Genomic DNA, 130,153 nt, shown 5'->3' on the forward strand with positions numbered 1-130,153 from the left:
AGCATTGCTTGGGAACTAGTGCAGTCATTTCGAGATAAGAGGATACTCTGGCTTTTTGAGTTGCTAGCATTCTTGTGCTGGTTCTTTCTCATCTGTGTGGGGTGATGTTCCATCAGTCTTTGATTTCCTTTTTGCTTTTATCTTCTTTTATGCCCTTGGAGTTTTGATTATGGTATAAGGTGGGTTCTATAGACTGGCTTTGATTCCTGGAAGATTTTAGGGTTCCAGGTGCTCGATTCAGCACTCCTGGGCTGCATATTCTAACTCTGGGGCTCTGGTACCCAGCCCCTGGCTTAGTTTTCTGGCTCCTCAATATTTGGAACCTGCTGTGCTGGAGGGGCTGAGACATTCCTGGGCTGCTGACCACAACACTCTGTTGGGAGGTGCTGGCCAAAGTGCTTCTCATGGCAGTGGGAGTGGAATCCATGCTTGCTCATGTGTGCCAGTAGCGACAGTATCACAGCAGAGTGCATGTGCATTAGCTGGAATAGGGTGCTGGAGGCAGGTAGCCTGTGTCTTAGTTTTCACAGGTTCTGGCAGCATATTTTGATGGTGTATTTTGGGCTGTGATCCAATAGGTAGCACTTTTCAAGTGCCACCTACTGGATAGGTCTTTTGTATTTTGCTCAGTGGCAGCAGTGTTCTGTGATAAGGGGCTGAGATAAGACCTCCTTACCTAATTCACCTCTGGGTCAAAATTTAAATACAACTTTTATGACAACTAATACTGGAACTGTTAAGTGTGTTTTGTAGGATCTGACAACATTGGGATAAATTAATGATAAAGTTTTTCAAAACTTAAGTTTTAGTACATCTACAGCTCCTGATTTTTATAGAAAATTTTTTCTAAAAACATATAACTCTTCATATAAATCAGTTTTTTGTTAGTCTGAAATCAATTTTACATATATATTTATACAGTGGCATTTTAATGTTTCTTCTGACATTTCCTGAAACTTATGGAAATAATATAAGAAATTGAAAGAGGCCTCATGATTTGTATATAATTTAAAGTACCTGTACAAGAAAAAAATTAAATTTGAAATTATTTCTCCTTAATAATTGGTTCATCCAAAGCCTCATATGAAAATAGTGTTCTTTTCCATTAAATGTGATCATCGGGGAGGATGCTAAGATGGCCGACTAGAGATAGTTAGGAAGAACTTCTCTAACCCAGACAGACCAAAATATTGAGTAAACTGGAATACTCTGAAAAGACCATCTGAGAGAATACACTGAGAGATGTTAGAGTGTTAAACAAGATGCCAGACTGAATGAGGAGGAAGCTGAGAACCCTTCATGGGGTTGTTGAGCACTAGGACCAGGACATGTTCTAGGCCCTGAACAGTTCCTAAGGAAGGGGTACCTTCTGCCTCTGCTGCTCCCCACCATCCCCTGTGGAGTGCTGTTCTCAGCTGTCTGACAGCACCTTAGCCCCTCCACCCAGCCAGGGCTTGAGCTCAAGGGACCAGAGGACAAAGTCACAGATCCAGTCCCAGTCCCCCAGGATTAGAATACACAGCCCATGAGTGCAGAGCTGAGGCTTGCCCTTAAAAGCATCCAGAAATGAAGATACCAACTATATCCAACTGGCACCGCGGTTAAAACCTCAAAGGCAATAAAGATCATTAAAAATAAAAAGCCCTATCCAGAGGACAACAACTTCAAAGGAAAAAGGAACCTCAGCCTTCACAGATGAGAAAGAAACAGCACAAAAACTCTGGTACCTCTAAAATCCAGAAGGTCTTCTTATCTCCAAATGATCACAGTAGCTCCCTAGCAATGCATCCTAATCACATTGAAATGGTTGAGATGTCGGACATAGAATTCAGAATCAGGATGGCAAGGAAGCTCATTGAGATACAAGAGAAGGTTGAAACACAATCCAAGGAAAACCATTAAAATGATCCAAGAGTTGAAAGACAGCGTAACAATTTTAAGAAAGAACCCAACTGAATTTCTGGAAGTGAAAAATTCACTACAGGAATTTCAGAATGCAATTGGAATCATTAACAACAGAATAGACCAACCTGAGATAAGATCTCAGAACTTAAAGATCACCACTTTAAAGCAACATGGGGAGACAAAAATAAAGAAAAAAGATTTTTTAGAACTGAACAAAACCTCTGAAAAAAAAAGGGATTTTGTAAAGAGACCAAACCCATGAATTGTTGACATGCCAGAAAGAGGAGAGAGAGAGCAAGCAACTTAGAAAACATATTTGAACATATAGTCCACAAAAATTTTTCCAATCTCACTAGGGAGGTCAACGTGCAAATTCAGGAAATTCAGAGAACTCCTGTGAGATACTAATGCAAGATGAACATCCCCATGACACAGAGTCATTATATTCTTCAAGGTCAACATGAAAGAAAAAAATATTAAAGGCAGCTAGAGAGAAGGAGTAGGTCACTTGAAAAGGGAATGTTATTGGGCTTAACAGTAGACCTTTCAGCAGAAACCATACAAGCCGGAAGAGACTGGGGGCCAATCTTTATTATCCTTTAATGAAAGAAATTCCAACTAAGAATTTCATACCCTGCTGAACTAAACTTCAGAAGTGAAGGAGAAATGAAATCCTTTTCAGACAAAGGCTTAGTGTATTTCTTACCAGATACATAAGGTCTGTCTTACAAAAGTGCCTATAGGGAACACTAAACATGGAAATTCAAGAATGATACCTGCCACTACAAAAACACACTTAAGCACATACCCCATAGACATTATAAAGCAACTATACCACCAAATCTACCTAACAATCAGCTAATAGTACAATGACAATATTGACCCTGAATGTAAATAGGCTAAGTGCCCCACTTAAAAGGCATAGAGTGGCAAGTTAGATTAAGAGGCAAGACCCAACTGTCTTCTGACTTCAATAGAGCCATCTTAAGAGTAATAGCATCCATAAGCTCAAAACAAAGAGCTGGAGAAAGATCTATTCAGGCAAATGGAAAACTAAAAACAGCAGAAGTAGTTATGCTTGTATCAGTTCAAGGAGACTTTAAACTAACAATGATCAAAAAGGACAAAAAAGGGTGTTACATGATGATAATGGCTCAATATAGCAAGAAGACTTAACTATCTTAAATATGTACATACCCAACATTGGAGCATGTGGATTCATAAAGTAAGTTTTTAGATATCTGTGAAGAGATTTAGACAACCACATAATAATACTGGGGGCCTTCAACTCTCCTCTGATAGTGATTAGATTAATCACTGAGGCTGAGAACTAATAGATATCATGGTCTTATCATGACACTTGATCAATTAGACCTCATAAATATCTAGAGAATACTCCACCCAGTGATAACAGAATATGCATCTTTCTCATCTGCACATGGCACATAGTCTAAGATCAACTACATGCTTAGCCATAAAGCTCATCTCAACAAATTAAACACAAATAGAAATCATACCTACCACACTCTCATGGTAGGGCAAAAAATTAGAAATTATGCCAAGAAGATATATCAAAACCATACAATGGCATGGAAGTTAAACAATGTGCTCTTAAATGACTTTGGAGTAAAGAATGAAATTTGGGCAGAAATAAAAACAATTCTTTGAACCTAATGAAAACAGAGACACAATATACCAAAATCACACAGATAAAGCAGTTTTAAGATGAAAGTTTATAGTGCTGAATGCCTACATCAACAAGTTAGTAAAATCTCAAATTAACCTTCTAATGTCACACCTAGAGGAACTAGAAAAACGAGCAAACCAACCCCAAAGCAATCAGAAGAAAAGAAATAACTGAAATCAGAGCTGAATGGAATGAAATTGGGATGCAAAAATCCATACAAAAGACAAATGGAGCCAAAAGTTTGTTTTTCGAAAGATTAAACAAGATTGTATATACTGCTAGCTATACTAGTAAAAAAGAAAAAAAAAGAGAAGATCCAAATAAACACAATTAGAAATGACAAAGGTGATATGACAACCAACCCCACAGAAATACAAAAAATCCTGAGAGACTATGGTGAACACCTCTGTGCACACAAACTAGAAAACCTAGAAGAAATGGATACATTCCTAGAAACACAAGCCTCTGAAGATTGAACCAGGAAGAAATTAAAATCTTGATCACACCAGTAACAAATTCTGAAATGGACTTGGTAATAAAAAGCCTACCAACTAAAAAAAGTCCTGGACCAGATGGATTTATAGCCAAATTCTACCAGATGTATAAAGAACTGGTCTCATTCCTACTGAAATTATTTCAAAAATCTAGGAGGAGGGACTCCTCTCTAACTCATTCTACAAAGTCAGTATTATTCTGACACCAAAGCCTGGCAGAGATACAGTGAAAAATGATAACTTTAGACCAATATCTCTGAGAACATAGCAGCAAAAATCATCAACAAAATACCAGCAAACTGAATCCAGCAACACATCAAAAAGTTAATTCACTATATTGAGATGGGCTTTATTTCTGGGATGCAAGGTTGGTTTAACATATGCAAATCAATAAATGTCATTCACTACATAAACAGAATTAACAATAAAATGACACGATCATCCAATAGACACAGAAAAAGTCTCTGACAAAATTCAATATCCCTTCCTGTTAAAAATCCTCAACAAATTAGGCATCAAAGGTGCCTCAAAGTAAGAGCCATCTATGACAAACCAACAGCCAACATCATATTGAATGGGCAAGAACTGGAAATATTTCTCTTGAGAATTTGAATAAGACAGGTAAATTCACTCTTGCCACTCCTATTCAACATAGTACTGAAAGTCCTATGCAGAGCAATTAGGGAAGAGAAGGAAATAAAAGGCATCCAAATAGGAATTCAAACTATCTCTGTTTGCAGAAAGTATGATTCTGTACCTAGAAAATCCTATAGTCTCTGCCAGAAGGCTTCTAGAAGTGAAAAATGACTTCAGTAAAGTTTCAGGATACAAAATCAACGTAGAAAAGTTGGCATTTCTATACACCAATAACATCCAAGCTCAGAGCCAAATCACAAATGTAATTTCATTTACAATAGCCACAAAAAGTATAAAATACCAAAGAATACAGCTTATCAAGGAGGTAAAGGTTCTCTGCAATGGGAATTACAAAACATGACTGAAAAAAGTCAGAGATAACACAAACAATAAAAAACATTCCGTGCTCATGGATAGGAGGAATCAATATTGTTAAAATGGCCATACTGCTCAAAACACTTTACAGATTTAACGCTATTCCAATTGTTATAGGAATTATTAAGAAATTATTTTAGGAAGATAGAGAGGAAGAGGAGTCCTTGGGAAGTGGTTTTTTTTTTTTTTTTTTTTAAAGCAGTTCCAGAAACTTTTCTTATATAGCAAAAAAGCCCTGGCTGGGCCAGCAAGCTTCTATATGCAAATGCCAGCTGTTAGAAACTGGGTCCACCCAAACATGGCAATTCCCGCCAATTCTTCAGGTCCCCACGTGTGCCTGGCAACATGGCCACCCCCACATATGCCCACGTGTGTAGAACATCATGGCACCTGCACTTGCATACTAAAAGGCCAGGGTGGGAGGGCCAGTTTTTTTTGCTGGCTACTTGAATGACATACCTGGTCAAACCAATCCCCTGGGTCCTATGCAAATCAGACATTGCCTCCTCATATAACTGGCTGTTTTCAGCCTCACTTGGGGTTCCTCTTTTGGGTTGGAGGGCCCCTCCCTCTGTCTCTGTACCTGGGAGCCTCTTCCTTCTTTCTTTCCTATTATACGCCGCTTGAAACCAATCCACGTGTGTCTGTATTGTTTTATTCAAACCAGCACGAGACCAAGGGCCCTGCTGTTCCTCCAGCCATTGGGGCCATATCACAGTCAACCAACCAATGACATTCCTCACATAATTAGAAAAAAATGATTCTAAAATTTATATGGAACAAAAAAGTGCCCAAATCACCAAAGCAATCCTAAGCAAAAAGAACAAAACTGGAGGCATCACACTACTGGACTTTAAAGTATGCTGTCATACTACAGCAACCAAAATAGCATTTGTACTGGTACAAAAACAGACAAATAGACCAGGGGAACAGGATAGACAACCTAGAAGTAAGCCAAACACCTAGAACTCAATAAAGTTAACAATAACAAACAGTGGGGGAAAGGACTTCTTGTTTGATAAATGGTGCTGGGATAACTGGCTAATTATATGCAGAATATTGAAACCGGACCCCTTCTTTTCACCATATAGAAAAATCTTTTCAAGGTGCTTTAAAGACTTAAATGTAAGACGTAAAGCAATAAAAATTCTAGAAGAAAACTTAGGATATACCATTTTTGACATTGGCCTTAGCAAAAATTTTATGACTAAGTCCTCAAACGCAATTGCAATAAAAACAAAAATTGATAAGTGAGACCTAATTAAACTAAAGAGTGTCTGCACGGCAAAATAAATCATCAACCAAATGAAGAGACAACCTATGGAATGGGAGAATATATTTGCAAACTATGCATCTGACAAAGGTCTAATATTCAGAATCTCTTAAACAACTCAACAAGCAACAAACAAATAACCTCATTAAAAAGTGAGAAAAGAACATGAACAGACACTTCACAAAAGAAGACATACAAGTGCCCAACAAATATATGAAAACATGCTCATTATCACTAATCATTAGGGAAATGCAAATCAAAACCACAATGAGATAACATCCCATAGAAGTCAGAATGGGTATTTTTAGAAAGTCAAAAAACAACAGATTCTGGCAAGGGTGCAGAGAAAAGGGAACTCTTATACACTGCTCGTGGGAATGTAGAGTTCAGGTTCAGCCACTGTGGAAAGCAGTGTAATTTCTCAAATAACTTAAAACTATTACTCATCCCAGCAGTTTCACTATTGGGTATATACCCAAAGGAAAATAAATCATCCTATCAAAAAGACACATGCACTTGCATGTTCACTGCAGTGCTATTCACAGTAGCAAAAACTTGAAATCAATCTAGATGCCCATCAGTGGTGCACTGGATAAAGAAAATGTAGTACATATACACCATGAAATATGATGCATCCATAAAAAAATCATTCTTTTTTATGATCACTCTTTTTCATGTCCTTGTAGCAACATGGATGCAGCTGGAGGCCATTATCCTAAGGAAACTCATACGAGTACAGAAAACCAAATACCACAATTTCTCACTGATAAGTAAGAACAAAACATTCAGCACACATGGACAGAAACATGGGAACAGTGGCCACTGTGGACTACTGGGGGATAGGGAGGGAGAGAAGTACAAGTTGGAAGGCTACCTATACTATTGGGTACTGTGCTCACTACCTTGTTGAGGGGATCATTCGTACACCAAGCCTCAGTGACACAATTTTCCTGTGTAACAAACCTGCACATGTAATCCCTGAACCTAAAGTAAAAGTAGGAAACAACACCAAATGTGATAATTATTAAATTCAATTCCCATTTCTAAGCCTGTGGATATTTGCTTTACAATTCTGCAGCAGTTTTTCAAAACTAGAGATCCTACACTTTTTGAAGGATATAATAATTCCCTGACATGAAAAAGACATGAAATCAATCTAGATCCCCTTCAGTGGTAGACTGGATAAAGAAAATATAGTACATATACACCATGGAATATGATGCATCCATAAAACTAGAGATCCTACACATTTTGAAGGATATAATCCCTGATATGCTTCATTATCACAGTGTGTATGTGTATGCTTTTATTTTGTAATAATTTACTGGCAAAGTTTATTTCCTTATGGTGGCAGCCCTTATGTCAGCGCTCACGTTGGAGAGCTAATATTTGTGAAAACACTGCAGGGACCGCTCTGGGGATAGACAGACAAGCTGGTTTTTGATCAGTGATCTCAGTTCTGCCTCCACATGGAAGCCCTTATTTCTCAAGGCTACTGCCATTCTTGTTGCTATCTCTGTTGCTGTTAGCACCATTGTTTTTACCAGTGTGGATCCGATTCCCACCCTGGCAGCCCACTCAGGTCTGCAGCACCTTGAAAGTGCATACCAGACAACCAGGCCCACTGCTCTCTGCCTGTGCTGTCCATCAGGCCCAGGACCTGACAGCTTGACTAAGTGGCATGTTCATGCTGTCATCCATGAGTATTGTGTTGCCTCTACTCAAATGCACGTTCAAATATAAAATTGTTAAGAATTTAAATATGGCAAGAATAAAACTTTAAATCTAGCAAGGGCCATTCTAGTGGGTGATGCTTTATAAGACTACACAAGTTGCACTCTCCTGAAGCCATCCCTGGGATAAGTATTCTTATTTTCTCTATCAAAAATTTTGCAAATTAAGGTTGAAATATCACCTCCACAATGTTATATAACTAGTAAACAGCAGAGCTGAAAATTAAATCCAAATATATCTAATTCAGTTGTGATTCTCCGCCATATGGAAAAATTCACTTCTAAAAGTTTTCTTAAACTTCTGATCAATCACAGAAACTGCTAATGACTTATTCATTCTATTGAAGAAGTAGCTTAATTTTTCTATGGGAAATATCTTGTTCCTAGTTCCAAAGCCAAAAAAAAAAAAAAAAAAAAAAGAGGTCTGTGGTTTTCACATTGTTAGTAGATTAAATGTTATAATGAATGAATGAATGAATGAATGAATGAGTGAATGGCTCTGAATAAAGTTCAGTCTCTCAATTATAGCTTGGGCAAGGTCTTTCAGCCCACACTCCAGAGCACTACCTCTCAGATTTGAATCCCAGCTGGGACACTTATTTACCGAGTAATTTTGGGAATATTGCTTAATTTCTTTGTGCCTTATTCATTGTTCTCCCATTGGTAAAACACTAGTAACAAGAATAGGGGGTTCTCACTGAGATTATAATGAATTAATCCACATAAAGCTCTTAGTAAATTGCCTGGCATATATGAAGTCTGCAATCAATGTTAGCATTTATGTAGCTCTTAACATTTCATAACAGTTTTGTATTTGTGAATATGAGGAGTGAAGAGTTAAGAAAACCCAAAATTTTAACAGTGATTATCTCCAGGTGATGGGATTATGAATATTAAAACTTTATATTCTTATTTATTTTCTAAATTTTGTGTAATTTTGTATATACTGATACAATAAAAGTATTTTAGTAATGTGAAGAATATAATATTTCTTATCCCTCATCCAAAGTCATCTAAATTTTCCCTCTCTCTCTCTTTCTCTGTCTCTCTTCTACCCTCATCACCCCCATACACATGGACACACACACAAACACACATACACACACATGCTGAGACCCATGATAATATAAATTTAGAAAAATATATACATAGATCAATCATGTACTTTGGAATAAACTTGCCAGATTTTATAATAAAAATACAAGACACCCAGTTAAATTTGAATTTTAGTAAACAACAATAATTTTTATAATAAATATGTCCTAAATATTGCTTGTCCTAAAAATAAGTGGCAACCTTAAGACCTGGACAATACAGTTCTGGGGTATAGGAGTGTGTCAAATATTGCATGTACCATACACTACGAAACTTATTTTTATCTGAAATTCAAATTCAGTTGGGCATCTTGTATTGTATCCGGTGACTCTACTTTTTATCTCTGTTGGCAGATTAATGCCAATTTCCCCTGTCCCTATTTCTAGCCTGATCTATATATAACAAATAAAGGAATTTTTTTCAAATCTTTTTTTTAATTGAGGTATAATTGACCTACAAAAAAGCTGTATGTATTTAATGTGTGCACCTTGATGAGTTTGGAGATAAAAGTATACACCCATGAAACCATTACCATAAACAATGCCATAGACTTAGACATTGATATCTCAGTACTCCGCCACAAAACAAAATTCTCAAAACACTCAAGCATGTAATTTTTGCTCCCCTCCCAAGTTCTTGTTCTATTGCACGCACACACATGCACACACACACACAGCCACACATGGAGGAACATATCTTCTCTTTTCTATCACACATCCCCCTTCTTACTGTCATAATGACCCACTGTCTCCATTTCTGTTGTCTATAATTTTTTTTTTTAAAGGAGTGAGAAAGCAGAACTAAAAAATTATACTAAGGAGGTAAGGTAAAATAGTTTGAATCAGAGTAACATATCCTGGTCTTGTCTCCTCATATCTGGGATGTGTCTCTCCAGTTACTGTGTGAGTCTTGAGTCATGGTCCTTCCTTTGCTGTGTTGAATCACAGGTAGTCTTTGTGAAAATGCTCTGGTATCAGTTCTTATACTGACAAAGGACATTTTTTTTGAGAGATAAATTAGCCTTAGCTGAATCATCCATTCATCTGCTGCTTGCTTCTTTGCTTACTATTTTCATTGGTTTCTTTTTAGCTGAGGGCTTAGCTTTTTTGGAGTATCAGGGATTATGTCTGGCTTCTGCTGTCTATTTATCTTGGTTGTATTTCCTTTTAAATTGCTCAATAGATATTTGACATTTGGGCTTCTACACTGACTCTTTCTTAATCCCATCTCTCTGTGATATCATCTCTTTTCTAATTTTTAAAAATCACCTTTCAGAAAAAGGTGGTGAGGCCAAGAATGAGTTAACTCCTTCAGGAAGTCAGCCATATAGATCCTAAGAGGCCTCATATCCATTGTCTGGGATTCAACAGCCCTTACACTTGTGGAATTAGAGAAAGAGGTGAGAGATATTGGCAGTTACTGTTAATTCACAGCCTTTGCTTAAATTTTGGAGAGGAGGCATGCAGAAAACTTTAGTACAGAGAAGAGACCGACATATATCAACATTTTCCCCTAGATTAATAGCTGACATAGTATAGTAGAAAAAGTCAATCTCTGCAAGCTAAAATCTTGGCCCTACTCCTTACAAGCTGTGTGACTTAGAAATTTGGTCATTAACCTCTCTGAGTATTGGTTTCTTCGTACATTAAAGGGGGATAATAATACCTCAAGTACTCTTCTGTGGATTAGACATAATATGATGAGGCATATGGCACATGATAGAAAATCAGTAGTTTTTATCTAGATTGTTATGCTTTCGTAATTGGAAATTTAAGGTTGAAAATTGTTAAACTATTTTCATATGTAAGTAAAGATACCATTGTGTCTATGAATTTCAACTTTCCTCATGATTTGAATGTGTATATCATAGTTGTGCTGTGAGGAAATGAGAGGAACAATGTGTCCTTTAGCTATTTCTGATTGGACTGTAAGTCATAAACAATTTCAACACAAGAGAACTCCTTAAAAAACACACCCAAGAAACTTGAGATCCTAGTTAGGGAAAAACCCAAAGGTATTATACACGTCAACCTTGCTTGTTTTCTTATCCTATTCTTACCTGTAGCCTAACAAAGGCACACATTAAACACATTCATATTATGATGCTCGTCTCATACTGTAATTGTTTAAAGACACTTTCTATGTACATGATTTTGAATGGATATATATTTTTATAAATCTAATAATGTATTCTACATTATTGCCTTTGAGAGAGAAAAGCAAAAGAGAGTTAATGATTTAAGAAAAAATCCTGAGAGTTCCAGAATGCAAGATCTTTGTACTGGGATACTCTACTTCCTATAAATTTCTTAACTGGAAGTTTCCTGTAATTATACTGATATGTTAAAGGATAAACCATAGTTAAATATGGAAGCCTAAATTCACACAAGTCAAAAGGGGAGATGTTCAGCTGAGGTTCCACATGGAGTAGGGAAAATTTAAAAAAATAGAAGAAAATGAGTGACTAGAATATCTAGTGGTTTCCATACTTAAGGAAAAATGGGAGTTAGTATTACTGTCAGAAGATTCCATTCATTATGTTCTCTATAAAAAGCACAGTACTGTGGGAAATAAAGTATGACAAGTATATATGATAAGGTAATATTTTAAAAATGTCATCATTGTGCTTTTCTTTTTTGCATTTTTTCATGATGAAGAACGCCCCCCCCCCGCCCCCTTCATGCCAAGGATATCCATTTGCCTTGGGTTAGGAATTTTACAATGGAAATTTTGTAAGGGAAAGATACGACTTTTGAAATCCAAAGTAAAATTTGTTTGTAGTTGAGGGAAAGCCATAATTTGAAAGCTAAGCTTTATCATGAAAAAAAAAAAAGTATTTTCTAAATCCTTTTAGCTCTAATGATCATGTCTAGAGCCAAGCCAGGACAAGATTGTTAACATTTCTTCCATAGTGTAGAAAGGATTTTCCTTCCTTACTTAAAACTAAACTCTGAGGATTACTGCCTCAAAGAAGAAAGTTATGATAAGGTAAGTCCATGCTGGAGAAAAAAAAAGAATCTTTCTTAGTGGGTAAATTATGAGGAGAATGAAAAAGACTTGGGGAAAGGTTAGATGCACATTCACTCATGCCCCCACTTGAAGTGGAACTCCAGGGGGTGGAGAGGCAAGTAAAAATAGAATCCGCTGCTGCCAGTGGATGGGGGAGTGATGGCATTGGTGATTCAAGACTGCCTTTTCTGCCCTCTTCTAGTGCTTCTTTTAGTGATATGAAGTTAAAACCAGGTACTGTGAATGGTCACCTGATTTTTTGTTCTTATGAAGGTGATTTTTTTGGTGTAGATGGTTGTTAAATTGGTGTCCTTGTTGGGGGACAATCAGTGGAGCCTTCTATTCGGCAATCATGTTCTGCCTCTCTCTTGCTGCTAAGAGCCATGATCAGAGAACATTCTAAGATTTATACCTAAAGGAACATTGGAATATTGTAATCCCCAGAATTTCCTATGTTCTCTTCTCACTTTCTTTCTTTTATTTGTTTTACTGTTTGCCACCCATTTTTTCTCTATCCTGCTGAAAACCTCTACTTGTTCCCTTCTCTACTCTTCCTCTTCCACATCCTGATACCTAATATGAATTTTCATACTTAAAACTGCTACACTTTTTAAACAATTTTATATTGCCAGTGTTTACATATAAAAATCACATTTTGTCTTGTAAAAATATTTTTCTTTTGTAATATTTTTCTGCATATCTTTGTAGTAGTTTATCTTCTCTTTAAAATGCATGTAACTAGGGGAGAGGCCAAGATGGCTGACTAGAAACAGTTGTGGTCAGAGGCGCCCACTGAGAAGAGTGAAAATGGTGAATGAATCCTGCACCAGCTACCGAGGTATCCAGGTTCTCTCACTGGGACTGTAGGAAGTTGGCATGACACACAGAGAGCAAGGAAAAGCAGGGTGGTGTGACGGCCCACCTGGGAGCCACGTGGGGCAAGGGGAGCTCCTATCCCCAGCCAAAGGAGGCAGTGAGTGATGGTGCTACCCTCCCCAGGAAACCATGCTCTTTCCATGGATGTGTGTAACCCGCAGATCAGGAGATCCCTCTTGTGAGCCCATGCCACTGAGGCCTTGGGTCCCAAGCATAGAACTGTGCAGATTCTCAGTAGCCACTTGGATGGAGACTTCCCAAGACTATGGAGTTCCCCAGGAAAAGGGGCAGCCATCTTCACTGTGGCTGCCTGCTGCCTAAGACGCCTGAACTCCCAGAGGGAGGGGAGGCCACCATCACTGTGGCTGCCTGCTGCCTAAGACTGAGCTCCCAGGGGGAGGGGCAGCTGCCATCACTGCAGCTCCAGTCTGTGGTTTTCCCCTGCCAGTACTGGGGATGAAACAGGAGTTAAAAGAAATTAAAGAATGTCTAAGCAAAAACTCAGTTGTATGTAAGAAAACCCAATTCTCCCAGAGGAAGAGAAAGAGCCAAAGTCCTTTAAAAAATAACTGCCTGTTTTTCTGTGGCTAGTGAGCCTTATCTCTCTCTTTCCGAGGCATTATGAAGACTCTGTTTCTCTAGCTATGCAGCTGCAAGGTCACTAAACAGATAATCTCAAGTTGTAAAACATGATTTTCCTTGAAAAGTAAGAAATGATGTAATGCATGTCTCAATTGAATAACTGTCTTTGTTCTTGCTTCTGTAATATGCTTCCCCCTGCACAGATCTCACCCCACCCCACAAAATGCTTAAAAGGTAACCAGACTCTATGTTTGGGGCTCAGTCTTTTTGGATGTTAATCTGACTGGGCCGGTGTACCTAAATAATAAATAATAAGTATCCTCCTCAACCCCTCGGTCTCTCTGATTCCTAAATTATCCCACTGCAGGGAGACTGGATGGTTTGGACCCAGGAGGAATTCTCCACAGCATGGCACAATGGCTGTGGCAGATGGTGGCCAGACTTTCTCCTTAGGCCAGATCCTGACCTATCCCTCCTTACCGAATGGGGCCTCCCTGCAGGAACTTCAGCAACTCCAGCTAGGGGTTTAGGGACAGAACTCTGATCTCCCTGGGACTGAGCCCCTGGAGAGAGTGGTGTCCATGGTCTCCATGGATCAGCAGACTTAGTCTTTCTCCTTGCTGGCTCTGGAGAATCTGGGCAGTCCAGACAAGTGGGACTCCCCCCAGCACAGCACACCCCCTCTGCCAAGGGGCAGCCAGAGTGCTTTGTTAAGTGAGTACCAGATCCCATGCCTACTGACTGGGTGAGAACCCCCTCCAACAGGGGTTGCCAGACACCTTATGCAGGAGTATTTCTGCTGGCATCAGGCAGGTGCCCCTCTGTGACAGAGATCCCAGAGGAAGGAGCAGGCAGCCATCTTTGCTGTTCTGAAACCTCCACTGGTGACAATCCAGGTGTGGGAGGGACCCAGGCGAATAGTGTCTGGAGTGGACCCCCACCAAACTGCAGCAGCCCTACAGAGAGAGGCCTCAGGGTTAAAAGAAAAACAAACAGAAAGCAACAACAACAGCATCAACAAAAGTCCCATGTAAACTCCATCCAAAGTTCAGCAGCCTCAAAGATTGAAGCTAGATAAACTCACAAGGTGAGAAAGAATCAATGAAAAAAAATGCCAAAAACTCAAAAAGCCAGAGTGCCTCTTCTCCCCCACTTGATTGCAACACCTCTCCAACAAGGGCATAGAACTGGGCAGAGGATGAGGTGGATGAATTGACAGAAGTAAGCTTCAGAATGTGGGTAATAGCGAACTTCACTGAGCTAAAGGAGCATGTTCTAACCCAATTCAAAGTCTCCAAGAATCATGATAAAACACTACAGGAGCTGTTAACCAGAATAACCAGTTTAGAGAGGAATATAAATGACCTGATGGACCTGAAAAACACAACATGAGAACTTCACAATGCAGCACAAATATCAATAACTGAATAGATCAAGCAGAGGAAAGAATTTTAGAGCTTGAAGACTATCTTGCTGAAATAAGACAGGCAGACAAGATTAGAGAAAAAGAAGGAAAAGAAACAAACAAAGCCTCTGAGAACTATGAGATTATGTAAAAAGACTCAACCTGTGACTGAACCTATACCTAAAATGGGGATAATGTAAACAAGTTGGAAAACATACTTCAGGATGTCATCCAGGAGAACTTCTGGATGATACCTAACAAGACAGGCCAACATTCAAATTCAGGGAATCCAGAGAACCCCAGTAAGACACATAATCATCAGATTCTCCAAGGTTGAAATGAAGGGAAAAACGTTAGGGGCAACCAGAGACAAAGGCCAGGTAACCCACAAGGAAAGCCCATTAGACTAACAGCTGACCTCTCAGCAGAAACCATAGAAGCCGGAAGAGATTGGGGACCAATATTCAACATTGTTAAAGAAAGTAATTTCTAATCTGGAATTTCATATCCAGCCAAACTAAGCTTCATAAGTTAAGGGGAAATAAGATCTTTTTCAGATGCTGAGCAAATGCTGAGGGAATTTGTCACCACCAGGCCTGCCTTGCAAGAGCTCCTGAAGGAAGCAATAAATATAGAAAGGAAAAAATGTTATTAGCCACTGCAAAAACACACTGAAGTACAAAGACCAGTGACAAAATGGAATAACTACATCAACAAGTCTGCAAAATAATGAGCTAGCATCATGATGACAGGATCAGATTCACACATAACAATATTAACCTTAAATGTAAATGGGCTAAATGCCCCAAATTAAAAGATGCAGAATGGCAACCTGGATAAAAAGTCAAGACCCATTGGTGTGCTTGATTCAAGAGACCCATCTCATGTGCAAACACATAGGCTCAAAATACAGGGATAGAGGAAAATTTTCCAGGCAAATGGAAATAATAAAAAACAGGGGTTGCAATTCTAGTTTCTGACAAAACAGACTTTAAACCAACAAAGATGAAAAAAGACAAAGAAGGGCATTACATAATGGTAAAGGGATCAATTCAGCAAGAAGAGCTAACTATCCTAAATATATGTTCACTTATTACAAGAGCACCCACATTCATAAAACAAGCTCTTAGAGACCCACAATGAGACTTAGATTCTCATAACAGTGGGAGACTATAACACCCCGCTATCAATATTAGACAGATTATTGAGTCAGAAAGTTAACAAGAATATTCAGGGCTTGAACTCAGCTGTCGATCAAGTGGACCTGACAGATATCTACAGAACTCTCCACCTAGAACAACAGAATATACATTTTTTTTTTCGGCACCACATGGCACTTACTCTAAAACTGATCACATAATTGAAAGTAAAACAATCCTCAACAAATGCAAAAGAACTGAACTCATAACAAACAGTCTCTTGGAACACAGAACAATCAAATTAGAACTCAGGAATAAGAAACTCACTCAAAACTACACAACTACATGAAAATTGAACAACCTGCTGCTGAATAACTCCTGGGTAAATAATGAAATTAAAGCAGAAATCAGGAAGTTCTTTGAAACCAGTGAGAACAAAGAAACCATGTACCAGGATCTCTGGGACACAGTGAAAGCAGTGTTAAAAGGGAAATTTATAGCATGAAATACCCACATCACAACACTAGAAATATCTCAGATCAACACCCTAACATCACAACCAAAAGAACTAGAGAAACTAGAGCAAACAAACCCAAAAGCTAGCAGAAGACAGGAAATAACCAAGATCAGAGCAGAACTGAAGGAGACAGAGAAACAAAAAACCCTTTAAAAAAATCAATGAATTCAGGAGCTGTTTTTTTTTTTGAAAAAATTAGTAAAATAGACCAGTAGCTAGACTAATGAAGGAGATAAAAGAGAATAATCAAATAGATGCAATAAAAAATGGTAAAGGGGATATTACCACTGACCCCACAGATATACAAACAACCATCAGAGAATATTATAAACACCTCTATGCAAATAAACTAGAAAATCTAGAAGAAATGATTGAATTCTGAGAACACATACACCCTCCCATGACTGAACTAGGAAGAAGTTGAATCGCTGAATAGACTTATAATGAGTTCTGAAATTGAGACAGTAATAAATAACCTACCAACCAAAAAAAGCCCAGGACCAGATGGATTTGCAGCTGAATTCTACCAGAGGTACGAAGAAAAGCTGGCACCATTTCTTCTGAAACTATTCCAAACAATTGAAAAGGAGGCACTGCTCTCTAACTCACTTTATGAGACCAGCATCATCCTGATACTGAAACCTGGTAGAGATACAGCCAAAAATGAAAATTTCGGGCCAATATCCCTGATGAGCACTGATGCAAAAGTCCTCAATAAAATACTATCAAAACAAATCCAGCAGCACATCAAAAAGCTTATCTACCACGATTAAGTCAGCTTCATCCCTGGGATACAAGGCTGGTCCAACATATGCAAATCAATTTAATTCATCGCCTAAACAGAACTAATGACCAAAACCACATGATTATCTCAATAGACACAGAAAAGGCCTTTGATAAAATTCAACTTCCCTTCATGTTAAAAACTCTAAATAAACTAGGTATTGATGGAACATGCCTCAAAATAATAAGAGCCATTTATGACAAACCCACAGCAAATATCATATTGAATGGGCAAAAGCTGAAAGCAGTCCCCTTGAAAACTGGCACAAAACAAGGATGCCCTCTCTCACCACTTCTATTCAACATAGTGTTGGTAATTCTGGACAGGGCAATCAGGCAAGAGAAGGAAATAAAAATCATTCACATACGGAGAGAGGAAGTCAAATTATCTTGTTTGCAGATGACATGATCCTGTGTCTCGAAAACTTCATGGTCTCAGCCCAAAACCTCCTTAAGCTGATAAGCAACTTCAGCAAAGTCTCAGGATACAAAATCAATGTGCAAAAATCACAAGCATTCCTACACACCAGCAATAGATGAGCAGAGACAAATCATGCATGAACTGCCATTCACAATTGCTACAAAGAGAATAAAACACCTAGGAATACAGCTAACAAGGGAAGTGAAGGACCTCTTCAAGGAGAACTACAAACCACTCCTCAAGGAAATCAGAGAGGACACAAACAAATGGAAAAACATTCCATGCTCATGGATAGGAAGAATCAATATTGTAAAAATGGCCATACTACCCAAAGTAATTTATAAATTCAATGTTATTCCCATTAAACTACCATTGATAGTCTTCACAGAATTAGAAAAAACTACTGTAAAATTCATACGGAATCAGAAAAGAGCCCCATAGCCAAGGCAATCCTAAGCAAAAAGAACAAAGCTGGAAGCATCACACTACCTGACTCCAAACGATACTAGAAGCCTGCAGTAACCAAAACAGCATGGTACTGGTACAAAAACAGACACATAGACCAATGGAACAGAATAGAGATCTCAGAAATAAGACCGCAAATCTGCAACTGTCTGATCTTTGACAAACCTGACAAAAACAAGCAATGGGGAAAGGATTCCATATTTAATAAATGGTGCTTGGAGAACTGGCTAGCCATATGTGGAAAATTGAAACTGGACCCCTTCCTTACACCTTATACAAAAATTTACTCAAGATAGATTAAACACTTAAATGTAAAACCCAAAATTATAAAAAATGTAGAAGAAAATTTAGACAATAACATTCAGGATATAGGCATTGGCAAAGGTTTCATGATGAAAATGTAAAAGCAATTACAATAAAAGCAAAAATTGACAAATGGGATGCAATTAAACTAAAGAGCTTCTGCATGACAAAAGAAACTATCATCAGAATGAACAGACAACTTACAGAATGGGAGAAAATTTTTGCAATCTATCCACCTGACAAAGGTCTAATATACAGAGTCTATGAGAAGCTTAAGCAAATTTACAAGAAAAATACAAACAACCTCATTAAAAATCGGGCAAAGGATATAAGTAGATACTTCTCGAAAGAAGACATTTACATGCCCAAAAAACATATGAAATAAAGCTCAACATCACTGATCATTAGAGAAATGCAAACCCTAACCACAATGAGATAGCATTTCATGCTGGTCAGAATGGCAATTATTAAAAAGTCAAGAAACAACAGATGCTGGCAAGGCTGTGGAGAAATGGGAACACTTTTATACTGTTGGTAGGAATGTAAATTAGCTCAACCATTGTGGAACACAGTGTGGCGATTCCTCAAAGACCTAGAACCAGAAATACCATTTGACCCTGCAATCCCATTACTGGGCATATATGCAAAGGGATATAAATCATTCTATTATAAAGATTCATGCATGCGTATGTTCGTTGGAGCACTATTCACAATAGCAAAGACATGGAGTCAACACAAATGCCTGTCAATAGACCGGATAAAGAAAATGTGGTACATATACAATGTGGAATACTATGCAAGTATAAAAAGGAATGAGATTATGTCCTTTTTAGGGACATGGATGGAGTTGGAAGCCATTATTATCCTCAGCAAACTAACACAGGAATAGAAAACCAAATGCCGCATGTTCTCACTTATAAGTGGGAGCTGAACAATGAGAACACATGGACACATGGAGGTGAACAACACACACTGGAGCCTGTCAGGGGGCGTCGGGGGAGTGAGAGCATCAGGGTAAATAGCTAATGCATCTGAGGCTTAATACCTAGTTGATGGGTTGATAGGTGCAGCAAACCAGCATGGCACACGTTTACCTGTGTAACAAACCTGCACATCCTGTTCATGTATCCCAGAACGTAAAATAAATTTAAGTTAAATTTTAAAAATGTATATAACTTTTTTTACATGAGTTCTCCACATTTTAAAAGGTTATTATTGTATGATTTTTGGTCTTGTGAATGAAATGATTTTTTAATTATTTACAGTTGGCTTATAGTGTTAAAGTTACTTAATTTGGTATATTTATTTTTTGTATCAAGTTACCTTGAAATTCTTCATTAGTTCAGTTTTCCTCTTAATTAGCTTGGAATTTCTATGTAGAAAATCACGTTTTTGCAAATAGTGTTTTTATTTACAAGGCTTTAGTAGTTAAACGTTCTTGTATAATTTCCTGCTATATTATATTATCATGAACATACAGAAAACTGTTAATAATATTTATATCCTTAATTTTAAACAATTAGAGAAACCATGGCTTAGAGGAAATAAAAGCCCATATTAACACTAGCTAGTCAGTGAAAGTATGCATATTAATCTATAATGAATCCCTACAATCCCTACTAAAACAGATTTAGGTCATCTTTTTAGTTGATGTGAAGTAACCGTATGGCCATTCATGTAGAGCTAAGAATACATCATCCTGTTTTCAATATTTACCAAGGGCTTTTTGATAAAATTTTAGTTGTTTAAATACATTTCTGGAAATTTTATAATAATGATTAAGTCTCTGTTTACAACTGGTCTCTTTCCTAAACCAGAGAGTAGGTAAGAAGGAATAATTTGTAATATTTTAAATGTGTCATTAAGCCTAAACTTCTCATCTTACTGTTAATTAGGCTTCTAACTATAGCTTTCAGGAGGAAATCCTGACCAGCCAATACTGCATCATGACTGGTTTCATTCATGAATTACGGGCATAAAGTAATTTCTCCAGTGACAAGTACTTGATTTATGGGTAGATAGTGAGAGAGATAACTAAAGAGTTAGTACACTCACTGGAGATGAATGAAACAAAACACATGGTCTAGAAAGGCATGGACACTGATGAGCTTCATTGTTATGTGAATTTGGAATTGAATACAAATTTGGCTAGAATTCAATAAGAGTAATAAGCATATTTTAGATGAGGAATAGAAATGGAGGAGACGTTGAGAGATGGTTAGGGCCACACTTGGGAATAGAAATTGCATAGAACAAAGTTGGGGAGTCCATCATACTCGTCCCTGAGCCTGGGGATTAGCTTTGTTATACACAATTATCTATTGTTTATGCATATTAGGATACAAGGCCCAGGAAAGTAAATCAACTCTTTCATTTCTGTTTTTTACCCCTCAGTATCAGAAGTCTAGTTTGTTTCAGTGTTGAAATAGATCTAGTTCACAGGACCCCAGGGAAACTACCTAATTCATATTAGAAAAGATTCTTGGTAGTTCTAATTTGGATTGCTAAGGATCAAATTAGATCAATATTTTTTTCAAAATCAGTGCCATGACCTTTTAGTAGTCACATGACTCCTGTGAAACATGTATGTGTATCTATGTGTGTACTGTGCTGTGATTTAAAATATATTTTTACTGTGGAACACAGTAAAAAATTTGAAAAATAATGCTGCCCTCAGATGTGTCAGAAACCCCAATACTGACCAGGAAAAATCTAATTCCTGCAAGGGTCATGTTAGAGCAGTGATTTAGGAGGAAGAGTGGGGGTAGGGTGTCAGTGTATAGTAGTCTACCCCCAGCATGGAGGTATATTTTATCAATAGTGTTGTTTAAAATTATTGATGAGAGGTGATCATCATAATAACCACACCAACTTTGTTTTAAAATTCTTTACAGGTAATGTATTCGCTTATTTCCTACCTCCAGAATAGACTGCTTCTGTTAACACTGGACTCAAGCTTTGGTTTGTCATTGCTTTGTTTCTAGGGTCTTTAGGATTTTTAATGTACTTAAAGAGACAAAACTAGAGTAATACATAAGACAATAGCAAATAACACAAATCCACATATAATTAAGGGCTAAATTGTATGTCATGGATTATAAGTGATAGAAATCTATCACTTATAGAGGAGAGGCTAAGAGTTATGGAATAGTGTGCTACTGTTACTAAACTGTTGTCATTGTTGATGATGATGTAATATTTATAATATTTATTAAGTGATTTCGTTTTTTTTCTTTTTTTTTGAGACAGAGTCTCGCTCTGTCACCCAGGCTGGAATGCAGTGGCATGATCTCGGCTCACTGCAACCTCCACCTCCCAGGTTCAAGCAATTCTCTGCCTCAGCCTCCCGAGCAGCTGGGATTACAAGTGCCTACCACCACGCCCGTCTAATTTTTCTATTTTTAGTAGAGACAGGGTTTCACCATCTTGGCCAGGATGGTCTTGAACTCCTGACCTTTTGATCCACCTGGCTTGGCCTCCCAAAGTGCTGGGATTACAGGCGTGAGCCACCACGCCCGGCTTATTAAGTGATTTCTTACATAGTATTCCAAGAAATCTATCACTCATAGAGGAGAGGCTAAGAGTTATGGAATAGTATGCTACTACTACTAAACTGTTGTCATTGTTGATAATGATGTAATATTTATTAAGTGATTTATTAGTGTTCCAAGTCATCTACATTCATTATTTCATTTGCTACTCACAACTATTCTAAAAGATAAATGCTATTTTCATCTTTCTTTTGCAGACGAAGAAATGGAGGCACAGAAAAAGTGCTTTAACCAAAGTCAAAAAGTTCATAGCAGGACAAAGATTTGAGTCCAAGCAGTCTATACGCAGGAAGTGCACTTTAAACTGCTGTCCTAATCTCACAGAGATTTCATTAAGGAGGTGGTAATTAGATTGAGCTTTTTCAAAGTGTCATATTTACGTGAGAGAAAAGAATATAGAGAATACTCCAATGGGAAGGAGGCTGTGATAATAGAAGATAAATTACAAAGTTAGAATGAGAATTACATGTTTTAAAAATGACAAAGCTTAGTTAGACTTAAAGTTCATAATGTGACCTATTATGAGAAATGAAGTTGGGATAGATTTAATTCTTAGAAAATTTTGAAGTTCATTGAGTATATTCTTGATGAGGTAGAAAACAGCTATTAAAAGATTTTTAAAAAATAGACATATGATGAAAATGCTTTTTATGGGCAAGTATAGTCTTTAGTGAGCATGAATGTGTGTTGGAAGGAGAAATCAACAAATAATAGAGTTCAGCTAGACATCTGTTGGAAAATAGAAACCCCCAAAACTAGGAGGAGACCAAAGAATGCTGTGTAAGTCAGTTCCTGCAGTTTCACTGTACTGCTTAAAACTGATAAATTGTTTTAGGTACTATTACACATATTTATCAGCAAGGATACCATTTCACACTTTACCTTCGAGTAATAATAGAGTACGTATACCTTTGCATATGGTTATAATGAAGTAATTAAGTTATATATTGATAATTCAAATGTGATCTTTTCCTCTTATGTGTAAAATATATGTTTTGCTTAAAAATAAAGTTTTCTAAAAGAAACAATTAAGATCTGACAAAAAATTATTGACTTGAACATTGATGTGTTCCAAGACACACTTTTTGAGTTAAAATGTACATATATTATGTTTTTCTCAGTTCCAGAATTTAATGAGCAAATGGAAGTGATCCATAGAAATGAATAGATTTTATAGTGAGTTTCTCCAATTTTTATTGTCTTAGTTTTTTGAGACAAATCATATCAATTCTTATGATAAAGGCCACCCAATTCGGTCTCCCTTTCCTCAGGCCTATGTTTCATTAATTCTGACTCATGGGACTCTCTGTCTCCTTGAAGGTGGTCTCTTCTTTCCAAGATTGTGTCTTCTGGATGCTCATCTTTTGGATCTGATTGCTCGTACTTGGAAAGGTGTGATTCTGCACTAAATTCTCTTATGTTCTTTCTTCAGTGGAAAAATAGTACATTGATTGCATCACAAGCACAAGGCAAAACTTAAGGCCAACCTTTAGGTTATTGGTAGGTATAAATTAAATTATTTGCTGATGACTCATTTATTAAACATTTAATTAATTTATTTTAAAGTCCAAAATTACAGGGAAGGGCACAGAATCCTTTTAGAAAGCCTATTCTAAATGTTGGGGTTTTAAAAACATTTCTTTGATTTTGAAGAAACATGATCAATTTGGCAATATCTTAACTCTCCCCTTGACATCCTGGAGTCATGTAATTTTATCGTTGACTTTTCCTTATTGATGTATTTCATCAAACATGCATGATCTTTTGACTGATAATAAATCATTCAACAGTGCAGCAATAGAAACTAGTGTGGGCTAGGCATGGTGGCTCATGCCTGTAATCCCAGAACTTTGGGAGGCCGAGGCCAGCAGATCACTTGAGGTCAGGAGTTCGTGACCAGCCTGGCCAATAAGGTGAAACCCCGTCTCTACTAAAGATACAAAAATTAGCCCGGTGTGGTGGCGCCCACCTGTAATCCCAGCTACTGCAAAGACTGAGGCAGGAGAATCGCTTGAACCCAGGAGGCGGAGGTTGCAGTGAGGCAAGACCATGCCACTGCACTCCAGCCTGGGCGACAGAGTGAGAATCTGTCTCGAAAAAAACAAAAAACAAACAAACAAAAAAAACAGTGTGGTGTTGGCCCACATGTGGCAATATGTGTCTAACTAAGGGTGCTGAATGCTAATGAAACAAAATTAACGTATAGTAATTTCACTTTTATAGTATAAATTACTGATGCCTGTCAACCCTCAGCATTTGTTTTATGAAGGCTTGTAAAGCCATATGAAGATCACTCTTTTTAAAATCTTCACATGCTACACGAAATAGGACCTAATAGTTCAATGTTTTAATCATTTATCACATTTTTGTTTGTTTTTAATATACTATATTCTTTCAGAATATAGTATATTTTAAGTTTATCATGAAATTGAACAGAAGGTTCAAGGAATTCCCATGTACCTTCCTCACCCCTCCCACACATAAACTGTTACCCTGCTTTTTGTAGATAAATAATATTTTACATATTTATAGGATACATATGAGTGCTTTCTACATGCCTAGAATGTGTAGTGATTACTTCAGGGTATTTGAGAATATCCATCACCTTGAGGAGTATTTATCATTTCTATTTGTTGGTAACATTTCAAGTCTTCTCTTCTAGCTACCTTGAAATATGCAATATATTGTTGACAACTCTAGTTACCCTAGTCTACTATCAAATATTAGAATTCATTTCTTCTATCTAATTATAAGTTTGTACCCATTCACCAACCTCTCTTCATTGGCCCATCCTACACTCACTCCCTTCCCAGCCATGGGAATCTATCACTTTATTCTCTATCTGCATGGGAACATGTGGCATTTGTCTTTCTCTGCCTGGCTTATTTAATTTAACACAGTGACCTCCAGTTCCATCCATGTTGCTGCAAATGATATGACTATTCTTTTTTATGACCTAATAGTATTCCACTGTTTATATATGCCACATTTTCTTTATCCATTTGTCTGTTTATGAACACTTAGCTTCACTCCATACCTTTACCATTGTGAACAGTACTGTAATAAACATGCAAGTGCAGGTGTCCTTTTGATATACTGATTCATTTTCTTTTGTATAGATACCCAGTAGTGGGATTATTGCGTTGTATGGCAGTTCTACTTTTAGTTTTTTGAGAAATCTTCATACTGTATTCCATAGTGGTTATACTAACTTACATTGCCACTCACAGTATATGAGTTCCATTTTCTCCATATCCTCTCTAGCATCTGTTATTTATTTTTAAATAACAGCCATTCTAACTGGGGTAAGATGACATCTCGTTGTGATTTTGATTTGCATTTCCCTGATGCTTAGCAATGTTGAGGATTTTTTTATATACCTGTTGGCATGATCTTGGCTCACTGCAACCTCTGCCTTCTGATTTCAAGCGATTCTCCTTCCTCAGCCTCCCGAGTAGCTGGGATTATAGGTGCCCGCCATCACACCTGGTGAATTTTTGTATTTTTAGTAGTGACAGAGTTTCACAATGTTGGCCACGCTGGTCTTGAACTCCTGACCTCATCATCCACACGCCTCAGCCTCCCAAAGTACTGGGATTACAGGTGTGAGCCACCATACCCAGCCTATATATTTTCTTTTGAGAATTACCTGTTCATATCCTTTGCTCACTTTTTTTTTTTTTTGGTTACTGTTTTTGTTTTTCTTAGAGACAGGATCTCACTCTGTCACCCAGGTTGGAGTGTACAATCAAAGCTCACTGTAACCTCAAACTCCTGGGCTCAGGCAACCCCACTGCTTCAGACCCCCAACTAGCTAGGACTACAGGCATGTGCTACCACACCCAGCTAATTTTTATTGTATTTTACTTTTTGTAGAGATGGGGTATCACTATGCTGCCCAGGCTGGTCTTGAACTCCTGCCTTTGCCCACTTTTTAATGTGCTTATTTGCTGTTGTTCAGTTGCTGGAGTTCCATGTGAATTCTGTATATTAGTGTCTTGTCAGATGAATATTTTGCACGTATTTTGTCCTATTTAACAGGTTGCCTCCTGACTATGGTTTCCTTTGCAGTACAGAGGCTTTTTAATTTAATGTATTCCCATTTGTCTATTTTTGTTTTAGTTCTCAATGCTTTTAAGGTCTTAGCCATAAAGTTTTTTCCAGATTGATGTCACAAAATGTTTTCCCAATGTTTTCTTTTGGTAGTTTTATAGTTTTGGGTTTTATGTTTAAGTCTTTAATCCATTATGAGTTAATTTTTGTACATGGTGAAGGATGGGGTCCAGTTTTATTCTTTTGCATATGGATATCTAATTTTTCCTGCACCATTTATTGAAGAGGGTGCCCTTTCACCCGTGTATGTCCTTGGCACCATTTTTGAAGATCAGTTTGCTCTAAATATGTGGATTTATTTCTGTGTGCTCTATTCTGTTCCATTGGCCTAAGTGTCTGTTTTCACACCAACGTTATGCTATTTTGATTAATATAGCCTTGTAATATGTTTTGATATCAGGTAGTGTCATTCCTCCAACTTTGCTCTTTTTGTTCAGGATTGCTTTGTCTATTCAGCCTCTTATTTGTTCCATAAAATTTTAGGATTCTTTTTTCTATTTCTGTGAAAAATGATGTTAGTATTTTGATAGAAATCTGTAGATTGCTTTTGGCAGTATGGTCATTTTAAAGATATTAATTCTTCCAGTCCATGAGAATAGAACGTCTTTTGGTTTGTTTGTGTCCTCTTTGATTTCTCTCATGAGTATTTTGTAGTTTTTCTTACAGAGATCTTTCCATTCTTTGGTTAAATTTATTTCTATGTATTATATTTTCTTGTAGTTATTGTAAATTGGATTGTGTTCTTCATTTCTTTTTTGACTATTTCATTATTGGTGTATAGAAACACTTCTGATTTTGGTATGTTGACTTTGTATCCTGCAACTTCATTGAATTTGCATGTCAGATCTAAGAGTTTTTTGGTAAAGACTTTTGGTTTTTCTAAATATAAGCTCATATCATCTGCAATGAGAGACAATTTGACTTCCTCTTTTCCAATTTGATTATCTTTTCTTTCTTTCTTTTTTCTGATTGCTCTGGCTAGGACTTCCATTACTGTGCTGAATAGGAGCAGTAAAAGCGGACCCCCTTGTCTTATTCGAGTTCTTAGAGGAAAGATTTTCAACTTTTTTTCCATTCAATATAATGTTAGCTGTCAGTTTGTCATATATGGCCTTTATTATTTTGAGGTATGTTCCTTTTAAGCCTAGTTTGTTGAGAGCTTTTAACGTGAAGGGGTGTTGAATTGTATCAAATGCTTTTACTGTGTCTATTGAGACTGATAATATGGTTTTGGATTTTGTCCTTCTGTTGATGTGATGAATCATGTTTATTTTCTGTTGATGTGATATATTATATTTATTAATTTATGTATTTTAAACCATTCTTGCATCCCTAGGATAAATCCCCACTTTATGAATATGGGTGCTCCAGTGTTGGGCACATATATATTTAGAATTGCTAAATCCTCTCCCTGGATTTAGTGCTTTATCAGTTTGTCAGAGGTAGAGTGTGTTTCTTATAAGCAGCATATATTTGGGTCATGGTTTTTTATCTGTTGTCTGCATCTCTGAAAATCTGATTTATTTACATTCAAGGCTACCGTTGATATGTCTGGTTTTGTTTATATCATAGTGTTAATTGTTTTCAGGTTGTTTTGTGTATTTTTTGTTCCTCTCTTTTTCTCCTATTGTCATTGTGGCTTTGTGGTTTTCTGTAGTGGTACCATTTTAGCTCTTTTTCTCTCTCATTTTTGTATTTGCTTTATCAGTGATAAAGCAAATACACATATGTGGCCTCATGATAGTAAATGTGATCCTTTTGCTTACAGCTTTAGGGCTACCTTGAGCATTTCTTGTAGGAACAGCTAGTGATGATGAATTCTCTCAGATTTTGCTTGTCTGGGAAAGACTATTTCTCCATTTATGAAGGATAATTTTGCTGGGTATAATATTTTTGGGTGGCAGGGTTTTTTGTTTTTTGTTTTTTGTTTTTTTACACTTTCAACATATCATCCCATTCTCTCCTGGCCTGTAAAGTTCCTGCTGAGACATTCATTGTTAGTCTGATGGGAGTTCCTTTATAGGTGACTAGATACTTTTTTTTTTTCTGCTGTTTTTAGATTTATCTATTTTTCTTTGACTTTAGACCTTTTGAGCATAATGTGTAATGCAGAAATCCTTTTTGCATTGTGTCTGGTGATTTCAGCACCTCCTCTATTTCAGCTGTCTATATTTCTTGCTAGACTTGGGAAGTTTTCATCTGTTATTTTGTTAAACAGGTTTTCAAACACTTTTGTTTTCTCTTCACCTTGTGGGACTCTGATAATTCAAATATTTTGTCATTTTATGGTGTCCCATAGGTCATAAGGCTTTGCTCATTCTTTTTTATTTTGTTCTTTATTTTTGTCTATCTGGGATATTTCAAAAGACCTGTCTTCAAGGTCTGAGATTTTTCTGTTTGATCTAGTCTATTGTTGTTCTTCAGTCCCAAAATATGTCTGATTCTTTTTGTGTGATATCTATCTCTTTGGTAAATTTCTCAGTCATATCCTGAATTGGTTTTCTGATTTCTTTGCATTACTTTTTGAATTTTCTTGTGACTTACTGAGCATTTTTAGAATCAACTTTATTTTGTGCCTAGGATTTCATGAATTATTTTTTATTTGGTATCCTCTGCTGGAGAATTGTTGTGTTCTTTTGAAGGTGTCATATGCTGATATGGTTTGGCTGCATCCCCACCCAAATCTCATCTTGAATTGTAGCTCCCACAATTCCCATGTGTCATGGGAGGGACCTGGTGGGAGGTAATTGAATCATGGGAGCAGGTCTTTCCTATGCTGTTCTCGTGATAGTGAGTAAGTCTCATGAGATCTGATGGTTTTATAAAGGGGAGTTCCCCTGCATGACCTCTCTCTTGCCTGCCACCATGTAAGACAAGATGTGCCTTTGCTTCTCCTTTGCCTTCTGCCATGATTGTGAGGCTTTCCCAGCCATGTGGAACTGTGAGTCCATTAAATTTCTTTCCTTTATAAATTACCCAGTCTTGGGTATGTCTTTATTGCAGCATGAGAACAGACTAATACACATTCCCTTGCTTTTTCATGTTTTCTGTGGTCTAACATTGATATCTGCACATTGATGTAACAGTTGTTTCTTTGAATTTCTTGAATTTGCTGTCATAGAGGGCACTTTTTCCTGAGGTTGAATCTATGGAGTTGATAACTCAGGCACTTTGGTCTTGATTCTCGGTGTGTCCATTAGTGTAGTCTCTGTATGATTTATCTGGCTGTAAATATTGTCAGTGGTATCTGTTATTTTCTTGGTGGTTTAAAGTGATGTTATTAATGAAGCTGTGGTGCAGTTTTTTTGGAGACCGGCACAGGTAGGCCAGTCTTTGGGCCCCAGTGGTGGCAATGGTGGGCTAAAGGTACCTGTTCTTGGGCCCCATGGTGGCATACACTGGTACCATTCGTTCCAGGAAGGCTGATTTTTGGGCCTTTAGGTAGCTTACTTAGATGCTGATAGTTGCTACAGTGGGCTTGTCAAGTGGGCAAGTTCTTAGGCTTCTGTGCAGCTGATGTGATGTGGGTGATGGCAGTGGCAGGACAACCACTTAGGTCCTAGGCAGTGTGAACTGGTGTTGGTGGTGGCTGCAATGAACTGGATGAGTCAGTCTCCAGGCCTGCAGGTGGTGCCTGCAGGTAGGTGTCAGCTGTGGTGGTAGTGGCAGGTGGATAGGCTTAATCTCAGTCCCTTGAGAAGAGTATTCAGGTGCCAACAGTATTGGGCTGGGTAATTCTCTGTTTTCCATACTGTATGCTCTGGCATGTAGCAGGGTGTTAAATCCAGGTGGGGTGGGCTTGTTTTTTGGTCTGTGATTGTATAGGCTGTGGTAGGCAATGCCAGGGCAATCCTTAGGCCATTGAGAGGATGCTCAAGCGAGGAGTGGCAGTGGATATGCTGCTGCCCTGCCACTGGCAGAGGCAGTGCCACCTTCAGTGATAGCAGCCTATGCTGGTGGGTGGGAATCTGTGCACTACTTATGCCTTAGCCCCCACAGTGCCCACTCCTCAGGCCCTGCTGTGGTAGCTGGCACCTCACTTGCATCTAAGCCGTGTGTGCATTATGCCATGATTGCTTCTGCCTGTGCCACAGGGGCAACTGCTGCTGCTTCTCTTGCACCTCAGTCCCAGCACCACTGGGCTCTAGGACAGCGCATAGTTGTTTGGGGGTAGGGCTCTAAAATGGCACCTTGTGGCAGCTGCTTAGATATCCAGGAATTTGTGGAATCCAGTTTGGGCTTCATCTTGGGGTAGTGTTGTCACACAATCTCTCAGCAGCTCCCTATGTTAGTTTAAAGGCTTATAGGGTTGAGGGGCTGTGGCAAGGATTGCCAAAGTCCACTGTAGACATTTAGACCTCTGAGTGTCTCTCACCATTTCCCTGTATTGGGGAGTCTCTTGACTCCTAGCCAGCAATGGCAGAGCAGGTCATCTTCACTCCCCTCTTCTTGCTTTTGGTATTCCCTGTTACTTTTCTGTTAAATTCTCATGTTTTTTGACCTATTCAAAGTGTGATTACTCACTAATTTTGGTACTTTTAGTGGAGGAGGCAAGTGTGAAGTGCCTCTAGTCATTCATCTTAGTACCCTTCCTCCTATTTATCACAATTGAGGCAAAGAACTTGAGACAATATATTGCTGAAAAGAGAGCCATATAGACAGAAGAGTACCACTTTTGAAGTCTATTGAGAACAATTAGCAATATAGCGCTAATCACAAAAAAAAGGGGGTGAGAAAAAATAAAGTACCTAGCTGTGCTAAGGACATTAATATGGGACAGATACTATTTTAAGTCCTTTACATTTATTATCTCCTTTAAATTAGAGACAAATATTATCTCCATTTTACAGAGGGAGGATCTGAGATGTAGAAAGGTTAAGAACATTCCTATTTTCACAAAGGTAATTCATGCCAGTGCAGAAACTGAACCCAGGCAGCTTATCTAGTAGCCTGGTATACTGTCACCCCACTGTGGTAAAGCTATTATGTCAGGGAAAAAAAATGAGTTATTTTACATAGTCACTGAAAGCCGAAGGAGGGGGAAAATAAAAACCAATAAACACAAACTTTAAAACTATTCAAATAAAAGATCATTTGAAAGAATGGCCAAACAGAAAATATTCCGATGGGAGACAATTAAATCTCTATTTTTGAGTCATTAAAAATAAAACAGCTTCTACTGTAATCTTTAACTTTTTAAACATGGTTAAAGTAAATATTGCTGTATCTCCTAAGTTCCACCCACCATGTCCTGTGATTCAATATGAAAACACTGATTTTCTTGAGAGAATAAATCTATGCATACCACATGTTTTAATCCAGAATCCTCAAAGCTGGTTCGGGGACTTGCTTGTAATTACTTGCACATGTTTCTTATAAAGCCTAATTTCCCTCAGTTAAGCCACAGAGCTTATTGTCTGCTGTATTATTATTTACTAATATAAGAGGCTGAGAATATATTTATGAATTTTAACAAATAAGGATTATAAAGTATTAGTTTATTATTAATGTGAAATGATTAAATGTAAACATTAAAACCATTTAAAAATAATATTTACACAATGTTAATTTCAAATTAGCACAAATACTACTACATATACTATATAAAAATGAAAATAATCAGTTATATTTATATACTAAAATGAATACAATTTTTCTAGCACCTTTTTGTTAGATTTTGGAATTTTTTACTTTTGAAAAAAAGTAATGCTCCAAAGATGAAAGTTACTTTTGCTAAATGAAGTTATAGATTTCAGTGTGAACTGACTGATAAATTTTATTAACTACTTATTTAGACATTTTTAGTTCTACTCAAAATTGTATTGTCATATGTCTTTTGTCATATTGTTGGTGTTTACACAAACTGACAATCTGTTTCATTTTTTTCATTTGTCAAATGTTTTGGAAAATATAGTTCCTTTTAATACCTTTGCAGAGCATTATAATGAAAGTATTACAATTAGAGGCACATTGCATTTTTAGCATTTTAGATGAAGATATTCTGTACAACCAAAATACAAATTTATCATTTTTCTTTAATGTCTTTTGACTCTGAGCCTTAGTAGCTCTTAAAATTGTAATTTCTATTTTGTAACTTTTCTGATCTTTATAAGAAGTTCATGTATTTATACTAAATTCTCTATAGATACATGAAAGTATTTAAAGGGACAGTTTGTAAATACTGGGGAATTCTTACCACTAAGATGGACAAAGTTATTCCTAATAATAAGAAAGAAGAAAATACGTTTTTACTTTTGATATTTACCTTCCTTTTCTGCCTTTTTTGGGGTAAATAAATTGTTTCAATACATTCTATTATATTTAGAGCTAAAATGGACAGTATTAAGAAAAGCTAATACAGTCTTGCCGTTTTCCTTAAGAGGAAAGTAAGTCCCAATAAGCCGAATAATGGCTGAGACAAGTGCCCTGGTTCATAACTCAGGTCTTCTCCACTCCACTACACCTTGTTATTCCCTCAAAGGGAAGAGACTGAACATTTCTAATGAACAAATAAGAAGTGCCATCAGTGTGCTCTAGTGTGTTTTGTTTTGTTGGTTAATTTTTTTTTTGGAAAGCAAATTGGGGCCACACCTCAATGCTTATCATACTTCCCCAACTGGAAAAGTGTGGTCTTCTGAATCATCACAAGTTGCACATTCTGAGCCCTCTACTACTTGGAGCTTCTCTATGCGGATATTGACAATTAGTTCACTGTGTGGAGCCAGTTGGCACAAATTGATCATGTTCTTGTTCTTATCAGGCTAGAAGACTGCATACCTCACTCACTAAACCTGTCAAACTTGTTTCCTTTCTTGTTGCCAGTGACTGTCGTTATTTTGCAGCCTCCAAGTCCTAACCTGCTGATACAGATCATATGGTGACTGAATAGAAGCTGCCCCAGTCCTGGGTTCATGATGTATGCGTAAGTATTCAGCTTTTCTCAGTAAAGGTTATCAGTGGGGACAGAGGTTTACAATTCCTGAGACAGGTAGTACAGATGTTGGCTGGTGGAGATTGATTTAAACATTAGAGTTTTAATGTGTGTTATTGTATTTTATATGAAAGTTTTATTGTTGTTGTTTTTAAATATCAGAATTTTTTTGAACAACAGAGGCCAATGTGGTGTTTTTTGTTTCTAAATAAAAGAAATAGAAATGATATGAGGTAATAAGTTAACTATATTAATATTTAAGACATTTAGAAAAACTTATACTTCGAAGAATAAAGTGTTTAATATAGCCCATTTAGTTACTTTTCCATGTTCCATAGCATGGTGTACATTTTTATCATATGTTGCTTATTGATGTATATTCTGGGAAAATTAAATATAAATTTAAGAGGAGAGTCTATTAGAATTTTTATTTGTTTAACTCTAATAGAAACTATGACAGGTTATTGTGTATATCATGAGTGAAATGATTAAAATTAAAATACTCATATGTAAAAAATTATCAAATTAACAAAATCTAGACTCTGTATCATCATAATTGAACTCCAAAATAATTGATCAATTATTGAATTTAAGGTAAATAAATTTGTATTATATATTTATGTTTAGGTAATATTCAGGCTATTGTTTTATAGACTTCAAAAGGAATAATTGGTATTTGATGGATGATTTCATTCAAACTTGTGCTAAGTCTAGTCTTGTTTCTTTAAAAGGTTCTTGATCTTTCTACAGACACAAATTTCCCACATACTCTGCACTGACTGATGTTTCCAACTTAATCATGATTTTGTGATCATTTTAATTGTTCAGTCATTTGATTTTGTCTTCAATTAACCTAAATACTTAAAGGCTGTAGGCTCTGACACTCTTAAATGATAAGTGTTCCTGCCCTCCTTAATTTACTTTCAAATGACAGCATAAGCCTGAGGAAGACTTCCATTTCATGCATAAATCTCCCATATAGACCCATCATGATAGCATGATATAGCATATTATCTGTACTTCTTACTAAATACAACAAAGTATATTTCTTATTTATCAAGATAAAGACAGAATAAGACAAAATGTACAGTAGAAAAAACTTTTATATTTAACTAACATTCATATAAATATAATATGCTAAAAATTTCTTTAAAAAATTAGAAAAATTTGGAGTTCTTTTATTCTAATTTATTTCAGAATTCTTCACTATGTGTTTTTTATCAGCCTTGTTCTTCTCTTCCCAACTTATGGCATCATCTCTAAACACTCACTTTTCCACCCTGAAAATATCATTACAACATGAAATTTCTATATCGAAGCCTCATCAGCTTTGATCCAAAGTTTATTCGAGTTCTGAGGGTTTTTTTTGTTTTATTATTAAGTTGACATAAAATAATTGTACGTATTTATAGGGTACATAGTGCTATTTCAATACATGTAATATATAGTGATCAGATCAGAGTAATTAGCATATCCATCATCTCAAACATTTATTATTTGGGGGATTTAAAATATTCTTGCTAATTAGATTTCAAATCAGATCTGCTTTTAAAACAAATATTCTGTCAAAAAATATAGCTTGTGTATAAAGATAAGAAGCTTAGACAGTGGGTTTATTGAATTCATTAGTAAAGGTATTTTGCCCAAGGGATCTAGTCTCAAAGAATGAATTAGTCAGATAGACTATAGCTTCTTAGCAAAAGCCCTGTCTTTCTCATTTTGGTGAAGTAGAAAGAGTACCAGCATTTAGATGTGTTCAAGATCCAACTTTGGACTCTTTTGTCTGGTACTTCTCAAGACCTCACTTTCATCTGTGAAATGTGGGGAAGGTTTATAAGTAAATGAATGAGGGGTGAGGTTGTCACCATTAATGGGCCTTGAAGTAATATTTGTGGATAGCTAAAAGCAATTTTTGGTTTATTGGTTTATTCTTTGGTTTATTTTGGTATTATTCATTTGTTGTTGGTGTATTTAAATACTAATAAAATAAGATTTGTATTAATTTTATTTTTTTCTATATCTTAAGTATTAGTGTAAATATTGTATTATGGATATATGATTCAGATTCAGATTCAGATATATGAGTATGTGTACCAGGCCATGATGTTGAACATTTCTAACTGTGGGTCATGGTCAAAAATATTTTTTAATACACTGCGTTAGACAGCCCTGAAGTCCTTTTGAATGCTTAATTCTATGATTTCAAAGAGTTAATGGCTAGTTAATATGGAGAACACATTAACATTCTTAAGGCACTAGAGAACTATTTAAAGTATCCCACATTGTAGGTTATTTAAGTTTTTTTCATGGGTCCCTGTATTTGGTGCCCTCTGCAAGTGAGGCAGAGATAAGAGAGATAGTTATCAGCAAGTTGAGACCTTTGTGATGAGGCAAATCAATAAGCCACATTCTGATGGCACGTTGTGATCAATGTGAAAAAACAAATACTGACATGCTGCTACAGGGGTGCACATTCAATTTCATAAAAGCTTCTTTGAATACGTAATAACCGTGTTTAGTTTTTAAAAGCAAGCAGAATTAGTAGTAGGAGAAAGACGGTATTCTGGGTAGAGAGAACATAGCCCTTGCAAGGGTCATGAGACTTGAGATACACTCAAAAATAGATGTTGGAAGTTGTCAGATAAAGCTGAAGTGATCATTCTGACTATGAAGGGCCTTTTGCACCCGGTTAAATTTCCATACTACATAATAAAAGTTGATTTAAGCAAGAGGAAAAAATGATAATGCAATTTAGAACCATTGGAGTGGGCCAGTGCAGCTTGATGGTGCTACTGTCACTTTTTGCAGAACTAAATGAAGGGCGTGGCAGAGAGACTGCTTATGTATTTGTTGTTTCGTCTGCCTACAATGAATGTTTCTCCTGACATTTAGTGAGACTCCATGGTCTTCCTTCAAGATATAACAAAGTTACTGTGAAATTTTTCTCCTACCTTCACATCTTAATTGTTCCTGAAGTACAGCCGTCCTCTCTTCAAACATATGTAACACATTGTGTATACTTCTATTGGCACTCTTCTATTTGTATGCTAATTTGTTTTCATTTATATTTCTCTGCTCAAGCAGAGAGCTCCCTCCCTTTATTGCTAGTGCCAAACACATTGCCTGTCACATTGCAGACTCTCAACATTTGTACATTGACTTATGATTTCATATGGCTAAAACCAAAGAACAGATACTGAGAAAAGAGGAAAGGTTAGGAGTAAATGAAAATTTCAAGTTTTACTGTTTATTATGTATCTATGTATGCACATATCTTACATATCTTCTCAAAGAAGGCCTGTGAGATATTTGAGATTCAGTAATTCAGAAAGTAAGTAAAAAGCTGAAAACTAGAGAGAATGTACTTTAAGTAACCTTAAGTTGTGGTGCTGATGGAGATTTATTGTTTAAGAGATAAAAACATCAGATAGATGCTTATAGACTAGATTTTAAAGTTTCATTTATTCATTAATACAACAAATAATTTAGCTTATAGTATACTAGTAGCACATTATACACATATGTATATATCTACATATATTATATGTAGACATATGTGTTTGTATATATCCTGTGTGTATATACACATATCAGATGTATAAAAACAAATACACACACATATATGAATAAAACAAACAGAATTCCTACTTTTATGGTGTTTATAACACCATAGGAGGAAGAGGAGGAAACGTGATAAAGAATTAAGCAAATATATATGAACTATGACTTTGATAAGTATGAAGTAAACATTTTGTACTTTTTCCAAAAAATGTTGCTAATTCACTTCATTTCTTTAATGGCTAGCTTTTTAAAAAGTAGATCTCCAGTTTATAAGATAACATTTTACTGCCTATTTTTGTTTATCTGCAGGAAAATGAAGGCTAAATTTCTGAAATGCATTTTGAAAACATTAAATACTGGCATAGCTTCCCATTGCACTTAAAGAAGTCTTGGGAAGATCTAAGCAGGACCTCTTAACACTATAAAACAAATGTAGGAAGACAGCATGGAAACCAGTATCTTGACCAAGAAGATAAGTCTGTGTTGCTTTAAGCAGCTATTTGCAGTAGTCTTTAAAAAAGGATATTGTGTCTTTGGAGTGTGGGATTGGGTGTGTTAGGGTAGTGAGTGAATATTTAGGGACAAATAGCAAGAAAGTTTTTATACCCTTGGATCATACAAGGATTATAAGGGTTCATTATTTATTATGAAGCACAGTCAACTTAGTATTTCAGGAACATTCTTATTCAAAATCCAGGTTCAAAACTCAATTCAAAGACAAATCAGAGATGTTTGCATTTACTATTTCAGATTCCGTATGTTATATTTTCTTCCAGTATCATATATGACTAAACTTTGACTCTTAACTAATTTTCTGTAGTTGGCCATTATTTAAAATGTATTATTAACTTGTCTTTATTTTTTTTGCAAAGTTTAGAAAATTTTATAATTAATTGATTACTGCTCAAAATTTGAATATAGAGTATTTTGAAGAATTCAACAATTTATGTAGCATTATTATCAGGTGATTGGAGCAGCCCACATATTCAGTACTTTATATAAAATAAAAATAATTTAAAATATAACTATAAAAATATACAGTATAATCTACAAGTGGGAACCATATGAAATTGCCCCATTTGTAGGTTAAAAAAACCATTGAATACAGGCAATTTCATATGGTTCAAGTTTATGAAGTCTTTTCCTGGTCTTGTTTTATTTTTTGTAGAATATAATATATGGAATGACCAATGCAGCATTCCCAATGCATGATTCTCAAAACTAAGTATCAAGGATTGAAAAGTCTTTTGTACTATGTAAAAAAAAAAAAAAAAAAAAAAAAAAAAAATTGCTGGTTTAGATACTTAGAATGTCAAACTACTTTGAAGACACATTCCAACAGGTAAGATAAGATAAAAGCAAGTTGGCAAGCATTCACTTCTGAAAATAGAAAAACAAAACAAAACAACTCAGTGCAAAACAGAGTGTAGGGTGTGTCTAGATTACTATTGTAAGCAAAAAGAAAAAAACAAAATCTAGTTAATCGTTTGATCTACAAGGTGCCAAACAACTGCCTTAACTCTTATATCTACTACTCTTATGCCCACTGACAGATTGTTGTATTTGCTTTGCACTGCTTCTTTTTATGATTAGGCAAATAAACCTGAACAGGCAGAAGGACCCCAAATGAATGAGGCCTTTAGTGCAATACATTGATGTCAAGTAACAGGAGAATCAATGAAACAATAAAAACTAAAATAACCTACAGCTTCATCTTTTTCTTTAAGACTGCAGTTTCCGCTTGGTCGCCCGGGTTTTGCTCTGTCATGATCGCTGCTCACTGCAACCTCTGCCTCCCAGGCTCAAACGATAATTCTCCAATTCTCCCACCTCAGCCTCCGGAGTAGCTGGGACCACAGGCGCACACCACCACGCACAAATAAATTTTTCTATTTTTGGTAGAGACGGGGTTTTCTTGAACTCCTGAGCTCAAAAGTGCTGGGATTATAGGTGCGAGGCACCATGGCCTTGGCCCCTGCAGCTTTATCTTGATAAAGGTTTTTTTTTTTTTTTTTTTGAGACAGTCTCACTCTGTCGCCCAGGCTGGAGTGCAGTGGTGCAATCTCGGCTCATTGCAACCTCCGCCACTCGGGTTCAAGTGATTCTCCTGCTTTAGACTCCCGAGTAGCTGGGATTACAGGCGTGCACCACCGTGCCTGGCTAATTTTTGTATTTTTAGTAGAGATGGGGTTTCACCATATTGGCCAGCTGGTCTCAAACTCCTGACCTCAGGTGATCTACCTGCCTCGGCCTCCCAAAGTGCTAGGATTACAGGCATAAGCCACCGTACCAGACCTTGATAAAGGTTTTTAAAAATAGATTAAAAAGAAGTTATTTGTGATACTCCTATCTTTAACACTGAATTCGTTATTTCAGTCATATGTATAGACTTGAATAGATTGTAGAGGCTTGTTAAGGATTGGGTTTGCCATATTAGCATAGACACCACCTTGAAACCACGTCAACAGTATCATCTATCTCTCCTCTCTAGCAAATCAGTGAGACATTTCCTGTCCCATTGTGGCCCTACTGCCTACCTTCCCCTCCCTTTTATCATTCATTCTTCCATAATCATCTTGCACTGTGGTGGTTAGTAGACCCAGATTATACTTTAATTTCCAATCTCAAACTTCAGTTGCTTTGGATGGTACTTGGCCATGATTTCTGCTAGGTAAAGGAAAGATCAATTTATTTTGTTTCATAGCTTGTATATCATATCACTTTAAAAAATATTAACTCATGGAATATTGTGGTTGGGCTCTTCGGATATTATCAGGTAAAAATGGTTGAGACAAGTACCTTCACTTTTTCACAGAATGAGCAGAATCTTTTTCAGTAAAGTTAACTCAAGGAATGTGTCCTCTTTAAATGACATAGACTTAGATTTCTTGACATTCATGATTTATTCTTTTTGGGCAACTAATGCTTGCTTAGGACTGCTCTTGTGTTCTTTACTTTTTGATCTAATAAGAGCAGCAAGAATTTAGTCAGTGTACTACTTCTTCAAAATTGCCCAAACCATTAATTTCTTCTCATTTTAATTCAGTTAGCTGCTTAGCTACCATATTTCTCCTACTGAAAGCAGCTTTTAGAAGAATGTGAAACATTACTTATAACGAAACTGTGGCAACAGAAGATAATGGATTATTAGCTGCTCTCTTCTTTTGTATTGTGGGGATTTATTTACCCTGACTCTCTTAGAGCATTATCTGGAAATTTGGATGGCTAAGATAGACTTGCAGTTCATTATCAAGGAACATAGTAAAGGCAACTGTGACTATGTTCTTACCTCACTTCCCAACTTGAACAAACTGAAGTAGGTATTATTTCTGATAATGGTAAGTCAGAGTTCAGACTAAAGCGTCATTCTAACATTCCCTCAAAAACATTTTTTTAAAGTGGATTAGGAATTCAGGCAGCATTAATGTGCATATGTCTAAACTAATAAAAATAAAGTGTTCTATATTCATGATTGCCTTTCTGGAAGTAATTTAATAAATGTTAAGTAAGATGAAGTTTTTCATTCAACAGGCGTGTATTAAGAGTTGTTCTAGATAGATGCCTGGTAGTGGTTTATCTGCTTGAATTGTGTGTTATCTATGCATTAGAATAAATGACATAAACATTATTTAGAATGGAATCTACCTATTAGAATTGTATGTTCTTTGATTCATATGCTGATGTTGAGAAAACTATTGTTTCATTTATAATGTTTAACTGCATAGGAGAAAATACATGAAAGCTAGATTCCAAATCCCTCAGTATACTTAATGAAACATTGGTATTATCATTCATACAGCTATGAAATAAGCTTTTTTCCCTGGCTGTAATTATTTTTCAGAATTTTATCTGTAGCCAGATACAGTACTATAATAAATTAATGGATTTTCATGCAAATAGAGAAGTAAATTTCTATTGATCTACTTATGGAAATAAAAGTAGGGTCTATCAGAATATGAAATTCAATAATAGAATTTTAGGTATTCTTATAGAAAGTTTAATACTTACATTGTTTTAACTATACACACGGTTTGTAAGGTATTTTTCTTTTAAAACTCAACAGTTAAAATGTAATTATTCTGTATTATCCTATACTATATGGTGTATCTTTTTAAACATCTTGAGAATTAGGTGATTTTATTATAACAATTAATTAGGTCTTAATGAATTACTTAATACATACTCAAATCTTCAAAAATAAAAAAAGTGGTTATTTAAAAATTATAAATCTTAAGAAATAGCATTTGGGTTGTTTTTTTGAGTTGATTGGGCAATGATAAGGCCACTTGGCATTAGAAGGGAGCATTCCAAGAATGAGAAGCTCTCAAAGGTCTTCGTATGCAGCACTCTAACATACCGATTACCTCTTTCACACATGGCCCTTTAGAAATGTGACAGGCACATTCTGGGACATGTTAATTTTGTTTATTTAATATGCAGATTATATTAGCTGTGAACATTGTTGATCTCTCTAGGACAATTATATCTTCATCATAGCTCCTCCCCCTGAACTGGATTGCAAAATACCACTGAAATACAAATATCTAAATCAATCATACAGGAAGCTAAGTGAAGAACCTTGGCTGCTTATTGAAAACAACTGTGTTTTAAAATTTATTTTTATGTATTTAGTTACTTATTTTGCCAGAAACTGCATAGCCATAGCACATTCTGTTTAGCCTCCATGTTATATATATATAAAATAAAATAGAACTGGTGTTTATTATAAATTCAAATGTATTACAATTAATATAACTTTGAATAGGAGACAAAATATTGAATTATTTCTAGGAATAGCATACCAAAAATATTCAACATCAACAAGTAATATAACATATTTTTCAGAAGAGAGTGTACTGGACAATTTATGAATTCTTTTTCAGTCACGATTTTAATTCTGTTTTTGTCTCCTTAGGTGTTTTCACATACCCAGTCACAAGTAACAGAATTTGATTCCTTAAGAAACATTTTATGGGCTGTTAGATGTGGGTGGTTAAAATTATTTTGGTTGAAACAATTGAACTTGTGTTTTAAAAAACAGAATTAATTGAGAGGCCATTGAGATATCTCACAGAACTAAAAAATAGACCTAAGAAGTATGGATCCAGCCAACTGGGTGGGTCATATAGAAGGGGAGGTGAAACTTAATACATGCACACCCTGAAGATATTGCAGGTTCTATACCAGACCACTGCAATAAAGTAAATATCACAATAGTGAGTGCCGCAAATTTTTTACATTTCCCAGTGCATGTAAAAGTTATGTTTACACTGTACTGTGGTCTATTAAATGTGCAAAAACTTATATCTAAAAGAGGCACATACCTTAATGAAAAATACTCTATTGATGAAAAAAATGCTAACAATCACTGGAGACTTCAGTGAGTCATAATCTTTATGCTGGTGAGGGTCTTGCCTTAATATTCATGGCTGCTAACTGATCATGGTGGTGATTGCTGAAAGTTGATGTGCTGTGACAATTTCTTAAAATAAGACAATGAAACTTGTTTCATAAATTGACTCTTTCAATAAAGATTTCTCTGTAGCATGTGATGCTATTTAATAGCATTTTACTCAGAGCAGAACTTTTTTCAAAGTTGGAGTCAGTCCTCTGAAACTCTGCCACTGCTTTATCAACTAAGCATATGTATCATTCTAAATCCTTTCTTTTCATATCAACAGTGTTCACAACATTTCACCAGGAATAGTTTCTATCTCAAAAAACCACTTTCTTTGTTCATCCATAAGAAGCAACTCTTCATCTGTTCAAGTTTTATCATGAGATTGCAGCATTTGAGTCATGTCTTCAGGTTCCACTTCTAAATCTAGTTATCTTGCTTTTTCCATTACATCTGCAGTTACTTCCTCCACTAAAGTTTTGAACCCCTCAAAATTATCCATGAGAGTTGGAATCAACTTCTTCCAAATTCCTGTTAATTTTGATATTTTGACCTTCCCTCCATAAATCACAGATGTTCTTAGTGGCATCTAGAATGGTAAATCCTTTCCAGAAGGCTTTCAGTTACTACTATGAGAGGTATAGCCTTATCAATGTATGTCTTAAATAACAATACTTGAAAGTCATAATTACTCCTTGATCCATGGGCTGCAGAATAGACTCCTGTTAGCAGGCATGAAAACAACATTGATCTCCTTCAGAGCTCTGGGGTGACCAGGTATGCATCGTCTATGAGCAGTAATATTTTGAAAGGAATCTCTCTTTTTTTGGAGCAATAGGTCTCAACAGTGGACTTAAAATATTTGGTAAACCATGCTGTAAACAGATGTGCTGTCATCAGGCTTTGTTCTTCCATCCATAGAGCACAGGCAAAGTGGATTTAGCATAATTCTTAAAGGCCCTAGAATTTTTGGAATGGAAATGAGCATCGGCTTCAACCTCAAGTCACCAACTGTATTAGCTCCTAACAAGAGAGTCAGCAGGTATTTGAAGCTAGGCATTGACTTGTCCTCTCTAGCTGTGAAAGTTGCCTACATTGAAAATCTGTTATTTAGTTTACCCACCCTTATCAGGGATCTTAAGTAATCTTCTGGATAACTTGCTGAAGCTTCTACATCAACACTTGCTGCTTTGCCTTGCACTCTTATGTTATGAAAATGGTTTCTTTCCTTAAATCTCATGAACTAACTTCTGCTTGCTTCAGAATTTTTGTCTGCAGCTTCCTCACCTCTCTCAGCTTTTATAGAATAAAAGAATTAAAGAGAGTTAGGGCCTTGCTTTGGATTAGGCTATGGCCTTAACACATGTTGTATGTGGCTGGTTTTATCTTCTATCCAGCCCACAAAACTTACTCCGTATCAGCAATAAATCTGTTCTACTTTCTTATCATTTGTTTATTCACTGGAATAACACTTTTAATTTACTCAAAGAATTTTTTCTTTGCATAACTTGGCTGTTTGGTACAAGAGGCCTAGCTTTCAGTCTGTCTTACCTTTCAACATGACTTTTTCATTAAGCTTAATTATTTCTAGCTTTTGATTTAAAATGTGAGATGTGCAACTCATTCTTTTGCTTTCACCCTAATTAGATGATCCTTCAGGTCTTCATTTAAATGTTCTCAGAGAAACCTTCCCTGACTCCTTACTCTAGATAAGATTTCCTTATTATAGACATATAAGAGCATCTTTCATTTTTGTTACCATTTTTTATTATGTTAATTGTTTACATATACATTTTTTAATATTTGTATTTCCCCCAGCCTATAAAATCCTTCAGTATGTATGGTTAACCATTTCACCTTCAGCCAGCAAAAATTTTCAATAAGTATTTTTTGAATGAATTAAGAAATCTCAGAATTACTTACCAAGCATATGACTAAAGACCTGTTATCAAAGAATTGCTAGAAATATATTGTAATTAGTATATCAAGCATATGTAATGGGTGCTTTAAATTGCATAAAATATACAGGAAGTTTCTCTCTTTGGTGGGTTATAGTATTTTTTTAAAAATGTTTTTGTATATGTGTAATAGAAAAGTCCTTGTTTGAACTATCCAAAATTGTGTTATAATACAGTTTGAATTAAAACCTTTCTTGAAGTTTCAGATAAAAAGCCTTCCATATTTTTGGAAGATTCTTGAGGCTATGGGAATTAATGTTTAAGTATGTGTATTCATTTGGGTGTTTTCAATTGCAATTAATTAAAACTTCAGCCTCACACTGGTTGGTGTTAACAATATGAAAAAATATTATTTAATATAATAGTAATATCAAAAGCTGGGCTGTTCTCAGTGGCATTTGATCCAGCCCCTCAAATGTGTGATATGAGACCCTGGTTATTTCTGTCTTTCTACTTTGGTATTCTTTGTGAGTCCACATTGTCCTCAGGTTAGTTTCTCTTATAGCTTGCTTCTCATAGAGTTGTAGCAGTCTCAGGTGTCACACTGGGACACAACAATATTCAGAGAAAACAATAAGGAGTTATCTCTCAGTTTGACTTATTTTAGAAGAAAAGAAGTATTTCTCAACAATTTCCCAACTATCCCTCACATACCACTGGCCAGAGTTGAACTGCATGTCCATTTTTGAATAGCTCTTAGCCACAGAGATGGAAGTATCATGATTGAGACTAACTACCTGGGGGTGAAATATATGTAGGAATGTGTTTTAAGGGATTTTTGCTGAAGAATCAATGGTAATTAATAGTTATTTTTATAATTCAGTGAATTGACAGTTGAGAACTTGGAGCCAACTCTAGCCCAAAGGGTTTCTCAGTGGAGACACCCAACTTTCTATTCAACCTAACAACCATCCTAACAGATGTGAGATGATATCTCATTGTTGTTTTGACTTGCATTTTCCTGATGATTAGGAATGTTGTTCACCTTCTCATATAAACCTGTTGTCCATTTGTGTGTCTTCTTTGATGGAATGTCTATTCAGGTCATTTGTCCATTTTTTTTTTTTTTTTTTTTTTTTTGAGACGGAGTCTCGCTCTGTCGCCCAGGCTGGAGTGCAGTGGCCGGATCTCAGCTCACTGCAGGCTCCGCCCTTGGGGTTCACGCCATTCTCCTGCCTCAGCCTCCCGAGCAGCTGGGACTACAGGCGCCCGCCACCTCGCCCGGCTAATTTTCTGTATTTTTAGTAGAGATGGGGTTTCACCGTGTTAGCCCGGATGGTCTCTTATCTCCTGACCTCGTGATCCGTTCACCTTGGCCTCCCAAAGTGCTGGGATTACAGGCGTGAGCCACCGTGCCCGGCCCATTTGTCTGTTTTTAAACTAGATTATTTGGTCTTTTGCTATTGAGTTGTAGGAGTTCCTTATAAACTTTGGATATTAACTTTTTATCAGATACATGGCTTGCAAATATTTTCTCTCATTTGGTAGACCACCTTTTAATTTGTTAATTGATTTCTTGACTGTGCAGAAGCTTTTTAGTTTGATGTAATCCCCTTGCCTGTTTTTGCTTTTGCTGCCTTTGCTTTTGGTGTCATGTCATATCCAATAAATCATTGCCAAGTCTAATATCTAGAAGCCTGGTCCCTATGTTTTCTTCTAAGAGTTTTAATGTTTCAGTTTTATATTTAAGTTTTCAATCCATTTCAAGTTGATTTTTATGAAAGGTGTGAAATAGGGCCCAATTTTATTCTTCTGCATGTGGATGTTTAGTTTCCCTAATACTCTTTATTGAGGACACTATCTTTTATACATTGTGTATTCTTGGTACCCTTGTCAAATATCAGTTGGCATAGATGCATGAGTTTATTTCTGGGCTCTCTCTTCTGTTGCATTGGTCTGTATGTCTGATTTTATGCCAATGCCATATTGTTTTGATTACTATGGCTTTGTAGTATACTATGAAATCAGAGAGTGTGGTACCTCTAGCATTGTTGTTCTTGCTCAAAATTGCTTTGCCTTTTTGGGGTCTTGTGTGAGTCCAGATGAATTTTAGGATTTTTTTTTTTATTTCTGTGAAAAATGCCATTGAGATTTTGACAGGATTGCATTGAATCTGTAGATTGCTTTGGGTAGTATGGGCATTTTAACAACATTCATTTTTCAGTCTATGAACATGGAATGTCTTTCCATTTATCTGTGCATTTTTTAATGTTTAACTTCATTTCAAACTGCCAAAGCAGTTTCTAAAGTGGAGATACCATTTTGCATTCCCAACACCAATGTATAAATATTCTAGTTATTTTCCCTTGGGGGAAAAAAAAAAAAAAAACTGTGGCCATTCTAATACGTGTGTATTTCCTATCTACGAAATTTTTTCTACTTCAAGGTCAAAAATATTTTCTTCTGTATTTTCTAAGTTTTATAACTGTAGGGTTTTTTTTTTGAGAAAGAAAGAAACAGTTCTGGAGTTGATATTTAAAAGCAAATGACCTAGAAAAGCCAAAATAATTCTGAAAAACAATAAAAAGCTGAAGGACTCACATTTTATGATTGATAGTTGATTCTTGCTGAAAATATACAGTTAAACTTGGAAAGAATTGTCAAATTAACAAGATTAACTTTTCTAATTAAGCATAATATATCTTTCTCAATTTTTAAGGTTTTATTTGATTTTTCATAAATGCTTTAAAATTTTTTCCATTTAAATATTTTACAAATTTTGTTAGATTTACAGATAATTATTTCATAGTTTTCAGTGCTATTGTATATGTTACTGCTTTTACAATTTCAGTACCTATTTGTTAAATGCTTGTATATGGAAATAGTTTGATTTTTATGTATGACCTTTCACTCTGATTTTTGTAAACTTATGTATTAGTCTTTTTATGGCAGATTCTCAAGGATTTTCTTTATAATATGTTAATAAAAGCAATTTATTCCTCGCCATTTTGTGTGTTTTGTATTTCTTTTTCTTGCTTTATTGCAGTGGCTAGGACTTCCAATACAAATAGGAGTGATAAGAGCAGACATCCTTGCTCTGTTCCGAGCTTTAAAAGAAAGCATTCAGTCTCACCATTGCATATATTAGCTATCGGATTTCCTTAAAAGAGCTTTATATACTTGAGAAACTTTTCTTCTTCTTCTTCTTCTTCTTCTTCTTTTTTTTTGAGATGGAGTCTCACTCTGTCGCCCAGGCTGGAGTGCATTGGTGTGATCTGGGCTCACTGCCAGCTCTGCCTCCCGGGTTCACACCATTCTCCTGCCTCAGCCTCCCGAGTAGCTGGGACTACAGGCACTCACCATCACGCCTGGCTAATTTTTGTTTTTTTGTATTTTTTAGTAGAGATGGGGTTTCACCATGTTAGCCAGGATGGTCTCGATCTCCTGACCTCATGATTCACCCGCCTCGCCCTCCCAAAGTGCTGGGATTACAGGCGTGAGCCACTGCGCCCGGCCAGGAAACTTTTCTTCTATCCCTAGCTTGTTGAAAGCTTTCTTCTTCTTCTTCTTCTTTTTTTTTTTTTTAATAATGAATTAAGGTTAAGTTTTTTCAGATGCTTTCTCTGAATATATTGAGATGATCACATAGGAGTGTTTTTGTTTCTGTTTTGTTTTTTGGTCTGTAAATACTATGAGTTATACTGATTGGTTTTCAAATTTTGAACTAACTGTAGTTCTAAGATAAATCTCACTTGTTTTTATGTAATATCAGTTTTAGGTACTCTTGAATTCCATTTTTTAAAGATTTTTACTTCTTGTTTAGAGGGGCTTTCATCTGATTTTTTTTTTTCCAGTTACCTTTAGGAAACTCTAACTTGTCCGATTTTTAAAAATAATGTCTTTGGTTTTGTTATCAGAATATGCTGTATTCACTAAAAAAATTGGAAGCATTTCCTTTTTTTCTATTTTCTGGCAGAATCTGTTATTTTCTCGCAGAATCTGTTTAAATTGATGTTATTATTTTTAGGTATGTACTATTCAGACATCTGTGTCTTCCTGAATGAGCTTTGAAAGTTTTTGTATTTCAAAAAGATTTATCCATTTTATCTACATGAGCAAATTTATTGGCATAATGTTATTCATAGCATTTATTTATCATTCTTTTATGTTTAATAGGTCTATGATAATATCTTTCTCCTCATTCCTAGCATTGCAAATTTGTGCCTTCTTTTTTTCTAAATAATTCTGTGTATCTTTATAATGAACTGACTTGTTTCTGTTGACTTTTCTACTGTTTTCAATTTCATTAGTTTCTTTATTATTTCCTTTTTTCTGGTTTTATTTGGTTTACTTTACTCTGCTTTTTCCCAGTGTCTTAAGGTAGGTCTGATTATTGTTTTCTTGTTTTCTTATTTTCTAATTAAGAATTTAAATCTATAAATTTTCCCCAATCATTGCCTTGTGTGCATCTCACAAATTTTTTATGTTTTCATTTAAAACAAAATATTTTTTAAGTTTTTATACTTCTTTTTAATTCCTAAGTCATTTAGAAGCTTATTGTTGAATTTCATGATATTTGGGGATTTTACAGATATCTTTCTGTTATTAACTTGTGGTTCAATTATTTTAAAATTGAAGAACATACTTTATAAGATTTATTTTTTAAAATTTGTTGAGGTGTGTTTGTGAACCAAATTGTGCTCTTTTTTTGATTAGTTTTGTATATGCAGTGGAAGGTAATGTGTATTATGCTGTTGTTGGGTGGAGTGTTCTATAAATGTAACTAGGTCAAGGTGGTTGATAATATTGCTAATAGATACTATTTCCTTGTCAATTTTTGTCTACTTTATCAGTTACTGAGAGAAGAGTGTTGATGTCTTAAACTATAATGTGGATTTGTGTATTTCTCCTCTTCGTTATAACAGTATTTGCTTCAAGTACTTTGCAACTCTGTGGTTAGTTGCATACACATTTACAGATTGTTTTAACATTTGTTATGTTGATGAATTGATCCCTTTATAATTACGTATCATCTTTCTTTAGTTCTTGGCAAAACACTTGATTTAAAGTTGATTTTATGTGATATTAATACAGACATACTTCTTTTTGTTGTGATTCACTTTACTGCACTTCACGGATATTGCATTTTTTTTTTTACATTTTTCATTTTACAGTAGGCCGTCAAGAAAAGCCAAGCCATATCTTCAGCAATTCACATAGATATTTCCTTGACCAATATCCAGTTTCGTCACTCGGGTTCTACCTTCCACAGAACACTAGGACACAAAAACAATTCAGCCAAATTCTTTGCCATTTTATTACAGGAATAGCCTTTTCTCCATTGTCCAATAACACATTTCTCATTTCTATCTGAGACCTCACCAGAATCACCCTTTATGGTATGATTTAATTTCTCTATAATCAAAGAACATACTTTTTAAGATTTAATTTGTTTTAATTTGTTGAGGCATGTTTATGAAACAGATCATGCCCTTTTTTGATGAATTTTGCATATGCAGTGTAAGAGAATGTGTATTATGTTGTTGTTGGGTGAAGTGTTCTATAAATGTCAACTAGGTCAATATTTGTACAATATTAGAAAAATAAATATTTTGGAATTTTACTTTCTATGGAGCAAATTTTGTAGAGGGAAGATTTATTAATATTTTTAATCACATATTTAGGAACTTTGGAAGAGATATAGAGAAGAATGCTATAGATTCTGCCCTCTAGGAAATTATAAACTAAGAGAAGGTGTAAGTATTAGCATAAAAGAATATTAAATGAGGTAGATTATAGTGTCTATATACTAACTCAATAATGTTTATTAAACACTATTAAGGCTCAGGTGCTGTGCTAGACACTGGAGTTACAGCAATGAGCAAAATAGGTACTATTCATACTCTATGGAGTTTACTGTCTAGCTGGGTAAAAATGATATTATAATCAATACAAATAATAACATTTGATTATTTATTGATATATTATTAGTAGTATTTTTTAGAGGCAGGAGTCTCACTACATAGGCTGTACTGTAACTCCTGGGCTCAATCAAATTATATTTTTATTATTAATTTAAGGTTGAAAAGTATAGGGCACCATAGAAACATAAGCTTAGCAGAGAGCATAACAAATAACATAAAAATATTAGCCCCAAATAGGTTTGGCATTAATAAAATGATGTCACTTTTAACTAGGGATTCAGAAAAGGTCCATGGAGATGTAACATTTAAGCTGGATCTTGATGGGTGAATAGGATTTGAGTGTAGGGAAGTAGGAAAAAAACAGTGCCGATGGGGCCCACAGCTTGAGCAGGATCAGTTAAGTGTGGGGGCATGTTCAAAGGCTCAAAGACAGTTCAGTAGGGAAGCTAGACTCACTGAACTTGAAACGTCAATGAAATGCTTGACTGAAAAGTATGAGTTCATGCAATGGAGTGTGGGCTTGATTCAGTAGACAGTAGGTAGAAGAAGACATTTGAGCAGAAGAGACAATATCAAAGGCTTTCCAAAATATCTTAAATCACAGTGTCTGATGGATTGCTGCGGAGAAACGTGGAAATAGAAAGAAAGGCTAAGACTCCATTGTGATAATTAAGTAAGTACATAATGAGATAGAACTTAGCCCAAATCATTGGTTTTAGTTTTCTATGGGTTAATATCAAAGGAAGATTTATAGAGTACAGAAATAATTGAGAATTGGGAATCATAGTTCTGAGTCCAAATCTTGGTTCCAATACTTGCCAAATTTACCTTTCCTAAATTAGTCTCTCTAAGCCTTACTTAACTAATCATTAAATGAGGCTATTAAATAACTACTAAAAAGAATTGGGTAAATTTGAGATAAAATGTATCAACTGTCCACCACCATGCTGGCAGAAAAATATTGCAAAGTAGAAATAACACAAATTTCATTTCCCACTCAAGATGGCATTTGGGGAGTTTCATTGAAATAATTATAGTTTCAAGTTGATGAAGAATAATAATTATAATAGTTTCCTTTTATAGCCTATTACCTGTCAGACATTGTGCTAAGCACTTAATTTATATTGTCCTTAAACCTCACTACAGTCCAGAAATTTAGGGCCATTATCACCACTTTTCAGATGAAGAAACTGAAGGGTATAGAGAGCATATACAGTTAGTAAGTGGTAAAATCAGCTTCTGTCTACAAGTATTGGGCCATCTGTTTCATGTTTTTTTGTTTTGTTTTGTTTTTAATACAGTAGGCAAAGATGTCTGAATTGTCATAGGAGTAGTCAAAAGTTTTGGAAAGACTGTTTATTAAGAGATTCAGTGCATGAGAAAGAATCATTTTGGAAATATAAAACTGAGATGGGTGAAGATTGTGAAAGTAGATGTATAAGCTCCAACTGGGAAAAGTAGACTAGACAGGTCACATAAAAAAGGGACTATACCTATGTTTTGGGGCAACAGTACTGAGATTTAGTCTTGTTACATCATCATGCTTAATGCTATGTGGAATTTGTATAAAAACAGCCTCTAATTGGTGGACTTCAGCCTAAATAAGGCATGAAAGAAAATGAGATTGAAATTTATGATGGCCTTGTTTATTTTGAAAGGACTTAGTACTATGGTTTTGAAGAATGGTTGAAGAGTTGTACTGTCCATTCCCATCCTTGGGACTCCTGCTATAGCCATTTTATTTTTAAAGACAAGAAAGTTAAATAAGAAAGCAGAAAAACATTTCACTAAAGTGAGAACAAAAGTAAAGTGGTCATACTGAAGAGGAACAAAGACATTTGGATTTGATTATTCCTAGGCATTCAGTGTTTTAAAATAAAAATCAGTGAGCGGATAGCATTTTAATAATAGCAATAGCAGTTATAGCACTTTTGACATGTTAAATATATTATCCCATTTTATTTTCACAAGAAATATATCAAGTAGATACTGTTATACCCATTTTGCAGATGAAAAAACTGAGGTAAAAAAGGTTCAGTATCTTTCCTACAATCATACTGCTCATAAATGTCAGAGTTGAAACTTAAAATAGAACAGCTGGACTCCAGAATCTGGGCTTCTAACTAGTATGTTATACTATCTCTCAACTTAAATCTCTCAAAACAAACTTTATGCCTTTTAATTGCCCATGCAGCAGACCATAATTAAAGACAGTCCAGTTTTGGTGATTTAATTTTACTCTGCCACATATCCGTGGCTAAACACTGGGGAGGAAGAGGTCTGAGTCTGTGGATTTTGCTGAGGTTCACAGTTTCCTTCGTGCATCTAAAATAGCATTTAAAATGAATATTGTATTTGTTCTCTATTGCTGCTTCTCACCATTAACATGTGAGTCTCATTCTGTGTATCTGTGTGTATATGTGTGTAGTAAGGAAGGTCATTAACCTTAGTTAACCCATGTCATTAAGGAGATGTTATTAACCACAAGTATTCCCAGAAATGAAGGTTTTTTGGCAAGAAGTAGAGAGGACTGTGCCCAAACGGAATATCTAATGTGTATCTATGCTTCAGGTTGAATACAAATATGTTAAGACATGTGTAAGACATAAAAAGAATTTCCCCCCAAGGCTACTGCTGTGAGAATACTTGATTAGCACATAAATATTTATGCTGCACATAGAAGAGTGTACTGCATTTAATTTAATGTTTTGTTGTTTACATTTCTTTAGTACCAAGTATAATCAGATATTTAAATCCTCATCTTGATGTCATCAATTATCTCATGGATTCACTTGACCAACTTCAAATTAATTTCCCAGTGTTTTCTTGTTTTAATGATGTTAAAAACAAACACAGAAATAAGCCCAATGGAGGGTCATGTAGGATGATCATAAAGATTTGAATAATACTGATCATATGTTATTAAAGGATGTTTATGTAGTCCTGACAAATAACTTCTCCTTTGTACTTAAACCCTTGGGCAACTCATCCTTCTTTCCTTTGTGTTATTAAGTTGAACTAATATATAAACTTATTCAACATAAACTATTGGCTCTTTATTTCAAATTTTGAGACACCTTATTTAGGTGGTTGATTTAAAACAAAGCTAAGCATTAAATTCTGAATGAAAGAAGCAGACTTATAAAATTTTTAGGGAGCTGTACTTTCATTGTTATATCCACCTGGTATATAATTCCTATTCATATTTCTTAATTTATAAAAGATATGTGGCAAATTCTTTCTCAGCATGACCCTAATTTTTCACCAAGGCAGTAAGAGAATTTAACCCTCTGGTTTGGCCAAAGGATGGGAGGAGCTGTAAATGTATAAGTGATTTTATTTCTGTTACTGGAGTACCAGACCTTCTTTTGTTCACTAGAGAATACCCAGCACCTAGAATAGTGTTAGGTTACATAGTAGGTGCTGAATTAGAACTTGTTGACTGTATTAGATGTGACATACGGATTATATCCATTTTGAATGTTCCTAAGAAAATATAGTTAGTGTAGGAGATGCAAACTTTGGGAATGCATGCCTAAAAAGCATCATCAGACTAAGCAAAGGTGAGGGGAGCTTTCTCAGGAAGTTAGAAGGAAAGGTTTTAAGAATAGGCTAGACAACATTATGGTAGTGTTGTGATAAAGTGGATGTTAGTATTGGTGATTGAAGTGGAATAATTGTAAGTTAACTGTAAATTCTGTGATTCTGTCAGGTCTTGGGTAAAATAAAAAAGGAATCCTTCAAATCCCTACCCCCATACTTACAAATACATTTGTACTACAGCTAGTCTCAGAGGAAGCATGTCCCTTTATCAAAGACTAACTTCTCTAGATCACAGCCTTTTCTACCTCTTCTGAAGCAATAATCTTTTCTGAGGACAGAGAGGAAATAAATGGCATGCTGGTTCCTTATTTACAAGTCAAAGCCTACCCAGGAGTTTTATATGTTGGAAAGATTTTATAGAGGTGACATTAGAAAAATGAAGGTGTGCTCATTGGGTACATGGCAGGTAAAGGCTGGAGAATGGAATGCAAGAAACATCAGTAGGGACTGGGTGACACATCATGCTGCCCAGGGCTCCATCATGGAGGATCTTCAGGATTTTGCTGAAGCGATTGTAGTCCGTGTGAAAATCAGCAGTTAATTCTTGCAAATGTGTCTCAGAGGTCCCTTCCAGTGGGCAGATTACATACTGGCAGACTTCTGTACACCCTCTCCATCCCAGAACATCTTTGCTTTAAGTCTGTGTTATACACTAGAGTTCCATATAAGCATTAATTTGAGAACAATGTCACTACTTTCAAAATGTTTCATATCCACTGGATTATCATTTTTCTCTGCACAGACAAAAGACCTTGGCATCCTCCTTAACTCTTCTCTTTCTCTCACGTTCTACAACCAATTCATCAGCAAATTCTGTCAGCTATAACTTCAAAATATATTCTGAATCCAGTTATATGTTCTGATTTCCTCGTTGCTAGCATTCTACTCCAAGCAGCCATCATCTCAGACCTGAACTATTGCAAGGGTCCCCTAATCAGTTTTGCTGCTTCCACTTTTCGCATCTTCGCTGCTGCCTTCCATCCAGTGTATTCTCCACAGGGTGATCCTTTTAAAAAGATCAGTCCCATCCACGGGGATCAAAACTCCAAAATGGTCCTTTTTTTTTTTTTTTTTTTTAAATTTGAGACAGAGTCTCACTTTATCTCCAGGCTGGAGTGCAGTGGCACAATCTCAGCTCACTGCAGCCTCTGCCTCCTGGGTTCAAGCGATTCTCCTGCCTCAGCCTCCCGAGTAGCTGGGACTACAGGGAAGTGCTACCACACCCAGATAATTTTTCTATTTTTAGTAGAGACGGGGTTTCACCATGTTGGCCAGGATAGTCTCAATCTCTTGACCTCATGATCTGCCCGCCTTGGCCTCCCAAAGTGCTGGGACCAAAATGGTTCTTATTGTGGCCTGCTGGGTTATGATGTGGTCTATGATGTGGTTATGATGTGGTCTATAATGATCTCTGACCCCATCATCTTCCCTCTTCCACTTGCACACTCTTCTGCAAATTCACCAAGTCTGCTCCTACCTCAGGGTCCTTGTAATGACTATTTCTTTTGCTGCAGCATTTTCCCCTAGATAGTTGCATGGCTCCATCTTTCACCTTGTTCATGTCTCCACTTAGATATCACCTTTGCAGAGCGATCTCCCCTGATCACCTTAATCCTACCACCTCCCTCACTGTACCCTGGTTATTCTCTGTACTCTTATTGATACTTGACATTTATATATAGATTTGTTTATTGCACAAACTGTCTTTTCCATTGGGACACATAAAAGCAGTCTATATCCTTAGTACGGCCATATCCATAGTAAATAAATTAGTGTCTGGAACATAGTAGATGTCCAATGAACATGTACTAATTGAACATGTGCTAAATGAATGAATGAAATTTATTTTTATTAATACTATACTTGGCAGTCATAGTAACTATAAAGTCTTCTTGAGGTGGAAAATGCGACCATTCTAATATAAGAAAACTTCATAAATGCTCCTTGTATTTGTATGTATGAAATTAAGTGACTGTTGTTACTTGTGTAGCTGCTATCAGAGGTATAGCTGACCTTGCTGATACTGTAGCATGAGAGTAGTGCTTCCAAGATGGTAATAATGATTTTGAAAGTCAGCTATAAAGAGAGATAGATCTTGTGCTGAATCTAGAACTCAAAGGCCTAAAAAATATTTTCAGAGAAAATTTCAGAAAACTCATGAAATTATTATAACCAGTTTCTTTAAATGTCTTATATGTTTTACATTATATTCTATTAGGTAAATAAGATTTAATATTTTCTCCCATGTACAGAGCGATTACACATTCCAATAAAGGAGCAGGATGCTATGCAATTTCTGCCCACACTCCACAATTTCACCTTTCTTCATTGACTGTTTTGTCAAACCAGTCATTTCTAGCTGATAAGAAGCTAATTTTGATGACTTAACTCATAGTTGTAACTGCCCCCCCACCCAGTTTCCCACCACTTTGCCAGTTCTTGATGCTTCTGAAGTCACTTATCATGATGACATTTATAGAATATGCCCTCATATGCCTTTTGAGAAATCCAAGGACATTTTTTGCAATCCTCTGATTAGTGTTTCTTATCTTTGGAATTTTTATGGAGTCCAAAGCAAATTTTGCCTCCTCATGAAAATACCAGTGTCATCACAACTTAGATGGCTCTATCATTTTAAATGCTGCAACAACACAACTAGCTCCTCCTTTTTACTATCTGTCTCCCATTGCCAGTGTTTCTGACTCATGCTTTCCAGTATTGCCAATAGACCTACCATAGAAAGAGATCTCCCAAAGGGAATCCCACTGCCATCCACAGAACTAAATTGGACTGTTTTGACGTGTACTCCATTACTGTGACTATTGAAGTTTTATTTCTATTTAAATTACCAAAAGGCTTTAGTTACTGTGTTCTGTTTATTTGAATAGATTTTTTTAATGATATGGATAAAGATGCTAGTTATTTTATGTCTCATTATAACATTAATGTGATGTCACAACAATGCCATTTTATTTGGTGTCTACATTGAATTATTAATGGATAAAGCATTATCCCACAAGATTTTTAATAGATGTATCGGTTTTATTTAAAATATTCTGTGTTTGTTAGCTTCAGCCTGTAGATCAAGATTTTAATTCTGCTGAGTGGTTAATATCTTAAAGCAGCTAAAATAGAGAATTTTGGCAGTAAATACTGATAGGTTTATATTCTTTATGCTTCTAGACATCATTTTGTTCATTTTGCAAGAAATTCAGAAACATTTTTATACATTTTAAAGAAAAATAATGTTAATGAGTAACTTTAACAGTAATTATACAGATTACTCTGGAGAAAATACAGAAATATTCTTAACTATAAACTGTCAGGTCACCTGAAGAGTTATATTTAAAGAAAAGACCAAAAACAGAACAAACCAAATCTCTTTGCTTTAGGGATTGAAAGAAACAGGACTATCCAACGATTATTTACTGGTATTTATTATTAGTATTATTTTGGATCTGACAAAGCCATGAAAGACTTTTATTCTTCATTTTACAGATGAAGTGATCGAAGTACAGAATTTAACTAGCACTGATAGTAGCAAAGCCAGAATTAAACCCAGTCAACTTGTATTTATTTCACTCATAAAAACCCATCACTAGTTTAGAGGATATACAGACATTTTCTGTTTAAGTTAATTTAAAAAGTTTACTTACATGGAAGAGTAGGTTTGAGTTGTATATTTCTCATTTTTATTGCAATTTTACTTTAACATGAAGAAAATACAGCAAAACAAACATTTCCACCTTCAAAAGAACTAAAGAACAAACATAATTTTATCTTTCAAAATAGATGCAATACAAAGCATGATAAAAGGCTGTTAATTTCCAACAAAGAAAAGCCCAGGACCAGATGGCTTCACAGCTGAATTCTGCCAAATATTTAAAGAAGAACTGATACCAATACTTCCCAAACTCTTGCAAAAAAAAAAAAAAAACAAACAAAACTAGAGGGAATGATTTACAACACATTTTACAAGGCCAGCATCACCCTGATACCTAAGAAGACAAAGATATCACAAGAAAAAAAAAAAACTACAGGCAAATTTCTTAGATAAACATTGATGCAAAAATGCTCAATAAAATATACTGAGTCTATTAACACATCAAAAATATTATACATCATGATCAAGTGGGATTTAACTCTGGCATGCAAGGCTGGTTTAACATACATACATCAATCAATGTGATGCATCACATTAGCAGAATGATAGATAAAAGCCTCATGATTATCTTCATTGAAAATATCTCTGACAAAGTTCAACATTATTTCTTGATAAAAATTCTCAACAGTTTCAGAATAGAAGGTGTATTAGTCCATTCTCACACTGCTATGAAGAAATACCTGAGACTGAGTAATTTATAAAGGGAAGAGGTGTAATTGACTCACAGTCCTGCAGGGCTGGGGAGCCCTCAGGAAACTTATAATCATGGCGGAAGGTGAAGCAAACACATCCTTCGCATGGCAATGGCAAGGAGAAGTACAGCGTGAAGGCAGGGAAAAGCACCTTATAAAACCATTAGACCTTGTAAGAACTCACTCACTATCATGAGAACAGCATGGAGGTAACCACCTCCCATGATTCAATTACCTCCCACCAGGTCCCTCCCATGACATGTAGGGATAATGGGAGCTACAATTCAAGATGAGATTTGGATGGGGACACAGCCAAACCACATCAGAAGAGAAATTCCTCAACGCAATAAATGCCATTTATGAAAAACCTACAACCAATATCCTAATCAATGGGGAAAAACTGAATGCATTTCCACCAACATCTGTAAAAAGCAAGAATGCCCAGTCTTGCCACTTCTGTTCAACATAGTACTGGAACTACTGGCAAAAGGAGTCGGATAAGGAAAAGAAATAAATGGTATCCAAATCAGAAAGGAAAAAGTAAAATTATTTTGACATGATCTTAAATGAATAAATCCCAAAGATGCCACAAAACACTATTAGAACTAATAAGTGAATTTTATAAAGTTGCGTGTTACAAAATCAACATACAAAATCAGTATTATTTCAATACACAAATAACAACCTAATTGAAAAATAAATAAAGAAAACAATTCGATTTCCAATAGTATCAAAAATTTAAAAAGTAATATACCTAGGATAAATTTAACCAAGGAAGTGAAAGATCTGTATGCCAAAACTATAAAATATGAAAGAAATAAAGACAATACCAATAAATGGAAAGATAGCCTATGTTCTGAATCAGAAGAATTACTACTGTTAAAATGTCCATACTAGCCAAAGAAATATATAGATCTAACACAATCCCTATCAAAATCTCATTGGCATTCTTCATAGAAATAGAAAAAAAATCTCCCAAAGTTTGTATGGAGCCATAAAAGACCTTGAATAGCCAAAATAATTCTGAGAAAGAAAAAGTTTGAGACATCACACTTTCTGATTTAAAATTGTATTACAAAGCTATGTTAATCAAAACAGTGTGATGCTGGCATAAAGACAAACAGGCCAGTGTAACATAGTAGAGAGCTTAGAAATTAATTCTAACACACATGGTCAACTAATTTTTTTTTTTTTGAGACAGGGTCTCACTCTGTCACCCAAACTGAAGTGCAGGGGCATGATCACAGCTCACTGCTCCTTTGACCTCCTGGGCTCAGGTGATCCTCCCACCTCAGCCTCTTAAGTATCTGGGACTACAGGCGTGTGCCACCACACCTGACTATTTTTTAAAAATTTTTTTTGTAGAGATAGTTTTGCCATGTTGCCCAGGCTGGCCTGAAACTCCTGGACTCAAGTGATCCACCCACCATGGCCTTTCAAAGTGTTGAGATTGTAGGCATGAGCCACTGTACCTGGCCGTGGTCAACTAATTTTTGACAAGGGCATCACAAGGACACAATAAGGAAAGGTTAGTTTCTGAATAAGTGGTATTTGTACCAATAAATGGTACTGGTATGGTAAATTAAACAAGATTTCCACATGCAAAAGAATGCAATTAAAACCTTATCTTACACCTTACAAAAAAAAAAAAATCAACTCAAAATTGGATAAAAGACCTAAATAGAAGACCAGAAACTACAAAACTTTCAGAAGAGAACGTAGGGTAAAAGCTCCTGGACATTGGCCTAGGCAATGATTTTTTGGGTATCACCCCAAAAGCTCAACCCACAAATGCAAAAGTAAATAAACGAGCAACATCAAACTTAAAAGCTTCTACACAGCAAAAGAAACAATTGATAAAATGAAAAAGCAGCCCACAGATTGGGAAAAATATTTGCAACCGTATATCTGAGAAAGGGTTAATATCTACAATTTATAAACAACTCATACAACCCAATAGTGGGGAAAAATAACCTGATTAAAAAATGTGCAAAAGACCTGAATAGACATTTCTCTAAAGAAGACATAAAAATGGTCAACAGTGTATGAAAAGGTTCTCAATATCATTAATCATCAAAAAAATGTAAGTGAAAACTAACATGAGATACCACTTCACACTCCTTAGGATGGCCATTACCAAAAAGTCAAAAGGTAACAAATGTTGACCAGGGTATGGAGAAAAGGGAACCTAGTTCAATGTTGCTGAGAATGTAGATTGGTACAGACATTATAAAAAACAGTATAATTTCTAAAGAAATTAAAAATATAACTACCATACAACCCAGCAATCTCTCTTCTGGGCTTATACCCAAAGGAAATGAAATCTTCATCTGGTAAAGATATCTGCACTCCCATGTTCATTGCTGCATTATTCACAATAGCTGAGATATGGAAACAACCTAAGTGTCCATTGACAGATGGATGGATAAGGAAGTTGTGGTAAATATATACAATGGAATTTTCCTGAGTCCCCCAAAAAACCAAGATCCTGCCATTTGCCATGCATGGATGAACCTGGAGGATATTAGCTAAGTGACATAAGCCAGAAACAGAGAGAAAAATATTGCATTATCTCTTAGATGTGTAATATTTTTTTAAAAATAAAAAATACAGAGATGCAAACAAAATGGTGGTTACAGGGGCAATTAAATGGGGGAGATGTCAGCCAGAGGATACAAAGTAGCAGATATGTTAGATGGAAAGTCTGGAGATCTAATGTACAACATGAGGACTATAGGTAATAAAATTGTATTCTATGTAGGATTCATGCTAAATGAGTAGATTTTAGTTGCTGTTGCCACAAAAACAAACAAAAAATGGTTACTAGGTGAGATGAAGGATAAGTGAATTTGTTTCACTGTAGTAACCGTTGTACTATCTATATGTATTCCTTAACATCATGTTATATACTTTAAATATACACAACAAAATTTATTTTTCTAAAAAAATGCTGTTGAAAGGTTCCATTTAGCATCCAACTCATTCATGTTTAAATGAACAAAAAATTGTCATGTACAAATCAGGAGAAACATATAGGAATTTTAAAGGCATTAGGGAATTTAAATGTCATCTAAATAACCTTTTTCAAAGCTTAAACCATTTATACATCTAACAAATATATCTAAAATATAGTCAAAATCTCAAAGTTTCTTGCATAATTAAGAATGCTCTGAATATATTTTGTTTTATTTATTATGCTTATTACAAGCTTTTCACAACAGCCTAACCAACACATTTCTTAACAATTTTCTGAAAACTTTGTTAGTTTATTATGAACTTATTTTCCGCACTTAGGGTAAACATCACTTCCTTTGCATTTGGCTGGTGTCTGCATACTGTACCTGCCAGCTACACTTCAAAACACATAAATGGGCATTTGGTAAAACTTATTTCAACTTCCACATTAGACAGAAGGCAACATTCCAGTTACATCAGACTGCAAATAGCTAATCACTAGGCAGAAGAAACTTATTTTAAAATCAAATGTGACTGTGATTTTTTAAAAAGTCCCTTTACAACAATGCAGTGTTACCATGATGTGATATTTGGCTGTCAACCACTTACATTTTGTTAAACTTGATTCTTGTTATTTCGTACTTCTTGAAGGGATCAGAGTACAGTAATGAAACCCACAAAATTAAGGGGGGAAATGGAATGGGAATAATAAAACAATTATAGCAGCCATAGTATTCACAAGCTACATACTCAAACTACTTATTGCAATAGATTTTGGAAATAGAGACTTCGATTATGGGTGAGAACGGTATTTCACATAAGTACATAGTAACTTTTTCATTTTTTCTCTAGGTTATGTAATTCTAACCTTAACAGTTGCTTTATTAGAATCATATAAACAGATATTAGTGATACAACTAAAATAAAATGAGTCAAAGAGAAAGGCCATAAAACAGATACTTTTCATTTGGTTCAGACCCAGACCCAAGTCTAAGGACAGCAAATTGCTCTTTATTAACTATATTGATGTCTTTATTGGAAACACTATTCTCCTTTAATATTCCTCATCTTGCCTGGAGTCACAGTCATTTACCTGGACATCCAAACAAGTGGACCATTAATCCTTTTCTTGTCCCACAGCTGATCAGTCATTCAACAAAGTTCAAGAACTACAGCTAAATCCATCTCCTCCTCTCCACCCCATTCCATAGCCTCTGTTCAGGTCCTCACAGTCTCCTTCCTGGACCATCAATATGCCCTCTAAACTGGTCTACCTGTCTGCACTCTTGCCTAATCCCCATCCTCATTCACGTCTGTGTGACTTTTCTAAATCTTCAAAACTCTTCAATCTAATTAAAATTTTCTATTGGCTTTCCACCTCCCCCAGAGTAAATTTCCAGGTGTTTACTTTGCGTTATGAGACTCCCAGCCCACCAGTTCTACCATATCCTCTTCCCAGAATTGCAGTCTTGTGAAAGACTTGTAATCTTGAACATATATTGAGACAATAAATTCTTAGAGGACAAAAGTCATGTTTTATTTATATTTTTATCTGCTATTAGTAATGAATGCTGTTTCACATTCCTGCCTTCCCTCCCTCCCCCATGCCTCACATGCTATTTTCTCTGTCCTTTTTTTTTTTTTTTTTTTGACCTGGTGAGCTTTTATTCCTCAAAATTGTAATCATGTCACTTTCTTAATAAAATCTCTGACACAACCCTTCAAAAAGTTTAGTGCTCCCTCTTCTTGTACAAATTTATTTTGGCACAGTTCACACTATATAATAACTACTTGTTTCCATGTCTGTTTCCCCTTTTAAAGTGTGGGTATCCCAAAGACAGAGTTTATCTTAAAATCTGTATACATTTAGGGATCTAGAAGAGTTTCTGAAACATTATTTTGATGTGGTAGGTACTATTCTAAGGACTTTTTCATGATCTCATTTAATGAAACAAGTTCACAATAAATATTTATTAAGGAAAGTGAAAAGCATAAAGACATTTACAGAAAAATTTCACTTGAAAGATATCACAATATTGAATCTTATTTGAGAATTCAGACAATAAAGTAAATAAATAGCAACTTTCAAGTTGGAAAAAGATAAATGATATAAGATATTTTTGAGTAATGGGGGTAACGCACCAGTGGGGTCATGTGAGTCAAATATAAGTGAAGGATGCTTATGAGTGTTGGAATCTTACTAAGCACAATTCACCATTTTTTATTTCACTGGGAGGTGCTAGTAAATGAAAAGAGCCATGATCAGGTCTTCCAAAGTAATGTTGCTACTTGTACAAAGTGCCATTAAGAAATTGTTAAGCTTATTTAAAAAGTAGTTATATTAAAATCTAAAAGCCAGTCTTTGTGTTTCACTACCAAAGTTTTAAATTGCCAATAAGCTTCATAAAATACAGTGGGAAGATATCCTCACTTGGATGTCAACATGAGCAGAACTTTGTCTAAAACTCACTCTGTGATTGGGGTTTTGGTGGGGGGATATGCAAATTAAAACCTACTGCTCTTTTCAAGGTCTAAATTGCTCACTGTTATTTAGCAGTATAAACTATTTTCATAGAGGAACGTAGTAAGTAAATATAAAGTTGAACTATAATGAATTTTTATTGTCTCTTTTCTTTCTATTATCACAGACCTGTTGAATTTTCAGAAGCTGAATTCTCACGAGTTGAATATCAAAGAAAACAGCAATTTTGGGACTCAGTACGGCTAGCTCTTTTCACATTGGCAATTGTAGCAATCATGGGAATTGCAATTGGTATTGTTACTCATTTTGTTGTTGAGGGTAAGTATCCAGGTCACAGTTCCATTGCCTAAGTACTCCATGAGTTCGTATCTTGAAATTTTCTGTTGTATAAAAAGTGACATTTGCATGATATTAACATTTTAATTACCAGTCTTTTACTGATGTTAAATTATAGTTTGCCTCTCTATTGAGCTCTGTGTTACGTATTTCCACCCAGTTAACTTTGTAATAAGCATTGCATTGATAGACATATCTAAAAGAAACACATAAAAAAGAGAAAGAAGAATGAAAAGATCATCTTTCGCATAAAGACAAATTACATAATGTGCTGAGAGGTTAGTATACTCTTCTGAGAATCAGTATATTAATGAGTTGCCTCAAGAAAAGCTCAGGATATAGGAAGAGTTATCTGAAAAATACCTTTAAAGGGCTAAAGATCAAGCATTATTTTTGAAGAAAAAAACATTTTTTTATGACTGTGGGAAGAAGGAAAAGCTCAGAATTAATTCCTAATTATACATGCAAAAATGGAGAGTCAGTATCATAGTTGAGCCAAATGACAATCAACTAAGATTCATTTACCTTTGTCTTTGGTTTCTATATTTTCCTCTTTTTTTTTTGGGACAGATTCTTGCATTATCACCCAGGCTGGAGTGCAGTAACACGATCCCAGCTCATTGCAGCCTCCACTTCCCAGGTTCAAGAAATTCTCCTGCCTCAGCCTCCTGAGTAGCTAGGATTATAGGCACCTGCCACTACGCTCGGTTAATTTTTGTATTTTTAGTAGAGTTGAGGTTTTACCACGTTGGCCAGGCTGGTCTCGAACTTGCGACCTCAGGTGATCCGCTCGACTCGGCCTCCCAAAGTGCTGGGATTACAGGCATCAGCCACCATGCCCGGCCGATTTCTGCATTTTTAATCACAGGTGATTGAGACTTAAAATTTTAGGCACTCATATCAGTCATAGCAATAAAACCACATTTGAAAGATCCAAAGAAGAAATGAAATATTGTCCAACATGCCCAGTTTACCTTCCTACCCTCATTATTGGGGGATTGATAATATCCCTTCCTTAGACTCTCATAAAATGAAAGCATAAGCCAAGTTACCCTATACAATTTCATCTTTTGTTAGTATTGGTTTAGAAGGTAATGAAATAGTTTTGTTTTAAAAATTCGCTTCACTCCCAATGCTTAAAAAAGAAAAAAACGAAGCGATAGTAAAAATAATGACAAAAAAAGCATTTTAGCCATTAAAAAAATCTTAGAGGTTGTCATAGGCTGAATAATGCCCCATTCCCATGCAAAGATGTCCATGTCCTAATTCTTAGAATCTGCGGATGTTACCTTATGTAGCAAAAAGGCCTTTCCAGATGTCATTAAACTAATAATTTTAAGATGGGACATTATCCTGGATATTTTGAATAGGTCCTAAATATAACTGCAAGGGTCCTAATAGAAGGGAGGAAAGAAGGTCAAACGAGGAAGAACAACAAAAGCAAGAGGAGAATGGGATGACGTAAAATGGGACCATCAGCAAAGGAATGAGGGTAGTCTCTAGAAAAAGGCAATAAATAAATTCTCCCCTTACAGCCTCTAGAAGGAACCAGCCCTGCCAACTTTTTGATTTTAGCTTTGTAAAACTCACATATGATATGTGACCTCCAGAACTGTAGGAGTATAAATTTGTGTTGTTTTAAGTCACCAAACCTGTATAGTAATTTGTTATAGCAGCAGTAGACAACTAATACAGGTTAACACCCAAGAATTTGAGTGTTCTATCTCCAAGACTTTCCTGACTGCAGATAATTGAAAAGTTGCCTGACTACAGATGGACATTTAGGAAGAGAGAGGAGAAAGTAGACCATAACAAAAGTTAAACAAGTAGAATGGGATAAAATAGAGGTATATAAGATGATGCAGTTTTTAAAGGAACACACCTATTTTTATAGCGGAAGGAATTCAGTGAAGGAAATTACATTCTAGTAACCAGGGAAACAACAGAGGACAAATTATTTCTAAAACATTACTTTTGTAGATTGTACATGAATAGATCTGAAAGACAGTGGAGTAAAAATTATCAATAATTGTGAAATAATTACAATAGAAATAAGGATTTTAGCAGATGTAGTGGTGAAAGTCACATCACCAGGATGGAAGTGTATTTGATGGAGTTGTTTTCATTCTAAAGATCTCAGTAATTATGAATGATCAGCTTTCAGTGTATTATAATTCTGACCAGTTGTCCACTGTTTTTAAAACTGGGCAATTTTTAAATAAGAATTAAGAAAAATCAGTGACTTTTGAATATGGTTGATTTATCAGTGCCCTTCAGCCAGAGATCACAGGAATACATCTTCAGATATATACAAGGGAAAAAGAACATATGCCATGGAGAACCACAGGCTGTATAGTAAAAGATTGTTTAAACGAATGCACTGTAAGATTTTGGCTTGTCTTAGGTGATTCAGGGGGAGGGTTGAAGGAACTGGATCTTTTCTCTGAACTGGATTTTATCTGATTGCTGTCAGAAACCTGGAATAATGCTATGATCGAGTATCTTACTAAATCCTATTTAGAAGGTTAACAATGAAGTGTCTAAAGCTGTAATTTGGTAGAGAAACAGTAGTCACTTCTATTGGCTAAAATAGGGAGATGTTCCATTTTTGTTTTGTTTTATTGTTTTAGACAGTGTTCTTGTTTTTGTCTGAGTTCAGACATATTATGGAATGGTCCTTTTTTTTTTTTGTCTTCATCAATTATGGTCACAGAACGGCTTTGTCTGATGTTGATGTTCAACAGAAATACCAAAACTCAGCTCTTGGATATCAGGAGCTACCTTTTCCTTCTCAGGTTTTATATTTACAACTCCATAAAATTTTTCAGTGCTACTTGGGTATCATTTTAAAAAACAATTACTGTGTTATTAATTGACTTAAATGCTTGATAGAATTCATGTCTCTATTTATTACTTGACATGATGAAAAGACTTTTAGATTAATGTGTGCTTATTATCCTCAGGATTTCCATTTGGATTCTTATTGATTATTTCCTCAAAGAGAAAGAAAATATCTTAAAACGAAATCCCATTTGAACATTAAGTGAACATAACAGCATTGTACATATTTTTTTGAGGCTTGCATCTACTCAACATTGTTGCAAGCATCATCAGCCTTGTTGAAGGTAGCTTTAGTCTGTTTTTTTATTGACTGATATTCATTATCTTAAATATTCCATAATTTACTTATCTATTCAGATACTTATAGACTTTCAGGTTGTTCCAGGTTTTAGTCATTAAAGCAATACTGCTGTAAATATTTTTATACATAGATCTTGGTACACACATCCAAGAGTTTGTCTAGGAACTATGCAGATGCAGAACCACTGGGTCATTGGACATATGCTTTTTTTATTTTTATTTTTTTGAGATGGAGTCTTGCTGTGTCGCCCAGGCTGTAGTGCAATGGCACAGTCTTGGTTCACTGCAACCTCTGCCTCCCAGGTTCAAGCAATTCTGCCTCAGCCTCCCGAGTAGCTGGGATTACAGGCGCCCACCACCATGCCCAGATAATTTTTGTGTTTTTAGTAGAGATGGGGTTTCACCGTGTTGATGAGGCCGGTCTCTAACTCCTGACCTCGTGATCTGCCCGCCTTGGCCTCCCAAAGTGCTGGGATTACAGGCATGAGCCACCGCTCCTGGCCAGGGCATGTGCTTTTTTATCATCATGGATAATACCAAACTGTTTTCTACCAGCACTGCATCTCAGTTCCCATTGCTCCATATCCTCACCAACATTTAGTGTTGCCATAGCTTTTTATATTTGCTAATTTGGTGTAGGTTATAGCATCATCATAATCTTAATTTGCATTTATCTGTTCTACAATGATGTTGAGGGTCTGTCCATGTCTCAGTCAGTCATTTGGATTTTCTGCTATTGTGAAGTGCCTTTTTAAGTCGTTTTCTCATTTTGTATTGAGTCATCTGTTTTTTCTTATTGATTTCAAAGAGCTCTCTCTGGATATATATATTCATTGTCAGTTGTATGTATTAGAAATATCCTCTTCCAGTGAAAAATTATATACACACATATGTATACACAAATCTTATATATAATACATATTATGTGTTATACATATAATATACATATATTTTTATGTATTATAATGATGTATATATACATAATGCTGCCTTCATAACTGTGTAAAGCTCTTTTGAAATTAATGAATAAAATAACAATCACTACTATTCACATGAAATACGACACTAACTAAAAAAATTCAAACACTAAATTTGCCAGTTGTCTCAGTATTTTTTGTGTTTGTTGGTTTTGTTGTTTAGTTACTGGAATTATATAGTAAATTATATTTTCAACAAGCATTTTCATGACCCAGATAAATTTTTCAGGATTTTTAAGAATCAATTGTTATACCACTTGTTATGGGGTAAAAAAAAAATGCTTTGTAGAGTTGCATGAAATATTTTAAAGATTTTAGTATTTAGAATTATGTTTTAACAAAATCCAGAAACCCAATTATCTAAAGCTGTTTTTAAAGTTTGGTTTCTTGAAAACCTAAAGAGTAAAATTTGCATTGAGATAGCATCACTTGTCTTCCTGTTCTACAGGGCTGGATCCACTTCCAGGAATGTAGGGTTTATATTTTCCCACAAAATGTTATTCTCCCTTGAAATCCCAAGAGCCAAGCATACCTTGGTTTTAATCTCAGGTTCACCATAAATTAGTTAGGTGATCTTCAGCAAACTTCTTTTCTACTTCACTAAGCTTCAGTACTCTTATGTAAAGGGGTATACTATTATTTTTACTTCAGAAAATTGTTGTGATGATTAAATTAGATTTGTGTTTTCACACAGTGCATGTTATATAGTAATTTCTCACAAATATTTGCCATTATTAAATTGGATTTCTACAATGGCTTCCTAATTGATCTTTTATAAAACCTTATTTAATGCTGGATTTCTTCACTGGTGAAATGAGCTGAGCATATAATAAAGATTCAATAAATGGCAAATATCATGTTCTCTGCATATAAGGACAATTCAATAAAGGAAAGGTATTATTAATTAATACAAAAGTTCAACATTAACATAATTGCTATAGTATAGTGACTAATATAGTTATGCTTCATATATAACTTATATTTTTAGCACTTTTAAAAGCACTTAAAGTATATATTAAAATCACTCTTACTTCTACGTGATTCCAGAATATGCTTTTGCCTAACAGGGAAATTCTTAAAGACAATATAGGGATATATATATGATAATGAATAGAATAGCTGTGTCACTCTGGGGTCAATCTTAATTTTAATCTTTTTTTTGTAATAAAACTTTAATTGTGAAATCTTATCAAGATGTGCCTTGAGAAGTAGCTTGAATTCATTAAATTTAATAAGATAATATATGTGAGAGCTGATTAGACAGAGTTTAGTGTATGTTAGGAACTTGGTAAATATTGATTAATTCATCCACGCATCCATCAGTAAAAATAAAGAAATAACAATTATCAGCAAAACAGCCAAATAGATTGTAAACTGTTGTGGTAAAATGTCACCCCAATTCATATTTCTTGACATCTCATTTTGAATGAACAAAATGTATTTTTTTAAAGAAGTAAGATAATGCTTAGAATCAATTTTGTAAATGGAACAAAAAGATGCAAAATTGTGGTGATAAGCTATCTCAGCCAAGTAAAACAATTATTTTAACAGAATAAATAAAAAACAAAATTATAACATCAATTACTTCTAGATATTACACTTACAGATTTTTATTCTCTTGTATATAATTTTCTGGTCATTCCAGACTTTCTGATGTAGCATTTATGATCTAAAAAATGTTTTTAAATGAATGTTTGTTTTTAACATTTAAAAAAATTTAAATGAATATTTAAATGTTTTCAACATTTAAAAAATGTTTTAAAATGAATGTTTAAAATGCAGTAAGAGATTGGAGATTTGGCCAGGTGTGGTGGCTCACACCTGTAATCCCAGCACTTTGGGAGGCCAAGGCTCAAGGATCACTTGAGGTCAGGAGTTCGAGACCAGGCTGGCCAGCACGGTGAAACCGTTCTCTATTAAAAACACAAAAATTAGTCGGGTGTGGTGGCGTGCCCCTGTAATCCCAGCTACTCAGGAAGCTGAGGCAAGAGAATCACTTGAACCTAGGAGGTGGAGGTTGCAGTGAGCTGGAATAGTGCCATTGCACTCCAGCCGGGGCAACAGAGTGAGACTCCCTCTCAAAAAGAGGGAGAGAGAGAGAGAGAGAGAGAGAGAGAGATTAGAGATTAAATGGGTTATAGTTACAGGATTTAAAGACTGAAAAATTAATTGGATATTGGAAATGAGGATGAAACCAAGCCTTGGGTGACCATGTGGATGTTAGAGCTGTTCACAAAGATAGAAAATATAGGAAGTGGAGCAGGTTTAAGTAAATAAGGGAGTAAATGATTATTTCACTTTGAAAATATATTAGAGGTGCCTATTTAATGTGCAATAAGCAGTCTTCTGAAGTCAGTTGATGTAGAATTGAAACTCATGACAAAGATTTGGTCTGAAGATAAAGAATTTAGGAGTCATCAATAAATAGTTAGTGGGTAAGGCCATCCCAGTTAAGATTACCAAAAAGTACTTAATATGACCAGGTCAAAGGCAGAATCTTTGAATGCCAAGGAGAAGGGTGGAAATAAAGAGCTCACCAAGATGACTGCAACGTGTGGCCAGGGAGGAGGAAGAAAACTAGAAGATGGCTTCATAAAACCAAAGATAGGTTTTCAGGGAACATGATGAAGGCTACAAGGAAATCAAGAAGTAAAACAAACAAACAAAACCATGAAAGACATTACAACGGCTGTCCTTGACAAAGACAGCTTTAGTGGTGTGTTAGGAACAGATTGCAGAGAATTAGGGAATGAATGGGAAAAAAAGAAGGTGAAAACAATAAATATGGACTTCTGCTTAAGTAAGCTTAGCAGTAACATAAAAAAATTTGACAGCTTGTTCAATGTATCTTCATAATACAGCTTATGTCTGATATACCTGTTAGCAATTCTTTGAGGGAACTGATGACATTTATATGACTTTCAGCAATTGCTTTAGATATTATCTTTCCACTGTATGTTGCATGTCCAATTTTATGACTATTTTGATATGCATAAATATCTATAAATGGAGTGTTATGTATGAGTACTTTGGGATCAGAATTTTTTATTTTAACCAGCAGCAGTGGTGAAATTACAGAATATGTGAAAAGTGTCTGCAAGAATTTTTGCACTAAGTAGAAATAAACTGCATTGTTGTAGCCTATTTAGCAGGTGTGGGCAAGACATAGGGGACAAAACAACTTATTACCTTTAACCATGAGACTTTTGTTTGTTTTACCTTTCAGATGATAAGTCTTTCTATTACCTTGCCTCTTTTAAAGTCACAAATATCAAATATAAAGAAAATTATGGCATAAGATCTTCAAGAGAGTTTATAGAAAGGAGTCATCAGATTGAAAGAATGGTAAGCTCAACAGAAATTTTAAATGTTTATTAATGTGTCTTTTGCATCACTTTGAACGTGGGTGTTATATAGGAACTGAGTCTCAATTTCTTCTTTTGTATAATGGAGATAATATAGTATGTAAGTCATATAGTCGTGAGGATTAAATTGCTTAATATGTATAAAATATTCAGTATACTGTGTGCACCATCAAATGTATATAGTAGATTAGAGCAGGCAACTAATTAACTCCTGAGAAATTGTTGGTGGAAACAAATGTTTCTCTATTTTTAACTCTTGATTTTATCTTTTTCGATTCATTTTCTTTATTCTTTTTTAACATAAGAATATAGAATTGCCACAATCAGCTTAACAGTTTGTTTATTTTGACAGCACTTAAAAAGATTATATAAAAAGACATGGTATATCTATAATTCTTGATATTAATCTTAAATATAGTTATGACTCACATATTTTGTTTTTTAAATAGCTTATGTATTTATCAAGTTATTTCTAATTTTTTAAGTATATTGGGTGAGCCATCTCCTTAACTGTCATAGCAGAAAGGCAAAGAGAATAGTCTTCCATTTTTTGTCCCATGAAAAGCATGGCTATGGAGATCATAGATTTGTTTAGCAAAATGCAGTATATTAGCTTGGATTGTAGTCTTTTAAACTGATAAGAGTTATTCTAGAACCAAGAATTAATGGCCAAATAGAAAGAGCACTATGTTAATACAATTCTTTATGATTAGCTTCAGACACTGATCTCCTTTAATAAAAGATGAGAACTTTAGCATTCCCATTCTCCCTCACTATACTATCCTTTCTCTGTATTATTCACAATGTGAGAAAATATTTACAATTTATCCGTTATTTACATAAGTTGATTTTAAATGTTGAAAAGCAATAAGAGCATTTCCATTTCCATGGCTATTCAAATAGCGTTTTTGTTTTTTACGATTATTACCACAGTTCTTATGCCATTCAAATAATGTTCCTGGAATTAAGTATGAATATATTTTCTCTCTCTTTCGTGTGTGTGTAACCCCTCTACCATTTTACTGTATTATCAGACATTTCCAAGGTCTTGATATTTCTTTAAATCTTCTTTTCTAAAACCTTATGTTTCCTGTTCAATTTCAATTAGTTGCACTGTAGGTCCACTTTACGAAGGTAAACCTAACCAGGACAGGACTGCATGCTTTTGTGAGATCCATTGCTTCTTGCATCCCATGTTTTCACTGATATAGTAAGATATGCCCTCAAGTACTTTTCTAAGAAAAAGTTCATGGGATGTAAAATTTATGAATTATTTCATACTGAAAAAATCCTGTATTCTGTATTTCACTCAGTTGAAAGTTTGGATGCACAACTTTAAATCGAAAATCATTTCCCTAAAAGTTCATGTAATGTGATGCCTCTGCCTTTTTTCTTTTTGCTTAGGATTGCTTTGGTGATTTGGACCCTTTTTTGGTTCCGTATAAGTTTCAGAATAGCTTTTTTTTTTCTAATTCTGTAAAAAGTGATCTTGGTACTTTGATAAAAATAGTGTTAAATCTCTAAATTGCTTTGGGCAGTATGGTCATCTTAATGGTATTGATTCTTCCAATCCATGATCATGTCTATGAGACAACGTTTGTTTTGTCTCTGATTTCTTTCAGCAGCGTTTCGTAGTTCTCCTTGTAGGGATCATTTACCTCTTCGATTAGATGTATTCCTAGGTATTTTATTCTTTTTGTGACTATTGTAGATGGAATTGCATCTTGATATTGCTGTCAGCTTGAATATTATTGGTGTTTTAAAATGCTACTAATTGTTTTATGTTGATTTTTTGTATCCTGAAACTTTAATGAAGTTTATCAATTCTGGGAGTTTTTTTGTGAAGTCTTTGTTTTCTATACATAGAATCATATCATTTGTGAAGATAGATTGTTTAACTACTTCTTTTTCTATTTGGATGACTTTTACTTTTTTCTCTTGCCTCATTACTCTGCGTAGGACTTCTAGTACTATGTTGAATAGGAGTGGAGAGAGTGGGCATCCTTATTTTGTTCCAGTTCTCAAGGGGAATGGTTCCAGCTTTTGCCCATTCGGTGTGATGTTGGCTGTGGGTCTGTCATAGATAGCTCTTATTATTTTGACATATGTTCCTTCAATGCCTAGTTTGTTGAGGGTTTTTATCAGGAAGGGATGTTGGATTTTATCAAAAGCTTTTTCTGCATCTATTGGGATGATCATTCTGTTTTTAATTCTGTTCATATGGTGAATCACATTTATTGATTTGTGTATGTTGAGCCACTTGCATCCCAGGAATAAAGCCTACTTGATTGTGGCAAATTAACTTTTCGTGCAGCTCGATTTGGTTTGCTGGTATTTGGTTGAGGATGTTTGCGTCTATGTTTATAAGGAGTATTGGCCTGATATTTTCTTTTTTCATGTGTCTTTGTCAAATTTTGGTATAGGATGATGCTAGCTTTGTAGAATGAATTAGGGAGGACTCCTTTCTTCCTGATGTTTTGGATGATTTCAGTAGGATTGGTACCCATTTTTCTGTGTGTGTCTGGTACAATTTGGCTGTGAATTCATCTGGTCCAGGGATTTTGTTTGTTTGTAGGTTTTTTATTACTGATTTAGTGTCAGAACTCGTTATTGGTCTGTTCAGGTTTTCAATTTCTACTTGGTTCGATCATGGAGGTTATATGTTACCAATAATTTATCTATTTCCTCTGGGTTTTCTAATTTACATGCATGGGGTGTTCATAATAGACTGAGTATTTCTGTGGGATTGGTTGTAATGTCAACTTTGTCATTTCTGATTGTACTTATGTGGATTGTCTCTCTTTTTTTCTAATTTAGATAGCTATCAGTCTTGTTTATTCTTTCAATAAACCAAAAATTTGGTTTTGTTGATCTTTTTTTACAGACTTTTGTGTCTCAATTTAGTTTTGTTCTGCTCTGATTTTAATTGTCTTTTATTTTGCTAGCTTTGGTGTTGGTTTGTTGTTGTTTTTCTAGTTTCTCTATGTGCATTGTTAGATTGCTAATTTTAGATCTTTCGAACTTATTGGTGTAGGTGTTTAGTGCTATAGACGTTCCTCTTAACACTGCTTTAGCTGCATCTCAAAGATGTTGATGTCTTGTGACTTTACTGTCCCTAATTTCAAAGAAATATTTGATTTTTGCCTTAAATTTGTTGTTTACCCAAAGGTAATTCAGGAGCAAGTTGTTTAATTTCCATGTAGTTGTGTGGTTTAGAGATATCTTCTTGGTAATGATTTCTATTGTTATTACACTGTGGTATGAGAGTGTGCTTGCTGTGGTTTTTTTTTTTTAATTTATTGAGGCTTGCTTTATGGGCAAATACTTGATTTATCTTGTAGTATATTCCACATGCAGATGAGACAAATATATATTCTGTGGTTGTTGGGTGTAGTATTCTGTAGGTGTTTGTTAGGTCCAGTTGGTCAAGTGTCAAGTTTTTGTCCACAATTTCTGTGTTAGTTTTCTGCCTCAATGATCTATGTAATGCTATCAGTGGGACTGTTGATGTTTCCCACCATAATTGTGTAGCTGTCCAAGTCTTCGTAGGTCTAGAAGAACTTGTTTTATGAATCTGAGTGCTCCAATGTTGGGTGCATATATATTTTGGATGGCTGAGTCTTCTTGTTGAATTGATCCTTTTATCATTATGTAATGGCCTTGTTTTTCCTTCTTTACCATTCTTGCTGCTTTTTGTTTTCTGTTTGCATGACAGATCTTTCTCCATCCCTTTACTTTGAGCCTATGAGTGTCCTTACATGTGAGATGGTTCTTTTGAAGGCAGCAGATTGTAGAATCTTGTGTTTTTATCCAACTTGCCACTGTATGCCTTTTAAGTGGGACATTTAGACCACTGACATTTAAGTTAATATTGATATGTGATATTTTGTTCCTGTCATGTTGTTAGCTGATTGTTTTGTAGATGATTGTATAGTGGCTTTATGATGTCTGTGGGCTATGTGCTTAAATGTGTTTCTGTGGTAGCTGGTATTGTTCCTTCATTTTGACATTTAGCATTCTCTTAAGGACCTCTTGTAAGGCTGATAGTGGTAACGAATTCCCTTAGCTTTTGCATATCTGAAAATGATTTTATTTCTCCTTTACTTATGAAGCTTAGTTTGGCAGGGAATGAAGTTCTTGGTTAGAATTTCTTTTCTTTAAGGACGCTGAAAATAGGTCCCCAGCCTCTTCTGGCTTATATGGTTTCTGCTGAGATGGCCTGATGAGGTTCCATTTATAAGTGACCTGACTTGTCTCTATAGCTAACTTTAAGATTTTTTTTTTCTTTTGCAGTGACCTTGGTGAATCTGATGACCATATGCCTTGAGGATTGCTGTCTTATATTGCCTCTTGTAGGAGTTCTTTGAATTTCTTGAGTTTGCATGTCAACTTCTCTAGTGAGATTGGGGAGGTTTTTGTGGATCCTGTGCTTAAATATGTTTTGCAAGTTGTTCCTCTCTCTTCTTGTCTATCTGGAATGCCAGTGGGTCATAGGTTTGGTCTCTTTACATAATCTCATATTTCTTGGAGGTTTTGTTCTTTTTTAAAATTTCTTTTTTCTTTATTTTTGCCTAAGTTGATTCAAAGAACTGGTCTTCGAGCTCTGAAATTCTTTCCTCAGCTTGGTCTATTCTGTTGTTCCAACTGTATTATAAAATTCCTGTAGTAAATTTTTCAATTCTAGGAGTTTAGTTTGATCCTTTCTTAAAGTGGCTATGTCATCTTTCACCTCTTGGATCATATTACTGGATTCATTGGATTGGATTTCAACTTTCTCTTGCATCTCAATGAGTATCCTTGCTATCCACATTCTACATTCTATGTCTGTAGTTTTAGTCATTTCAATCTGGTTAAGAAACATTGCTGGGGAAGTAGGGTGATTGTTTGCAGGCAAGGAGACAGTCTGACTTTTTGAATTGCCAGAGTTCTTGCACCTATTCTTTTTCATATGAGAGGTCTCATGTTCCTTTATCTTTTTGAATTTGCTGTCGTTTGAATGGGGCTTTTTTTTTTTTTTCATTCTTTATTTCCCTTGAGATTTTGGCTGTTGTATAAGTTGAGTATAGTCTGTTGTCTTCATTTCTTGGTGCTTTCAGAGGGCCAGAGTTCTGTACTGGTCTTTATTTGTGGCTAGATTCTTGCATGGGTTTCATAAGCATGTGTTCTGGAAGAATTTTGTTGGTGTTACAATTAAGACTGTGATCCAGTAGATGGTGCTTAAGAGTAACGACTGGCAGATAGGCTGTTAGCTGCCCTGCTCTTGGGTATTTCAGTGTGTTTGCAACAGTGCTCTGTGGTTGGGGCTTTGAAGAGAGATGATGCTCTTACTAGGCCCATCCCTGTGCCTTAGGGGGCCCCCTTTAATCACTGGCACCATGCCCTCATTTCCTTAGCCTAAAGGGGTGCCCAGGCAGGCTGTGTTTCTGCCTCTACTAGTGACAGTCCAAGCCAAAGATTAAGTTGCCAAGAGACATGTAATGTTGTGGAAGCTTGATGGAGTCAGAGCAGGTTGTGGGGTATATCTGAAGGTGGTCTGTTGATGCTTTGACCTACTGTCAAGGGTGAGGGATCTCTGGGCAGGGTGGTGTTGTCATGGGTATGCAGCTTATGTGGTGCTCGTGGCTCACAGTTTTTTTGCCCAGCAGATAGCTGTGGGGCCTGCCCAGCTTGTTCTCCCTCACCCAAGTTTCCTTCTGTTTGCTTCCTGAGTATCTGGCCCAACCAGCTGGTTTTGTCCCAAGCCTTCTGTATCCCGATCACTGGGCTGTTAGGTGTCCGGAGCTGTGGTGCTTCTTTGGGCAGAGGCAGTGGCTGTCAGACAGGCCACACTCTTTCTGGATTATCCCTGTAGAGGGAGGCACACCAGCTTCTGTACCAGCCCATGAATCCATGTCTCACTCTTCTCAGTGTTCTGAGAGTGGGGGCTCTTCCCCTGCTCAAGCACCAGCCACAGATCTCAGCTTGGCACTCCTGAACTATGTGCTCTAACCCGACGGGGTTGAGACTGAGCCTGCAGCTTTGTCTTCTGGCCTCTTGGGATTGGAGACTGGCTCTGCTTGGGGAGCAGATATGCTTGCAAACCAGTAAAGCACTCATACTGGGCAGTGGAGGCTCTGCTGTGTGCATGTTCTTGTGGGAGCAGCCAGGTAGCATCCTTGGGTGGGGCTGGTGGACAGCCAGCTGTACAGAAGAAACACACCCTAGTCTCATGAGAAAGGCAGCCCTGCTCTCTCCTGGCCCTGCAGTCAGCAGAGGTCAGAGCTATTTGGAGGAAGGGGGAGAGCCTTGGAGGATGGGTTCCTATGGCCATGTTTTGCTGTAGCTGCCCCACATGCAAAACCCTCTGGGATCCATGCAGGCAGGAGCTCTCTCTGCCTACTCTCGAGGCAGATCCCACTGCCAATTCCAGTATCTATGGGGGTCGTGGGATCTCTTGTAGGTATGATCCTAAAGATCCCCAGCAAGAGTGAATTGCCTCACAGTCACTTCATTCACCCCTTCCCTAGTTGCTATTCAGGGCCGGAAGCTAGTCCTAACATCCGGCAAGACCACATAGAGTTGCCAGCTTCCTCGTCTTCAACCTCTGTGTCTGCATTGCCTCTCTATCAACTCTGAGTGTTTTCTCTCCCAGAGATCTGTTTGGTGTATGTTGGCTTACTCAATATTTTGGTCTCTCTCATTGGGAAAGTTCCTTTCTGGCTGTATCTGGGCAGCCGTCTTGCCACTCCCCCAACAAGTTCTCAGTTATTTTTCATTGGTGGCAAAGAGAGGAGGTGAGTGAAACATATCCACTTTAATGATATATTAATACTTTAAATCATGGTTCTTCAGCAAAAATGTTGAAGATTGTCTGTCTCTACCATCTTTCTATGCCCAAAAGCCATATGAAAGCCATACGTGTGGTAGAGTTTGCATGGAACTGTTTTGTTTAAAAACTGGATTTATATTTTGACAGTACTCCATCGTTTTTGCCAAAGTTAAAAAAAATGACTAGTCTAGTAATTAAAACAAGATACTAATTGTTTACATACTGAGACTTGCTCGTGTGATTAAATTAATATTAATTACTTAAAATTAATGTGTGAAGTATCACTATTTAACTAAATGGAATGCAGGAATGATTTATCAAGTGCATATCCTAGGACAAGCAATCTTTCTAACAGACTGGTTTCCATTTTCCCCTTGGGAGCATCCAGTAATTAATGTACTTCTGCTAAGATCCCACACCTCAAAGCCAATGCTGTAAAAAATTGTTTCTTTAGATAAAAATAAATATAAACACAAGTTCTGGAATTTTTCCATATGTTCTATGATACATTGACTTCACTTTGGAACTGAATGCTCAGGACAATCCAAAAAGATAATACTATAAATGACATGACAGTTATTATAGTTGGATAGGTAAATGATTTCCAAAATAAAGACTGGAAAATTCTCATGACTCCCATCCACTACGCAGAATTTTCAGTATCAAAAGGCTACAGATGTTGACTCTATAACTTTCTAATCTCATTTCTTAATAATAGCTTCTCACTGAAACCATCTTTACTGGGCTCTTTATATTCTAAAACTACAACAACTAGCTTGAGGGACTATGTTTTAAAAGGACATCTTAAAGATATTTCTTTTTTCATTCTTCGTTCCCCTCTATTTTAAGAGATTAACATTTACAATACAAAAACTTCTTTAGAGACAAAAAATATTACCTTTAAAAACACTTTTTCATTTAAGTTTATTGACTCTTTTCCTGGTTGTTAGCTAAAAACCTTAGGTAAAACTTGGGGATGTGTGATGACAGAACTTCCAAAGAATAGAGACATTGAAATAGATGCATAGCAGAGCATTATCTAGTACCAATTAATTTATTTTTGTATAGGTTATATTCCAAAACACAGAACTTATGCCTGGGGGATCTTGATTAAATAATTTATTAATCAAGATCTTTCAGAAAAAAATTCATAAGGAAGTGAGGACAGCAGGAAAGGGCAAAGGAAGAAGCTAGATAAAGATGTAGTTTCAAAAATGTAGCCTCAGCATGATTTCTCTGGGAGATCTGGAGCTTAGATTAATCACGGAGGTGATTCTTCCCAGAAATTAGAGGGTTGGGTTGTTTGTCTTATACCAGTGGATCTGCCCAGGGAAGGTAGAGCATAGCCTACCAGACATTACTAAACAAGATGTTCAGGTCAGACAAGGACAATCCTCTGGAGAAGTGCAGGTGTGAACTGTTATCAGTCAATTCTGGAAGCTGGGGTATGGGTACACCTCCCCACTCAGTGCAATTTGGATAGAGAACAAATATCTGCTACAATTCTTTTCTCACAACTCATTATCATTTAAGTAATTTCAGCTTCTTAAATACATTTCATAAGAAAGAAGGAAAAGTTTATTTGCTTGATAAGTGACTGCAAGCAATAATTCCCCATTGGCCTAGGCCTCCAGATAATCCAACTCATGATCCTGGCTTTGCTTCGTTTCCTTCTGTGGCTCTGTAAGTGATTTCATCCATTCCCATAATAGGAGTTCAGAAGAAGAAAAATCCCTTTGAGTCAGCAGGAAGCTTTCCTGGAGAGGAAAGAGGAAAAGAATCAGTTTTGTTGGTGTTTTTGCCCTCTGCTGGCACATATTCCCTTGACAGTAACAGGAAATTTGCATAACCTGCCTGATTATTTTCATGGGTGGACCTCAAAAGGGATTCCCTACCTGGCATGCAGTAACTACTGATCTTCCTTGAGGACTTAATCTGCATTTAGTTCACAACCAAAGGAAAGATGCAAGCTCAAACTTGCCAAAAACAGTACCTGAGTGGTATGAAGCTAATTAGTCAGAGCCATATGTATTGTTTCAAATATGTTATTTTGTTTTTTAATGCTGGAGTTCAAACCAAAGACTACAATTGGTATCTGATTTTAAGGTGAAGTTTTTTTACCCCATTTTACCATGAGCACACTATCTTGTTTCATATAGAATAATCTCTAGTAAAATGATCTATTCTTAGGTTTGAGCTGTAAAGAGGGAAAGGATACAATTAGTTTTTGTAGTTTGGATCACATTAAAAGCATCATATTACTGAGTTTCCAACAGAAAAAAGTAAATATGAGTTAAACTTTCCAGAAACTAGTTATAACAATGATTAGGTATCAGAGGAGGAATAGTTCCCCTACCCCTGTTAAACTTAGAAACAGTAAACAACCTCTGAAGAGATTATCTCTTAGGAGATTTATATTCAGGGAATAAAAGATGCCTTCTTTAAGGGTTTCTTTCACCATGACCTTCCTACCTGCCTGTCTCCCACCAACTTTAACATCTGTCTTCAAATATGTAATTAATTCAAGGTTGTCAAAGTCACTTAATGCGCTTAACACAAGATCTAAAGATGGCTTCCCTGGGTTCATATTACAGAGCCACCACTTCCTGTGCCACCTTAGACAAGATTATATATCCTGAGTCTCAGTTTCTTCATCTATCAAATGGAGCTGATGAGAATGATACTTTTCCTCCTAAGGTAGTGTGAGTTTTAAACAAAAGAATCAGTCCAATGCCTGCCATGCAGTATGGAATTAATACTTGTAAGTTTTTAGTAAAGGTCACACCAGTATTGTACTGTACCAGAATATGCCATTTTTTAAATAGAGGTTGACGCATTGGGGGACCATGTTTGTTAATATCACTTTTAGTTTGAATTGAATCTTGATATTTTCTTATACTCTGATATAATAAGACTCTTAATCCTTCCCCAAAGTGTCATATGTATACAGTTCAGAATTTCAGAGGACATTTATCAGAAGTGCTAGAGATATAAAAATCACCTTTTGTCCCTGTTCCCTGAGTGATGGAAATAAAATGGGCTCAGAGAAGCTTAGTGAAATTGTAAGTGTCATGACTCAGAACTGATCCAAACCTGAGGAATGACCCAAACATGTGAGGTCACCACTGGGGCCTCCTGGGTCCCACCTTTCTGCAGATAACCACAGATTTCTACTTTCACTTGGCAACACGATTTGCAGATAAAACAATGTGTTACCATCTTCTTCCCTTTACCATATTGTTGATTCTTAATTCATTAATTCATTTATTCATTCACTCATTTATTTGTCAAACATAGCTTGTGTGTTTACTGTGGGCCAGACAATGTGTGGAGCATTGGATATACAAACATAAATCACACTCCCTGCCTAGTCTAGAGTGAGAGAGACACTATTGTAAACCAATGTGATAATTGCTATTAATGTAATAAAATCATATTCAAGATGACAAGGTGGCCCAAATAAAGAAGTGTTCAACTTTGAGGAGGGCAAGTTAGAGCTAACTTAATTGTCATTAGAGTTTCTCAAGTAAGGTAAGGTTGTAATTGAAGAAATTTGCCAGGGGGGGGAAAAAAGCTATAGGAAGAGAAAAATGAATGTGCACAGTCACAGAGGTGTGAACCAGCCTACTGTGATTAGGAAAGAACAATTAAATCAGTAGATAAGAGGTTTTGGCCCCTCTCCAGCTAGACCAGGCTCAGGGGAGGGGGTTACAAAAGAGTTAAGCAGATGGGAGTAAGGGTGGGATGGGGGTGGCCAAAGGCCAGGGGACCATCCACCACTTCCTGGGAGGGCTGTGCCTGTAGTGGGTTTGTTAGTGGGCAGGGCAGGGCAGGGCAGGATAGGGCAGGGCAGGGCAGGGCAGCCCAGCCTCCTGTCTCTGCTTCCATCTTCCATCTCCCAACATGCTCATCCTGGCTGCCACGGAACCCTCTCTACTCAATGGCATGGAGCCCTGGCTACCATCTGGGATGGTGTGGAGTCTGCCAGCACACTGCCCACTACCTAAGGTGCTAGGCTGCAGGAGCTGGTAGCCCTTGCTCAAAGCCTGGTGTTCCTTGCACAGTTGATGATCTTTCTTATTTGCATCATCCATCCCATATTCTGTGGGCATCTGGGCAGTCAAGTTGAGTAGTGTTACACTTGCAAATGGTACTGGTATTTCAGTTAAAACTGGATTAGCCTCCCCTTGTGACAAGCTAATGTCTCAATCCTTTGTAGGCAAGAACCTAAAGTGTGTGGGGACCATACTTCAAAGAGGAATCCTTAGCTTGATGCTGTGCTGTTTTCCTTGCTGGGCCATCTTTCTCAATACTGACAGCATCTTCCTGCTCTTAAGCGGATCCTGACATCACCAGGATGGCCCAAATTTATGTGATGACTTTCATTCTTGCTCTTCCAGCAGCATTCCTGTTCTGGCTGCAGAGGAGATATTTACAAAAGCCAGGGCATCAACTTGCCTTAAGTTATCACTGGAATCACAGAGAATGCAGTCTATGTGGGCCTTAATGAGCTCTTGCTTGTAGACTGTGGAACTTAGAGGGTTAGCATCTGCCTGGGCCAACACCACTTCCCAGTTCTTCCTGTCTGCACTTCTTTTCCTCTACATGTGGTGGAAAAAAAAACTCATATCAATACTTGGGGAGGTTGGACTAGGGACTTTTCCCAGGAGTGGGGCTCCTACATCCAGCTGGCTATCCCAGTATGCTCATGGTATATATTGAGTGACAGACTGTTTTAATTGGAACACTTCTTGCAGGACTGATTAATGTGACAGAGCTGGAAGCTCAGGGCATCATCATCTGTGAACTGGCCTTTGTAGTCTACATGGTTGCCCCTGGCTTTGGTGTGGCAGCCTGTGTATGAGTGGGCAATGCTGTGGGAACAAGGAATCATGAGCAGGCTTGGTGTTCTCACTTTACTGTTCTCCTGTGTGCCAGTGTGTGTACACTTGCAGCAAGTGTTTTACTGTTGTTTTGAAGAGGGTGGTTGCCTATGTATTTACCATTGACAAAGATATTATTTCCCTTTGTGAACCAAGTGATGCCCTGTTTTTGCTCCTCTTCATCTATTTGATGCACTTGCAGGTACCTTTGGTGGAGTCGTGAGAGGCACAGGAAAATGGAAGATTGGTGCTATCTTGACTGCCATTGATTATGGGAAAACCTTTTTTGTTTTCCCATGGGAGTATCTCTGATGTTTGCTACTAAACTTGGGATAATAGGACTCTGGTCTGGATTGGGCATGTCTTTCAAAACCTTTTCTCTTTAGTGTGCGTCTTGAGAATAAACTAGAATAGAGTTGCAGAGCAGGCACAGGTTTGAGCTAGTCTAAAAGGGTACAAAGAGACCATAGCTACCCCAACAGAGCTACCTATCCCAGAAAGAGAAGTAACCGATGGAGTGATTTTGCCTGTTATTGTCAGACCAGAGCACCAGATCATACAACTGTGGAAGAAAACACCCAATATGCAGTGCCCTCTGTTGGGGATGTTTTGACATTGAGACAGTTGATTTTCTATTGTGGAATGGCTTTAGCTGTTGCTATTGCTATCCTTTTAGCAGGAATTTTAATAACAGTTTTCAATGACTATAGTTAAAGTAGAAAAAATATCACCAGCCTTCAACTAGAAATGGTAATTATATGCCTTATATTAAGCATGGAAGGCGACATTGTTATTTGGACAGTGGTTTTACTCTCACCTCTGGGTGGAAAGGTGATGTCTCCATGGTTATTCTGAGAAACTGTGGTATTTTAATGGAAATCAAGAAAGGAAGTATAACTTTAAGCAAACTTTTGTCTGTTAACTGTAACATGATTTCTAAGTACATAAATTTGATTTTTCCTGCTGTAAGTGTTCTTTATTCTTTCTTTTTTTTTTTTTTTCTTTTTTTGGAGACAGAGTCTCACTCTGTTGCCCAGGCTGGAGTGCAGTGGCCTAATCTTGGCTCACTGCAAGCTCCACCTCCCGGGTTCAGGCCGTTCTTCTGCCTCAGCCTCCCGAGTAGCTGAGACTACAGGCGCCCACCACCACAGCCAGCTAATTTTTGTATTTTTAGTAGAGACGGGTTTCACCTTGTTAGCCAGGATGGTCTCCATCTCCTGACCTCGTGATCCACCCGCCTCGGCCTCCCAAAGTGCTGGGATTACAGGCATAAGCCACCGCACCTGGCCTATTCTTTCTTATGTTGAATATCTTTCTTCTTCCAGGAAAATGGTTCATTGTCCTATAAACTGTTATGGGTGACCTAGTTTTCTTTTATTTCTCTTAATGTGCTTAATCTTGTTACTGAATATATATTAAGTACCTGTTCAAGTCCTGTCTAGGATATTGCCATATAAGCTTTTACAAAATAAACACCTTAAAATGAAAGAGAGAGAGAGAGAGAGACAGACAGAGAGACAGAGAGAGAGAGAGAAGACTTTGAAGGTAGGGATGGGGCAAAGTAGGGGCCAATGAAGGGGTAAGATTGTGTTGAACTTGAGGCAGGGTCTAATATACTCAGGTTTGCATTTTAAAGATATCATCCTGGTTGCAGCATTCAGAGGGAACAACTGAGGGGACAGAAGATAGGGTAGAACCACATCAACATGCCATGAGGAGGCTGCTGCAAAGGCCCAAATACAAGTTTCTAAGGAGCTGATTTGAGACCATAGCAATGAGATTGAATCAAGGAAAATGGATTTAACATTTAGGAGGTAAAGTCTACTGGGCATTATTACTACATTAGAAGAGTCAGGGAGAGGAAGGAATCTTGTGAGGAGGGAGACTTTCCCTCGTCTGACAGGATGTAGAAATTGGGGGCAAAATTTACCATGGAAATAGATCTTATGTAAATTTACATCGACCTGTTATTCTGACTGATATCTCTCAGCCCAGTGCTTTTTAAAATTTTTTTTATCTATTTATTATTTATTTTGAGACCAGATTATGACTCTGGCTGATTTTTGTATTTTTGGTAGAGGTAGAGTTTTGCCATGTTGCCCAGGCTTGTCTGGAACTCCTGGGCTAAAGCAGTCTATCCACCTTGGCCTCCCAAAGTGCTTGGATTACAGGCGTGGGCCACTGCACCCTGCTAGCCCAGTGCTTTTTGGACAAAAAGGCAGTGCCTCAATAGCCAGCTGGAATCAGAACCCTTTAGGAAATTAGTTTCCTGAATACTGAAAAATTTCCAATGGCTTAGACTGGAAAAGCTAAGTAATGAAATGCTGATGGTATAAGAGTGTGGTGAAACTTATTCCCAAGCATAGTACCAGTTGTGAAATCCTGTCTCTCATAGAGATGACTAACAAGTGAGGGTGTCAGAGTCACATGGCAGAAGTCATTTCAAGTCATGTCAAATGGTCTAGTGATGACATAATCATTTAAGAAATCAACAAATTCTATCAATACTGGATGAGATGCCATATTTGGGATGAGTGCAGCAAACAAGGTAGGCTTTCTTAGAAATAAGGATGCTGTCTTAAAAAATAGCATGTACTTTTAATTTACTTGACAGTATTTAAAACTATCATCAATAGCTTAGTAGATACCAGACAAGGTATAAAATGTGTGATATAATTTCACTTAATTCTCAAATCAACTGTATAAGGCAGATATTGTTGTTATCCCATTTTACAGAGGCTTAGCAAAGGTGAACAATTTTGTTGTGGTTATTTGGTTCCACAAAGATTAGACCCCAGGTTTAGTCTTACAACTGTCAATATACCCATTAACATGACTGAGAATAAGCTGAAAATCTTTTTTTTTTTTTTGCCCAAGTCTCTAGATAAGACAAGGAATAACACTTTTCTTAAGACTAATGCTTCTTTTAAAAAATATTTTTTGTTTTACTTTTAAGTTCTGAAGACTAATACTTATTTTTTAAAAATCAGATGTCTAGGATATTTCGACATTCTTCTGTAGACGGTCGATTTATCAAATCTCATGTTATCAAATTAAGGTATGTAAATTTGGTTTATAATTTCAAGTTAATACTGTTAAGATGAGGTATTTGATGAACCTAATTGCTTAGCTGCCCTGAGCAAGTCTTTACAGCAACATAGAGATTTCATAAATCTTGAGCAGCCCAAGGTTTCCTACCTATTTCCCAATCACAATAGAAAGTCATAAGGTGCTTTGCGACAAGAAAATCTCAGCTATTGGATAGAAAAAGAGGAAACAAATACAAGAAATGGGGGAATGACACAGTTAACATTCCCTCTTCCCCCGGTCTCTTAAGCTAGGGGCTAAGTAGATCTTAACATCTTTTTCATTTTCCTCATTTTAAGCCTACTCCACCATAAGACAATGACTTTCTCTGCAGTAAAGTTTTTCTTTCACGACAGTGCATGTTTATTGTTAGTTTAAAATGGCTTTTCATGTCTTTCCTTTTTCTCTTGCACTTCTTTCATACCTTCTTGACTTTTTTCCTTTCTCCTTTCCACTTTTCTCTCCTCCCTCTCTCCTTCTTTCTCTTTCTCCTTTTCTTCCTTTCTTCTTTTCTTTTATCTCTCAAATTAAATTCATTCTCAAAAGATTTCTTGAGGCTTTCTAACCCTGCACATCACAATATAAATCTATATATTTGAACTGTTTATCCAATGATTCTCTTTTATAACTGCTTTCTTTAATCATTTATCTATTAACAGACCACCAGACCCCAAAATGTCAGTGCTTTAATATAGTAAAGGTTTATTTCCTTTTTATGGTACAGTCCAAAGAGTCAGAAGTTGGGGCAAGGGTGTGGGTACCAATCAAGATTATGAAATGAAATTGCCCGCTGGATCTTCTGCATCTGGTTGGCAGACAAGGGAAGAATGAGAGCAAGGAAAATGCTATGAGATGTTTTATTAGAAGCCAGACCTGGAAGTGGGGGACATTATTTCTTTCCATATCTCATCGGCCACATTCATTAGAAAGTTTCAGTAAACCTCAGGAAAGCCCAGGAAATGGAATCTACCTCTGTGCTCAGGAGACAAAGGAAACTAGGTTTGGTAAACAAAAGGATCCTCCCTGTCACACCACTTCTAAAGAATAATGACATTAGTTACAGCTTTTGCTCAAAATGCCTTAAAAAGCAGGCCTTTTAAGTATGTATAAAGCATGATTTCACGAACGTCTCCTCCCACAAACCCCTCTAAACTATGAGCTAAGTAAGGACAGTGAACAACTGTTTTCAGGTATGTATTTTATCCAGTATTTCTAGAATGTTGTCTTTATTTCTTCTACAGTGCTTCCAACACCTCGTGGTTATTATACACTCATTTTTAATCTCTGTATCTAGAGATAATTTAAAAATCTGGTATGCACATGTATCATGCATTATGTTTTTTAAGTTTAATGTGAGTCCTAATAGGTTAAAGTCATTAATGATTAGATAAATGACATTTTTTATCTGCTTTTTTGTTCTTCAGTCCAGATGAACAAGGTGTGGACATTCTTATAGTGCTCATATTTCGATACCCATCTACTGATAGTGCTGAACAAATCAAGAAAAAAATTGAAAAGGCTTTATATCAAAGTTTGAAGACCAAACAATTGTCTTTGACCATAAACAAACCATCATTTAGACTCACACGTAAGTCTTTTATTTTTATTTGCCACTTTTGCGGTTCCCTCCTCTTACAACCCTCTTTAATTTTTGTAAGCAATATATATATATATATTTTATTTTTTGTAAGCTATATATATATATATATAAAATCTCAGCATGGAATAAAACTAAAATAAAATTCCACTATGAGGCAAAATTTAGTATTACTTTTTCTTTTTTCGTATTTTACTAGGGCTTTTAATAAGATTTCTAAACTTTTTTCCATATCATATGTTATTGGGTCCTTACAAAAGTTCCAAAGGGTAAGTATTACTTTCGCCATTTTACAGGTAAAGAAGCTGAGACTCAAGGAAGATGTGAGACATGGGATTAGCAAACCTTGGGGCTAGAATTAGACACAGGTATTGTGACTAACAGAGGTCTTTACAGATCAGTTCTGGGAGTTATTTTTCATAGTATCAAAGAAAGGCATCTTCATGAAGGTTTACCCCTGTAGGAAGAGCCAGTGACATGAACTGTAAAGAGGTTCTCTAGCTTATTTCCAACCTAAAACTATTTTTCATCACTTCCTTATTTATTCCTCATGAATTGAAATAGGAAAATTCTTGTTTTGTTTTCCTCCCAAAGTGGAAGAAAAGGAAGTTCAAAAAGTTTAGGAAACTAAAATTCAAACTACCTTACAGCTAGTTGGAACCTGAGCTGATTTCTATGCCAATATGTAATTGAAGGTAGTAAAATAATGTGTTTCAAACAAAATTTTAAATGTCAAGGGCAGGAACTGTGTCTTTTTATTTTATTTCCCCTCCCTCAAATACTAGCATACATGTCACATGTGATAGATGTTCCAGCTCCATTCATTGCTTCTTGTTATGTATTTCCAAGTTTAGTTACTTCTAATTTAATATAAAAAAAGACGGGAGAGGGGCTTGTATTTTGGATTCAAAAGACTTCTCCCTTCCCAATAGTCATGTATTTATTTAGGAAACAAGTTATCTAAAGTTAATTCTTTTGTTGTTAGAAATCAGGAAAGTTCTTTAAATATATTTTGAGATAGAATCCCCACAAATATTGTTACATTCTCAAGAAGTAATTAGAAGTAAGGGAGAGTATGGTATCCACCTTGATTGTTAATCAATTATATTCCAAAGTAAAACAAAGTATTTTCCAGCATTCTATCAATGGAAATCTCAATTCCTGATGATATAACTGTCCTAAGCCACAATCATATATCCTAAAGTAAAATATCCATTATAAAAGTGACATTATATTATGTTTACTGAGTTGTTACAGCTGTAGAGTTTCTTATTGTACAATTTATAAAAAAATTTTCGCATTGTTGGTTACATACAATGATTTTTTATGATACAAGTTGTTTTAATACCAAAATAACTAAATTCTCTGACCATGCTCAATAATGAAGATTTAACTGTGTATGTCTGTTTCTGCCACATACATGTATTTTGTTAAATAAAGAGACATATCCATGAAACCTCTAGTAGGAATTGGGGCTCGCATCCCTTTTTGGGGAGAAGTCAGTGTTCCTGATAAAATCACTGTAATTCTCCATGTTCTCACTGACAAACAGAAAACCAATCACTAACCCAACAAACATCTAACGTAGCTGAGTTATAATGAACATGAATGAATAAATTTGAAGGGAAAAAAGATGCCACAGAAGGGAAACATAAAATGAAGTGAAAGTTTGTGTATGGCTGGAGTCTGTGGACTGGTTGTATGTGAAAGAACTTCATGCCTCTAGTGCCTGCTGTCTGAGCCACAACCATCTAAGCCATTCACAAGAGAGAATCCTCAGGGAGACAACGTTATCTACCTGCATTGACTAAATTCCTAGTCTGTTAGATCAGGGTCTTGAAATTGGGCCCTCAGGGGTCTGTGATGCATTTAGCTCCATAGAGCTACCATTTCAGACTGGCCATTAGGAATATGCCTAAACCACATAGGTTGGTAAACACCAATTGTGATGGGAATTGGAGGTTGCTGCCTCAGATTATACTGGAGCTCCCAAAGAAAGCAGTCAGGGACATTTATCTTTATTTATTATTTCCTAATTTCCTGATTTCTGTTTCTTTTTCCTGAGCAAAATCAGGAAATAAAATGCTCTCTGATTTAATTTTAAAGTAAATTACACAATTTGGACCAAAAATAAAATCAGAGTAAAGGGTTATTTATATATTACTTGATTATGAAAAATCTCGTGTTCTCTTGAAATATGTATGCTTTAGATAATTCGCATTTCTATTAATGACCAGTTGAACAATGTAACATGAAAATGGGAATATATTCTTCTGCCAGCTAATTCATGTTTTGCTTATTCCAGCTATTGACAGCAAAAAGATGAGAAATCTTCTCAACAGTCGTAAGTTCCAAAACCCACAATTAACTGTTTGTTTCACAGTAAAAGATCATGAAAAAAAGTTATAGAAAAGTTAGCAGTAAAGTTTACCAAGCTTTTTAAGACTCATTTTATATTTTTGTAAACCGAACACTTAGTCTTTTTATTATTTTTAGTATTTAAATATTTAAATTTATAAATGTATACCAAATACAATTTTAAGTTTATATGACCTACAAGATGTCGTTAAAAACACTTTACATAATATTCTAGGTATTATATTAATATTCATTATAAATAATTGTTTTAATATTATCTAACAATTCAAGAGAGTGTTTTAAACTGGTAACATTTAGGCTTTAATTTTTTGTTAATCTGCTTGCATTTTTATTGAAATATCTGTTATGTACATTCTCCTCCTGTTCCTGCCCTGCACCCCACATTCCAGCATTGGTACCTAGTTAAGGTCTATTGTGGACAAACATGCCCATTAAAAATGTTGTAACACTTTAAGTTCTCCTTTAAGATTGACTTGAAATCTAGTCAACTGAGGGTTTGAAATCAGGGAAGAATTTTTTTTTAAACTAGCCTTTCAAGTTTTAAAAGACCAGAAACGTCAATATTGTTTACATCTGTTAAAATACAGGGCTTTGCAAACACAATAAATTGATTCTCTTTAGTCATTAGTTAAGGGAAAATCATGACCTACATTTAGTATTGGGCTCTCTCTCAATAATAAGGATACTGCTACTAGTTTTGGTGTGGATCCTCCTAATTTTGTATCCCACTCTGTCACTTACCAGCTGGGTGACCGCCAGCAATGTTCCCTCTTCAAGGCTTAATTTTCTCATCTAAAAGGTATGTTTCTATATATACATCTAAAACACATAGCAGAGGATCTATACATTTTTGGTGCTCAATGAATTATCTATATATGCTTTGTAAGGAGAGACAGAAGTTAATTCCTGGACTGAATGCCTTGAAATGCTAGTAAACATTTCTTCTGAACCTCAATAGGATCAGCAAAACCTGTATCAAATAAGCTCAAAGGCTGAGTGCTATGAATGGTTCACAAGGTAGCAGGAACAAAGGATTGTCTATAACCAAAGCAAATCAGAATATACTTTTTTCCTCCTTTTTATGAATACGAATGATCATGTATTTCTGTGGCAGGCTGTGGAATAAGGATGACATCTTCAAACATGCCATTACCAGCATCCTCTTCTACTGAAAGAATTGTCCAAGGAAGGGAAACAGCTATGCAAGGGGAATGGCCATGGCAGGCCAGCCTCCAGCTCATAGGGTCAGGCCATCAGTGTGGAGCCAGCCTTATCAGTAACACATGGCTGCTCACAGCAGCTCACTGCTTTTGGAAGTAAGTTAACCAAGGCTGCTGTGAGCCTTCTTTTCACAGTCCTCATCTGCCACTGATTTAGTGCATTAGAAGAGTCCAGTCTTGCCAGTTTATCCTTTGCTCCATTCAGGGTAGACCCAGCTGTCCCCTAAATGGATTATGCTTCCCCTATGCCTATCTTTGATGGTTGGGTTTTGCCATTTATAGTTCTTATATATTTTCCTCTATCATCATGAACCTAGTGCTGTCTTTCCTATTATATATTATATAAAATGATATGTAGATTATTTTAGTGTAAAGATTATTACACATGTAACAAGTTTAATCTCTTTTACATACTCAAGAAGAAAGTCAGCTACTTTTGTTTTTTTCCAATTAATCCCTCTAACTTCCCACTGTCAGCATTGCCATCACTTTACAAATAAGAAAAGAATCATAGGTATCCCTCTTGAAGTTCTCTCTTCTCATTGCATTCTCTAGGAACCCTGCAGGCCTGTATGGTCCAGAAAGGAGTGTGGAAGGCAGGAGAGACCTGCTACCTTGTCTTACTCCCCTCACAGTATTCAAGACTGGTTACGTACAGCCCAGCAAAATCTCTCTGTTTGGGCTTTCATGGTTGTACCTCTTAAAACTCAGCTGTGTCACTTCATGTACACAGACATACATAGGCACCCTACTGCCCCAAGAAGTCAGGAACACACCATCTTTCTTCTCTGAGGTTTTACCATCATGGTACAGAGAGCTTTTCCTTTTAAACTTTCAAAGACAAAACTCTAAATAAAGACCCTTTGCCTGGCCAGTGGCACTACTTCTGCACCCTGCACCTTATTAAAGGAGCCTATCCCTGGTGATTCTCAGAGGTGCTTTATCATCCTTCTAAGGGTAACAACCCAGATGATTCCAAGATACTAAGGTGATTATCTGTTGCTTTTTCGCAGAAGTGAAGAGAAAAGGGACTCACTTATATATGTGTATTTACAACTCCCGAAATAACTGGCATTATGCCTTATGGGTAAATTTGAGTCCCGCTCATTTGTGAAGATTTTCTAATTTTTTCATATTCACACAGTCCTCCAATCTTTGCACTTCTGTTTTTGTGAGAGTGTCTTCCATTTTAGTTTATAACTGATCTCTCTTTATGTAAATTAAAAATAAACAAATCCGAATTCCAACTTAATATTTAGTGAAGAATACAGGCTGTGGCGATTGAAATACTTGTTTCCAAGGTCCAGTGCAGGCTCTGGGTACTCACAGACCTACATGGGAATTGGCCATTGAGCTTGATGAAGTAGAGGTTACTGGTGACCTTGATAAAAGAAGTTTTTCTAGTGTGATAGGGATGGGAATGGATTCAATAGAAAATGGAAGGAGGATTAGATGCAGTAAGTTTTAAAACTGCTTTTAAGAAGTTTTTAAATGAAAGGGATCAGACCAAATTGGACAGTTGAGGGAAGTTGTGAAGTTAAAGGAAGGATTTTTAAAAATATGGGAGACACATTATAGCATATTTTATGCTGATAATAATAATCCAAAAGAGTTGGGTAAAGTGATGATCCTAGAGAAAAAAGAGTGCAATTTAGAAGTGATATAGTAATAATTTCATGTAATCACACAATGCGGTGTACTGTTATGAAGGAAAACTACGTGGTACTTTGAAGACAATATTGCATTATTCACATCTTTAATTTTTTTTTTTTTTTTTTGAGACGGAGTCTCGCTCTTTCGCCCAAGCCAGAGTGCAGTGGCACTATCTCGGCTCACTGCAAGCTCCGCCTACTGGGTTCACGCCATTCTCCTGCCTCAGCCTCCCGAGTAGCTGGGACTACAGGTGCCCGCCACCGCGCCCGGCTAATTCTTTGTATTTTTAGTAGAGACGGGGTTTCACCGTGTTAGCCAGGATGGTCTCGATCTCATGACCTCGTGATCCGCCCGCCTCAGCCTCCCATAGTGCTGGGATTATAGGCGTGAGCCACCGCGCCCGGCCTAAGTTTTTATAAATTTATTTTTTCTGCAGAAATAATGTATTTTCAAAATCATATTTAAGACAAACCTTAAAACCTTTATGTCTATGAAAAATGATTACTGTCTTTGTGAAACAGTGTGAGTGGGGAAAACCTTCTTGAAAGGATGGAAAGAGACCTGGACCATCTCCTTTTGGCACTAACCAGCAGAGTGTCACTTACCTGCACAAGTCACTGAACTTCTGGGTCTTAATTTTCGTATTCATAAAACATGTTGAATTGGCCTATCACGTGAGGCTTCCTTTCTTATTGACAATGCATAAAAGGATAGGATAATTTTTATTCTCTATCTGATTAATTTGTAAACTCCTTAAGACCTGAAGTCATATATGTCTTTGTATCTCTGAGAATTCTAGTATCTAGTGTCTAGTTTTCAAATGGATGCTTCAGTTAGTCCTAAGATTTCTGGTTTGAATAAAATCTTATCTTTATCTCTAAAGAAGTGAAATAGATGAGAGCAGAACCCCTCCCATCTCCCCGCTCTTTTTTTTTTTTTTTTTTTTGAGACAGAGTCTTGCTCTGTCACCCGGGCTGGAGTGCGATGGTGCGATCTTGGCTTAATGCAACCTCCACCTCCCGGGTTCAACAAGTGATTCTCCTGCCTCAGCCTCCTGGGTAGTTGGTACTACAGGCACGCACCACCACGCCCAGCTAATTTTTGTATTTTTAGTAGAGATGGGGTTTCACCATATTGGTCAGGCTGGTCTTGAACTCCTGACCTCATGATCCACCCGTCTTGGCCTCCCAAAGTGCTGGGATTACAGGCATGAGCCACCACACCTGGCCTCTGCCTGCTCATTTTTAGGGAAGTGCAGCACTTAGGAAATCACTGATCTTTCAGGGTTTTTTAAATTACATTTAAAGGTTGATGATTCACCAACATAGTAATCCTTTCTTCAACCATAGAATTTCAAGTTACTATATTTTTCCAGTCACTCAGGATGAGGATAACTTTAAAAAGAAGGAACCAGGCTTTGGAGGACCATGAGGAAGTAAAGACATAATAGGACTAGCTAGAATTTGCTGGTGATATAAACCTTGTGGGAGAGAAAAGCATCTATGTGAAAGGAGAACTGAAAGTCTAGTAAGAGGGACCGACCAGGCCAGATCCATGGGCAGTAGGAGCTGACTTTGAGTTAGGATTAATTAGCCCTTGTATATCAGGGAGGGATATGGGCGTAGGGTGGAGAAAAAACCGTGTGTATACATGAAGGTTTGCAAAGCAGACAAATTACATTTCACTTCAAAGATCACAGTAAAACCAGTAAAATAAGAACCAAAAAGTGAGTCATAAAATAAGAATCAGTGGAAGATGCGACATGGAGAGAAAATGCCTCTTAGTGTGTATATTATCCAAAACAAATCAAGATTAATTTCTACACAGTTTGTTGAAATTAAGGAAAAAAGAACCTGAAGAGTTCCTAGCAAGAACTTTAAAAATTGGAAATTAATCATAGTTATTAATTTTTTGTACATAATTAATTGTAATAATTTTAAAAACTATTTTTCCTACTATTTTATCAACTACAAACTTTCTCACCAAAAGAATGTTTCAGGAGCGTAATACTGATAGTTGGGAAGAAATACAGTCTCAGTCTTTTTTACAGAATTAAGTCAAGCATCACAAGTATTACTTTTTAATTTTTTGCAGAAATAAAGACCCAACTCAATGGATTGCTACTTTTGGTGCAACTATAACACCACCTGCAATGAAACGAAATGTGAGGAAAATTATTCTTCATGAGAATTACCATAGAGAAACAAATGAAAATGACATTGCTTTGGTTCAGCTCTCTACCAGAGTTGAGTTTTCAAATATAGTCCAGAGAGTTTGCCTCCCAGATTCGTCTATAAAGTTGCCACCTAAAACAAGTGTGTTTGTCACAGGATTTGGATCCATTGTAGATGATGGTGAGCAATTTCAACCTAATTTTCTTAGCACAAGAATGTCTTGAGATCAAACGAGCTATCTATCTTAAGGAATCCCTCTTAAGCTTTTAATAGAAGTAATGGTCTTTCCAGTATGTGTGGCCTTGGGCATAACAGGGGACTGTGGTTTAAAAAGTAAAAATCAGGTCCTATCTTTGAGTTTACAATTGGAGCAGTGGTGGCCACGTGTGGTGGCTCACACCTGTAATCCCAGCACTTTGGGAGGCCGAGGCTGGCGGATCACCTGAGGTCAGGAGTTCAAGACATGCCTGGCCAATATGGTGAAACCCCATCTCTACTAAAATACAAAAAAAGATTAGCTGGGCATGGTGGTGTGCACCTATAATCCCAGCTATTTGGGAGGCTGAGGCAGGAGAATTGCTTGAGTCTGGAAGGCAGAGGTTGCAGTGAGCTGAGATGGAAACACTGCACTCCTACCTGGGCGACAGAGTTAGACTCCATCTCCAAAAAAAATAAATAAATAAAAGAAAGAAGAAAAGAAAAGAAAGAAATCTCCTGAACTGCTCAACTGGAGCGGTGGAAAAAAAGTCAGGGAGAGAGACTAATATAGAAGGAAAAAAAGCAACTGCATCAGGTGATATAAGAAGGGACAGAACACTATGGGAGTGCAAGGCAGTAAGTAATCACAAATTTTGTCTTTCCTGGATATAAATATGTTACATATACTTTATTTTAATCAGCATATAATTTAAATCACAAATGTAATGATAGCTTTTTCCTTTATTTTAATTCTTTCTCATTGTATGATAATTTATGATGATCATAAACATTCAAATGGGTTGGAAATATTTTGAGCATTTTTTTTGATTAGCCAATAAAATCTGTATCTTTTTCCTGTGTCCAACCTGCTAGGGGTGTTAAAAGACAACAAGTCTGGTAATTGTATCAATTAAACACCAGAACTTAAGATTTCTAGATACTAGTTCACTCTACTTTAAAGAGAAAGATTAGGCCAGCAGTGATGGCTCAAGCCTGTAATCCCAACACTTTGGGAGGCCGAGTCAGGTGGATCACGAGGTCAGGAGATCAAGACCATCCTGGCCAATATGGTGAAACTCCGTCTCTACTAAGAATACAAAAAAAAATTAACCGGGCATGGTGGTGTAGGCCTGTAGTCCCAGCTACTTGGGAGGCTGAGGCAGGAGAATTGCTTGAACCTGGGAGGTGGAGGTTACAGTGAGCCGAGACTGTGCCATTGCACTGCAGCCTGGTGACAGAGCAAGACTCCATCTCAAAACAAACAAAAACAGAAAACAAAAAAAAAAAGAGAGAGAAAAAGATTAACTGAATGTTTTAATGAGAAATAAATACTTAAGTTTCCACCATCAGTTGGTGCGGTCCATGGTGAGCTCATCATGGCGATTGAAGTTGGAGAGAGAACCTGTAGAGTACATGAAATTACCTGTTTTAGAAAAGTATCTCCAGAGGCAGTCGGATTTTTGTCAGCTGTTGGGGTGTTTATTATCTTGATGTTGCTTCTTTTTTTCTATATTAATAAACAGTTCTGTTTTGAAAATGTTGGAGGGCTTCCAGATCTTGGTTCAGGATACAGTACAAGGAACCATTCACAAGATAAAATTTGGCTGTGACTCTCAAATGAGCGTGTCAGAAATGTCGTGTAGTGAAAGCACATCTGCATGTCAGTCTCTTGAAGACGGCTCAGTTCCAGAAATTCTCATTAGCCTACTTTATAATGCCACAAATGGAAGGCTATCAGCAGAAGTGATAAAAGGCAGCCACTTAAAAAATTTGGCAGCAAACAGACCACCCAATACATAAGTTAACTCTACTGAAATCCGTGGATCAAGAGATGTCCAAATGCAAGATATCCATCCGCAGAGGGCAGCCAAATCCAGTATACACGGAAACTTTTGTTTTTCAAGTGGCCCTATTTCAGCTTTCTGATGTGACACTCATACTGTCTGTGTATAACAAAAGCAGCATGAGAAGAAAAGAGATGATAGGCTGGATTTATTTAGGTCTCAACAGCTCTGGAGAAGAACTCAATCACTGGACTGAAATGAAAGAGTCGAAAGGACGGCAAGTACGTAGATGGCAGGTGTTGCTAGAGTCATGATGACTAGAATAAGCAAACAGTTACCATCCAAGGCAACATATCTCTCTAATTACAACATTACTGTTTCTACCAAGTCACTATTAGAAGAGCTGTTCTTTGAAGAATCATATTCAACCTTTTACCAAAACGCTTTAAGTTCTATGGAAAGAACATCTAATACTGACATAAATGAAGAAAATAAGTGTATCTGGTAGAGCTTGTTTGGGAAACTGAGAAACGTATATTATCATTGCTAAACTAACAGTCCTCCAGAAATTTAATAAGATGTTTTTGATTTGAAGTTAATTTTAATTTTGCAAAAGAGCCAGTAATTTTATGAAAAATCAAAATTATAAGTGATTTTAAAAACCAGAATTTTTGTTGCAATATAATTTTAATATCACTCTACATATTATTTATAAAACATAGTTTGGCCAGTCCCTGGTGTTTGTAATGTTCTTTAATATGAAAAAGTAGTCCTCCAACCCTATCATAAGTCATATCTAATGGCAAAGGGTTTCAGTCACATTGAAAATTGTTTTATTTCAGACACGTTCCCTTTGTGCACTTAGTTTCGTTGTGCCTCAGTTCCTCTCTATAGCACTAAATCTAAGTGCAGACAAGCATTCGTTTTCATACAGGAATGTTTTTAATATGTTAATTTTTTTAAAAGTTCATTTTTCACTTGCTTCTGCTTTTGCCTGATCCAAAGAGACAAAGTCACTGTACTGGTCCCTTGCAAGTCTTTAGACAAGTTGTGCTGTAGAACTACGTAACTTTCTGTTGAAAGCACTTCCTGTATTCTTGTATTCCAATGTAGGAAGCTAGTAGAGCAGGACTTTACTTTAAAATTTCTTTCAGTGATTGACTCTTCAAAAATTGCAGTAATGTGAAAATACATTTTTTTTACAAACTGAAAACGTAGCGGATAAGCTGTAGAAAATGAAAAACAATTCAATTTTAATTTTCTGCTCTGAGGATTTAGTAACCAACACTGTGTAAAGCAGGTAGCATCCAAAATAAGAAACTGTTCTCTAAATCTTCACTCTTACTTCAATTTATATTTGTGATATAAAGACTATGCAGTTCTGTTTGAATCGGAACATCATGTTAAAAACAGTTCTGAGATTCCTTATGAAGTTTCCAGTAACTTGTGACTAGACTTTATGAAATTTACAGATAAAGTTCTTCAACATGATGTTATCTTGTGCCTTTCATGTAAGTTAAATTTGCTCATACAGCTTGAAAGTTGTATTTGCAAAATTAAGTCTTCGATTTTTATAAATGCAATGATTCCTCAGAACAGTGTCACGAGATCTTTATTTCCTCTGAAGTATATAAAAGTTGTATAATGTGCTAATTTTTTAAATGGCAAGTCACTTTCATTTGTTTTTTATATTTAGGAACTCTAATTAATCAGGAATATTATAAGCTGTTTTCTTTATAATTTTGCTTCTTACCTAATATATCATTTTATGCATATACTTTATTAAATAGAATATGTTTTATATATATTAAAAATAGTTTCTTTTTTCTCCTTCTCATTTCTAGTTAAAATAGACAAAAACATACTATTTACCAGTTACTAAAAAGCAGTATATCATTGCTCCTAGTCCCAACTAAGTGCTATATATTATTATAAACTAGAACTTGTTATTACCATAATAACAAAACAATGCATAGATATTACTTCAGCTTGGATATACTGAAAGGCCTTAAAAGAAATCCAAAAAGACCGTGAAATTCTGTATTTTTTCATTTAAAGAAGGCAGCTCTATGCATTCATACACATGAATTATAAGAAAAAATACAAAAGCTATATTGGATGACATGAGGTTTGAGAATGTGTGTTACAGGGCTGCATTAAAGCGAAAAATTAATCTTTTATTGTTACATCAATGAGATTTCTCCAGGATTTTTAAAATAAACGAGTAAGAATTAGAACCTGAAAAAAAAGAGATACTTATGTTTCTATCAAGGATATACTGAAAAAAAACTAGTGCTAATATATCTTATTTTATTTATTTTTTTTTTTGAGATGGAGTCTCACTCTGTCACCCAGGCTGGAGTGCAGTGGCGCCATCTTGGCTCACTGCAAGCTCTGCCTCCCGGGTTCACACCATTCTCCTGCCTCAGCCTCCTGAATAGCTGGGACTACAGGCACCCGCCACCACGCCTGTCTAATTTTTTTTTTTTTTTTGTATTTTTAGTAGAGACAGGGTTTCACCGTGTTAGTCAGGATGGTCTCGATCTCCTGACCTCGTGATCTGCCTGCCTCGGCCTCCCAAAGTGGTGGGATTACAAGCATGAGCCACCGTGCCCGGCCAACTACTGCTAATATATCTTAATCTAGCTTTTTTTTTTTTTTTTTGACAGAATTTTATTATATGAAAAGTTTTCCGAATGCTCCATGCATATCCAACTTAGCTTTGTGAGAGGTTCTTAAAAGTCTCTTACAGCTAGCTCAGGGCTGCTCACCAATAGCTTCAACTCAGAGCCCTAAACTACTTCTTTTCTGTATTCAACTGTGCAGTATCCTCTCCTCCTAACACCCAGCTCTGTTCTGTGTTGTCATCAGATCACTAGCACATATTGGGCATTCATTTTGTTTCCCATGCTGTGAGACACCCCTAAATAATACATGACAGAGTAGAGTAGCATGAAGAGATCTGTGCAGCTGTGTCCTGGTTTCTACTTGAATAGCTTTAGGAATGTCAGTGAACTTCCAGGGTCCATGGTTTCCTTATACGGAAAATGTGGCAGTTGGACAAGATCAATGTTATGAACCTGTATGAGAATCTAATGAGGACTATGGACCCTCTCCTCATGAAAAAAATGCATGCATATGTAATATTTTGCATGTAGTTTTAAGGCTCCTAATATCCTTGAAAGATCTACAAATGTGATATAATACTGGGACGTGTATGTTTATGGTTCCTTGCATGTAGACATTTATGACACAGAAAATAAGATGATAGCTAATGTTAATAAAATAATCTTTGGCTTTTGCTACAATTTATGTGTCTTTTATGTCTTAGATACAGTCGTATTTGAGGAATACTGTTTATTTGTTTGTCCATTTGTGCAATAGGACCTGTACAAAATACACTTCGGCAAGCCAGAGTGGAAACCATAAGCACTGATGTGTGTAACAGAAAGGATGTGTATGATGGCCTGATAACTCCAGGAATGTTATGTGCTGGATTCATGGAAGGAAAAATAGATGCATGTAAGGTAAGTTTAAAGTCAAGGCCAAAAGTTTATGAGGAAAGTTTCCATTAGCTATTTCTGAGTTTGGCATATATTTTACCTAGGAGAAAAAAAAATGGCATCTCTTACACCAAGAATTGAGTTTATCTAATAATCATAACAATAACAATAATTGTATTGAGTGTTTAATATATGCTAAGCCAAAAATTAAGCACTTTTTATACATTATTTCATTTAATGTAATGAGATAAAAGCAATATTATAATTACCATATTCATCCCCCAGCCTCCCAGTCATTTCCCTTCGCCCCTCACATTTTTTAATGACAGCGACAGCTGAAACAGGTTTTCTTTCCATTCCAAGCCCTGCATTAGCAACACCGACCTGTTTAAATGCTGGACTTTTAGTTCCTAGACCTCCTTTTCTCCAGTGATCTTCTATACTCTTCAGCCACCTCAGACCCTCCTCTTAGAGTCACACTATGGGCTTCGTTATCAAAAACTGCTCCATCTCCAAAAATGCTCATTTGCATCTTCCTTTTTGACTACTATCCCCCAGTGTTTCCCCCTTGCTTTTTAACTACTGCTTTCCTATATACACTTCCTATGTTATACTCTAGTCTACCAACTCTTGTTCCCAACATGCACAACCTACAGGTACATTCCTTGTGTCCTTTCTCTCTTCTATTTTTCTCCTTAGCCTTTGTCACCATCCAGTATGCAGTATTTTTATTTATCTAGCTTATTGCCTATTTCTCCACTAACTAAAATGTAAGATTCTTGAAGGAAGACATATTTTAATCTGTTTTATTTACTGCACCTGAAATAGACTGGTGAAAATATGTGATGACTGATTGAATGAAAAACAGTCTTTTTTCAACTTCATAGACACCTATTGTCCATTGATTCCTCTGTATTCTCACAGTTCATTAGTCATTTCCTTTCTTCCAGCTTCTACTTTTCCAGCTCAGATTTCACTGTCCATTATTTTTTATTGATAAATCATAATTGTATTACATCTATGGAGTACAATGTGACATTTGATACATGTATACAATGTGGAATGGTTAAGTAAAGCTAATTAACATATCCGTCACCTCACTTAACATTTTTTTGGTGATAGACATCTAAAATTTACTCTCAGTTATTTTGAAATCTATAATACAGTATTATTGATTATAGTCACCCTGCTTTGCAGTAGATCTCAAAACTTATTCCTCCTCACTGAAACTTGGCACCCTCTGACTAGCAACTCCCCCTTCCCTCACTCTCCACCCCCCTAGGCTCACCCAGACTCTGGTAGTCATCAGTCTACTCTCTACTTCTATGAATCCAACTGTTTTAGATTGCATATATAGGTGAAATGATGTAAAGTATATGTCTTTCTGTGCCTGGCTTATTTCTGGTAAAGTATATGCTAAGAGGACTTAGCATAATGTCCTCTAGATTCATGTATGTTGTCACAAATGGACAGAATTTATTCTTTTTATGGCTGCATAATATTTATTTTGTAGATATATCATATTTTCTTTATCTCTTCACACACTGATGAACACTTAGGTTGATTCCATATGTTGGCTATTGTGAATAATGCTGCAGTGAACATGGGAGTACAGATATTCCTTTGAATATTGATTGTAATTTTTTGGATATATTCCCAGAAGTGGGGTTGCTAGATCATATGGTAGTTCTGTTTTTAGTTTTATAAAGAGCCTCCATAGTGTTTTCAATAATATCTGTACTAATTGACATTCCCACCAAGAGTATATAAGGGTTCCCTTTTCTCTTCATCCTCATCAATACTTGACTTTCATCTTTTTTATACAGACCATTCTAATAGGAGTAAAGAGATATCTCGTTGTGGTTTAAATTCATTTCCCTAATGATTTGTAATACTGAGCATTTTTTTCATGAACGTGATGGTCATTTGTATGTCTTCTTTTGAGAGGTATCTAAGTCCTTTGCCAATTTTTTAAAATCAGGTTTTGTTTGTTTTGTTTTTGCTATTGTGTTAACTTCTTTATACATTTTGGATATAAGCCCTTATCAAATATATGGTTTGCAAACATGTTTTCCCATTCTGTGAGTTGTCTCTTCACTTTATTAATTGTTGTTTTGTTTTGTGTGTTTGCCGTGCAAAAGCTTTTCAGTTTGATACAATCTCATTTGCCAATTTTTGCTTTTGTTGCCTGAGTTTTTGAGGTAATATTCAAAAATCCTTGCCCAAACCAATGTCGTGGAGCTTTTCCTCTGTTTTCTTCTAGTAGTTTTATAGTTTCAGGTCTTAAGTTTAGGTTTTTAATACATTTTGAGTTTCTTTTTGTGCATGGTGTAAGGGTAAGGGTCTAATTTCATTCTTCTCCTTTTTTTTTTTTTTTGAGACAGTCTCGCTTTGTCACTCAGGCTGGAGTGCAGTGGTATGATCTAGAATCACTGCAACCTCTGCCTTCCAGGTTCAAGTTATTCTCCTGTCTCAGCTTCCTAAGTAGCTGGGACTACAGGCATGTGCTACCATGCCTGGCTAATTTTTATATTTTCAGTAAAGACGAGGTTTCTCCATGTTGGCCAGGCTGGTCTCGAACTCCTGACCTTAAGTGATCCATCTGCCTCAGCCTCCCAAAGTGCTGGGATTACAGGCATGAGCCACCACACCCAGCCTAATTTTATTCTTCTGATGTAGATAACCAATTTTCCCAGCACCATTTATTGAATAGACTATCTTTTCCTCAGTGTGTATTCTTGGTATCTTTGTCAAGAAATCAATTGACTATAAATATATGTGTTTTTTTCTGGCTTTCTATTCTATTCCATTAGTTGATGAGTCTGTTGTTATGCCAGGACCACGCTATGTTGATTACAATTGCTTTATAAGACATTTTGAAACCAGGTAGTGTAAGGCCTCTAGCTCTGTTCTTTTTGCTCAAAATTATTTTGACCATTCAAGTTTTTTTTTTTGCTTCTATATGGATTTAAGGATTGTTTTCTTTCTTTGTGAAAAATGGCATTGGAATTTTGGTAGGGATTGCATTTTAACAATGATAATTTTAACATTTTAATGAACGTTTTAACAATAATTCTTTCAATCCATAAACATGGAGTATCTTTTCATTTTTGTGTTTTCTTCAGCTTCTTTCTTCTATATTTTATAGTTTTCAGTATACAAAGCGTTCACCTCTTCAGTTAAATTTACTCCCAAGTGTTTTATTTTTTGTTGCTATTGTAAATGGATTGTTTTCTTAATTTCCTTTTCAGATAGCTCACTATTAGTATATGGAAACACTACTGAGTTTTGTATATTGATTTTGTATTCTGCAAACTTACTGAATTTGTTTATCTCTTCTAACAGCTTTTTGTTGGTTTTAGGGTTTTCTATCTATAAGATCATGTTGTCAACATACAAAGACAATTTCATCTCTTCCTTTTCTATTAGAATGTCTTCTATTTCTTTCTCTTGCCTAATTTCTCTAGCGACAACTTCCAGAACTGCGTTGAAAAGAAATCAGAGTAGATATCCTTTTGATGTCCCTGGTCTTACAGGAAACACTTCAGATTTTTCACTATGGCTTTAATAATAAAAGCCAATATGTGACTTTTATTGTGTTTGACATACACCTATTATGTTGAAAGTTTTTCTTACAAAAAAAAGCTTTTTTCAAAAGCTTTTCCTGCATCTGTTGAATGGATCATAGTTTTTAGCCTTCATTTTGTTAATGTAATGAATCACACTTATTGATTTGAATATATTGAACCATTCTTGCATCTGAGGGATAAATCCCACTTGATAATGATGAATGATTCCTTTAATCTATTTGAATTTGGTTCATGAGTATTTTGTTAAGGATTTTTACATTCTATGTTTATCAGGAATATTGAAGTGTCCTTATCTGGCTTTAGTATCAAGGTAGTCCTCACTTTGTCAAATGAGTTTGGGAGTATTCCTTCTTAAGTTTTCTGGAAGAGTTTCAGAAAGACTGGTATTAGTTCTTCTTTAGATGCTTGGTAGAATTGAACCGTGAAGCCATCTGGTCCTAGACTTGACTTTGGTGGGAGACTTTTTAATTACTGATTCAATATTCTTACTTATTATTGATCTGTTCAGGTTTTCCATTTCTTCAGGTTTTCCACTTCTTCATGATTCAGTCTTAATAGGTTGTTTTACCTTCTTAAATATTTCTGCATTACCATTTCTCCTTTCTTTGTCTCTCTTTCACACTCCTTTCCTTCCTCCCTTGACCAGACAACTACACGAGCTGTCTTGCTAATTTCCTCATTTTTACTCTTATGCTCCTCTCATGTGTTAGTCAAATAAGAGCCAAAACCATTTCCAAAAAAATGCTAATCATGTCAGATCTCTCTCTGAAACACTTCAGTGGCTTACCTTTAGTCTTAAGATACAAACAAAAACTTCTAAACAAGACCTACAAGGCTCTACATGGACTTGTCTTTCCTTACTTTCCAGACTCACCACACACTATTTGCCCCTCTTATACTCCTCTCTACACCCACCTCTTTTTTAGGCCCTTGCATTTGCCAGGCTCCTTCATGCCACAGAGCATTTGCAATACTGTTCCCTCTGCCTATAACACACCTAACCCCCACTTCTCTTGTGCTCTGCTCTTCTTCCTTCAGATATCAGCTCAATTATACTCATCAGGGGAAACTTTCCTGTTTTTCCTTATCAGTCAAATTTCCCTGTTGTGTGTTACCATAGTACTTATCATAATGGTAATTTTGCATTTGTGTTTAGGCTTATTTAATATTGTTGTTGTTGTTGTTGTTGTTTTTAACCTAAACTTCAAACTCTATGAGCACAGGAGCCCGTCATTTTTGGTCATCATTTTATCCCTAACATTTTTGGTCATCATTTTATCCCTAATAGACATCAGATTGCCTCAGACATAGAATAGGAACTCAATAAATAGTTAATTAAAGAAACAGATAAATAAATAAGTGAGGAAGAGGCATAGAAAGCTTAAGTATCTTACCTAGGGTCATACAGCCAGTAATTAATAAAGCTGGACCTGAAACAGGCATTTCAGCTTCTGAGACCACACTTTTAACGACCACATGTTTATTTGTTTATTTACTTAATCTTCTTTGTTCTTATTTTTGTTTTCCAAATGAGATTTAAAGGAGTTTATAAAAATTTAGCAAGAAAACTAATTAGAAATAGGTGAGTAAAAGAAAAGGAGACCAAAAATAGGTCCATAAAATACAATCAAGGTGACATTTGGAAGAGATCCTTGAAATTGTATACCTAGGCTTACACATGCTAATCTCACATTTAACATTTTATATACATAGTTACTAAACCATGCTAAACAGGCCTGGTCAAACTAGAAAAAAAAAAAAAACCTAAGGATACTGATACAGAAATAATGTAACCATTTCCTGTGAATGAATGTTAGCCTTCCTAAGAAAAACAATGCCCTTTAAAGTTTAGCAAAAAATTTAATTCAGTTGAGAGACCCATTATATAGTCTGTCGTCTGGCTGTGGTCGGTGTACCAATTTCCTTTTTTCTCAGATTACAATACCTTCCCACTGAATTAAAGTAGAGTTAACAATTTAAAATATGTTTTTATTTCAGGGAGATTCTGGTGGACCTCTGGTTTATGATAATCATGACATCTGGTACATTGTAGGTATAGTAAGTTGGGGACAATCATGTGCGCTTCCCAAAAAACCTGGAGTCTACACCAGAGTAACTAAGTATCGAGATTGGATTGCCTCAAAGACTGGTATGTAGTGTGGATTGTCCATGAGTTATACACATGGCACACGGAGCTGATACTCCTGCGTATTTTGTATTGTTTAAATTCATTTAGTTTGGATTAGTGCTTTTGCTAGATGTCAAGAAGCCCTTCAGACCCCGACAAATCTAATATCCTGAGGTGGCCTTTATGTACGTAGGACCAAACCCTCTCTACCATGAGGGAAGAAGACACAGCAAATGACAGACAGCACCTATTCCTTACTCACAAGGGAAACTGCTTGTGATACTTCCTAATAAGATAAATAAGTGGTTTCCCTCAATTGAAGACAGGAACATCATTTTCCACAGGATATGAAGAGCTACCAGTAATGCCAAAATCTTACCTCATATAATACCTGGAGCACGTGAGATTCTTCTAGTGAAAAAGAACAGTCTTCCCTGAAGACTCAGGGCTTCAACATTCTAGAACTGATAAGTGGACCTTCAGTGTGCAAGAATGGAGAAGCATGGGATTTGCAATATGACTTGAACTGGGCTTATATCTAATAATACAGAGCACTATCACTAACCTCAACAGTTGACACTTTAAAAGTTTTTAAATGTATCTGAACTTGCTGTTAACACAGTGTTATAACTCAAGCACTAGCTTCAGGAAGCATGTTGTGTTGTTAAGAAGCTTTTCTGATTTATTCTTTAATAGCATCTTGCCATCTATGTGTTAGTTGCAGTTGGCCCAGAAAGGAAAAAAAAAAAAAAAAAAAAAAATGAAGACTCTTGGGAATGTTTTTCCATGAGCACAGGAGGATAAAAATAAGCAGATGAAGGCTAGGAGAGTTGGTTTCAAATAATTAGTAACAGGACAAGCATGCTAATTTTTGATGGAATGAGTTATCCAATTATTTACTTAGAAATATTTATATCAGTATATGGCAACTGGTACTTTTGTAAGTCTTCAGCTCTCTGACAAGTCAGATGTCCATCGGAGTATCAGGTCAGGTGTCTATCAGAATATCAGAGCTGGGGGGAGGAGCCAAGATGGCCGAATAGGAACAGCTCCGGTCTACAGCTCCCAGCGCGAGCGACGCAGAAGACGGGTGATTTCTGCATTTCCATCTGAGGTACCGTGTTCATCTCACTAGGGAGTGCCAGACAGTGGGCGCAGGTCAGTGGGTGAGCGCACCGTGCGCCAGCCGAAGCAGGGGCGAGGCATTGCCTCACTCGGGAAGCGCAAGGGGTCAGGGAGTTCCCTTTCCAGGGGTGACAGACACCACCTGGAAAATCGGGCCACTCCCACCCGAATACTGTGCTTTTCCGACGGGCTTAGAAAACGGTGCCCCAGGAGAGTATAGCCCGCACCTGGCTCAGAGGGTCCTACGCCCACGGAGTCTCGCTGATTGCTAGCACAGCAGTCTGAGATCAAACAGCAAGGCGGCAGCGAGGCTGGGGGAGGGCCGCCCGCCATTGCCCAGGCTCGCTTAGGTAAACAAAGCAGCCTGGAAGCTTGAACTGGGTGGAGCCCATCACAGCTCAAGGAGGACTGCCTGCCTCTGTAGGCTCCACCTCTGGGGGCAGGGCACAGACAAACAAAAAGACAGCAGTAACCTCTGCAGACTTAAATGTCCCTGTCTGACAGCTGTGAGGAGAGCAGTGGTTCTCCCAGCAAGCAGCTGGAGATCTGAGAACGGGCTGACTGCCTCCTCAAGTGGGTCCCTGACCCCTGACACCCGAGCAGCCTAACTGGGAGGCACCCCCCAGCAGGGGCAGACTGACACCTCACACGGCCGGCCGGGTACTCCAACAGACCTGCAGCTGAGGGTCCTGTCTGTTAGAAGGAAAACTAACAGAAAGGACATCCACACCCAAAACCCATCTGTACATCACCATCATCAAAGACCAAAAGTATATAAAACCACAAAGATGGGGAAAAAACAGAGCAGAAAAACTGGAAACTCTAAAAAGCAGAGTACCTCTCCTCCTCCAAAGGAACACAGTTCCTCACCAGCAACGGAACAAAGCTGGACGGAGAATGACTTTGACAAGCTGAGAGAAGAAGGCTTCAGACGATCAAATTACTCCGAGCTACGGGAGGATATTCAAACCAAAGGCAAAGAAGTTGAAAACTTTGAAAAAAATTTAGAAGAATGTATAACTAGAATAACCAATACAGAGAAGTGCTTAAAGGAGCTGATGGAGCTGAAAACCAAGGCTCGAGAACTACGTGAAGAATGCAGAAGCCTCAGGAGCCGATGCGATCAAATGGAAGAAAGGGTATCAGCCCTGGAAGATGAAATGAATGAAATGAAGTGAGAAGGGAAGTATAGAGAAAAAAGAATAAAAAGAAACGAGCAAAGCCTCCAAGAAATGTGGGACTATGTGAAAAGACCAAATCTACGTCTGATTGGTGTACCTGAAAGTGACGGGGAGAATGGAAACAAGTTGGAAAACACTCTGCAGGATATTATCCAGGAGAACTTCCCCAATCTAGCAAGGCAGGCCAACATTCAGATTCAGGAAATACAGAGAATGCCACAAAGATACTCCTCGAGAAGAGCAACTCCAAGACACATAATTGTCAGATTCACCAAAGTTGAAATGAAGGAAAAAATGTTAAGGGCAGCCAGAGAGAAAGGTCGGGTTGCCATCAAAGGGAAGCCCATCAGACTAACAGCGGATCTCTCGGTAGAAACCCTACAAGCCAGAAGAGAGTGGGGGCCAATATTCAACATTCTTAAAGAAAAGAATTTTCAACCCAGAATTTCATATCCTGCCAAACTAAGCTTCATAAGTGAAGGAGAAATAAAATACTTTACAGACAAGCAAATGCTGAGAGATTTTGTCACCACCAGGCCTGCCCTAAAAGAGCTCCTGAAGGAAGCGCTAAACATGGAAAGGCACAATCGGTACCAGCCACTGCAAAATCATACTGAAATGTAAAGACCATCGAGACTAGGAAGAGACTGCATCAACTAATGAGCAAAATATCCAGCTAACATCATAATGACAGGATCAAATGCACACATAACAATATTAACTTTAAATGTAAATGGACTAAATGCTCCAATTAAAAGACACAGACTGGCAAATTGGATAAAGACTCAAGACCCATCAGTGTGCTGTATTCAGGAAACCCATCTCATGTGCAGAGACACACATAGGCTCAAAATAAAAGGATGGAGGAAGATCTACCAAGCAAATGGAAAACAAAAAAAGGCAGGGGTTGCAATCCTAGTCTCTGATAAAACAGACTTTAAACCAACAAAGATCAAAAGAGACAAAGAAGGCCATTACATAATGGTAAAGGGATTAATTCAACAAGAAGAGCTAACTATCCTAAATACATATGCACCCAATACAGGAGCACCCAGATTCATAAAGCAAGTCCTGAGTGACCTACAAAGAGACTTAGACTCCCACACATTAATAATGGGAGACTTTAACACCCCACTGTCAACATTAGACAGATCAATGAAACAGAAAGTCAACAAGGATACCCAGGAATTGAACTCAGCTCTGCCCCAAGCGGACCTAATAGACATCTACAGAACTCTCCACCCCAAATCAACAGAATATACATTTTTTTCAGCACCACACCACACCTATTCCAAAATTGACCATATACTTGGAAGTAAAGCTCTCCTCAATAAATGTAAAAGAACAGAAATTGTAACAAACTGTCTCTCAGATCACAGTGCAATCAAGCTAGAACTCAGGATTAAGAATCTCACTCAAAACTGCTCAACTACGTGGAAAATGAACAACCTGCTCCTGAATGACTACTGGGTACATAACGAAATGAAGGCAGAAATAAAGATGTTCTTTGAAACCAACGAGAACCAAGACACAACATACCAGAATCTCTGGGATGCATTGAAAGCAGTGTGTAGAAGCAAATTTATAGCACTAAATGCCCACAAGAGAAAGCAGGAAAGATCCAAAATTGACACCCTAACATCACAATTAAAAGAACTAGAAAAGCAAGAGCAAACACATTCAAAAGCTAGCAGAAGGCAAGAAATAACTAAAATCAGAGCAGAACTGAAGGAAATAGAGACACAAAAAACCCTTCAAAAAATAAATGAATCCAGGAGCTGGTTTTTTGAAAGGATCAACAAAATTGATAGACCGCTAGCAAGATTAGTAAAGAAAAAAAGGGAGAAGAATCAAATAGATGCAATAAAAAGTGATAAAGGGGATATCACCACCGACCCCACAGAAATACAAACTACCATCAGAGAATATTACAAACACCTCTATGCAAATAAACTAGAAACTCTAGAAGAAATGGATAAATTCCTCAACACATACACCCTCCCAAGACTAAACCAGGAAGAAGTTGAATCTCTGAATAGACCAATAACAGGAGCTGAAATTGTGGCAATAATCAATAGCTTACCAACCAAAAAGAGTCCAGGACCAGATGGGTTCACAGACGAATTCTACCAGAGGTACAAGGAGGAGCTGGTACCATTCCTTCTGAAACTATTCCAATCAATAGAAAAAGAGGGAATCCTCCCTAACTCATTTTATGAGGCCAGCATCATCCTGATACCAAAGCCTGGGAGAGACACAACAAAAAAAGAGAATTTTAGACCAATATCCTTGATGAACATTGATGCAAAAATCCTCAATAAAATACTGGCAAACAGAATCCAGCAGCACATCAAAAAGCTTATCCACCATGATCAAGTGGGCTTCATCCCTGGGATGCAAGGCTGGTTCAATATACGCAAATCAATAAATGTAATCCAGCATATAAACAGAACCAAAGACAAAAACCACATGATTATCTCAATAGATGCAGAAAAGGCCTTTGACAAAATTCAACAACCCTTCATGCTAAAAACTCTCAATAAATTAGGAATTGATGGGACGTATCTCAAAATAATAAGAGCTATTTATGACAAACCCACAGCCAATATAATACTGAATGGGCAAAAACTGGAAGCATTCCCTTTGAAAATTGGCACAAGACAGGGATGCCCTCTCTCACCACTTCTATTCAACATAGTGTTGGAAGTTCTGGCCAGGGCAATTAGGCAGGAGAAGGAAATCAAGGGTATTCAATTAGGAAAAGAGGAAGTCAAATTGTCCCTGTTTGCAGATGACATGATAGTATATCTAGAAAACCCCATTGTCTCAGCCCAAAATCTCCTTAAGCTGATAAGCAACTTCAGCAAAGTCTCAGGATACAAAATCAATGTGCAAAAATCACAAGCATTCGTATACATCAATAACAGACAAAGAGAGAGCCAAATCATGAGTGAACTCCCATTCACAATTGCTTCAAAGAGAATAAAATACCTAGGAATCCAACTTGCAAGGGATGTGAAGGACCTCTTCAAGGAGAACTACAAACCACTGCTCAAGGAAATAAAAGAGGATACAAAGAAATGGAAGAACATTCCATGCTCATGGGTAGGAAGAATCAATATTGCGAAAATGGCCATATTGCCCAAGGTAATTTATAGATTCAATGCCATCCCCATCAAGCTACCAATGACTTTCTTCACAGAATTGGAAAAAACTACTTTAAAGTTCATATGGAACCAAAAAAGAGCCCGCATCGCCAAGTCAATCCTAAGCCAAAAGAACAAAGCTGGAGGCATCACACTACCTGACTTCAAACTATACTACAAGGCTACAGTAACCAAAACAGCATGGTACTGGTACCAAAACAGAGATATAGATCAATGGAACAGAACAGAGCCGTCAGAAATAATGCCACATATCTACAGGTATCTGATCTTTGACAAACCTGACAAAAACAAGAAATGGGGAAAGGATTCCCTATTTAATAAATGGTGCTGGGAAAACTGGCTAGCCATCTGTAGAAAGCTGAAACTGGATCCCTTCCTTACACCTTATACAAAAATCAATTCAAGTTGGATTAAAGACTTAAATGTTAGACCTAAAACCATAAAAACCCTAGAAGAAAACCTAGGCATTACCATTCAGGACATAGGCATGGGCAAGGACTTCATGTCTAAAACACCAAAAGCAATGGCAACAAAAGCCAAAATTGACAAATGGGATCTAATTAAACTAAAGAGCTTCTGCACAGCAAAGGAAACTACCATCAGAGTGAACAGGCAACCTACAAAATGGGAGAAAATTTTTGCAACCTACTCATCTGACAAAGGGCTAATATCCAGAATCTACAATGAACTCCAACAAATTTACAAGAAAAAAACAAACAACCCCATCAAAAAGTGGACGAAGGACATGAACAGACACTTCTCAAAAGAAGACATTTATGCAGCCAAAAAACACATGAAAAAATGCTCACCATCACTGGCCATCAGAGAAATGCAAATCAAAACCACAATGAGATACCATCTCACACCAGTTCGAATGGCAATCATTAAAAAGTCAGGAAACAACAGGTGCTGGAGAGGATGTGGAGAAATAGGAACACTTTTATGCTGTTGGTGGGACTGTAAACTAGTTCAACCCTTGTGGAAGTCAGTGTGGCGATTCCTCAGGGATCTAGAACTAGAAATTCCATTCGACCCAGCCATCCCATTAGTGGGTATATACCCAAAGGACTATAAATCATGCTGCTATAAAGACACATGCACACGTATGTTTATTGCGGCATTATTCACAATAGCAAAGACTTGGAACCAACCCAAATGTCCAACAATGATAGACTGGATTAAGAAAATGTGGCACATATACACCATGGAATACTATGCAGCCATAAAAAAGGATGAGTTCATGTCCTTTGTAGGGACATGGATGAAATTGGAAATAATCATTCTCAGTAAACTATCGCAAGAACAAAAAACCAAACACCGCATATTCTCATTCATAGGTGGGAATTGAACAATGAGAACACATGGACACAGGAAGGGGAACATCACACTTCGGGGACTGTTGTGGGGTGGGGGTAGAGGGGAGGGATAGCATTGGGAGATATACCTAATGCTAGATGACGAGTTGGTGGGTGCAGCGCACCAGCATGGCACATGTATACATATGTAACTTACCTGCACATTGCGCACATGTACCATAAAACCTAAAGTATAATAATAATAATAATAATAATTAAAGAAAAAAATACATTTGCTGTATTTCTATCAAAAACAAAAAAAACTGAGATCACTGTCTCAGTTATAATTTTACAATGATGATTCCATAACTTTAAATGATGACTATCACAGTTTTCAGAAATAATCTAGGTGAATGACTTGTCTAATTTAAAATGTATTTAAAGGTTATGTATAAAACAAGATAAATGGAATCAAGAAATAAGAAAGATGTAAAGAAAGCTATAAAAGTAAAGAGGTTTTTTTTTGGTAAGAAAGCATAAAGAGAAATAATTTTATATGATAAAGAGTCTTATATGGTAGATTTAGTCCTAAAGTAAAATGACTGATTGTTTAAGAAAGAGGGATGTTCAGGACAAGCCAGAAAGTCCAAACATGTCATGAACAGTCTGTGTAAGTTACAATAAGAAAATTCATTTTTTAAAAAAGTTTTATATGATCAAGTTGTCAATTAAAGAGAAAGTATGATGATCTTTCTAGAAATTGGGCTGGATGTTAAAAAAAAACACTTCTACACTGAATAATTGGTTAGAACAATGAAATTTTCTTAAGGGATTGACTTACTCTTAATAAATTATAAGAGATTTAAAAAAAAAAAAAAGAATATCAGAGCTGATTTGTGTAAAGCTTTGTGTAAAGCATGTAGGACAGTGCCTTGCATATACTATGAACTAAATAAATCTTTTTTATATGGAAATGAATGCCTTGGCAAGCTTTAAGATAAATGAGCTCAATTTTTTTCAAATAAGGGTTACATACGGCCCAAATCGTAATGATGGCAATAGTGATAGAAAACATGGACTTTGAACCAGGCTCCTCAAGTTGAAACATTGTCTCTGCCTCATAGGAGCTGTGTGTCCCTGCTCAAGTTACTTAACATCTCTCTTCATTAACTCTTTCACCTCTACAATGGGAATAAAAGTAGTACTACCTCATATAGTTGTTTTGAGAATTACATGAATTAAAACAAGTATAACACTTGCAATAGTGTCTGCACATGGTAGTCTCTCATGGATTAGCTACTATTTCTCATTAATAATGTGCTTTAGACTCAATAAAACTTACTATACTTTTAAAAAATTGATCTTTTCTTCTTTAAAGCCATGTAATTGATTTCAAAGTACTTTGAATTACATTGTAAGACAAATTCAATGAACTACTATAATTTTTTCAAAATCACTTTTATGCCTCATTAATATATTTTGCACTACGTCTGCTTATAGACAAGTAGTCACAGGATGTGACAATCATCTGTCACCGTAGTCCTGACTACAGAGATGCATCCATATTCATCTATAGACCTCAAATGTGAGATTAGATTTGCTGCTCTGATTTATTAGAGAAAAATCTAGACTATTCATTTCCCTAGTGTTGGAAAATTTTGTTAGTTTACGTGTACATGTGTTTATATGTGTTTATGTGTAAATGAGAGAAATACAACTAAAAATATCTCCCAGTTATTATTCACATCTCAGTAAGATATAAACACAAAAAGCTTATCTTACACATTTCCTCTTTAAAAATGAAATGTCATCGAATTTCTGAGTCAATGACTAGGAGTAACTACCACTAGAGAAAGCAGAGTAAAAACTTAAATTCTTACACGTCCTTCACTTAAACTCCTACAGTTTGCATATAGCACAGAAACATTTAAAGTTTTTGAGAATGTTTAGCATATTAAAGATGGGCTTGATTGATGATGAACATATTTTATATTAAAGCTAAACACTTCCTTTAGTAGATACAGGAAAGTAAATCTGTCTACCAAAAAATTACTTTCCTCTGTGTAATTTCTATAACCATGAATATGTGTTTTGTGTAATTTTATTTATATTTAATAAGACTGTGATACCCTTTTGTGAATAAGTATCTGTGAAACTGTGTATATTGTTTTAAATATTTCTGTGCTTAATTCAATTGAATTCAATGATATTTAAGTACAAATGAGAGAAATAAATACACAAGGTTATAAGAAAATCCAATAATGGAAAAGTGGATTTTTTTCAGCATAATTTATATGTCCTATTTTTAGTTAGGTGTCTGACTTATTGAATGGTTTTGTAGGAATCATGTAATGTTTTTTACCTCATGTTTTCCATCTTCCAAATAGGACCTTAAGCTGTCTACCTTATGGCATTGTTGTGAGACTTTTGAGATGAATAATAAAGTTGAAAATTCTATGAATGTTCAAAACTTACTAAAAAATGCAAAGTATGTCATGTAAACTGATATCATTTCAGATGATGCTGAAAATCCATTAAGATTTTAAAGAAGTTTGGATTTTTGTACAGTATTGGCATTTTTATGCTTTGTGAATTTTGAAAATATGTTTGTGGTTAAAAAGAAAACAAAAAAAAACCCTAAAACATAAAAAAACCAGACTTTGCCTCCTGTGTGGTGATGCTATAGTAATAGTCATATCTTTTCATAGACACAAACTTATAATTTGTCTGACTCTTTTTAAAATACAGGTCAAATCCATTAAGCTGACAATAAATAAGGCAGCTCATAATCTCTGTGCAGTCCTGATGGAATTTTGGGTAGCATGAGAACTCTAGTTAGTTTATAATGCTAGAACAATATTAGACCAAAGTTGTTGCCAATAGCTGACCATCTCTCAGTGAAATCTATATGATTCAACAACAATATGAAAAACAAAAACATTTTAATAGTAATTTACTCTTTTCACTGAATAAACTTATTTCTTTGTTAATGTATTTATTTGACAGACAAAGGAGGTATGCAAGGAATCTCTTCATGCAATCATGAAAATGAAAAATAAACTTGAAAGCTAGAATCATAGCTATTAGAGCTGGGAGAGACCTAAGAGATTATCTACATCAGCCTCCTCTTTTGACTGATGTGAAATCAAGGCCAAGAGAATTTCTTCAAGGTTATACAGTGGATTTTAGATAGTGGAGGAACAGAATCTAGGAGCCCTAGTATCCAGTCCGGTCTTTTCTCCACTATTCTAACCTGAGTTATGCAGGTTCAGTAGGCAGGATCATTGCAGACCTACAAGTCACTAAAGTTAAATGACTACTGCCAAACTAGTTTCTCCTAGTAGTTATAAATATGCTAAACCAAACGGCATCTCCAATAATTATTGTAACTTTAGCAATGAAACTGGGAATTCCCCCTTTCACTTCTGAGCTCCAGAAGTAACACAAGGGATTTCCCCAACATCAGCTGTGATTCTTTTTACGTGACAAAAACTAGCCCCAATTTCTATTATATTCTAAATCTTTTCCTCAATAGACCTAAATATACTATTAGCAATTGCAGTACTATTCATTCTAGTAGGAGGTTGAGGAGAGGACTCAAACACAATAAAAAATTCTAGCCTATTCATCAGTTACCCACATAGGTTGAGTAATCGCAACTTTAATTTACATCCCCACCATCACTTTCAAATCTACTAATTTACCTAATATTAACAGTAACCATATTTATACTACTCATTGCAAATATAAGTAACACAACGTTATCACTATCCCGTATGTGAAATAAATGACTATCACTAACATCTATAATCCTTGTTATTCTACTATCCCTAGGAGAACTGCCCCTGCTAACAGGATTTTTACCCAAATGAGCTATCATTCAAGAAATAACAAAAAATAATAGCCTCATTATACCTACATTCATTGCTATCATAGCTCTTCTCAACCTGTACTTTTATATACATCTAATTTATTCCACATCACTAATGATGTTCCCAACAACTAATAACATTAAAATTGCAATTTTAAAACATAAAACAGATCCTCCTCCTACCACCATTCATTATTACCTCAGCCCTATTCCTGCCAATCTCACCAATGTTTTAAATATTAAACTAGAAACTTAGGTTAAATCAGATGAAGAATCCTCAAAGCCCTAAGTAAATTATACTTAATTTCTGTAATTCAATAATAAGAATTGCAAGATCTTATCTCACATCAATTGAATGCCAAAAAAAAAAAAAAAAGTGAAGTAAGCTAAACTTACATGGTGTTCTGCAAAGTATATTGTTGGACCAAACCAGTTTTATGATTAAGACAACAACCTACTTAAAACTATATTCAACTATACCTAAAGAAACAGAAGATGAATTGAGTGTAGGCAAAGCTTCCAAGCTAGTTAAATAGGCAGATCATAATACTTCATGTGAAGTTTACCCCCCAAATTCATACCCTATTTCATCGTTTTCTCACTTTCCCCACAGTTATAAATTTTTAAATTTTGAAATAATTTAAAGCCTTAATATGATAGAAATAAAATATCCACACCATATTTTAAAATAAGGCAGCAAAAGATTTCAAGCCTTATTAAAACACCGAATATGTGTTTTACTCTTTACTTTTTCAGAATATCTGTTTTATAAAAAAAAACTATAGAAGCCTACTAAAATGCAAAAAATAAACAAGTTTTGATTAAGCCACTTTTGTAAATGCTTATAGCTAACATTCTTTTACAGGTTTCAATATATTCCTTGCCTTAAGGTTTTAACTATGACTAATAAGAAATGAGAAAGATGGCCTGTAATCCTAGCACTTTGGGAGGCTGAGGCGGGTGGATCATTTGAGGTCAGGAGTTCGAGACCAGCCTGGCCAACAGGGCAAAACTCCATCTCTGCAAAAATAGAAAAATTAACCAAGCATGGTGGTGCGCGCCTGTAGGTCCAGCTACTCAGGAGACTGAGGCAGGAGAATCACTTGAACCCAGGAGGTGGAGGTTGCAGTAAGCTGAGATTGCACCACTGCACTCCAGCCTGGGCGGCAGAGCGAGACTCCATCTCAAAAAAAAAAAAAAGTGTAAATCATATTATTATAAACTGATTTCAGCACAGACAATGCCACACATTTGTTAAGATTGTAAAGAAGATTTTATATAATGTTAGCATTTTTATCCTTAGTGTTTGTCCTATATTGATAATCTTTAGGAAAAGTGGATTCAAAGGTTGAACAAACAGGCTAGAATTCACTATGAGAAAAGGAGAATTTTAAAAATGGAGAGGAAAAATAAAGAGAATCTAAGAATAAAGAAGAAACTATTGGAAAGACAAATACTAAGCTACTTGATGAAAAAATAGCTGGAATTCAGAACAAAGGTTACTTTTTAAGAAGTAAAGAAAATGGATTATTCACCACCTTTGAAAAATATTAAAGAAACATTATGACACATACTTACTGATGAGGGGAGAGCACACAATTGTACAAACTTAACACAATTATTTTTAATTTTATTTTCTAATTCTTGTATATATGAATGCATTTATTTCACAAATTGACATAATAGCATTATAAAATTATGTGTTTCTCCACCTTAAATTATATATTTTATGACCATGTTTTTTATATAATCATCAGTTTTGATGTCTATGATACATCAAATAGTTAAGCCACAGAGACCTAGGCCAGAACATTAGGCTAGTCTGTTGTCAATTAAATTTAGTATCAGGATAAGGAACCATAAGTATGGCATCCTGCCCTTCCCCACTCCATGCACCAATGAACACCCTGTGACCACTTGTCATTTCCCCTATTTTGTTCCTTACCAATAATGTGTGTGATTTCTCCCCCTTTACCCCATACCACTCTCTCCTCCACTGGTTTAACATCTCTTTGGCACCCTCTTTCCCAGCTGGTTTCACTGAGTCCTCCTTGCTCCCTTTCATTAAAATGCTCCTATACCTTCAGCCTCTCCACAGAATGCTTCCACATCATCTTACTAAAGTCTGGATGTCACTATCTAAAACATCACTTTGTTTTAGCCATCTCAAGTGATTGTTTCTTCTCCCTGGCTTTAATACTAAGTCAGAATTCTTCCAGCTCCCAACTACAAGCTTTCAAATACTTGTGTAGTCTTCCAACAATTTTTGCTGCACAGTAGTATAAAAATGTGTTTCCCTGATGTTCATGCCTATAGCTATACCACACATTGCCACTCCTAATTACGGTCAGCCTCTTGCTCACTCCCCACATTTTACTGAGGGACTAGGCACCTGACTCAACACAAACCTCTCCACCCAACTCATCTCTTCATTGTGATCAATTTCAAAATCCAAGCGGATGACCCACACCTATCCTTAATTCTTTGAGCTCATAAATTCAAATGACTTTAACTTCTGTTTCACTCTAGATATCTGATGTTCTGATTTATTAAATGTCTCAGAGGCTCCATAGTATCATAGTATGTCTAACTCTTAAAAACCACACTTTCATGCAAACCTGTGGAACTTCATTTTAGATGTCATAAACTGGTTTTCTATCACTATAATGGTCAGTTTCCTAGTCCTTAGCTTGCAGGCTACCAATCCAACAAACTCTCAGCCCTAGGTCAATCTCAAAATTCAGTGGCTCTTCTTCTGTGCCTGGTAGAAGTGAGCAAAGTTAGAGAAAATTAATTCAACCATACGTATTAACACCATTAGTAATTTGGACTATCTCATTTCAGTTGTACTATTGATGACACCAGATAATTCTTTTTCTTTTTTCCTTTTCTTTTCTTTTTTTTTTTTTGAGACGGGATCTTGCTCTGTCACCCAGGCTGCTGTGCAATGGTGCAATCTCTGCTCACTGCAACCTCCACCTCCCAGATTCAAGTGATTCTCTTGCCTTAGCCTCCTGAGTAATTGGGATCATAGGCATGTGCCACCATGCTCAGGTAATTTTTGTATTTTTAGTAGAGATGGGGTTTCATCATGTTGGTCAGCCTAGTCTTGAACTCCTGACCTCAGGTAATCTGCCTGCCTCGGCCTCCCAAAGTGCTGGGATTAAGGGCGTGAGCCACCATGCCTGGCCAATTCTTTTTCTTTTAAAAACATTTTTCTGCCCTGTTGTTCCAACAAGGCAACCCTCACCTCAGCACTGGTACTTAGCCCATGCTCTCTCCACTCACCTTGGTGCTAACCATACTAAGAACAGAAGAGATTATCCAAAATTCCCCAACTCAACAATTCACTTTCACACTAATGTTTATATTACTGTTTGTCTCCTTTTATTCTGTCTTACCAAAGTGCTTTCCTCTCAATGAAAGACAAGAAGCTGTGTTCTATTATTATTGCCTCCTGTTCTGCCCCAGATCTTGGTTCATCACTTACCCTCTCTCTCCAGTATTTAAATGTCTCTTTCTCTCTCCTTCTCCTCTGTCTCCATCTCTCTCATTCTGTCACTCTTTCTGCTGTTTCCTTCCAATTAAGCTATAAACATTTTCTACATTCTTCTGTCAAGAAAGAAAATGAAGGAAGAAAAGAAGGAAAATAAGGACTGATGATTTTCAGAACCTGTGCCCTTGACCACAACACTAAGAACCTAGAAATTAGCTTTGATTCTGCCCTATTCCTCACCTCTATCAGTAATTTCTGTCATTATCTTCTCTTTGAATCTTTTCTTTCTATTCCTGCTGGCTTCTGCTCTGTTCATATTCCTACCATCTCATGTTGGAAGAACATTAAACTGATCTTCCTTCTGCATTCTTGCATTCTTGATCCGCTCTAGTTCATTCTCCTGCACTTCTGTTTCAAATTCCTTTCGTTTTCTCACCTCCTAAAGCAGAATTACTTAATCTAGAGCCCCAAAATTTTGATAGAAAAATTTTATCTTCTTTTCCATTAACTTTTAACAGAAATGTGGGGTGTCTTTCAATTATAGGGGGGTGTGTGTGTGTGCATGTGTGTGCACACACATGTGCTTTAAACGTATGATTTAAAGCATAAAAAATAATATTTTGTTTGGCATTATGGTAGACAGAATTCTGAAATGGTCCCCCAAAGTCTTCTGTCCTAATATGATGAGATACCATACCCATAATTATGTTATGTTCCATAGCAAAAGAGACTGTGTAGATGTGATTAAAGTTACTATCTTCGTGTGTTCTGGCTGCTATAATAAAAACACCTGCCATAAACTGGATAGCTTATATACAACATTTATTTCTTACAGTTTTGGAGGCTGAAGAGTTCGAGATCAAGATGCCAGACAGATTCAGTGTCTGGTAAATAGACATAGGCAGCAGCTTCATTTTAAAAAATTTTTATTTTAAGTTTGGGGGTACGTGTGAAGGTTTATTACATAGACAGATATAGAAGATTGGTCGGAGTGGTGGGACAAATTATAGGAAAAAGATGCAAACCTTCTTGGAAGGCCAGGAGGTTTTGCAAAGGCTTCGAAAGAGGATTTGGCTAAAGGCAGCTGAATTCTCCCAGAGTAGGTAATAAGCAAGTGTGGGAATTGATCTACATAAGTTAGTTTACTTAGGCCTCGGAACCTGGTCTTTAATAATCTGTGTGCAGGACTGACTGCTCTCTGGGGGCTAGGGGGGCGACCATGTTAATTATCCACAAGTTGTGTTACCTCAAAGCCTTTGTCATTAAGTCTGTACTAAATAAATGCCCGCAGTGCTGGCTTGTAGGGGCTGTGGCTGTTGTGACTCTTTACAGCACCCTCCTTGGTGTCTGTGAGTGGCCCGGTCCCCTAGCCACAGGCCCAGGTAAAAAACCTGTATCTGAGTACATTTTCTTATCCATCACTCGGCCAGGGTCTGCAGGTCAGACCCAGTGGATAAATACATGTCACAGGGGTTTGTTGTGCATACTATTACATCACCCAGGTATTAAGCTCAGTACCCATAGTTATCTTTTCTGCTCCTCTCCCTCCTCCCACCTGCCCCCTTCAAATAGACCCCAGTGTCTGTTTTTTCCTGCTTTGTGTTCATAAGTTCTTATCATTTACCTCCCACTTATAAGTGAGAACATGTGGTATTTGGTTAGCTGTTCCTGAACTGGTTTGCTAAGGGTGATGGCCTCCAGCTCCATCCATGTTCCCACAAAAAACATGATCTCACTTTTTTATGGCTGTGTAATATTCCATGGTGCGTATATACCACATTTTCCTTATGCAGTCTGTCATTGATGGGAATTTAGGTTGATTCTATGTCTTTGCTACCGTGAACAGTGCTTCAGTGAACATTCTTGTGCATGTGTCTTTATGGTAGAATGCTTTCTTTTCCTCTGAGTATATACCCAGTAATGGGATTGTCAGCACCTTCTTACTGTATCCTCACATGGTGGATGGGGTAAGACAGATTTCTAAGGCCTCTTTTATGAAGGGCTCCACCCTCATGATCTATTCACCTCCCAAAGCCCACCTCCCAGTAACATCACGTTTGTGATTTGATTTTCAACATATGAATTTGGGAGCAGGGGAAGACAAAAAAATCAGACGATAGCAGTTATTAATCAATTGACCTTGAGTTAATCAAAAAGAATATTACCCAGGTGAGCCTAATCTAGTACATTAGCATGAAAACCATTAGAAGTAGATAATTTTCTCTTCCTAGTAGCAGAAAAGTCAGAGATTTCGAGTTTCAAAATATGCATTATTGCTGACTTGAAGATGGAAGGAGCCATTTGTTAAAGAGTGTGGCCAGTCTCCAGAAGCTGAGGGCAGTCCTGACTCACAGTGACCAAGAAAAAAGTGACCTTAGTCCATTTTGCAAGGAATTGAAATCTGTCAACAGCCTGAATGAGCTAGGAAGTATAATTCTTCACCATAGCCTCCAGATTAAAGCCTAGCCAGACACATGTCTTACTTTTATCATTTGTGACCCTGAACAGAGAACAAAGTTGAGTTTGCCTGAACTTCTGATCTACAGAATAGAAATGGAAAACAAGAGGCAGTTGTTTTTAAGTGGTTAAGTTTATGGTAATTTGTTAAATAGTAAAGAAAATTGATAAAAGTTTAGAATTATGTACTTATTAATCGTTGGAACATTTTTCTATGTGTTCATTTATTAATTGTAATTAACATATGTTTCTTTTTTACCAAAAACTTTTCAAAATCAAAGAAAGGCTGAAAAATAAATGAGAATATCAATTGTCACATTGACGAAAAGAAAGACTTAGTAACTATTGAATGCCACAGTGTTTGCAGAGGTGCTGGTAAGTGCATATGAAGACATCACAGTTTTGAACCTCAAATCATTCATATCTAACAGGAGAAATGGATACATAAATCTGAAAATAAGCAAAACTAAAACTAGAAGCCTACTTGAGGGGAAAGTGTGGGTAATGGGTTGTACAGATAGTGTGGGAGCTGGGAAAATTAGTGGAAATAATCCTGCAGGAATTAACCTTTGAGTGTAGGCTTTCAGAGTCCATGAACCCTGTGTAGACAGGTTCTAACTAAATGACTTGAACCTTGTAGTGAGGGGCATTTTGAATTGAAAACTGTAATACAAAGGAGGGAAAAAACATTATAGGAACAAGGGGCAAAGTCTCAGTGGGGGCGAAAAAACCTAGACTGAGAACAACAACAACAAAAAAACTCAGGTAAGTCAAAGAATGCAATGATAGTGTAGCTATTAGCTCGTTTGCACCAACCTAATAAACTGTAAGCATATAGACAGACGATGATCAGCTGGTGAAGCCCTTTGAAAAGGTAGTTGTTTCAAAATATATTTTAATTTTTCTACCTTAAAGGCAGCTCCTCCTTAAGAATAGACACAAATGAATTGCTGGGCCAGATATCATAAGCACAAGTATCATTGCCTGAAGAAAAGTGAATCAAGGGCCATAGAATGTTTTATGAAAACCTCTGGTGTGTTAAAAGCTTGCCTCTGAAAGAGATGAATGTCAGGGCCTGAGACCAGACTTGTACTGACTCAGAATGAAGAGCGCCACCTCTTGAAAGACAAATACAAAACTTCTCAAAGTACTCGAGGGTGTTGCTTAGGTTTGAAAGTTGGATATTGTTTCTCACTTAATTTTAATTAGCCAGAAAGAGGAAATTCTTACTTCCTGCAGCAAAGACTTAATCAAGGATTCTTCACCTCAATATTGGTAAAAGGTTACTCATCCCAACTTGTTAAACTAGTTTCTTTTAAATCCGTAAGTATTCTTACTTTAGTCAGCTTACAAGTCAGAAAGAATACCGAAGATACTATTCATTTGACCATACATCACAAAGCAGCACGACGTAGAAGAGTTGGCATTCTCAAAAGTGTATGATGAATTGGTAAGTTTAGTTTTATTTCATGTTTGAAAGATTTGTTTCATATTTGTGGTTTCCCCAATGCAAACTGGAAATTATTCAAATTGGGAATCTAATCTTTTTTTTCCCCTTCACTTTTGTTGGAAAACATAAAGTAATGTTAGTCTTTATTTTGAGAAACCAGGCTAATAATTTTATATTTAGGATTTGAAAAGTAACACATTGGATTTTAGCTGAAAAGTTTATTGTAAGGATGAGATGATCACAAAGAGAGGGAGGAAAAATAGAAAGCCTGAGGTGACTGGTGGAGGAACAGAATGGAGCAAGGAATAGGAAGTATTGTATTTTAACCCTCATTCTGCAATTGATAAATATAACTAAAACTTCAAAAAAATACAGATTTTAATACCCTGATAAATCATTTGCCTTTTAAGGTTAAAAAATTAATGAGCAATATAAAAATAATTTATACATAAGAATATAAAGAGTGAAAAGCAAATAAACAATCTTAAGATTTTTTGTATTTTAATAGATTTGGAAGGACGTTTATAGAAAATAAATCTTTTATTTATTTATTTATTTATTTATTTGAGACAGGGTCTTGGTCTTTTGCCAGAGTGCAGCGCCATGATCATGGCTCACTGCAGCCTTGACCTCCCAGGCTCCAGCAATGCTATCACCTCAGCCTCCGAGTAACTGGGACTATAGGCATGCACCACCACACCAGGCTAATTTTTTAATTTTTTGTAGAGAGAGGGGTCTCCCTATTTTGCCCAGTCTAGTCTTGAACTCCTGGGCTCAAGTGATCCTCCTGCCTTGACCTTCTAAAGTGTTGGGATTATACATTATTGAACATTAATTTTTCATCTACAAAGATGAGGTTAATTAATACAAATTGTCACATGCATCTGTATGAAAGGACCACCAAACAGGCTTTGTGTGAGCAATAAAGCTTTTTAATCACTTGGGTGCAGGCGGGCTGAGTCCAAAAAGAGAGTCAGTGAAGGGAGATGGGGTGGGGCCATTTTATAGGATTTGGGTAGGTGGTGGAAAATTATAGTCAAAGGGGGTTGTTCTCTGGCAGGCAGGGGTGAGGGTCACAAGGTGCTCAGTGGGGGAGCCTCTGAGCCAGGAGAAGGAATTTCACAAGGTAATGTCATCAGTTAAGGCAGGAACCGGCCATTTTCACTTCTTTTGTGATTCTTCAGTTACTTCAGGCCGTCTGGATGTATATGTGCAGGCTTGGGCTCAGAGCCTGACAAAAATTACTCAAGATGAGGGAATTACCAATATCTTTTCTAGTGGTGTTTAACCAGAGTTGCACTTTGTTTTTCCGTTGTTAATAATATTTCTACATATAAAATTCAATTAAATGTATGGATCTCTAGATCACAGTCCTCCTAACAGATTTTACTCTGTATGATCATTAAAAATGTTCCTCTTTCACCTGCTCATCTTAAAGCCACTAATTAAGATTTAGGTTGTTAAAAACAAATAACCAAAAAACGCTCTCCACACTTAACACACTAGGATTTACTTTTAAAATGGACCGTAATAGAAACAATTATTTTTATTTATTATTATTTTTATTTTTACTTAAAATGATCTCTAATCTGTAAGGAAAAAGCTGATTATGTCATACCAATAAAAATAATTTAGTCCTTTTTATCTCTTTAATGTGTTTAATAGTCATGCCTTTATTTAAGTTCTATTATGTTCCAGGCACCATTCTTGCCACTGTGGTGATGGGCAGATTGGGGGGGCATAGGAGTGAAAAACATACAGTTCTTTGAGGGTTATGTGAATGTAATTCTGTAGTATGGCTAGTTAATGAAAAAGAGACATACCAGAAGTGTAAAGAAACAAATGAAAGTTACATAAATAGAAAGAGAAAGGAAAAGTAGAGTGAAATAAAAATCTGGGAAAAGCAAAAGATCTATGTCTGGTCAATAGCCCAAGAACTCATTTAAACTTCTGCATTTCTGTTACCTTTCAAGATTTTTAAAGTTATCTTCTCCTGGTCCTAAATCTTTTTGAAAACTCCACATTCCCATTCTCTATTCAGATAAATCAGTATGACTACTTTATATCTTTTTTGAAACACTGAGTTTGGTTTTCTTTGGTTTTATGGCTCAGAGGAATGTGAGGGATGAGAGTGGTGGTATGGGTAGAGGAAGCATTGTTGAAAAGCCATCTTTACTCTTACCATTGATAATCAATGCCTCAGTGTAAATAGCTCTCAGAGGGGTTTCCTCATTTGGAATACACAAACATCTTTATTTATTAGTTTTTCATCTCTAAGTAATGTGAAAAAGACAATTTTATTCCTTGTTGTACATTTCAGCACTTAGTAGAATGCTTGGCCCATATATATTAGTTGAAGCATTTAATTGTTCTTCAAATTTGTTTGGTACCATTTAATTTTCAGCCAACAACTTATCTGCTCCTGGTTATTTGAGTCTTCTCCACTTGACTCAAATGGATTTCAGTACCATCTTGAAAGACTCTTTTTTACAAAGAAATATTTTGTTTAATTTTCTAGGAAGCCACTCTGTATTTAAATATAATGATGTATATACATGTAAATACATTTATAGTATTTAATCTTTAGTCTTTATTTATATTACATTTAATAGACAGTATTTAGTCATTATATTTTTCTACAAATGAGTAATTGTGGAATAGATTCCTGAGATTAAAGTCCTACAATGAGGTCCTGAGTAATTTTACATTTCTCTTTGCCTTACACAGAAATATATTAGAGTCTCTTTTCATGTAGTAACACCTATCACTGAATTTTAGGTTATTTCCCACATTGATTATTAAAGTCAAGTTTTGATTTTATGATAGTGAGAATAAAAGAACTTTGCCAATTGAAAACATGTAAATGTAGAAAACAGAGTCTATTGATTGTAATTTAGCAACCAAATTTGTCATTTAAATGAGAGACTACCTTCATCTTCTGTGATAGTGTTTTGATCTGTAGAAGTTTAGCACTGTTAGTGTAGGACTAGAAGTATATGCCAAAAACAAAAAAAAAGAAAAGGAGAGAAAAGACAGATGGTCCCAAAACTGAATAAGAATAATTAGTATCTCTGAAGTAGCACAATTCCAAGTTTAAAAATGCAATGAAAGTTTTATCAGAACATATACGTACATACATATATAATTTAGATTTTCTTTTTTCTTCATATATATTTTTGAATAAGACTTAAAAAGACATAAACCAATCTGTATTAATCTAATGTTAAGTATTTTTACAGGAAAATGTTATGATAATCTTTAAACATGTCATTTTTAAATTTTTGCATCTTGGTAAAATTGACACACATAGAAGTCAGTATTGCACTTATGAATGTTCTGCAAACATTATTATCTGTAATAATGGCCTTTCCTCTGGCTAATTTCTGTACACATTCAAAATTGTTCCCTTAGGATAAATTCTTTTTGGCACAAACACTTTTACCATTCTTGAAATGTCATTCCTGGTTAATAAATTATATTCTAAATTTATTTTTTTGTTGACTGTTCTCTCTACCCCTGGATAATTGGAATAAGGGTTTCTTATTTTCCCATACTTCAAGATACCTCAGAATTGAAGACTTAGTCTTTCTCCTCCACGCCATCTTGGACTATTACTCTTCACACCCTTGTAAAACTGCCTTGTTTTGTTGAGGTTTGTACAATTATTCTATCCGCCCTCTTTCTTTACTCATTGCTGTCCTTATGGACCCCAAAGTTATGCTTTCCATTTACTGGAGACTCTGACACTTGCTTCTCTATTTCTTTTTCTAATCCAACTCCTACACTTACCCTAGATAGCATCAGTGCTTTTGTGGTTGATGTTCAACATCTTAGTCATTTATTTCCTTCAACTTCTTATCTCTATAATTTTCTCTTCCAAAAATACTCTTCTGTGCACACCCTGGACTTTGTGATGATTTGGAATTACTCTATCTGAATCATAACTTTGGACTTTGTCACTATTCTAACCTTCCTTTGTGGCAATCTTAGTTACTTACAATGCATCAAGGTTTTTTATTTTTATTTTTTTACTAATGCACTGTTCTAATCTTTGAATTCTTCATATCCATCAGCAGCCACTCTCAGTGTGTGTGTGTGTGTGTGTGTGCGCGCACACACACACTCGTCTTTGCTTTTCTTGTGATCCTTAGGTTAATGATTTAAACAAAAATTTTAACTATGTCTTGAACTCCACTAAATTCTTTCTCCCTGTATCTCTTTTATTGTTCATACTGGCTAAAATATATCGAAGATATAACTATCTGAAAAATGGCTAACCTCTGCTCAGACCACTGAGAAATGCTACAGAAATGTAGTATTTGTGTATCATTGTGTAACACATGCTACACAAATGTTGAGGAGGTGCCTCTTCATCTAAGTCCTCAATTCTGCCCACCATTCCTACTACATTCCCTTAAACTATTTTCCACATTGAGCAAGTTTATTCAGCTTCCTCAAATTTCCAGTTCTCATCACCTGCCATCTCATATTTCTGCAGCTTCAGAGAGATAATATGATTGATGAATTAGATGACGTTTCCTTCAGCTTCCTGATATTGAATCAACAAACCTACATGCATCCATTCATGTTCTCAAGTGGATGCCTACAGTGTGTCCAAGTTTCCCAGTCTGTTATATTGAACCATATGAAAATGTCAGTGAATGACAACTTTTGACCTATGTGAAAGGTAATTTCACGTGGGTGAACCTAGTAGTTTAGAATCCACGATTATTCAAATACCTGTGAGTCCAATTCAACTCCCAACCTCGGACAATCTACTGGTTAGTTACACCATTTTAAGTACACTGAAAACTGTCGCATCCACAAGAAAACAAAAATCCTCCATCAACTCCATAAACCTTGATGACTTGTGTTTCTCTTCCCATCCATAAACTCATGAAAAAATTGTATATTCTACATTTTTATCATATTACTCTTTATCCTTTGTTATTGTATCACACTTATTCTTCTTATCTCCTCTAATTTTCTCCTGATTTTCTCTGGTTTTTCAGCCATTCCTAAACAACCAGTAGGTCAAAAAGATTTTTTTTTTAAAGCGGGTTGACCAAAAGGGAACTGATACATATGGTGGGAATGTAAATATCTACAGCCATTATGGAAGAGTATGAAGATTTCTCAAAAAAAATTTAAAAAATAGAACTACTGTATGATCCATCAGTTCCACTATTGGCTATATATGCAAAGGAGAGCAACATGTGTGTAAACAATAAAAAACATACAATGTTATCTGTCAATTTAAAAATAAGTAAATGAACAAATAAGAAAGAGAAATTATTTCTAAATAGGACAGAAAATGAGCACTTCAAATATAGCACTTGGTGCCATCTTAAAGGTATATTGTTCATAAGTAGAGAAGTACAGGGGGGCAATTTTAGATGGGTTATCAGACTAACAAAGTCTAAAATCAGGGGCCCACCTTCATTAATGTAACAGGTGTTTTGTTTATTTTGTTTTGCACCAGATTGACATCCTCAAGAAAAATGCAAATTATAAGGTTTTCATTAAAACAAATGCTCATTTTAGAAATTTGTTATAGAAGATATTATGTCTCAGCAGGCATAAAAATATATCACAGATAAGGCAGAAAAAATTCTATAAATGACTTGATTTTTAAGTTTTGTTGTTTTTATAATTATTGCAATTAAATACTACTTTGAGAGTAGCTGCCTGAATTTGTTAACCCTTTCCAGTTTATACAAATGAAATCCACTACAATTCTTTAATTCAGGTTCTCTATTTGATGATAAACTAATAAATTAAAATCCTGATTTATTACAACTAATAAATTAAATTACAA

General features: G+C 36.2%; 2 protein-coding genes across 2 annotated transcripts; both read left to right on the top strand.

The window, feature by feature from the left end:
• The first annotated feature begins 33,224 nt into the window (after positions 1-33,224).
• LOC100432101 (transmembrane serine protease 11F) lies at positions 33,225-107,032 on the top strand. Its single transcript, XM_002814738.4, has 10 exons — positions 33,225-33,284; positions 63,637-63,788; positions 71,151-71,269; positions 85,971-86,038; positions 87,492-87,655; positions 89,970-90,008; positions 91,158-91,359; positions 95,011-95,270; positions 100,457-100,599; positions 106,164-107,032. Exons 1-10 carry the CDS (start codon positions 33,274-33,276, stop codon positions 106,320-106,322), a joined length of 1,317 nt encoding a protein of 438 aa, XP_002814784.3. The 5' UTR covers positions 33,225-33,273; the 3' UTR covers positions 106,323-107,032.
• Positions 96,782-97,386, top strand: LOC100432482 (putative synaptotagmin-14-like protein). The gene is given in 2 exon segments (XM_009239959.4): positions 96,782-97,084; positions 97,086-97,386. Coding segments are annotated over 2 exon segments (561 nt in total). The 5' UTR covers positions 96,782-96,824.
• Positions 107,033-130,153: the final 23,121 nt, after the last annotated feature.

The sequence above is a fragment of the Pongo abelii genome, chromosome 3, assembly GCF_028885655.2.
Source record: "Pongo abelii isolate AG06213 chromosome 3, NHGRI_mPonAbe1-v2.0_pri, whole genome shotgun sequence".
In the NCBI taxonomy this organism is placed as follows: Eukaryota; Metazoa; Chordata; class Mammalia; order Primates; family Hominidae; genus Pongo; species Pongo abelii.

Excerpts from the sequence above, each read along its gene's own strand:
- LOC100432101 (XM_002814738.4), top strand. Across the intron at positions 63,789-71,150 it reads TACTCATTTTGTTGTTGAGG|ATGATAAGTCTTTCTATTAC; the intron begins GTAAGTATCCAG and ends TTTACCTTTCAG. Across the intron at positions 86,039-87,491 it reads TCTCATGTTATCAAATTAAG|TCCAGATGAACAAGGTGTGG; the intron begins GTATGTAAATTT and ends TTTGTTCTTCAG.